The sequence below is a fragment of the Sabethes cyaneus genome, chromosome 3 (assembly GCF_943734655.1).
Source record: "Sabethes cyaneus chromosome 3, idSabCyanKW18_F2, whole genome shotgun sequence".
Classification (NCBI taxonomy): Eukaryota; Metazoa; Arthropoda; class Insecta; order Diptera; family Culicidae; genus Sabethes; species Sabethes cyaneus.
The window spans coordinates 230,327,434-230,471,612 of record NC_071355.1 but is presented as its reverse complement, the minus strand read 5'-3'; the positions used below and the strand labels follow the sequence as shown (position 1 = coordinate 230,471,612).

Sequence of the window (144,179 nt, the reverse complement as noted above, 5' to 3'; positions counted from 1 at the left end):
ATTCAATAGTGATCTATCCGGCTATATTACCTGCCAAACGAAACTAATAGCGTGTAAATCGGTTTGGCCATCTCTGAGAAACAGGCGTTCATTTGTACCGAGTCAAAACAAGTTTTTCAAGGCTAACTTTTAAATTGCTTGTCCGTTTTCAATAAAACTTAGCAAAATGTTTAGTAATAGTAAGAGCTTTCGTTTGGTACTAATATCGTTAAAAATGGTTGCGTGGTTCCGGAGAAAACCGTGTCACGTAGTTTTCACATTTTTGCCTCTAACTTTCAAACGAAAAGTCAGACTACGAAACCATTTAATAGTGATATACTAGGCAATAATACCTTTCAAACAAAAGTAATAGCGGTCGAATCGGTTCAGCCATCGCCGAGTAACAGGCAATAGAAAATTCGGAGCGAACACACATACACACATACACACATACATACACACACACACACACACACAGACATTGCTCAGTTCGTCGAACCCTATCGATTGGTACATGTGACTCGGCCCTCCGGGCCTTGGATCAATTTCGAGTTTTTCGACCAATTTCTAAACCTTTGTTATATAGTATAACAAAGGTAAAAAGGGAGATAGTCGGCGAGAGAGATAGAGGATGAAGGAAGGTCGAAGGTGGAAAGGCCTAAAAGGAGAAGGCAGTCGAAGTCGAACTATACGGGGAACCACATCTAAAGTCTGAAGCTGAAGAACTGAAGAGAAGCGCTGTCGCGCTGTAAGCGGAAAGATAAATCCCTGAGTGTTTGGACACCGGTCCGGTGGTAATTCCGGCCTTGGAAAAAATACGCCCTACCAAAAGTGCTACGTATCCTGTAGTTAAAGTACCCGTATCTTCCGTAGAAGCTCGACGACGATTGTAACGCACAGGAAGCCGAATTTAGTGCGATAAACAGTGCATCGAAGTACCAGCGAGACCACGTGATGCATTCTAAGGCAGCGCTGCACGTTCTTGACTCTGTTCTTGGAAATCCTAAAACTGGACGTCATCTCGATAGAGCGGCAAAGGCTTAAGCCCGCATTTGGTGGATTCGTTTGGATATGTCATCGTGCTGAAATCCTCGCTATTCGACCGTGAAGCGGTCGTGGTATGTACATCCTCTCTCCCGTTTTCCTGCATGTCATCGATGGGCCCCAACGCGTCGTGTTCGTGATCGGTACCGCAACGTGATTAGTGAACTTTAAACCCGGATGAATAAATAGTTAAAATGTAATAATAGTTTTAAGTTCAAAGAGCCGATCCCTTTTCCTCCTGAACTTTCTTTCGTTGTTCCGCTTTGCTTGAGTGTGACGGTAAGTAGTCGAATGTGCTGAGTCCCCCGAACACGCTACGACCCTGAGTAGAAAGAGCGAGCCCGCAGGGCAGTGTGAGCTTTCTCATACTTACAAATCATAATCCTAAATGAAGTCCAAATTTGATTCCAAATAAGAATCCAAATCCAAATCAATGTCCAAGTCTAAGTACGAATCCGAATCCAAAGCTGTGAGAAATCGGAATCCATGTCTGAATCAAAATCTGATCCAAATTGTGAGTACGAAAATGAGTCCAAACCCGCCCTAGTATGACTCCAAATCTGAGTCCAAATATAAGCCAAAATCTGAGGTCAATTCTGAGTGCAACTCTGAATCCTAACTTGTGTACAAAATTATATCAAAATCTAAGTCCGAAGCTCACATTTGAGTCCCAATTTAAATCCAAATCGAAAGCCCAGTCTGTGTCCAAAACTAAGGCCAAATCTAACTCCCTATCATCGAATTCAAGTCAAATCTAAGACCAAATCTATATCCAAACCGGAGCCAAATTGTGAGTCCAAATCAGATTCCAAATCGGAACCAGATTGTGAGTCCAAGTCTGAGTTTAAATCTAACTAATGCCTAATACCAAATCTGAGTGCTAATCCAAGTGCAAATCTAAGTACAATCTGACGTCCAAGTCCAAATCTGAGTCCAATTTGAATTCCAATTCCAAACGGCTAAATGCTAATTCGAGTCAAAGTCCAAAGCCAAGGCCAGAATCTAAATTTGAGACCGAATTTGTGTAAATTTCAGTCCACATCGAAATACAAATCGGAATCTACATCAAAGCCTAAACTCTGAATTCCAAATCGAAGTCCAAATCGGAACCAAATTATGAGTCCAAATCAGATTTCTAATCGAAGTCCGAATAAAAATTCAAATCAGAACCAAATTATTATTCCAAATCTGAATACAAATCTAAGTCCAAGTCTGAATGCAAATCTGAGTTTAAATCTCCAAGAAATCGGAATGCATATATGAATCCAAATCTGATCCAAATTGTGAGTAGATAACTGAATCCAAACCTGTCCTAGTTTGACTCCAAATTTAAGTCCAACTGTGAAGGCAATTCTGCGTGCACATCTGAGACCAAAATCATGGTTCAAATCTGAGTCCAAATTTGGGTGTGAACCTTAAAATTCAACTCTAATTTCAGGTCAAAGAATCAGTCCAAGTCAGCTTTGAATCCGACAGGGTTGATCGCGAATTTTTATTTCCCACATTGTTAGGGTCAATAACGTGACTTTGAAAAAAAATTCGTAGAGATATGTTACATATTTAGGCAAACTTACTTTCCACGAGAGGTTTTTCTTGAGCGCTAATTAAAGTACTGCATGATGCTAGTTTACCATTAACTTGCGTAGAAATTGAAAAGTTTGCGCACATGTATCATACAGGTATGTATTTCCAATTCCCGATTTCAGCACCAGCAAAACCAAACCGAACGTAGGTAATTGTCGGCCGTTCGAATCGGTGGCAAGCTCCACATCCGGTCATTACCAAAACAGTCATATTTGTTCGGCCGATCTGGATGCCCCCGGGGGCTACGGGCTACGACGACGACGGTACGAATGGTCGTGTAAACATTTTACGTTCAAATGCCGGAGAGAAAAAGCAATAATTAAAATAACCCTCCCGAGATCCCATTACGTGCGGTACGACATACGGGCCGAGCTGGCGTGCGTTTCTCATGCGAGAAGATGAGACACCGGAAAACGAATCAACCGAAGGACACCTCGGGGAGACGTGTAGGTACCTATGCGCGTATGATAAGCACGGTCGCCCCGGACGGCGCGGCGATCGGATCCCGCCGCGTATCTCGACGATGCGATGTGCAGGAGATGCGTATATTTAATTATTCCATTGACCATTTCAGCAGCGCCTGCCCTCCGGCAATATTTATTTCATTTCTATCCATAACAGTTTACTCAATCGTGTGTCTATTCGTTATAGGAATTTCTGGTCACAGTGTACTCCGAACTTACTCCGCCTGAGCTACCAAATACTCTTTCAGAAAATATCCGCCTTAACCGGGTTTATCTTCAGGTTTTGCACATTTTCCGAGCTGCCGATCGATCGATCGTCTGCGCTGTATGCGTGAGCGCCATTGCGTTGTACTGAACTACATATATTAAATGTATGACACTTTGAATGACAAATTAAAGCCAGCCTGCGCGAAGCGGTAAACCGATACAGTGCTTTTGCTGAGTTCAGTTGCGACAACTTTAAGCAGCGTTCGAGGATCACGCATGTTTTGGCCGGCCACTACTGTTGTATGCAGCAACAGCAGCAGCAGCACTAGTCGTTACACGCCGATGATGGTAGAAAATATTACACGCACGATAAAATCTGTTTGATTTTATGACTCCCGATATTTTATCTTGATACCGCTATCGCACGGCACTGTGCCGGCGGGCAAAGTGCTGTAGAGAGAGGGAGGAAAACCGGCAGCTGGAGGCAATTATTTTATGTTATGAAAAGCGACTATTTTTTACCGATACGGTTAATTATGAATTCGATATGTTCGTGACGCGATTTGTGACGGGTGCTTTTTCCGACGCTTAGGAACCTTTCAAACACCATTATTTTCCGTGTTCATAAATGTGATATTTTATTTTAAATTGAAAATACATCACTGAGGTCATTATTTATAAAGTTCCGATCATGATCGCATATTTCTATAATTGTTCGAGTTTCCGTAAGAACACGTACGGCTTCGTATAAAACTAAACTGCTGTTGAACGCGAAAAGTTTTGTGTTTTGAATTTACCCAAGAAAGGTTGGAGGAGCGGCAGAGAATACGCAAAGTGTCCAAAAACATGAATGAATTACCATGTTGAGAACATTGCTTAACACCGCTACTCGCCCACTCAGTGGGAGCTCAGCGCAGTTCAGGCCTCTCGGTCAGTTCTTGGATTTCATTGCGAGGATCGGATGAACGAACGGCCGGGTCGGGTGCGCGGTTGTTCCGCAGACACAAGGAACAGTGTGATAGGACAGCGTGATAACAATGAAAAAATGTGCTCGAATCACGCACCGAATGTAATTTCAGATAAAAACCGGAGGACAACTACTGCGCGCGCGTCTCTTTCAGTGTCCGCGCACCGACACGATTCGGTATCAGCGGGAAAATCGATAGGCGCTTAATTGTGGATGGCTTTGTTGGGCTTTGCTTTCTGGGAGGAAACTTCAAACCTTCTCGCAACGCAACGGTGGCAGCACAGGAGGTTGCTGGGTGAACCCACCGACTCTGATGGCGATCGATACCGGTTAGTCTGCTTATCGATCGAGCATACTGCTGATTAAATCCAGTTTGCCCGTTAATTATAGGGAGCTGTTTTCGGATTTCATACGATTTATTGCGTGCCGAGTTGGTGGTTGAATTCGGGTTTTGACTGTACGGAATAAAGCAAAGTCACCGTCCATTTTTAACCACAAAGTAACTGTTTTGTCACGTAATCTGGTACTGGGATCTGATCTGTTTTCTTGCTGTTTTTTGCGAGAATAATTTGTTTATTTGGAGTAAATTGAAGGTGCTTGGCGAATTGTCTGTTTAGCAGAAAGGACAACTAGGCACTAGAAATGGGCTTGAAATGGACTTGGAATAAATTTTAAATGAACTTAACGTGGACTTGAAATGTTACTCGAAAAGGGCTTGAAATGGACTAGAAGTGGACTTGAGGTGGTTTTGAAATGGGCTTAAAGTGGACTAAAAATGGACATGAAACACCCTTTAATGGACATAAGATGAACTTGAAATCCTTGCTGGCCTTGCTCTGCCTTACTTCACAAGAGGGATAAAGTTTGTTTTATTCAATAAAGATTGTCATTCGTTAGTCAAGCACCAAGCAAGATAGACCTGTTTTAGTTACTCGAACTACCAGTCCTCCAGTCCACCGGTTACGGCTACAACAATTAACGACGAAGATCGGATTTGGAAGCATGTCGACGTTCTTCAAGAATTTTGGAATTTCTAAGCCTGAAGAAACGCGATTCTGTAACTCACCGATGTCGTCACGAAGCAGCATAGGTCCAGCGAGGTCAATATGAACACATTACCACGGACGGACTGGAATGGACCACAATTCCTGAGTTACTTTACCTGCGCCTTCTGCTGCGTTTTCATCGGCTTCCCGCTTCGAAATCCGAATCAAAGAACTGTGGACTGCAATTGCCACGGGATGCGGATCCGAGCCAGATTGATTTCAAAGCGGCAACCCGATGAAAGCACAGCAGAATACGCAGGCAAAGTAACTGTGGAATTGTGGCCCATTCCAGTAATGCCGTGGCAATGTGTTCATATTGACTTTGCTGGCCCTATTAATGGATGTTACTATTTCGTCATCGTGGACACCTTTTCCAAGTGGCCCGAATTGTTTCGCACTAGATCCAGCAACACCACTGCTACCATGGACATGCTTCGTGAGACGTTTCCCCAGAATTATCGGTTTCGGACAACGGAACGCAATTCGCGGTTCTAGCAATTTTCTCGTGCAAATGGTATCACCCATGTCCGTACTGCTCCATACCACACCCAGATCAACGGCCAAGCCGAACGGCTCGTTAATTCCCTCAACCGTGACCTGTAGAAGCTGAGCTATGAAGATTCACCTATCACTGGAACATCGCACGCATTCCTTTAGGTGTGCCGCTCTACTCCTAACCCAGATACCCCGGAGTTGGCCTCTCCAGCTGAAGCGTTCCTTGAAAGACCAATGCGCAACACGTTAGACCTGCTGAGGAAACCTGATCCTGTAACACGCTGAAAGGAACCGCAAATAAGATGAGCAGGTCAATTGTCGACATGAGGCTATCAAACGCAACTTCGAAGAAGTCACCTTGGTCTACGTTGAGCAGCATCGCAGAAATGCCAAGCCATGGCTTCCTGGCCGAGTCGTCGAAGGGAAGGGTTCCGTCAGCTACATTGTTGCGTTGGACACGGCAGGACAATCGAAGCTAGTGAGCTCGCATATCAACCAAATACTTTATACGTCCGCAATACTATGGTGACACTTCTGAGGGAGAGACACCATGGGAAACCCTACTCGATGAGGTTCATTATATCTGCAATAGCAGCTGCAAGAGTAGATCGAGCAATACACTCTACCTCCGTTAACCCAACACCAACTACATCCAATGAGCCTGTTTCTATCAATCCGATGCAACGGGTCCTGGACTCAGCAGAAGGTACGTCTGGCTCGAATTCTATTCCGATTATTGAAGAATCAGAAAATTAAGCTTCATCCACACCAACGCCGAAGCCTTCCGAGCAACATGAAGTTATCTTGCGACGTTTTACCCGTGAATCAAAACTTCCAAAACGGCTAACCAACTTTTAAGGGGGGAAGATGTAGCAAGCCTTGCTCTTATGATGATGATGATGATGATGATGATGATGATGACGATGATGATGATGATGATGATGATGATGATGATGATGATGATGATGATGATGATGATGATGATGATGATGATGATGATGATGATGATGATGATGATGATGATGATGATGATGATGATGATGATGATGATGATGATGATGATGATGATGATGATGATGATGATTATGATGATGATGATGATGATGATGATGATGATGATGATGATGATGATGATGATGATGATGATGATGATGATGATGATGATAATGATGATGATGATGATGATGATGATGATGATGATGATGATGATGATGATGATGATGATGATGATGATGATGATGATGATGATGATGATGATGATGATGATGATGATGATGATGATGATGATGATGATGATGATGATGATGATGATGATGATGATGATGATGATGATGATGATGATCATTACTTTCACTGTTCGTCAATAGTGAATAATACAACTGCAATCAAAAATATCTCTAACACTTTTACAAAAATTAATAATAAAAATCCACTGACATGTCTTGCAATATAGGTAGGTAATTGATTAGGAAATCAAAAAAAAACAGTTCGACTAGCCGATCATAGCAAACCACTCAAACAAGTGATCAACATCTGTCATGTTAATACGTACGACTGACGAAAAAAATGTTGGATGAAGTTGAACAAACATTTCTTTCTAGCGCGGTGGAAAATGCTCTAATTAAGCTAAGAATTCTCAGCTTAAATTCGAAGTTCAGTGACATTTGGGATCCAACCAACTCGTACAGTGTTGCAGACGTTATTAGCCAGAAAGTGCAACTGTTAGAAAGACTTCGCCAGCCCAATGTTGAACTCGGTGCTTGCCGCCCCCTTGAATTTACCAAGCTTCTTCGCGTTTCCTTTGATGAAGAATTACAACCGAAGCTTCTCAACGAGATCAATGAATTGGAGGATCAATCAATTGCTTTGGACCGAACCTTACGAGATCTTCAAGAAGAGTTCTTTGTATATAATCAATATATAATCAATATTAAATCAATTCATTCAACAACGGATGTTTCTTCAGCAACAAACCCAACTGAAAATCGCCGAAAATCGGTTCGTCGACAAATGGGAATCGGCTCGTCGAGAACAGTTATTGCAATCGCTGGATCTGCGGACAGCGGAGTTTCAGAAACAGCTCAATCAACAGCAGTGGAATGTTGATTGTGCTTTGGATGCGGCCCGAAAAATAGATCAGTATTATACCGAACAGTTGGCCAAAGTCGAGACGGACGTCAACGAATGGATGGAACGGTTTGATCGGGAGAAGGATCAGATCGATTCACGTTCGCAAAAAGCTCGTGCCAAACAGCGACACTGGGATATGAAACTGATGGTAGAACAACGAAAAGAGGAGATTAGACAGTTAGAAGAAGTCGAAAGCAGGTATCTGCGAGATGCCGAACATAAAAGGATGTGCCAGAAATATGCAGTTAAACTACAGGTTTAAAAATAATTCAGAACAATATTGTTTTAAATTGATAATACAGAAATATTTTCAGGCCTGGTGGCGTGGCGTGATGGTTCGCAGACAATTGGGCCGGTTCAAGAAAGTGAAAAAAGGAAAAGGAAAAAAGAATAAAAAAGCGAAGGCCAAGTCCCAAAAGTTGCGCAAATAAGCTAGAAGTAATTTTCAGTTAGAAGTAGCAATCCTAAATCTCAGTTTGAAATGTATTGAACATTAATTTTAGAACTATAAATGCATTGCTTTATTACATCTAACTGTTTTCTGTATCCGTTTCCGTAATAACAAACGATCAGCGATAAGTGTACAGCGCTAATAAAAGTACGACATTCCGATAAATTGTTTATCGCACCTTGGCAAAGCTAAAAGAGTGGCGTTCCGACAAAAAAAAGATATAGCCTTCATCTCAACGTGCCCACAGGCGCGTTATAAGCCAACTGTCAGAACTGGCGAAAAATGCGCAGCGCCCTATCCTGGTGCCGAACGGATAAATTGACCAATAAATAAAATAAATGAAAATAAATAAACATTCCCACGCCACTGTCTACCGTGCCGATCGTCCGGTGCTTTGCCGACAGAACTAGCAGCAGCAACCAGCCAGCCAGCAGCCAGCGTGGTCTTCACTTCACTTCCCCCGGTTCGGTCCACGGTCCCCGGATGCTTGTCAGTTACTACGCGAACACTCGGCGTTGGACGGCTTCCAGAGGCCACTACTGCTCCAATGTTTTACAAACTTACCTTCTAAGGCCACTTCCCGCGCGTTCAGTCAGCGGTGTCTATCTACGATAATCATAAGCCCATTTGCCAGGAACAAGACGCTCTTGGGGGCACGTATGCCAGTCTGTTCGGTATAATATCTGCTCTACTACTAGATTCTCTCGTGCATATCGCGCTTTATTCTGTGTGCTAGGGTGGCTTAGCATTTTAATTATGCCGAAATTAGATTTGAAACATATCACTGTTCTTGATAATAAGAAACATTTGTTTTTCTAAACTCAAGTTTAGCAATCAAAAAAATTACGATTAGGTAAATTAGGTTTATCAATTTAGTAACCTTGATTAATATGGATATTCACCAAATTAACCCATAATTTCTAGAGAACATTATGAGAAAATCAGCGTGTCAATAACGAAAACAGTCATTATACTTCAACTTACATGTGTCCTTATGATCACCCTATTGAACACCGTGAGTAAGCATTCTGTCAATACCGATGTCATAAGCTACGAACGCATGAAACACTTTGCATGCGTGCTTTTGGGATTTGCCGCCATTAATCGCGTTAGTGGTGCTGTGGAAATAAGCGAAAATACAGAGACTATCGTCTACCATGCATGTCGTAAATTTACTGAAGAGTTCAAGCTAATTAATTATAGGTTTGAATAATAAGCACTTCTACTTTAGGAGGTGTCTGAAATGCAACTTTGTGCAAGCTAGAATTATATTGTGAACTTGCTGAACCAGAAAACTTCGTACTTACAGCCACATATTGAACTGTGGAACATAAATCTCAGATAAACTTCATTGCGTATGCACTTTTTTGAGAAGTTTAACCTTTGGTGCAGTCGATTGATTATTAGATTTTTACAAATCGTTGTTGAAAATTATCTAACCCGTTACTAATAAATAAATGGCACTCTGGCAAAATTCTAAAATTAGCTACTAAATATGCATTGAAAACATGTCGGTGGAAATATTGATTTTCCTTAAAAGAAAAAGAAGATAAAAATTTAGATTTTCAACCACCATTTTATCTGCTTTTCTGGGGCTATGTGTCTTTTATAAGATCTTGGACTTGGACTTGGACTTGGACTTGGACTTGGACTTGGACTTGGACTTGGACTTGGACTTGGACTTGGACTTGGACTTGGACTTGGACTTGGACACCGATTTCGACCCCTAATTTGACCCCGATTTTGACTCCGATTTTGACCCGAACTTGACCCAGATTTTAACCTCGAATTTAACCCAGATTTTGACTCCGATTTTGACGCCGATTTCGACCCTGAATTTGACCCAGATTTTGACTCCGATGTTGACCCGGATTTTGACTCCGATTTTGATTCTAATCTCGACTCAGATGATAACTTTAATTTTGACCCAGATTTTGGCTTCGATTTCGTTTCTGATTGTGACTTTGATTTTGACGCCGTTTTCGACCCCGAATTTGACCTCGATTTTAACTCAGATCTCCGATGTCAACTCCGATTTTGACCCCGATTTCGAGGTCGGCTTTGATCCCGATTTTGACTCCGATTTAGACCCGAATTTGGCCTAAATTTCGACCCAGAATCTGATCCCGATTTTCACTTTGATTTTGACCCGAATTTGACCAAGACTTTGACTCTGATTTTGACCCTGATTTTAATTCCAATTTTGACTCCGATTTCAACTCCGATCTTGACTCAGACGTTAACTCCGATTTTAATCCCGATTTTTACCTCAATTTCGACCCCGAGTTTGACCCCAATTTTGATTTCGATTGTAACGCCTTAACACCGATTTCGACCCCTAATTTGACCCCGATTTTGACTCCGATTTTGACCCGAACTTGACCCAGATTTTAACCTCGAATTTAACCCAGATTTTGACTCCGATTTTGATCTCCATTTTGACACCGATTTTGACTCCGAACTCGACTCAGATGTTAACTCTGTTTTTGACCCTGATTTTGACTCCGATTTAGAGCCGAATTTATCCCCGAATTTAACCAAGATTTTGACTCCGATTTTGACTCCGATTTCGACTCCGATTTCGACTCCGATTTCGACTCCGATTTCGACTCCGATTTCGACTCCGATCTCGACTCAGATGTTAACTCCGATTTTGACCCCGACCTCTATTGTAACTCCGATTTAGACTCCAATTTTAACACCGATTTCGACCCGTAATTTGACCCCGATTTTGATTCCGATTTTGACCCGAACTTAACCCAGATTTTGACGTGGATTTCGACCCAGAATTTGACTCCGATTTTCACTTCGATTTTGACCCAAATTTGATCAAGATTTGGACTCCGATTTTGACCCGAATTCGACCCAGTTTTTGACTATGATTTTAATTATGTTATGATTTTCACCAAGATTTCGACCCCGAATTTTACCCCGATTCTGTCTACGATTTTGACCTGACTTTGACTCCGATTTTAATTCCGATTTTGACTTCGATCTCGACTCACAGGTTAACTTCGATTTCGACTTCGATTTTAATTCCAATTATGATTCCCATCTCGACTCAGATGTTAACTCCAATTTTGATCCCGGTTTTGACCTCAATTCGACCCCGATTTTGACCCCAATTATGGTTTTAAACCGGAAGCTAAGGTTTTGACTTTCACTTTCAATTCCGATTTTGATCATATTCAGATTCAGATTTTGAATCAAATTTTGGCTCAGATTTTGGCAGACACTGGAATTCAAACACTTAAAATTTGACCTAAAAACCTAAAAATGGATCAGGAAGTAAACTTGCGAAGTATGCACCGCTCTGCGTGTCGTGCTCAAATGTTCTGGTGCGTTTAGCCGACACTCTGCTGTAACGAATATATAACCATAACTCGGAATCGGAACCAATTTCTTTTGTATGTGCACCGTGCGGCACCGTGTCAAAACACAGCAGCCGAGCAATTTATCCATTTGTATTGATTTCTCAAAGGGATGCACTACGTCGCGCGTGTGTGTGTGTGTGTGTGTGTGTGTGTGTGTGTGTGTGTGTGTGTGTGTGTGTGTGTGTGTGTGTGTGTGTGTGTGTGTGTGTGTGTGTGTGTGTGTGTGTGTGTGTGTGTGTGTAGAGGGGTGGAGTGTGACTGAAATGTCTACGTCTAGATAGTCTAAAATGTCTAGAGTTCAGTTAGTCGACCGTTTCTCAGAGATGTCTGAACCAGTTAATGCACTATTAGACTTGTTCGATAGTTAATAAGCCTCAAACATCTCCATTTGAGCTTTTTTGGTTTGACGTTTTATTTGAAAGTTATGTGCAATCGATGACGACAACGAAAAGCAACAGTTGTCTCACACATTAAAAAAAATATTTTTATTCAAAAATAATTGATCTGGTTTCAATTATTTTAGTATTAAAAATATTATATTCATAAAATTGCATAGTAAACCATGTCAAATTCATAACTCGCGTACAAGCTACTGCAAATATTAATTGCGAACAAAAACCGCGTGAATTCCGACCTTTCCAAACGCAAGAAAACAAGTAATAAACTACATAAAAAGTGATTTTGTTGTACCGTTCTGATTCAAACTTCGAACACTTAAGCTATACAGAAACTTTCTTCACAGAAAAATGTTCGAAAACAGCTTTATTCTACTCCCATAAATGGTTTAATAGCATGACAATTTAATTATTTTCGTGTTAAAATTTTAAAAATGACAATAAAATGTTAATTTACACCGAAAAACACTAAAAATCTGCAGCTCGGTTTTGATTCAAACTTCGAACACTTTCATGGTCGACATTCAAAGCTCGAATATTTCAGTCTCAGACATCGAACACTTGTATTACTTTGAAAAGTATTAATGTTTTTAGTGTCATTTAACTTCAATAAGTGAAATTTCATCCTTTTTCTAAACACTGTCTTTTTAAATCCACCTAACAGCATTATTTAAATTTTTCACACAATAATTAGTTTCAATCCGTACTTCTGTAGTCAATTGCTAATATTTTCAAACTCTATGTACCACATCTGAAGTAAGTTAACTTTGTATAGCTTTACAATGCAGATAATTCATTTTCCCGAAGTAAAAACCGGAAAAACCGGATATTATTCGTGGGTGTTCGAAGTTTGAATCACACCTCAAAACGTGATTCAAACTTCGAACACTTTTTATTTATCTAATATCTTTGAAATAATGCATGAAATATTGTATTTTAACTATGCTTTAGTACGTATATATCTTGCACTTACCTAATAATTGCGAAGTGGGAAGGTAAATGTTCTAAAATTAGTAAAATAATGCAAACGAAAAAACAGCTACTTTTGCACAAAACGCTAAGAGTATGCGATCGAAGTTAAAATGTGAGTTCTCACTTTTTCCAGCGCCTGCTGATTTCTTACAAGGAGTCCTACAGTTCAATGTCATACCTCACCGGATAGAGGACATTCTAACGAATACGGTGGTGTACAATAAGCATAATATTTTATCATATTAGCGATACTACGAGCATTTTATTCTGAAGTGTTCGAAGTTTGAGACTGTTCTAAGTTTGAATCAGAACGGTATTCCAAATTCAATTCAACTTCAATTCGAGTCGATTTTTTAATTTAATTGAAAATAATGCCAAATAAGGTATACTGATTTCAATTTAAGTCCAATTTTATATTCAATTGCATGTAAATTTTAGGTCAAATTTCAAATAAAATTGCAAGTACAATTTAAGGTCCAATTTTAAGTCTATTTTTTGTCCAAGTTAGTCACCCTCCAATTTTAGGTCAAATTTTATTACAATTTCGTCTCTAATTTAACGTAGGGGAACTGTGGGTAAAATGAACAGGGGGGGTAAAATGAACAGGTAGCCAAATTGCCAGTAAACCGATTAAAATCTGTACCAGATCAATAGGTATCTTCTCCTAGAAGTATTTCAAGCTGTTTGAGACAATATGTGGTGATCACAAGCTTTCTAATGTGAAAAAAATTGAAAAAGTAAAAAATATTTGTTGAAATCTGACGCTGATGGTAATTTCCACTAATAGTATATAAGCTTTTTTGGCGAAACAAATTAAATTTCGACTATTGGTAACATTTAGTGTTGTTTGCTTATCACTGTCCAGCGGATCTGTCGAAAATTCTAAATATTTTTATCAACTGTTTGTTTATAATAAACACTAGAAAACAATTGTTGTTTTGGGGGTAAAATGAACACTTCACTATGGGGGCAAAATGAACAATGTGTATAATGATGTTTTATTTTCCATATATCAGCAGCCAGGCCTAATTACAATTCAATCAATAAAAATGATCGAGTCTCTCGAAAAATAACGGAAAATGACCGAGTTGAAAGTCAAGCATTATATGACCGTGGCGAAGATACATTATGTTAACTTTGTGGAGTCCTATTTTAATTTTAGCAGCCTTGTTGAATATCTACAGCTTATGTAGAACAATGATAAGGTAAAATAATGTTTAATTTATCCAAACTGCATGTTAACTTTAGTTTTCTATGACATGTTCATTTTGCCCTCACTGTATGTTCATTTTACCCACACGAAAAAAAATCAGGCTCGAATGTGACACTTTCGAAAATAAGGAATTTTTCATGACAAATCGTCCTTTTTCAAACATCTTTATATTTTGCTACGTGGAATATGAATCCAGCTTTCAATTCATGTAGTGCGTTTAGCATTTGGTTGGTTCCTGGGTAAGCAAATGGCCACATTGCTAAGGGTGTTCATTTTCCCCCAGTTCCCCTACCATTTTCCAATCCAATTCCAATTTTTATCTCATATAATTTCAATTTTACCTCCGATCTTTGGTTCAGTTTTAAGTGCAATTTGAAGTCAAATTAAGGTCCGATTTCAAATCCAATGTAATGACCCATTTAAGTTAGAATTCGAATTGAATTTAATTCCAGTTTCATCTCCAATTTCAAATCCAATTTTAAGGCCAATTTCCAACCCAATTTCAAATCCAATTTCACATCTAATTTATTGTCCCATTTTAAGGCCAATTTCAAATATTATGTCATTCCAATTTCATCTCCGATCTCAAGTCCAATTTCATGTCTAACTCTAAGCAATAATTCAAAAATCGGTGCCCCACCGTCTGTTTATATCTGGGCACGTTTGTGATCCGATGCCAATCGCTCCTTGGACCTTTTCAACACTCTCGACATGGTTGAATTACAAATTCTTTTCAGTTTTTTTCCAAAGGACGATGGGGTAGCTCCGCATACTCCAAAAGCTTCCACGTAATATATATTTAGTTTTGTTTAAATTTAAACCTATTCCAAATTTATTTTAATTTAAATATTTAATTAAATTTAATTACTATTACTATTGGGTTAGCTTCTCATTTGATAAATCAAGAGCTACCAGGTCAATACAACATAAACAATATGAAAAAAAAACAAAAAATTAGAAGAAGAAAAAATTTAATTTGATCACACTTTCGAATACACAACCATTTGTGTTGATAATCCAATAATAACGATTTACCCGTTTGCTTTTGTTTGTATAATGCTCCAGATTAGATGCATTTTCATTAGATTAGATACGGGCGGCAATTTCCTTCGGCAGTAAACACATGGAAATCGGTTCGGTTTTTAATGTGCGAAAAAAAAACAAGCGCTTCCAAGCACACGCCTCACTTTGGCTAATGACTGCACGATAAGCATCTAATAGGCAATTTCCACTAATAAGGTAATGCACAGTAGCGAGCGGGTAGTGCTTGTTGATTAGTATCGATTCCAGAGAATAGTAAACGATAGTCCCTTAATAGATATTTGGTTTCGTGACTGGATTCCCATTCTAATTGATTTTCCATAAAAGTCAAAGCACTTTAAGCTCATTATAAGCCAAGCTGAATATTATTTTTTATGGTTATTGATGATACAACCATTGGATAATTGTAGCTGAAACAAATTTAATTAGCATTGTAAATAATCACGACGAAATTGTTTTTTTTTTCTAGTTGTTCCATAATAATCAAGCACAATAAGCAAACCATTCGAGAGCAATTCACACTCGGACGAGTTGATTGTGTAATATTTAGCGCATTTACGGCATCACCGATTACTGGCAGATGGAGCAACATGGCGTGTTTTTCGCTTCATGTTCAACCTTGGCTGACCGTGGGATGACGGCATACCCTCACGCAAACGCATATTTGCGCTGTCATCAGAGCGCAGATCGCCGCGTTCGATCGATATCCCGCCATGTTGATGAGCTGAAACAATACCATACTCGCCTGGTTTCAAGTCTCCAGCTTTCCACGCAGGACTAATTGCCCCCTATACAGTATCGGTACGTTTCCAAGTATCTTGTCTTCTCTTCCACCAGCAGGGCTGAGGCGTTTCAATCAACGAGGAATGGGAAGATGAGTGCCAATTAATTGCGTATAGAAAAGCGTTACATTCTAGAGAGCATTTTGCGTGATCGGATGTCCACATTACGTTTATTCTTTTCGAGCAAATCAACGAAATTTTACGTAGCCAACATCTATAGTTAGATAAAATCTAATCAGCTGCGGAACAGGGCACAGTCGGTACCCTGTAATTCAATTGTTTCATTTTCCCCGCAGGAATTATGCGGAATAGGAAAATCGATCAAATGAAAATCGTTCGCCGAAGCGAATCAAATCGAATCGGTCGTTGTCGATCAAAAGACTACTCTTTGGTGGTAATATGTAGTTATTGGACAGGGTTGTAGCTAACCGAAGTTGGTTGACCAGAGATCAGACTAGAAATGTACTACTAAACTGATTGCCGATACCGGCACTCTTCGAACGCATGCAATTGCAAAGTGCAGGTTGTCTGGGCTTGTTCCCTGTTAGGGACTCGAACCCAGTTCCGGCTATCAACTGGCGGCACAAATGCATGCAAAAGAATGTTGCAAATACGTGTTAAAAGCGGTGTAAATTGTCGCACTTTATTCTTTGAATCATTTATGGCTATCGTACGAGCTATTCCGCGTGCCACCGAGTGGGCCACGTTTCGTTACGGTCCAGCGGTCGGCGGTGCGGCCAGCCAGCGTGCTGAAATCTGTCCGAACGTGGGCATATAAGGCACCTCACTGATCTATAAACGCCTGCAGAGGAGTCCGGGACGACGACGGCGCGTAAAGCTGATTGCTTATGCGAATTTCTGTTCTGTGTAAACCAAAGCTGCACCAAAGCGAGACTGGTAGGGCCGTAAAAAGTGCGGCATTCGCTACTCCAGGGGTTGTTTGAATGTTGTACGAAATTACACTTGTAAACGATTTTTTTTTGTTGGTTGGTTAGTATAGGAATATTGATTTGCTTTCCAATTTAGCCTATCGCAAATCGTGAGAATGGCTGTTGTGCAGCAGTAATTGATTTTAATAGGCGGTGGAATGTTTATTTTACCATTAAAAACTATTAATTGATCACATAATGTTTTTTTCCTCTCCTAAGTGTTTATGGTCATACGGAAGCTGTAGCTTTTTGCTCTCCACTGACTTTACATCGCGATGTACATAAATCGTGTGTTCGGATTTCTACTGGTTTCTTACATTTGCTCGACATGGTTGTTGTCGGTGATCTAATTATGGACCTTAAAAATATGAAAAACCAAACTGAACAGAAAAGTCCCTCAACCGCCGTATTAATTACCTTCACGTCAAATCTGTGTGATTTTTAAATTGTTCTGCTTAGCCAGCTCTGTTTCGGCTTCAAAAATATCTCGCCGGAAATGAAATTATCGTAATTACGGATGATTCACTTAGGTACAACCTGGCAGACGGAACCCGAATTCTTCTGACACACGCATGTGACGGCGTTTATTTCAAGACCAGCCAACGTAGAGCAAAGCGAGGATGATTTGAGTTTGACAGATTAAACTGAACACGCACAGCAGATAACGAAACGAGTTGGAACTGTGGAAGTCTTCGGTATTACCGTGCACAATTTTCCGCCCACTTGTCCTATCTGTCGAAGCACCTAACTGGAATCTAACATTTCCTGCTGGCATTTACGGGGGCAGGTTAGATGATCTTCTTTAGCTAATGATAAATGCCATACCCAACGAAAGAAACTCTTTTTTATGACGACAATTTTACACTCAGTTCGCATCTTTTCTAGAAAGAAGCATCCGGCGTCGTAAATAGGGTTCATTTAATCGTTTCGCTTGAATTCGCAGATCGAACATCGCTTCCGCCGCCCGAGCTGTCAGTGACGGACTTTCGGGTTACATACTTTGCTGTATTGTCCTTATCAGATTGCCTTCGTGGTGCCGATTGGTGCCGTTGCAGGAAATTCTACAATTTAATCTTAACAAATTCGGAATATTTTGTAAACCGTTGCAAAATGACGTGAAGAACTATCGTGGAATAACTAACCTCTCAGACGCTTTGAAGTTGTTCGAAATCATCGTCAGCAAGCGCATTCTGCAAGCCATGAAGACTTATATTTCATCTGACCAGCATGGTTTCATTGCCGGTAGATCTGTAACAACGAATTTGTTAGAATTCACTACCACCTGTTTGACAGTTACTGAGGACAGACCGCAAGTAGATGTTATCTATACGGATTTGAAAGCGGCCTTCGACATAATTGATCGTAAAATATTACTCCAGCAAACTGCTTCGAATGGGAGCCTCGAGCAGATCGTACCTAAATACGAGAGCACTGCAAGTCAGGCACGGTTCATGCGTTTCTTCGCCACTTACTAATACCTCCGGCGTTCCGCAAGGAAGCAATTTAGGACCACTTTTGTTCATCATCTTCTTGAAGATCTACGTAATGGTATGCTGTATCAAGGACTGTCTCCACTTGCAAATGTGGCTGAATGTGTTCGTTAATTGGTGTCGTTATCACTAGCGCAAAATGTAACGTGATGATTTTTCATCATTCCATAGAACTGATTATCTTAGATTATTATATCGGCAGAGTAGACCATGTAACGGATCTTGATATTCTATTGGAACCAAAGTTTACCTTCCATGTACATTACATGTAGAATATCTAATCTAAGCCAAACCGACAACTTGGCTTTACCTCCAAAATTACCAAGGACTTTACGGATCCGCACTGCTTGAAGGCGTTGTACTGCTCGCTCGTCAGAGCGATCCTTGAGAACGCTTCAGTAATATGGGACCGAACGATTCAACATGAAACTTAAGGATTGAGCGTGTCCAAAAATATGTTCATACGGCTTGCTATCAGGACCCTGCCAAAGTGTGATTTATCGAATCTTCCGGCTTATCCAGATCGATGCTAATTTCTTAGTCTCGACACGCTTGCTCAAAGACGAAAGCTACAGCAAGCTACTTTCGTTGTTAAACTGCTAGCCGGCGACATCGATTGTCCACGGCTTTTACCCCTGCTTGATTTCCGTGTATCAGGAAGAACATTACGACAACGATCTATAATGCATTTAATTCGTTTTAATTTATAGATACATTATTCATTAAGAAAATTTTCAGATGATTTACTGGGAAATAATCGTAAATATTCGTACCTGATAAAAGAAATTTCATACCATTTAAAAATTCGTAGGCTTATTTTCAACCGTTAATGATATTATTACAAATGGTTCGTGTTCGGTACGAGAACATTTTCGTTGCACATTTTGCACTAGAACGCATTTGTTGCACAATTGTTGTCTGGCATCTTTATCAACGAGATCGTGCTACGAAGATTGTACGTAAGAGAAAACATACTTGTGCAATATGATCAGCTTAATATGCAATCGTCGTGATCCTGTGGTTTGTGGCATCGTCGGATGCTCTTACGTTAATATGACAAACGAGCTCTAGTTCGGTTTCCGATTATGTCAATTTTTTTCGGAGAAAAATTTCGCTATTTTCCGGCAGGTGACAGCAGGGTTGGCACGCGCAGTTCAAATCAATTGTGCTCTTTTGACTGTGCCGTCTCAGTCAAGCCAAATTTCCATATGTTGCTGTGTATGAGGTAATCGACCTACAACGGACCAAATCTTCACCCTGTAGCAGATCTCCCGGTTCATTCTTTACGAAAACGGTTTCCGGATAAGCTTAAGGTTACGGACCTCTTCGTCATACGTAAGCACGATCCATATTTTATTGCGAGTTTTTATAAAAAATGCCGCCCAGTTAGCTTCGAGGTACGACGCTGGTCTAACAAGCCAGTCGTCTTATGTTCGAATCTCGGCTAGGCGGTGCTTGCTAGTTAGAGTCAGTAGGATTGTTGCACTGGCCCCGTAATTTTCCTGTACTCTAACAGCCGGCTGCGAAGTCTGTCGATAAAGAAGGGTAATGTCTAAAGACGGTATAAACCCATGGCTTTTTTTTTTTATAAGAAATAATCCGCAAGTACTCAAGTTTTTTACACCAGATAAATCTGACACTTCTTGCCTGTACATGTATACTCCTTTAGCCCGAAAAAATATTTCTGAACTTACATTTCTCAGTGGAACACTTTGTCATGCTCCAGCGGGAGTTCGTCATATGAAAATTTTGTTCGTCATAAGCAAGATTTCTTTCGTTTATCCTGGACATGCAGCAATTATTTATAAAAATCTATGCACGTATTCTTTGAGCCGTGTGCAAAAGCTCCCCAACTACTATAAAAAAGTGGAAATAGTTTGAATCACAGCTCAAAACTACAAGTAGTTACTCTTCGTCATACTCAAAACTGGTAGAAAAATCAAAAGGAACAAATAGTGAAAAATAGTAATTTTCTAACATAATCTTTTCCTCGCTAGCGAAGAGACAATCCATAAATATCAATACCAGGTTAGTTTGACTGTAATTGGCATCAAAATTGGTTATAATGCAGAAACCAGCATTATACCACCAGCAAGGTCCATATGTCTGGAAAGTAGACGAAGATCCGCCGTAGACGAACCCATCCAGCACCCTACTAGATTTATCATGGCTACGATGGATGGTATCTAGTACTGTGTGAAAATTTCGGGAGGACTATCGTACCCATTCGAATCTTGCAGGGGACTTCGACAAGGAGATCATGTCTGTTATTCAACATTGCGCTTGAAAGCACTGTAAGATGAGTGGTGATCGAAATGCAGGGCTCGATTTTTAACAAATCCAGTCAGTTTATCTGCTTACGACAACGTGGATGCTGTCGATAGAACATATGAGGCGGTGGAAGATCAATACACCAGCCTAAAACGCGACATAGAGAAGATTGGGTTGAAGATAAATGCGTCTAAAATGAAGTATATGCTAGCGAGCGGAACCGAGTGCGACAGGGCCCGCTTGGGCCCTGGTTTAAGGTGTTCGACGAGTTCGTATACCTTAGTTCACTGGCAACAGTGGACAACAATACCAGCCGTGAGATTAAAAAGTGTATAATCAGCGGTAGCCGTGACTAGTATGGACTACACAAACACTTGGGGTTGATCAACCTAAGCCTCCATACAAAGTGCACATTGTACAAAACGCTCATTGGATCGGTTGTCCTCTGCGGTCATGAAAATAACTAGGCGAGCACTCGGAGTTTTCGAACATTGGGTGCTAAGAATCATTTTTGGCGATGTGTAAGAGAACGGTGTATTGAGACGAAGAATGAACCACGAACTCATGCGTCTGTCCAGCGAACCCAGTATTCAGAAAGTGGCTGATGCTGAACGAATGCGCTGGGCAGGACATGTTTTTATAATACCAAACAACTAACCTGCAAAAAATGGTTTTTGTCCCGAATCCGGAATGATCTACACGAAGAGCGGCACAGTGAGCGAGATGGATCGTGATCTGGCGAGCACTGGGTGCCCACGGAACTCGAGACCAGCTGCCAAAAATAGTCCGCCACAGCTTTCTTTTAAACGGCAAGTATGGCTTCCGTAAACAAAATTACAATCTCAAGTCCGTATAGGACTATCAGTCGAATTAACGTTTTGTACATATCGTCAGCTTTGTACGGTGGCGTACTCTCGCTGATCGAAGCAGCTTGCAGAGAGAAAAATAAGCCCAACCTCAAGCTTGCATGTGTCGCTTGACAGCTGTTAATAAGAAAAACTGTCGCGTTTGGAATGCGGTTAAAACGCAACATTACCGACTTCTTTATACCACGATTGAGTACCCTACTGTGGTTTCAACAAGACGGCACAAAATACCACAAAGCGTGTGCTACAAATGAAAAGAAATGTTTAACAAATGAAAAATTTCGCGTAATAGACCGGTAATTTGACTTCCAAGATCTAGAGGTTTAACGCCTTCACATTATTTTTTCTGGGGCCATGTGAAGTCTCTGATTTACACCGGTAAGCCACATACGATTGGTACCTTAGTAGATTGGTGCTCGAAAGTTGGGTTTCCTCCGAGTCAACCGAAGTAGCCCTATACATTGTCTTAGAGAATTCTTTGACTTCTGAGAACCCAACTTATATTGAAATATTATAGCTGAGTACCCGATCTTGTTAGAGAACACTCTCTTTTTGTTTTGTTTAGTACACCTGCTTGCGTTCCGTAAATTTCCACAATGAAAAAAACTATGTCCATTTTCCTAATTTGAATATATCTCCACACACCCTTCTATATGTTCCACCAAATTCGTTGATCAATCGTCCAGGCGTTCCGGAGTTGTGGCGGTATATACAGATACACAAACATACATTGGCTATAACATATAAGGTGGGTAACTAAGCTCACGCTGATTATCCATAGATGGGAGTCAACAGTAGAGATGGTCGGGTAGTGGAAAATTTACCCGAAACCCGCACCCGTTCCCGTACCGCCGGGTTCGAGTCGGGTTCGGGTCGGGTACGGGTTCTTAATTTTTGTTTTTGACACCGGGTACGGGTAGGGTCGGGTATCTCTACTTACTTAGGTGGCTTGCCGTTCTAAGACAAAGCCTGTTGAACAAAGTTCTCCATGTAACTCGGTTGAGGGCTACCGCTCTCCAATTCCTCGGACACCGAGTACTCTCCGCCAGATCTCGCTCCACCTGGTCTAACCATCTTGCTCGCTGCGCTCCTGGTCGTCTTGTTCCTACCGGATTTGAGGCGAACACCATCTTTGCAGGGTAGTTGTCCGGCATTCTTGCAACATACCCTGCCCATCGCATCCGTCCAGCTTTAGCCACCTTCTGGATACTGGGTTCGCCATAGAGCTGTGCGAGTTCATGGTTCATCCTCCGCCTCCATACTCCGTTCTCCTGTACGCCGCCGAAGATCGTTCTTAGCACTCGTCGTTCGAAAACTCCGAGCACTCGCAGGTCCTCCTCGAGCATTGTCCATGTTTCATGCCCGTAGAGAACAACCGGTCTAATAAGCGTCTTGTACAGGGTGCACTTTGTACGGGGACTTAGTCTGCTCGACCGCAATTGCTTGTGGAGCCCATAGTAAGCACGACTTCCGCTGATAATACGCCTCCGAATCTCACGGCTGGTATCATTGTCCGCCGTTACCAGTGAGCCAAGGTAGACAAATTCATCGACTACCTCAAACTCATCGCCGTCGATCAATATACTACTGCCCAAGCGGTGTCGTTCGGCCTCGGTTCCGCTGGCCAGCATGTACTTTGTTTTAGACGTATTTACCTTTAACCCAATCTTTTCTGCTTCGCGCTTTAGTCTGGTGTACTGTTCAGCCACCGCCACAGATGTTCTGCCGATAATATCCATGTCATCGGCAAAGCAGACGAATTGACTAGATTTGTTGAATATCGTGCCCCGCGTGTTGATATCCGCTCGGTTCATAACACCTTGTAGCGCTATGTTGAACAGCAGGCATGAAAGACCATCACCTTGACGAAGCCCTCTGTGTGATTCGAATGAACTTGACAATCCACCCGAAATCCGAACACAGCACTGTGTACCATCCATCGTAGATTTAATCAGTTTGATGAGCTTCCTGGGGAAGCTGTTCTCGTCCATGATTTTCCATAGCTCTTTCCGGTCGATGGTATCATATGCGGCTTTAAAGTCAACGAATAAATGATGCGTGGGAACTCTATATTCACGGCCCTTTTGGAGGATTTGCCGCAGTGTAAATATTTGATCCGTTGTAGACCGACCTTCGACGAAGCCGGCTTGATAAGTTCCCACAAATCTATTCGCAATTGGTGATAGACGGCGGAAAATGATTTGGGACAGCACTTTATAAGCGGCATTGAGAACGGTGATCGCTCGATAGTTCTCACAGTCCAACTTGTCGCCCTTTTTGTAGATCGGGCAGATGACCCCATCTTTCCACTCCTCCGGTAGCTGTTCCGTATCCCAAATTCTAATAATTAGTCGGTGTAGACAAACGGCCAGCGTTTCTGGTCCCATTTTAATAAGCTCCGCTCCGATGCCATCTTTTCCAGCTGACTTGTTGTTCTTTAGCTGCAAAATGGCTTCCTTAACTTCGCCTATCGTTGGGGCTGGCACGTCTTCCCCGTTTGCTGCACCGTCGAAATCGCTTTCCCCGCCGCCATGGTTTTCCGCCTGGGCGCCATTCAGGTGTTCGTCGAAGTGCTGCTTCCACCTATCCGTCACCTCACGATCGTCCGTCAGAATACTGCCAGTCTTATCCCGACACATTTCGGCTCGCGGCACAAAGCCTTTGCGGGATCCGTTCAGTTTCTGGTAGAACTTCCGCGTTTCCTGAGAACGATGCAGCCGCTCCAACTTCGGGTATCTCTATTGACCTCATTTAACACTAAAGATTGTCGGGTACCCGGGCCCGTACCCGTGCCCGACGGGTTCCGGCCGGGTTTGGGTATCAAAAAAAAATAAACTTGCGGGTTCGGGTCGGATACGGGTTTTTAATTTTTTTTCTTAATCGGGTACAGGTCAGGTTCGGGTATTCAATTTTTCATACCCGACCATCTCCAGTCAACAGTAAATACTGGTCGATTTTGACTTATCCGAAATATCATAAACCAACCTTTGACATATGATAAACACACCGCTTTGAAACAGAAGTGGTTTCAGAGACATGAAAAATGATTCTACAGCATGACACTGCTCGACATCACGTTGCCAGACTTGTTAAAACCCAGTTGAAGACACTCAAATGCTCCGTTATTACTTGCTATGTTTAGTAAGCAAATGGTTTGAAAATCTGCTGCTCAGGTTCGCTTATATGAAAACATCAAAAGGTGGTTTGATTCGAAGATAACCTGAAAATAGGAAGACTTTTACCGTAACAGTGTTTGAACTCTACCAAAAACATGGGAAAAGTTGCAACTAGCAATGAGCACTAATTTTAATGTTTGTAAATGCGTTTTTACAACATTTCCGTAAAATAAAACAACGAGAACTTGGTTGCGTACCATACAGATAAATATTACCAGCCGAGAGCTATTCATAGTGCTAGGGTAAATTAATAACACATACGAAAACTACGTTTAGTAATATACTAACCTCGTATTTTGTTTTTTTTTAATGAGCTAAAACACATAATTATTTTTAATAACGGTAGTTTTTTACAATCGACGGAGCGGACGGTAGAATAAAGTAATAAAACCAAGGTATTGATAGTGTTCAAACAGAATGGGACAAGGCGTGAAGTTGAAAGAGCGGAAAATTACTTAATGGAGGCTGACCTCAGAACGAGCCTTTTGATTGATGGTATACACTATTCAAATTTCACAAATTTTGCGGTGCTTCCGGAGAACAAACATCGACTCTTGCAGTCTTGCACAATCTATCGGGTCACATTTAAACCATGGGCATTCTAATATTCCTTACCTACACAAAAGCCGTCGAATAAAACGTAACAATTACAGCTTCATTGCCCTTCTTATTAACCTTCCCGTTAACTTCAAGGCACAATGCTAATCTAACAAGCTAGTCGTCGTACATGCGAATCTCGGTTGGGCGGTGCTTCTGGACTCAGTAGGATCATTGCACTAGCCCCGTAATTGTCATGTACTCTATAACCGGATGCAACATCTGTCGATAAAGAAGGGTCAAAGTCTTCTCATTTTTACATGCGAAATTCTCTCCCGCATTCTGTTTAACAGACTGAGACCGTTGCATAAAACCAACGAACCAAATGCCCACCTTGCGACCGATCATCAATTAATTCCAAAAATTTAATTTGCAAGTTCAGCAACATTTCAAGGCAGCGTACGATTCAGTTCAGCAACATCGAGTGAAAATTCATACTTCTATGCAAGCCTAACAAAGAACCCTCATTCGGTTTTTTACATTTACGACTTAAGTTTTTTTCAATTGGTGGTCTTGACATCGCATCGCAAGTCCTAGTTTTGAGACAGATAAATAATAGACAAACTTGAATAGAAGTAGTCCACTCATGTTGGTTCGATAATAATTATTCCACATGTTCCAGAAAAATAGAACACTTTTTGCTCTCAAGAAGATGCCAATCTAAGCAGAAGCCAACTATTGTTCAATGCGAATAAAAATTACTGATTTGCTATATCGTATGTATTCAGAAAACACTCGATGTTCCCGATCCCGAACAGCTTTATTGGTTCGCTTTTATCAATTTAATAGTTTGTCCCAGCCCATGTTGATTGAAACAAATGCGATTTATATCAAAACCCGACTAAGCAACTAAAATATATGACGGATATTTTTTTCTATTTACCTACAGATGGTTCCACTAACGTGGGTGCCGTAACATTTCAATGACATCTGTGTCGTTTTGAAGTACCATTTATTAGCTATCAAACCCACCAAACATTTACAGCGAACATTGTTGGTGTACTGTATTGGTGGTGAAAGTTAATGGTGATTGGCGCTCCAACTAGGACACAGTGTTTTGACAAATGTAATTGATGAATATTAGAAATTGCAGATAATTGCTGGGGCAATAAAAAACAATCTCACAACAAATAAAGTTTTTTTTCATACGACGATAGTCTCACTGTTTTAAATTCTTTTATTATAACTAGACACTCTCCGGACGACCGTTTTACTATCCACTCGTATAATTTACAATTCAATTAAACAATGCTAGACGTAGGTACATGTTGTCAAGCGTGACGAATATGCTTATATATGTTAGAAGCTCCAGTAATAAAGTCGCATAATAATACCCATAATAAAGGTTGCCTAAAGCGATAATTATAATGTTTAATGAAAACCGACCATATAGTTGGTACAGACCTCATTTTGTCGCTTTCGTCATATTCTTCGTTATATTATTCCATAAATTACAACTATTATAGCTTTCATTTTTACTTATTTATTTGTACTTATTCCTACTGAACGTTTGTCGACTTATTTTGTGTGAAATTCATATAAAACTAAGATTTGATGCGATGTTTTGCTGTCGCATATAGCTAGAGGATGGTTTTAAGTAGGACAATTGTAAAGATTTTTGTCACATAGTTGATGATTCTATACCTCCTATGCGTACTTAGAAACGATTACTATCTCATCTTTTATTTTTAAATCAATATTTTTATTTTATAACGCCAGACAAATAGGTCTACATTCGAGGACAAAAACGTCAGTTGAATGTTCGACTGCGATGCTTTCACACAAAATAAAATTTCATTCAACATGACAACTTTTGTTTTATGTTACATCCCTGTTATTATACTCCATTAAATTAAACTACTGCCGTATCATAAACTCATCAACTTCCCGTCTTGATTGTATTAAATTAAATTTATTGCCTCACTCAATTACTTGTGTATATTCAACCACAGTAACGTAAAGCATCGCAGTTTTTTTTTCGAACTGGTTACCAGCTTAGATAATTGTTAGCATTTATCTAATTGTCCACATAATAGATTGTCGCTATTATTATATTACTGAGGTATTTAATAATTCCATTAAGCTACAGCCTCATTAAACTGTGTTTAATAGGAAGAAAAACTACCCTCATAGGCGTCTAGCGTTGATTTTGAAGTCACCAGTAGTTAACAATGTTTGACAGCTATGAGCCAAATTTTCCATTCTTCCTATCCAGAAAGGCTCATCTGATCTACTTAGGCTACGGAAAACCGATACCGGTTTGAGATCCAACTTACCCCATCAGCCGTCGGACACCGTTTCTGTTGGTCATTTGAAGCACACAAAAAAAAACAACCAAATCTCAGGCATCCTACCGCAGTAAGTATGGGCCCATCCCCATGAGCAGCCAATCACAGCCTCGCTAACGAAGACTTCGGAGCGATCTTTACGGGCGATCCTCAAATCGGTGCCGCACGATAGGATCGAACCTTCCACGCGACATCGGAAACAACTCGACGTACGGAAAGGAAAAGAGCAAAACCAACTATAGTGAGCGAGCTTTCAAACGACTCTCTACGTTCTCCGAACGTTCAACCGGAGGCATTAACGAACGTCCGTTAATCGAATCGACGAAGAGAGCTCGCTCTGAAAAGCTTGTTCGCTTCTCTACCAAGGCGGAGCGCCAGGAGTTGTCAGAGGTGATCGCTCCAGCGGAGCCAAAACATATTCTCGCGCCAAGTCAAACCGACAACGGCTATGGGATCCATTGCTAAAAAGACACACAGGAGCTGCCGTCGTCCGTTTTGCGTCTTCACCTTCGTCCTTCCCGAGCTAATGCAACGGACGAATCCATAGGTTGGCAGTTATTTTCGAAACCGTATGGAGCCTGGGATTCACGTTGGTTGGAAGAGATCAAGATTTTGTTGTTCGATTAACAGTTCGAATCCTGCGAGCTAACTCGACTACTACCGTCGGAAGTTTAACCGTTGTCGGCCACGTGCTTTGTCATCGTTTTTGTTTTCGTTGTTTTTGTCTTCGCTGCACGCTGGCGCTGTCTGTCATTAATCCTGTCGCTGTTGAGTCGCTCGTCACCTCTTGTTGGATCCAATAAGAGCAGCTAACTTAGCACAGTTAAGACGAGACTGCTTGTTGTTCATCGGCAAGTTTTCTTGAAGGTTGTCATGTTGTGCAATACCAGCGTCAGTTGGCAATTTTTATGCTTCATTGCAGCATTCGCAAGTAATTTTCTTGGGGCAATTCAACCATGCGTGCAAATGAGAGTTTTTACTGCACCTGCTTCGAGTTTATCGTTTTTGCGTTTTATCTGCCTGATTATGCTTTGACTATACCCGCTCCGTATGGTTTTCGATAAAAACAACAGTAAATGGGCAACATTATTCACAATAAAACGGTGACCGTCTGGTATTTATGTTCGGAGGAGATTAAACTGCTGCTTACCTTCACCTTCAATTTATAAATGCCTATTTTTTGTTTTTGATACCGCAAAAGTAAATTAAAATAGTTGGCACTGTGCTTGATCATCAACATTAATCACCGGTTGTTATTATTCTATCTTTTAACATGGCGAATTGGATGCTTTTACGTTGTGTTTAGTTCTTATAACATTCCGTTATAATTCACTCCTTTGCACCCGTACAGAAATACGCGCACACACACCTGAAACATGAATCCGACCAGCCAGCCAGCCAGCGAATTCAGTTTTCGATACACTTGTTGAGCAGCGTGAGAGTCCGTCCGCGCCGGTCCGAAAAGGGGCTTCTTTTCTTGGCTTTTCTTGTAAGGAAAGTCACCCAGGTGTGAAAGAAATAGACGCGCACCCTCCCATGACCGTGGGAAGCTTCTTTCCCCCTGTGTGTATGATGGCCAATTCTTAAGAAGTTGTTCTTTGTTTTTCGATCTATGGGTGCGATGTCCAAAGTTTTGAACTACAAAAAAAACGAATATATGAATTAAACATGTTAATTGTCGGTGGCCCTGGCTTACATATACGGGAGAACATGATCGAGGGAGCAGCACATCAGCAGTACCTGCCCGATGAGTTCACGGACACCATTTTCCCGGATCGTTCACGGAGAATAAGCCACACCGAGCAGTGATGATGCCGCACGCTGGGTTCATAAATATGCACACCCTCGAAACGGAAGGGGGCTAACGAAGCCCGCATTTGCTGGTGCTGCTGATGGTAAGGCACGTCTGGTGCACATTTCCACTTGTTGGTTTTCCCACGGTTTAATGAAATATGATGGTTATCAACCGCAATGTTTCGTGAAGGAAGATACAACCGGAATGAAGCTCCTTAACTGTTTTAATAACGTGGAAATGATTTAAAACTTTTGCGGAAAAAGAAGATAACAGGTGGACAGGTAGCTCGAGGAATGACTAATTCGTGTGACAATTTGCAACAGAAAACCACTCTTCCTTAAAAAACTCTAAATTTGATTTCTATAAAAAAAACTATTTGAGTTAACGTTTCAATTCAACAACATAATTCCGGCAATGATCAGCAAATATACCTACACTTTTGAGAAGTAACCATTATCTCACAAACCGTTTTTTTTTTGTCGGTAAAACCTTTATACTATCGTGATTTCCTCAATTTCATGCGCGATACATTTTATCTTTTTCTCGATAAATAATAGTAGCAGTCAGCAGAGGTCGAACAAAATAGACAAAGAAATGACAACCTAAGTTAAAATACAATAATTGGAAGAGAGCAACTGCATTAACTGGCTTTTTTAGTAGCTGAAATAAGAACTATTGAAATAACAGTCCCTCCTAGTCAATCGATACTCTTTTACGATTGTGAGTTTAAAAATTGCCTACAGTTTAAAAACTTTTTATTCACTATTTCTTTAAAGCTTAAACTTTGAATATACTATTAGATACTGATTGGAACATAAGGAAAATTTCTTTTTTTTTCTATGACTTGAGACTTTAACTTCTATAGATAAGCCAAAGCTAATCTGATTTTTCTTATTGTAAATTAACAGTAAATGTACAAAAGTTCCTTCGTTAAACGTCTTAGCAGAGTTTGAATATAAAACAATATTAAACTTTTCCGTTTATTAATTTTACTAAATATGTATTCAGTAAATACCGTTATGAAGATAGGAAGGTGAATTAACTAAATAACTGTTAGGATTTAGTGCTAATTCCCATCACAGTGAGCAAAACCACTTAAATTTTCGAATAACGAATAATGCAAAAGTTCTTGCACATACTGATTTGATATCTTCAGACCACACTTCTTTTCCAAAGCGGGCATTTTAGTTTCACTTAAAAGCGATATTATAGGCATTTTTTTGAAGTTACGCAACTGACATTATTTCCACAATTCATCGTACTATTCTTAAATCCGTCCATCAACATTTTTCTTCGTCAGAACCAAAAATTACAACAATGCATGTACCAAAGGGTTTCCATTAAGGCATACAAGTTAATTTGCAGTAATCTCAAGAGCATGATTATTGAAAATTACTGGTAATCAGATGTAATTGGTAATCAAAGGTAGCTTTTCTTAAAAGTTCGTTGCAATCACAGCTGTTACAAACTCCTTGACTTGTAGCACATACAAAAAGTGATGCCTAATTGATAATTTAGCAGTTAACTATTTTTCTTCTATTTTTATGAATAAACATACGCTAGTGATAAAATCAACTAATTACAGCAAAATAATTCTGTTTTAGACTTTCAAATCGCCTATAACTCTGTAAATAAAGTGAAAGATTTATTTCTCATCATTTGCTGATAACTAAACTATAGCAACAAGTGTGGCAGATTGTTTTGATCGAAGAAACGAAGGAAAAGAGGATGATTTTAATACGATTAAAAAAGTTATTTTCATTGGAATGGTTCGAATGTCCCAAAAAACTGAATGAGGTCTTGCATTGAAGCTGGATTGAAGCTGGATTAGTAGCGTAAACTTTATGTTTAACTTTCAGTATCTGACTGCATTATCTTGGTGGTCAATTGAAAGGTATATTTGGAGAAATTATCCATTCACAGAACTTACCATGCAATTTCATTGAACTTTTTAAAAAGATAAGCTTGGTTATCGAGATAGGTAGAAGTAAATCGGGCCCTTGAGGAAAGGGCCGAACGAGATCTGTAGAAAAGCAGTCGGCCGAAATCCACAAGGACAACGAAGTAGAAGCAGACTCAGAGGTTTATGGCGAGCCACCTTTAGCGACGCAGTAAAGCCAACGACATCCGAGTTGTTGACGAGAACTTGTCCTGGTGATATGTAAAAACCATGGCGGGTATCCGCCGGAAATGGAGATCTCCGATTTCATTCCCTCGTTCTGCCGGACCGGCGGACATGGCACAATAAGTAAATGAGATGAGTTTGTGTATTTGGGATCGTTGGTGGCCGCGGAGAACAACGCAAGCAAGAGGGTCCAGATGGCATTACCCTTCGCAAAACGCTACGACCAAGAAGCATACCCCGCCGTACGAAACTGACAATGTATAAACCCGTTATCAGAGCAGTACATGTCAGCAGCAGTTCTGTGTGGGCTTGAAGCTGTGACGCTGCTCACGGAGTACATACGCGCCCGTTGCCGTGTTGGAGCGGAAGGTGTTGTTGACGATATTTAGCGGAGTACAAACTGAAAGCGGAGAGAGGTGAAGGCGTATGAATCACGAGCTACAGGCACTGCTTGGAGAGATTCCCATCGTAAATCTGGCGAAAGTCGGTAGGCTATGATGGGCCGGACACGCCGTAAGGATGCCGGACGACAGTGTGATGATAACAGTTTTTTTCCACAATCTAAATGGCACCAGGAACAGGGAGCTCAACGTGCAACGTAACTCGACCAGTAAGTGATTTGCGACTTCTGAGACGACTGGGAAATTGGTGACGAGTGGTCCAGGATCGAGTTGAATGGAGACGATTGCTTGAATTGGATTGGATTACTTGGGATGGATCGATCACTTTGACTCAATTTTGATTCATTTAAAGTTAAATTGTAAAGTTGTAGATCGTAAAGTTATAGATCGTCAGCATAAATTAAATATCGGTCTGATGGTATACCATACGTCGTTGAAAAATAATAATAATAAAAAAGAAATGGTCCCAGGTGGCACGCCCGACAAATTCGTAAAGCATTGTGATTCATGACCACCCATTTGGACGGATAAAGTGCGGTATAGGTATGATTTTCTATTCAATTATGATAGAAGAGGCAGCAAGGTGCTCGATTTTCGCCAATAGAATGAAGTGGTCTACGCGATCAAATGCTGCTTTTATGTCTGCATACACGGCATCCACTTGAGCTCCGTTTTCCTTAACTCTAATGCAGTGCAAAGTAAATTGTGCTAAATTTGTCGTAGTTGATCTGCCTGGAAAAAATCCATGTTGATCTGTTGAGATGTACATTTCGCCTCTCGGAATAGAACTCCACCAATTAAAATTCAAACAGCTTAGAGGCGACATAAAGAGACGTGATTCCTCGATAATTTGATATATTTTGCTAATCGCCTTTTTTTAAAATTGGAAGCATTTGTTTTCCAACGTTTTGGGACTATCGCCTGCACCAGTGACTGATTAAATAATATTTTCAGCGGAGCATATAGGGCGTTCGCACATTTCATTAGCATTAGCAGGCCCTGCTGATGTTGAAGACTTCAATTTCCTCAGTGCGGCCAAAATATCATCGTCCGCGAAACGAATGTTTCTACCCAGCTAGCATTTTTATATGCATACTAACTGACCCGACAAACTTCGTATTGCCACAAATTAACCTGTGTTGTACATAAATCATGAATCTCGGATGATCTTTGTCACAATCTCGAGTTTTGCAAATTTCTGAGGAGTTCAACCTTAGATGATTCATTTCGGCAGTCACTTAATTATGAAAGCATCCCAGGTAACCAATAAGCATCACCAATGCTATTCAAATGTAGGCCAATAAGCATTTAAGTCGCCTTAAATGCTACTTAAATGCTATTTTGGCAAAATATACAGCTACTTTACTGATAACCTTCTTATAGTGCTGACAATGCTAATTTACAGCTAATTACCGACACGAAGAATTTGAATACAATTTTGGATGCCAATTTACAACACCTATGCAGTCAAAAAGCTAACATACAACAACGTGCAGTATAAAATGCCAGATACGCTGATTTGCTGCTTATGTTAACGCTTATTAGTTACCAGGAATGGGTAGTTTAATATACAAATTTGCAATTTTTCCTCACAGTAAAGTAGAAAACAACTCCCCTGTCCTCTTATTGCATAGCCAGAAAGCGGATAGTAATATTCGCCATGATTGTACAACATTTCGCCGAATATCATTTTGCGAAAAACCTTAAGCGGAATGTACCATTTCACGGAAAACTTTTTTGTGGAAAGTACCATTTCGCGATCCTCTCCTTACTCGCTGTCGCTCGTTCCAGGAAACCCAGGTAGACCTAGGAAAACAAATAAACCTAGACATTGGTGATTTCTGCGGGGAGTTGCCTCCCCTCAGTGGGCGGCGCTTTCGACGGTGGGTCGCTGGCAACACTCGCGACCGTCTCGTTTTGAATGATCTAGAGTTACTATAGATAGTTTTTGTGGTCTTGTCATTGACTAATGTTTTATGGAAGAGTCTCGAATTTCTCGAGTTCGATCAGTTTTTGAGTTTCGCAAAAATTTCTGTTTTATTTGTATTAGAGTCCATATCCCCCTACCACAGGGGTGAGAGGTCTCTAACTATCATAAAATAAATTCAAGACTCCAAAATCTCCCACATGCCAAAATTGGTTCCATTTGCTTGATTAGTTCTCAAATTGTAAGGACATTTGAATTACATTTGTATGGGAGCCCCCCCCCCCCTCCTAAACAGGGGAGGGGTCTTAATTCATCATAGAGAAAATTTCTGCCCCCTAAAAGCCCCACATGCCAAATTTGGTTCCATTTACTTGATTAGTACTCAAGTTATAAGGAAATTTGTATTTCATTTGTATGGGAGCCTCCCCTCTTAAAAGGGGAAGGGGTCAAAATTCACCGTGGAAAATATTCTTGCCTACAAAAACACCCACATGCTAAATTTGGTTCCATTTGCTTGATTAGTTCTAGAGTTATAAGGAAATTTGTATTTCGTTTGTATGGGAGCCCCCCCCCCTCCTAAAAAGGTAAGGGGTCCTAATTCATCACAAAAAATTGGTTGCCTCCAAAAACACCCACATGCCAAATATGGTTCTATTTGCTTGATTAGTTCTCAAATTATGAGGAAATTTGTATTTCATTTGTGTAGAAGCCCCCCTCTTAAAGTGGGGAGGGGTCCTAATTCACCATAGAAAATAATCTTGCCCTCGAAAACCTTCACATGCCAAATTTGGTTCCATTTGCTTGATTAGTTCTCGAGTTATGAGCAAATTTGAATTTCATTTGTATGGGAGCCCCCCCTCTTAGTGGGGGGAGGGGTCTCTAACCATCACTAAAACCTTTCCTGGCCCCAAAAACCTCTACATGCAAATTTTCACGCCGATTGGTTCAGTAGTTTTTGATTCTATAAGGAACATCCCGACAGACAGAAATCCATTTTTATATATAAGATAAAAGTTGAAAATCAGCTTTTCGTACAGATATACATGCTAATAAATCGTATTTGATGCGCAAAATTGGCTTATACCAACTATTTTGAAGGCGATATACGTGATTAGGAATAATTAGACGTATTTTATCTATTTACGTAATATACGATTATATCCGATTAAGCGCGACTCCATACTGCTATAGAATGTGCTGAAAATCGTATGCGTGTCGGTTATTATCTTCATATACGATTGAAAATCAACTGAGGCACACTTTATTAAGCAGTAGTTACAATTCCGAATTCATTAAGAGATATTTACGATAATTCTCGTACATTGATGTACGACTTGATACTAGCTGGGTAAGGCTTAACACATTGTTCGGTATATCACGGATGGCATTTTCAATCTGTATCGGATTAGCTAAAGTACTTGCAAATACACTCGAAATGTCTTTAGCAAAGATTGCAAGTATCACTCAGTTTGCTGGAAGTTTCGTCTGCTAGAAACATGCTGCAAGGAAGCCCGTTCTATTTACGCTTCGCGTTTACAATAGACCAGACCGGTTTGGGCTTCGTTTCAAATCTGATTGAGTAATATACATTTCGTATATTCAAAGTTAAAACATTTTACCTTAGTTTTGTAAAATCTGTTTAATCTGTCTCTGTTTTAATTTAATGTTCTGTTAATGTGACATCCTCAATACGTAAATCTAATTATACCAAGACTAATCGTAAACGATCGACATTTTTTAATACCGCCAAAATGCATTATATGTGCGCCGAATCACTATTCGACAAAACATACCCGCTCGACTACAAAAATTTTCCCAAGTGTGAATCCACCGCATGATTACTCTTAAAAGCCGACCTAAAAAAAATGTAAAGAAATGTGCCGCTATCCATGTTGCAAGCCAAGACATGACGCTGCCGTCAAAACATAAACGCAAATAACATAATACGCCCAGGTTCAACGTCCGCCAGTCTCCCACCGACATTGATTAAATCATTTTGCATAACTTGATAATATGGGAAATTTATGCATTACATTATCCAGCTGAGAAAACTGCACCCTTTCCATTTCTACTACTACTACCGACATCGGTTTGGCGCGGTCGTTGTCATCTCGCATAACTCCATCCTTCATATATCTCGATTGGGCCAGGCAAGATAGGCGGGTATGAATTGCCGTACGGCCGAGCAGCGAGAGGGAAAAAACAACAACACGTGCTCTTGGCGCTTGAACTTGCCCTGGAGGGCACCTCCACCGCCGGGGGTAGCCCCGCTCCCTCAGAGCCGGTTCAATTTCTTACCTAATTGAAACTGCGGCAGTCATTTCCATTTAGAGAGAATGGCTGTCGGAATTTTCTCTATTATTCAATTGGCATCATAATTTCTTTCCTTGCCCGCCCCGTTTGCTGAACGTTGCCGTGGTGGCAGCGAGAAAAATGGAACATGTGGCAGTCTCGCAGCCACTCATTTATACTGCTTTTTTCCCAAACTGGGAAAAATGTTTCAACGACTTGTGGGCTCTTCTCATGCGGTATCGTTTTGCCACAATTTGTGCTTTTGATTTAATTGATGCAAACCGAAGAAGGGCAAACGATGCGCACCCCCGGGTTGATGGGAACGTTCATTGCTGGCAATGTGAAACAAACCCTGGGTGCCGGTTACGCGCGTCTATTGTGCTAACACTGAAACTGAGAGTTGCAATAGCGTCACGTTTTGCAGATTACATTCAGCATGGCTTTGGTTGCGTAAATGGCCGGATAAAAGCCATATGTGAACGAATTAAATACAGTAGAGTTCAATGAATTCAATATTGAAAAAAAATCAATACCAAACAATGTTATCAAACGCGTAATATCACGATCATTATTACAGTTAGTCAATAAAGTACTGCCATAATTGAATGTACGTATCCGTCTTTCCGGTCAAATTAGCATACTACCTCGCTCGATCGCAGCCAAATGTCACTAATCATAACACCAGACGCGGAGAGCAAAAACACTTTCATCTAATAAATGCATAATTCATGCAGTACCGAGTTACTTCGTGAAGTGCTACCCTTCCGATGAAAACAGCAAGAAAAGTCAAACAAGAGTAAAAAAAGCACATAATTAGCTACAATTACATCAGCAGCAATGCTGTAACGCGCAGTTCGCAGGGTGTCTAGGCGCGAGAAACTTGTGCGCTTTGGAGCGACGAACCTCCGAAGCAGACAGGCCATTGAACGCGCCCCACAACAACAGCTTTGCCGAACGGCGAGGGGTAACAAGAACTTGAACTTGACATCGATGATGACGGCCGGATCATAGAAGGAAGAAAAAAAAAGCAAAAGTCATCCCTGCAGGCAAACAGACAAAGCAGAGCTGATCGTTACCGGATTCTAGGGCTGTAAAAAACCATAAAAATTAGGTTGCTTGCGAACTGGCGCCGACAATGAGGCGTAGAGAATCGATTCGAATAGGGCCGCTTGGATTCGGAAAGGACACACTGGAAAAAAGGAAGATCATCATTTAGGTCATTTTCAGGAACGATGCAGGTGTGTCTCGATTTACGGCAGGAAAAGGGATTCCATATAAACCATTAAAGTGATCAACCTTTGATTTAGAGAGTGGATTTGACCTAACTTATAAGCGTTCAACGTAAAAAAATTTGGTGCAATAGTTGGACTTATCTATTGTCTTTTCTGTGTGAAACTCGGCGAAACGCCGAAGATGGTCAATGATTTACGACATCGCCCTTAGGAAATGAATCGTAAAACCGCTTGACGATAATGGTCAAGTTTAAAGGCGTGTGAAATTTTCGGGTCAGGGCCAGGGTCGGTGAGTATTGAGTGATCTTTGGACAATACAAGCTGAACGCTACTGTATTACGAGTATCAACAAATCTTAGCCCTGCAGGTTATTTTTATCCGAAGAGACACGACGGCTTTTATCCAAACGGTGCTTCTTAGCTTGCCATTCGCCAATCGTTCCAATCAACCGTTTTTATTTCACCCAACTGACAGTTACGATAATGCGTTACTGGGCAAGCTTCTCCAAATCACCTGATCATATCATTTAAGAGGAACATTGTACTTCGATCGTACACCGCTCCCTCGGTCGAGAACTTTATGATAATTGGTTTCGCGTAAAGTTGGCTGTTTAACGGTCTGGCTGCTGTTTCTGCATCAATACCGAACTGTCTGAAGTCGCAATTGCCCATGCACGATATGCAAATCAACCGAAAAGGAGGCGAAGGAGCATTTACAGTAAATCAAGGTTCGGCGAACCGGGCCGCGAAGGTCTCGTGACCTGACCAAAATAGAGTTGTTAAGCGGATCGTTGCTTTTAATTAAATGGCAATAAGCGAGAAAGTTCAGCCTCCACTGTGGGTGTGGGGGAATGAAAGCCAAATCGTGGCCCTGAATTCCGATAAATATCGGTTTAATTAATTTTCTCCGTTTGCAAACGAAAACCGCAAACCAATCCACTAAATCGACTTCTAAAAGGCTGTACTGGAGCGCAGCACAGCATCGTTCTCCTGTTGGTTCAATATTATAATTAAACAATTACTTAATTATGCATAATGAAGAAGCTGAGAATCGCAGAATCAGCGCGAAAGAAGGCAAAAGCGAAAGCACCAAAGCTCACGGAAAGCGCAATCGAAAGCAAAGACCGAGAAACAATCAGAGGAAATGAGTCGATCGGCGACGTATAATGAAGCTCGAGCGAGGAAGAAACTTTGATTCAACTCGACTGGAGGAGTGAACTTCCTCCTGATGTCTCCCACAGGTTTTGTTGCCCCTGAAACGGAACGAAACGTTGTCGTCTCGTACCTAACTGTATCTTCTTCAATGCCAACCTAGACGCCCATTGAACAACTCAATCGCTAATAAAGACATCAACAGGCAATCGAACATGAAGCTCCTGGATTTTACCTCACGTCACACCGTTCATCACCCCGCCACCGCACCACACCGCACCCGGACGGAAGAGAACATCAGCCTTACAACGTTTTAATTGAGCTGCACGGCAAACAATTCCTGATACGGCCTTACTAGGCATGTTAGAGAAATTCCCGACCGACACTGGCAGCGCGCGTTAAAACGGTGGCAGTTGTTTTCGTTGAGCCCAAAGCAACCATTAAGATCCGAATTCAGTTGTATATCCCGTCCGAGATTTAGATAAGCAGCAAGCTCCACTAATTTGCATAAACCGAGTCCAGTTTTAGGCTCGCGATCACGACCTTTGCTTCGGTTCGGTCCGGTCGCCGCCGCCGGTCGCTTGCTCCGCTACCGCTGCGCGCCGCCACCGTTATCCGATGACTATTGAGCACTTTGTCTTCGGGTGACTTTACTCTAGGAGGTAAGAAAGATTTACCAACGGAGATGGAAAACACCTGCAGTAGCTCTAGTTCCTTTCTGATAGTACTGAAACACATAGATGAATTCATTTAACATTTAACATAATTTTTTAAATTATGTGTAACGAGAAATATAAGAAATTTGGGATTATCAGTTGAGAAGAAAGAATTTATCATACTATACTATACTAAAATTCTATACTGTATAGCAAAATTTTCTATACTACAATTTTCGAACTAGATATTAAACAAACAATTAAGTTTTAAGGTTGAGTTTAACATTTTACGCTTGATTGTTAGTTTTTCACATCTAAATTTTATTTTATAATTTGGGTTTTAAATTTTGGATTTTCGATTTTGGATAGAAAACTAAGGGCGTTCATGATAAAAATACAACATACAAAATTAATTCGTAAAATTCGAGTTTTTATCCGATTGCCATCAAATATTTAGGGTATTAAATGAAACAATTGAACTAAGTTTTATCATCTTTATTTTATTTTATTTCGCCTCCGTATCCGAATGCCTGTATTTGGACCTTAACCCCACTCATGACACGGAAACGGCATGTTTTAGAATATTTTTCCATGCTTTCATCATTATGTTTTAGCTTAGGACCTATCAAAAAATTCTGCTAGCCCAGTATTTCTCGGTGTATTTGGAGGGGGGGTTAAGATCTTCCGGCACGATTGCCTTATATATTTCCAGGACGTCCTTTGCGTAATGGCATGAAGCCAAATGCGGCCAGAAGATCGTAAGACAGTTGCGAGATTTCAGAAGAGAAGTCACTTTTAGAGACACTCTTTCAAATGTACCTGTCCATTCAGGATATCTGTGGTCACGAATGGCGTACTCCGCTTTCCGCATGAACAAGTTGCTTGCCAAATCAAGAAATATTGGCAAACTTCGACATCTTCTATTTCCAAAGGTTCCCCGGAACATTAAACTGATCCTTGGCAGTGAAATACTGGTTCCACGGAATCTGGTTGAAGCCCGCTTTCACATAGGTCTGGTCGTCCATATCGCAGCAGTGTGGTTTCGTCAGCTTTTGAACATATAACTTCCGGGTACGACTTGTTGCAACCATATTCTATTTTTCGTCATGGTTTCGGACTTCCTGAACCTTGAACGTACCTACATAATCCAGCTCGAATTTTGGTCTTCTACACGAAACTTTTGCTCAGATTCAGTTTTTTGCCACATCTCGAACGGAGGAGTTTGGTTTCCGGTCGAAGGTTCCAAGCCCCCAACTATGTGCTTGAAATCCGCGGACGACTTTTTTCTCCGTATCTTGCCTTACGATCGATAGTGAGAGGTTCTTCGAACCATTTTATAACGCAAGAAACCGTAGAATTCGGGGCTTCCAACTTTCTGTCGATGGCACGATGTGATAGATTCTTATTTTCGATGTATGTAAACAATGCACGTTGAACTTTTTCCACTCAAAATTTCAATTAATTTTACTAAACGGTTCAAAAGTTAGAGAAATTTTGGCGTGTTACAATTTTATCGTGGACACCATTTAGAGTTTAGATGTTGAATTTTGGCTTTTGGATTATGGATTTTGGATTTTGGATTTTGAATTTTGGATTTTGGATTTTGGATTTTGGATTTTGGATTTTAGATTTTGGATTTCGGATTTCGGATTTTAGATTTTAGATTTTAGATTTTAGATTTTAGATTTTAGATTTTAGATTTTAGATTTTAGATTTTAGATTTTAGATTTTAGATTTTAGATTTTAGATTTTAGATTTTAGATTTTAGATTTTAGATTTTAGATTTTAGATTTTAGATTTTAGATTTTAGATTTTAGATTTTAGATTTTAGATTTTAGATTTTAGATTTTAGATTTTAGATTTTAGATTTTAGATTTTAGATTTTAGATTTTAGATTTTAGATTTTAGATTTTAGATTTTAGATTTTAGATTTTAGATTTTAGATTTTAGATTTTAGATTTTAGATTTTAGATTTTAGATTTTAGATTTTAGATTTTAGATTTTAGATTTTAGATTTTAGATTTTAGATTTTAGATTTTAGATTTTAGATTTTAGATTTTAGATTTTAGATTTTAGATTTTAGATTTTAGATTTTAGATTTTAGATTTTAGATTTTAGATTTTAGATTTTAGATTTTAGATTTTAGATTTTAGATTTTGGATTTTAGATTTTAGATTTTAGATTTTAGATTTTAGATTTTAGATTTTAGATTTTAGATTTTAGATTTTAGATTTTAGATTTTAGATTTTAGATTTTAGATTTTAGATTTTAGATTTTAGATTTTAGATTTTAGATTTTAGATTTTAGATTTTAGATTTTAGATTTTAGATTTTAGATTTTAGATTTTAGATTTTAGATTTTAGATTTTAGATTTTAGATTTTAGATTTTAGATTTTAGATTTTAGATTTTAGATTTTAGATTTTAGATTTTGGATTTTGGATTTTGGATTTTGGATTTTGGATTCTGGATTTTGATTTTGGTTTGGATTTTGGATTTTGGATTTTGGATTTTGGATTTTGGATTTTGGATTTTGGATTTTGGATTTTGGATTTTGGATTTTGGATTTTGGATTTTGGATTTTGGATTTTGGATTTTGGATTTTGGATTTTGGATTTTGGATTTTGGATTTTGGATTTTGGATTTTGGATTTTGGATTTTGGATTTTGGATTTTGAATTTTGGATTTTATATTTTGGATTTTGGATTTTAGATTTTGGATTTTGTATTTTGGATTTTGGATTTTGGATTTTGGATTTTGAATTTTGGATTTTAGATTTTAGATTTTAGATTTTAGATTTTAGATTTTAGATTTTAGATTTTAGATTTTAGATTTTAGATTTTAGATTTTAGATTTTAGATTTTAGATTTTAGATTTTAGATTTTAGATTTTAGATTTTAGATTTTAGATTTTAGATTTTAGATTTTAGATTTTAGATTTTAGATTTTAGATTTTAGATTTTAGATTTTAGATTTTAGATTTTAGATTTTGGATTTAGGATTTAGGATGTAGGATTTTGGATTTTTGATTTTTGATTTTTGATTTTTGATTTTGGATTTTCGTTTGGATTTTGAATTTTGGATTTTGGATTTTGGATTTTAGATTTTGTATTTTGGATTTTGGATTTTGGATTTTGGATTTTGGATTTTGGATTTTGGCTTTTGGATTTTGGATTTTGGATTTTGGATTTTGGATTTTGGATTTTGGATTTTGGATTTTGGATTTTGGATTTTGGATTTTGGATTTTGGATTTTGGATTTTGGATTTTGGATTTTGGATTTTGGATTTTGGATTTAGATTTCAGCTTTTCGAATTTGTACTATTGAACTATTCGATTTTACGACTTTTCGATTTTCAACTTTTCGACTATTCGATTTTTCGATTTATCGACTTCTCGATTTTCCGCCTTCCAACTTTTTGATATTTCGACTCTTTTCAACTTTTCCACTTTTAGAGTTTCAAAATTTTCGACTATTCAATAGTGTCCACGATAAAATTCAAAAACTCCAAAATCCCAAAAATCAAAAATTCCAAAAGTCCAACAGTCTGAAAGCCTCAATCAAAGTCGAAAAGTCAAAAAGTATAAAAGACTTACTTACTTACTTTAGCAGCCGAGAGCCGGGGTGGCTCTTGCCGTATCAAGAATTCCTCTCCATTGTACTCGGTCCTGGGCTACTTGTCGCCAATTTGTTGCGCCTCTCGACACAGCCAAATCGGCTTTAACCTGGTCGAGCCATCTAGCACGTTGGGTCCCTCTATTCCTGATGCCGGTGGGGTTCTTGGAAAGAACGAATTTCACTGCACAGTCGTTCGGCATCCATGCGACGTGGCCGGCCCACCGTAGTCTCCCAACTTTCGTCAGGTTTACGATGGGAATCTCTCCAAGCAGTGCCTGTAGCTCTTGATTCATACGCCTCCGCCACTCTCCGCTTTCCATTTGTACTCCGCCAAAAACAGTCCGCAACACCTTTCGTTCAAATACGGCTAGTGCACGTATGTCTTCCGTAAGCAAAGTTCGTAGTCCGTAGAGGACTACCGGTCTGATTAGCGTTTTGTGCATCGTCAGCTTTGTGCGGTGGCACATGCTCCCAGATCGAAGCATCAGAGTAAAGATTTTGGATTTGGATTTCGGATTTTGGATTTTGGATTTTGGATTCTGTATCTTTGAAGTGAGATTACGATTTTAGCTTTTCGATTTTTCGACTTTTCAATTTCACAACTTTTCCACTTTTCTTCTTTTCGACTTTTAGACTTTTCAACTTTGTGATTGTTCGATTTTAGCTTTTAGCTTTTGAAATTTTGGACTTTTGCAACATTCGATATTTCAACATCTTTAAATTTTTGGCTTTTCAACTTTCCGATTTTACCATTTTTCGCCTTTTCGGGTTTTAGACTTTTAAACTTTCAGGCTTTTGAGTTTTAAAGCTTTCAGACTTCTTGACTTTTCGAATTTTCGACTTTGAGATTTTTAGACTTTCAGGCTTGTAGGCTTTCATATTTTTCTACTCTTAAACTTTTCTACTCTCTTATCTTTCGACTTTTAAACTTCCAGACAGTGAACTTTTTCTTTTTGATTTTTCGAATTTTCGACTTTTTGACTTTTACACTTTTCGATTTTTCGTATTTTCAACTTTTCGACATTCAAAATTTTAGATTTTTCGACTTTTGGACTTTTAGCCTTTTGAACTTTTCGCATTTTTGACTTTTCGATGTCGACTTTTCGATTTTTCGACTTCTAGACATTTTACCTTTTTGACTTTTCGTCTTTCCAAGTTTTAGGCTTTTCGATTTATAGACTCTTAGACCGGTAGACTTTCGAATTTTTCTGCTTTCAAGTTTTCTAACTTTTCCGCTCTCCGACCTTTCGACTTTTTCCGTCAATCCAACTTTAAGGTTTTTTGCTTTTGAGACTTTGAGATTTGTAGACTTTCAGAATTTTCTACTTTTTGCCTTTTCAACTTTTAGTCGTTTCGAATTTTTGACATTCTGACTTTCCAACTTTTGGACTTTTCAATTTGACTTTTCGATTCCCGGACTTAAATTTTTTAGATTTCTGATCTTTCAACTTTTAGACTTCAAAACTAGTCTTTCAAACTGTTAGATTCGTCGACATTTAAACATTTCGGCTCTTAGACTTTTTAATTTTCCGGCTATTCGATTTTTCATCTTTTCGATTTTTTGGCTTTTAGACTGTTTTACTCTCCGACTTTCCAACTTTGCTACTTTTTGATTTTCCGTCTTTCCAACTTTTAGACTTTCCGAATTTTAAACTTTAAGATTTTTTTGTTTTTCTGCTCTTAGACTTTTCGACTTTTCTACTATCCAACCTTTCGACTTTTCGAATTTTCGACTTTACTCCTTTTCTAATTATCAACTTTAAGGTTTTTAGGCTTATGTCTTTTCGACTTTATGACTTTCCAGTTTTCCAACTTTTGGACTTTTCGACGTTTAGACTTGAATTTTTTTCGACTTTCTGGCCTTTCGAGTTTTAGACTTCACGAACTTTCAAAGATTTTGGACTTTCAAATTTTTTTGACTTTTAGACTTTTTGACCTTTTTGAATTTTTAAATTGTCGACTTTTCTACTTTGTGACTTTTGAACGTTTCGACATTTCGATTTCTTGATTTTCGACATTCAAATTTTTAAACTTTTCAAATTATAGTTTTACCAAGTTTTCCCCTTTTTGAATTTTCGAAATTTAGACCATTAGACTTACATTTTTTGAGAGTTTTGCACTTAGGACTTTTAGAATTGTGGATTTCAAGACCATAAGACTTTCAGACTTTTCTACTTGTAGACTTTTTGAATTCGACTTTTTGACTTTCCAACTTTTGGACTTTTCGAGTTTTGTACTTTTAGATCTTTAAACTTTAAATTTTTTTAAACTTTAAGATATTTCGACTTTTAGACATTTCGATTTTTCGAATTTTCGACATTTTTTTTTCAGCTTTTTGTCTTTTTGGCTTTTTGACTTACCAACTTTAGAACTTTTCGAATTTTTGATTTAATATTTTAAAGTGTTGATCTAAAACTTTTAGACTTTAATGCTTTTAGACTTTTCGTCTTTTAGAACTTAAGACTTTTAGATTTTTCGACTTTCCTATTTTTAAACTGTTCGTCTTTTCGATTTTTCACTTTTAGACTTTTCAGATTTTTAGTTTTTTTTACTTTAAAACTTTTGGACTCTCGAATTTTTAGGCTTTACGACCTTTTAAGTTCTTAAACTTTTGAATTTTTCAATTTTTTACTTCATGACTATTACTTTTTGCGTGACATTTTTGTATTTTGTGTTCTCTTTTATTTTTTACATCCTTGCTCTTACTATTTTTTTTCTTCTCTTCGAAATAAGCGCTTTTCGATTTTTTGTCTGTTTTCATTTCAACTTTTAAATTTTTTGCTCGTTTTGTCAATTCGGCGGTTTTTTTTTGTCGTTTTTTGCCTATAACCAAATAGTTTTTAATTTCTGATTTTTTGACTAGTAAATTTAAACTCATATTTCTTGATCGGTGAATTCTGATTTTTAACTCTTGATTTTTGAGTTCATGAATTTGTTTTTGTATTCACACTTCAGACCGATTTTAATTTTCAATTTTCAATCTTCAATTTCTCAATTTTTCATTTTTCTGTTTCTGTGTTCTGTTTTCTGTTTTCTGTTCTCTGTTTTCTGTTTTCTGTTTTCTGTTTTCTGTTTTCTGTTTTCTGTTTTCTGTTTTCTGTTTTCTGTTTTCTGTTTTCTGTTTTCTGTTTTCTGTTTTCTGTTTTCTGTTTTCTGTTTTCTGTTTTCTGTTTTCTGTTTTCTGTTTTCTGTTTTCTGTTTTCTGTTTTCTGTTTTCTGTTTTCTGTTTTCTGTTTTCTGTTTTCTGTTTTCTGTTTTCTGTTTTCTGTTTTCTGTTTTCTGTTTTCTGTTTTCTGTTTTCTGTTTTCTGCTTTCTGTTTTCTGCTTTCTGTTTTCTGTTTTCTGTTTTCTGTTTTCTGTTTTTTGTTTTCTGTTTTCTGTTTTCTGTTTTCTGTTTTCTGTTTTCTGTTTTCTGTTTTCTGTTTTCTGTTTTCTGTTTTCTGTTTTCTGTTTTCTGTTTTCTGTTTTCTGTTTTCTGTTTTCTGTTTTCTGTTTTCTGTTTTCTGTTTTCTGTTTTCTGTTTTCTGTTTTCTGTTTTCTGTTTTCTGTTTTCTGTTTTCTGTTTTCTGTTTTCTGTTTTCTGTTTTCTGGTTTCTGTTTTCTGTTTTCCGTTTTCTATTGTTTGCTGTCTGTTTTTGTTCTGAATACTGGTTTTTAAGTTTTAGGCATCAAGTTTTGAGGTTGGTGTTTTGAATTTTAAATTTAAAGTTTTGATTTTGAAATCACGTTGGAGTAAACTTGTTGTGGGGTGGCTGGCAAGTTTTATTCTACCCGACATATTCACCAGACTTGATGCCGTTCGACTTCCATAATTCATCACCCTAACCGTTGGCAATTTGGATTTTTCAAATACTTCATAATATTCGATCTCCAATAATTTGGTTCTTCTACTCAAGAAATGCCTTCGATTTCAACAGAGCACATTACCTTTCCCAAAACAAGAGCAAACGAAACGAACCATGCTTGCGCCTAAAGGATTAGAAGAAGTCGTTTTCAAATTAATTAAAATCAAATCTATTTCCAATGATCACCCCGTAAACCCGGTCACCACCGGCAGCAGCAGTCAGTCACTCTCTAGAGTGAGTGGCTGAACCATCTAAAAAGAAAGTGTCTCTCCTTTCGAAGGCATATGCACAAGCCGAACAGCACCGTCGTCATCGTCGTCGTCGTCCAACGCGGCACCTTATTAGACTTTCAAATCGAGAACATGCGCTACCGGTTTGGATGGGTGTATGGCGTCGTCGGGGTTGTTGTGGGACGGTGACCATGTAGCAGCGATATACGGATCCTAAGAACCCTTCTGGCCCCTAGCGAAAACATCGGGCAGTGCCAAGATTGGAAGATAAAAGCGAGATGAACATTAATTTTAGCCTCATTTGTCTGGAACTGGGAGTGAGTGAGTGTATGTGTGTGTGTGGATATGTGAAAATTGGTTCGCGCTGGGGCCAACCCGGGTTGATACGAGACTAATAAATTATCAATTCAGCTGATAAATTAATCACGAGACTCACGGCTTTTTCGGTATCATGCATGAGGTAATCCAATGACGTATATGTTGGAAGAATTTCGATTGCCGAAAGCATTGAAAAACTCATTACCGAATGTTTGCAACAACGCAACGGTTTCGAAAGTGTATTTTCTTTGCAAAACACAGGTGGGATTGGCTTCAATCGGGGAGCAATTAAAATCCAATCGACCGAGCGGGTGAAATTCTCCACGCTTCGGCCTAACAAGCTGCACTACTTATGCATGCTAATAAAAAGTGCTACCGAATGCAAACCAGCCCGAATTGAGCCCATCAGCAGGGGGCCTATCATGTCGAAATGTCAGCTCGCTCGACGTGACGATCGCTGGCTCGTTGCTGCCGGTGTGTGTATCGTTGACGCTCAATAAAAATCGTCGCGGGTGATCGGATCAGGGGCCACCTCTATTTTTTTTTTGTATACTTGTCCGTTTGTTTCCAATACCCATAACAATTTAGCAGATTGAAGGCTACACCTGTGCCATGTGTGTGGCATGGCAGTGGCATAGGTTACGTATTGTTGATGAAGTGTCCCCTCCTGGGGATCAAAGAGTTGATTTGCTACTGGCGTTGATCTGCACCCCCTCTTCGAAAACGGTAAGTCTTGTTCCCGTACAGCCGGCGGATAGTGGCGAGTGTGACATTGTACGGAATGTTGATTAACCTTCTTGTTATACTAGATCGACTCTCGACTTGTATGCTCACGTATGCACGCACCGGGCAGAAAACCGCCCCAGGGGCGACTGCCGTTGGTCCGCGTGCTGCTGCTGCTGCTGTTCGGTCCGGTTGGGTGTGCGATTGGATTGAAATTTATTATCAGGTTTGGTTTTTTGTTGTTGTCCCGATTCAGTTGACCGGCAAGTAATCTATACGTCAATTGGAATAGCACCACTTCACACGGTTGTCCAGACGGTGAGTTATTTTCCATGCATACCGCCGTGTCTAATGGATTCGAAGTAGAATGTCGTTTGTTGAGTTGTAGCTAATAGAATTACAGTAACAAGTTTTAAGAGACGCAACTGAAAATTAGCTGGAGTGTACACATCAATCTGAGTACCCTTTACGCTGTTGTTCAGGAATTCAGCTGCAGTAACAAACAGTTTTTTTATGTTCCAACATAAATCAATTCAGTGCTTATATATAGATAATACGATTGTAATCTCAAATAACCTGATTGTAGAGCAACAACCAGTTGTTATTCATTCGTTGGATGTTGCTTTCCAAGAAACATCAACACCGGTAGTTTACGCTTTAGAAGATTACCCATCGATTACGAGCTCGAAGGAATCGTTTGTTTCACGCCGATTTTCCCATTAAAGTGTAACGCACGTGCTACCTGCAGGTTGGCTGAGTGCACCACAGCACAGTTGCAACAAATTTGCAATTTACCACCGCATCAAAGCGAATTACCGCCGGTTAGTGCAATACCAATACCCGCGATAACATACGCGCTCCGGGACTGCTCAACCAGAAAGGAAATTTGAAAATCGTGATCTTGCCAGCCATTGTTTACGGCCATTCTGCTGCTGCTATTCTACACCAGCGTTGCATGTTCCAGCTTCTGGAGTTGATCTGAATCATGAAATTGGTTCAAAGCAAATGCACAAGCACAAGACACGCGTTGATCACACCAGACACCAGAACTTTACTCCGGCAACCGGTAACCTGACAGGTCGAATGGGTTGCTGAAAGTACATTCTGCTGTCGGTTGCTGGTGTGCTACATCGGCGTGTACCCCCGCAAGGTCTTCGAGGTTGTCGAGCGACCTGACTCCGGTGATCACCCATTGAAAAAGACAGAACAAACTTTTCTCAAGAGACCCCGAAGTTAGAATTAACTCTAACGGTCCTCCATGCATAGTTGTTTAGGGAAAAACTACACAAAATGTTACTAAAACTACACGAACCGGTAGCAAAACTTTGACAAACAGTCACTGCGACGCACTTTATCACAAATCATCACCAATCATCGCAGCTTCACGCAAAGTAGAGCACTCTACTAGCATCAGGTTATAATCTCGTTTTCTCTTAAAAGTTCATAAAAGCACTTTTTTGTTCCTGCCCTTTTTATATCCAGCAATCATTCTAGAATTAAACACAGCTAACATTAACTAGCGGCCTACATCACCCACTTTCCAATCATTATCCCGAGGCGCATCAAATGTTATGTTGTCACAAGTCATTAAATGTGGGAGATAGTAAACCCTAAATGCCAATCGATACATTGTCCAAACCTCCCCATTACGCGTTTTATTGCCATCCTTTACTATCAAGAAATCGATTGGACTTACAATCGAAGAAATTAAACGCTGACTGATCCATTAGGACAGCAGAGCTTTGTCATTTTTTCTTCCTTGTTATTGAAACAAAAGATATCACCGTAGCCTGTCGCTTGTTTGTTTTCATATTTGTAGCGTCAAATTATCATTGACGTACCAAGAGCAAAAATATAAAATTGAAAAACTGTTGAGTATTTAACAAATTAAGTTATGAAGCAGCCTCCAAAATCTAGCACAGGGTGTAAACGTCGTAACCAATACGGTATATTGAAAACAAATGAGCTTTACAAACAATCTAATAAAAATTGTTTCTCAATGAAAACTTTCTTTCTCATTGTTTCTCTTTATTGCTCACTATTATTTTATTTATCTATAAAAAAGTATATTACGATTTAGTTTTAACCAGATCAGTTATTTCCTCAAACGTGCTAAGTTCAATTATGACTTAAACTTTTTTTTAAAATCACGTAACAAACTGAAACACTTCCCAAACAGCACGGTGGGTAGGTTTAATAGAGTTCAAGTAGTTCAGTTGTACCAGCAACAGGAGGCAACTTCGAATTTCTTGCGTTGCTTACTGTGAGACCAACCGTCCCACGTCCAATTGCTAAACCTAATAAACCTGCTAAACTTACAAAGCTAATTGAAGCAGTGCGCAAATTAAGAAGCATTTAAAGCACCCGACTTTTCAGAAGAATGTCAAATCTATTATTACTTTTCACAAAAATACCAGCCGATTAGGTTGAAATCTACGGACTTCCGATGGCAATTGGATTTAAAATCAAAGCTGAAATTGAACTATAAATTAGACTTGGAATTGGACTAGAAATTAGAATTGAGATTGGACTTGACATTGGACATTTAATTAAACTTGAATTTCAACGAATTTAGGCTTGAAGCTTTACATCAAATTGAACTGGAGGGGTCAATCCGGGTGTAGTGGTTAGCATTCACGCCTCTCACGCCTAGGACCCGGGTTCAAATCTCAACCCCGCAGAAAGTCACGCAGGTGTTAAAGTAACTAAGTAACTAAATAAGTAATCAAACAAACAAAAAATGAACTGAAAGTTAGTCTTGTAATTGAAATTAAAATTAGACTTAAATTTAAAGTAGTTTAGACTGGAATTACTTTGAATGGAATGGACTTGGAATTTAAACTGGGTTTACTTGGAATTGGACATGACATTATACTTAAAACAGAATTTCCAGGTTTATTTGAAACTGGACTTGAAATGGGAATTGAATCGTTGAAATCAAAAATGAAATTTAACAAGAAATTAAGGTCGAAATAGAACTCTTAAATTCGAACTGAAATTGGACTTGAAATTAGACATAAATTGGATTAAAATTGAACTTGAGATTACACTTGGAATAACAATTAAAATTACACTTAAAATTAGAATTCAATTTGCACTTGAAATCGCAGTTTAAATTTGACTAAAAATTGAACTTAGAATTGGAGTTCAATAAGACTAGAAATTAGGCTTGAAATCGGACAAGCAATTGGACTTGAAATCGAACTTGATATTGGACATTGTATTAGACTTGAATTTGGACTAATTTAAACTTGAAGTTTTGCTTCAAACCGGGCATGAACACGAAGTTAGACAGGGAAGTTTTACTTGAATTTAGGATTGACTTTTTAGTCTCATTCTCTCGCGCGTTTGATTTCTTTTCTGTTCCGTTTTTCTCTTTTTCTGCAGCTCTTTTTAGTTTTCGCTCTCACTTTTCTTTTTTCAACCCATTTTTTACCTTTTTATTACCGTTTTTCTCTTTTTTGTTTTTCGCGTTTCCTGTTTCACAGTCCCGGTTTTCTTCGTTTCCTGTCCAAATTTTCACTTATTTTCACAGTTTTTCTAGTACGTTTTCCTCTTATTTTGCACTCGTTTCTTGATATTCTTTTTTCTGTTCGTCGTCTCTGCTCTTCCCTTTCTGCTTTTTCCGTTTCCAGTTTTAATCTTTTTGAACTCTTTTTATCTCGTTTTCTTTTTGTGTTTCGTCTTTTTCTATCTTGTTTTACCTTTTTATTTGGTCCTGTTTTTATTTTCTACTTTTTTGTCCCATTTTCCCGTTTCGAGTACCATCTTTCTCCTTTACATCTCGTTTAACCTCTTTTTCCCGTTTTCTTCATCGATCGATTTTTTTACTTCCTCCGTATTCTTCTTTTTCGTTTTGGTTTCTCTTGTTATCTGTTCCGTCTTCCGTTTCTTGTCTTGTTTTCCCTCTTTTCTCTACCGTTTTCCACCTTTTCTGTCACGTTTTCTCATTTTCTCTCCCGTCTTACCTCTATTTGTCTCGTTTTCGCTAGTTTTCAGTCTTGTTTTTTTTTCCTTTCCCTTTTTTCTCGATTTTTCTTCCTCTGTTTCGGAAATTCGGCATTGCACCCTTCTCAGTCTTTACTTTCCTCTTGTTTTCTGCTCCACTTTATGTTTGTTTCAGTTTTTTCTCATTTTTAGACCCATATTTCATCTTTTCCTGTTTCGTTTTATATCATGTCCCATGAAATTTATTTTGTATAACTGAAACGAAATATGTTTACTTACCACAAAATTAAATTAAAAACTGCGGACTTCTGAGTTTCAGAAATTATTTTGTTTTACATTAAATTTTGTAACGAAGGTGGGGTACGTGCCTCAATGTGCCTCAGCCTAGGCACGCCAGTGTTTGGAAGCAAAACTGGAAACATCTTCTCTCAGATCTGCCACGTTCAGGATGATAGTCGGCTTTTTTCGAATGTCGCAGACACCCCCCGCATCGCTCGGGGATAACGCCGACTCGGGCGACTATCTCGTAGCAAACAAAAACCGCACCCAGTTGTATTCCAAATCCAACGTAACTCGAAAGTTTTGGAGAAGATACGACTGAACATTCGGCCGTTATCAGAGTACTCTCGGAATAGCGGATCGGTGAATGAAGAGTTGAGGTGGAATCTGAACGAGCAACAGCAAAAGCACATTTATGATGCAATCAGTACTACAGCGCAAGAAGTATTAGAAACTATTTCTGCAACCGTGAATGGTTTAATGCAGAGTGCCAGCGAGTGACTGAGAAGAAGAATCGAGCCAGAGTTCACATGTTAGTTGCAATTGCGACACGCAGAGAGTGGTACAGTCAGTGTTCGAGCAAATTATCACCCCTGCATGAATGCGAATACAAAACGCATTTAGCGCATATAGTTTTACCCCTGGTAGTATTCTTTTATCTGTCAGCCCATGAACATTATTACTGAAATGCTGACAGTGTTTATATTTCTCAATTTTCTACCCTGCAAAATAATTCATTCATGAATTACAGTGCTGAATGATTGCTCGACTAAACTATTAGTCCATTTTTTGCTCTTGACTGATATTTTAGATCTCAAAGTTTAGTTTTTTAAATTGCCTGCTTTTGAAAATCAACTTACACCAAACTGAAGGAAATTTATTAAAACTTCGGAGCAATGTTTAAGTTTATTGTAATTTTGCTTGCCGTTGGCGGCAGTTCACAATGAATAAATGGTTCACATGTGATATCATCCCCTATTGTCGAGAATGAATGAATGTAGAGAACAACACGAACATGAACGCAAGTGATTCGCTCGAATCGTTGGTTTCACGTTGGCAATGCTGGGTTCATTTTATCTGTACTAGAAGCAGCAAAGAATGAACAGTGTTTTGCATCAATAGCAGACGTATTGCATACATTGCGTATGAGATTCCTAAGCACTGGTTACCGGTATATAAAAGCTACCGAAAAGAGGCTTCATTTGGATCGCATTCTTGCGGAGGCAGAGAATTGCTTCGAGAGGCACGATATGAGAAACTTCTTCAGAGCAATTTACAAAATCAGGAACAGAAATCAGGAAGGTCGAAGGTGGTCAGCCATTGGAAATAACATTTTGCTCAGTTGTTGAACGGTAAACAAGTTGGAGCAACTAGAGAGCTGAAAAATAGCAAAGCAGTTGAACAGGACGGCAGCATCGATAAAGTGTTAGAAGTCGAGAGCGAACGGCTGTACTGTGTGTTCCATCAGATTATACTATAAGTATAGACTGAGGAGGAACAACCTACAAACTGGTAAGAAGGTCTCATGTACGACCCTATTTATAAAGAAGTCCCATCTACTCGAATGCAGCAATTTACTGGGCATTACCTTTCTCAACTCTGCATATAAATTTCTTTCCCGTATCCTGTTTCATAGACTAAGGCCGTTGCAGAAAACCTTTATTGGCAAACACCAATGCGATTTCCGAAAGGTACGCTCCACGATGGACCAATTGTTCACCTTGCGATAGATCCTGGATAAATTTCAAGAATTCAACTTGCAGGCTCACCATTTCTTTATAAACTGCAAGGCGGCGTACGATTCAGTTAAACAAAGTAGTTAAACTGTAGTGCTCTATGCTTGAACATGATTCTCCAACAAAACTGATGAGACCGATACTTGCTACTCTTAATGGTTCTAAATCAAGCGTCAGAATACCTGGTTCGTTTGTGTTGTTAGATGGTTTGAAGCCAGGCGAAGGGCTATCAAATTTGCTGTTTATTGAACAGTATTATTCGGAATGCAGGGGGTGTAGAGTAGTGCAATCTAGAGATGGTCGGGTTTCATATTCTCCAAGCCCGAACCCGACCCGGGCCCGAAAATTTTTTTGCTCTGTCAAACCCGTACCCGACCCGAACCCGAATTTTTGATTTCTGTTAAACCCGAGCCCGACCCGAACCCGAAATTTTATTTTCAGTCGAACCCGAACCCGACCCGAACCCGGATTTATTTTTTTCGCTAAGCCCGAACCCGACCCGAACCCGAATTTTTTTTTCGGCCAGGAAATCACAGCAACTGAAATAATTGATGGGTCTCAAATTTATGCATGCACAAATATGTGTATTTGTGGCAGCTCTGCTTCACGGTATGTTTAGTGTTAAAGACAGCTAAACTTACAACTATTCCGAGGCACGAAACTTTAATTTATGATAGCAGACAATTCTAGTATTCTGTCAGTCCACCTAATCACTAGTTTGGGAGCAGTTATGACATGATCCAACTAACGAATTCTGGAATATATAACTTTTGGTCTAAACTCATTCTAAATCTGAAAACACTAAACCGTCTAAAATACAACCAGTCCAGTTTAGTTGATATCTGAGTAATACTAAATATCATTAAAGTACTGCATATTTTATTATGTTAAAATAATACTTTTACAAAAACTCAATGTGGAGATGGTTCGGTTTCTCATTACCCAAACCCGAAACCCGGATTTATTTTTTTCGCTAAGCTCGAACCCGACCAGAACCCGAACATTTTTTTTCGGCCAAACCCGAACCCGACCCGAACCCGACATCTGGTAAAAGTGTCAAGCCCGAACCCGACCCGAACCCGACGGGTTTTGGTCTTAAATGCCATCATAAGAGTATAATAAAACCCAAATTGTTACTTGAGATGTGAACCGAGAAGTAAAAAGATGCATTGCAGCTGCCAATAGCGTCTTCTACGGAATTCGGTGCCAGCTGACGGCCCTTTACATACGAAACTATCCCAAGCAGCAATGTGAGTTTTATTGTACTCTTATGGCGGTTTTCGAGGCCAATTTTGGTTTTAAATGCCATCATAAGAGTGTAATAAAACCCAAATTGTTACTTGGGTATGCTCTACAAGATTCTCATTCTCGCGGTTGTTCACTACGGCCATTCAGTGTGGACGTTGAAGAAGAGCGATCGACAAGCTCCAGGTGTGTTTGGTCGTAGGATCCACATACACAGATTATTCTGTGTTTAACAGATATTTGAACGAAATCGCCTGTACAGAATCTGTATGCATAGAATACAGATTTTCGCTAAATTACACAGATTAAAAAGATTTTTGAGTTTTTACATGAGAGTGAAAGAGACGGAAATAGTCAGCAAAATGACTATCTATCTCTTTCACTCTCATTGTTTTGCATTGAACAGATTTTTGCACAGATATTTTTCCTCGCCGTACAGAACGTCAGATTTTTCCAACAAAAAACACAGAATTATATGTGGCATCCCTGCTTGGGTATGCTCTACAAGATTCTCATTCTCGCGGTTGTTCACTACGGCCATTAAGTGTGGACGTTGAAGAAGAGCGATCGGCAAGCTTCAGGTATGTTTGATCGTAGGATCCAGCGATCAACTCTTGGCGGCAAAATTAGAAGAAGGAGTGTAGCGCCAAATGCGAAATGTACAAGGATGAGGATATCGTGATACTGTGACTAAAACACGGCAGGTTATACTGGGCTAGTCTCATAGTAAGGATGCCACATTAGAGTCCAGCAAAAGCAATATTTAGCAGAGAACCCGATATAGGCTGACTACTTCGAGGCGAACTTGGTACCCTTTGGATGTGCGCTGTTGATGAACATGTTATAGAACAGCAGGGGCTATAGGAAAATGGCAGCTCAAGACCGACAAATATGTACAAGTATCCTAAATTAAGCACTGATAATCGGATTGTTGCTGAAAAAGTAACATGTTGGTTTCTCTGGAGCACAGCACCGCCAAAACTCGCACGCACACCTCTCGCTGCAAAGCAGCTTTAATCAACCGCGGCAGTTTACCTGGGAAACCGTTTTCGTGCATTATCGCTCGCGCTCAACTGTATCGTATGCTGCCCTGAAATCCTTGCAAATAACTTGCGCGGGCATGTTGTACTCTCAGCGTGATGCCACGATAATTACCATGAGCTTTTTTAAAGATGGGACCTTCGGCTCCTCTGATGGTTTCTTCTGCTGTAGAGTATTGCCTGGAGGCGGTCGTCTCCATCGGCTCTGTTAGACTTCAGTTGTCCGATTTTTCACCAGATCTCTTGGAGAGCTGGAGTTAAGATGAATTTATAGTTTGTGGGCATTCCCAGGTAAACTTCCGTTCCTTCTGTTACGACGCCATAGAGATATTGATCGAAGAACTGCATTCACCAGTTGACCACCTCGCGCTCGTTTTTGATCAGGTTTTACTCCTCGTCCGTACCTATATAGTAACCATAGTAAGTTGACTGAACTGTTGAATTATCCCAAATCCATTGTTCACTGTCACTGCTATTCAAATTCGACTAAACTGTGGTACAACTACAATGGCGCCACTGTGATTCCCAAGCAGCTAAGCCAAGTGTAGCAAGAATTGAAGAAAAATGATAAAACTGCGAACAACGAGAAAGGGTTCAAGCGAATGGCCAATTTGGTTGCAAAACATTACATTCGTGTTCAACCTTAAGTTTTAACATTTCTCGAAATTTGACTTATGATGTTCAAATGCCAATTGCCGATGCCAAGCACCTAATCAGCCACCAAAAGGTTACCTACAACTTTAGTTATAAATTTTTACCCGGATGACTGTTATTTTTGCAACTTTTGTTTTGCTTTTTCAATCTTTTATGGAAATTAGATCCAATATTACTATTCTCTCCAATGGTTCGAGTGTCGAAACGGGTCTAATTAACCATTAAAAATACCTCAAATGTGTAAGCATTTGGTATCAGTATTCTAGTCAGGGTGGCAAGTTTTTCACGTTAATTGAAAGGTGTGAGTTTGGATAAGCTTCAAGCAATGATGAAATACGAGTTAAAACTCACTTCACACCTTGAGACGGGTTGCGACACATACTTAGCGGATTAGAATGCCAACTCTACTGAAAGCACCCATAACTTTACGAAATTTGCTACATATTTATTGAAGTCCAATGCGCGATACGGCCGCCACAATATGGCACGACTCGAGTCGGTAAGATCCGGCGTAACCACTTTAGAGCATTCGAGTTGATCCTATAATTACCAGCTGAAACATCACCAGAAACGCGCAAAGATAGAAAAAGAAAGAGAGCTTGTGTGTGACAACCAAACTGACACAAGAACCACACACGTTTTGAACTTTAGCGATAACATTTGGTGCGGCACGCTGCGGCTCGGCGTGGCCATGCCATGTGATGACGATGCTGAACCTGTTTGCCGTTTGCCTTTCACAAGTGCCAAGTCCGGTGCAATCGCAGCCAGACCAAATGTTGCGTTGATCTTGAATTATGCGCTCTTTCCGACATACACATGACATACACGAAGGGAGCAAGCGGGAAGCGAGCTCGTTGGAGGACCGTACATATTTCGATATCGGTTTTCAAGAGCGAAACGAGTTGAATTTAATTGAACATGTGGGACAGAAATGTTTTGGCCAATCTCCATAAACCGCTCGAACCAGCGCAGCACCGGACAGCAAAATGGCTCAATTTCAGTGATGAATTGGCATTCATATTTCTTTATTTTGAAAAGTTGTACCGCAAGCAACCCTCTCGTTCCTCAGATGTCGGCAATCGTGTGTCGGAATCGGCTACTGGATGTTATTGTTATTCCGTAGTCCCCAAACCGACAGTCCTGATGACTAATGTTTATCGTCGCGTAAGTTTAGTTTCTGTTCACTCGCCGGCCAATTAATCGAGACGCCCATCAGTCAACGAAATCTACGTCTCGTCATATAAAATTATTGAATATCAATAAAACTGACTGATTTGAAAACTATGTTCGACGTCCGAATTCGACTATGAACCATATCAACATTAGCTGCCGAGTTTTAACGGCCCCAAACGACCGTATAATCAATCCGCCTATCAACGATCAGTTTCTCTCATCTAAAAAGGTGACAGCTAACCGACGCTCGAATGGGATGGTCGGAACGGGTCAAGCTTCCTAGATTGAGCGACAACAAGAAGCACGAACGAAGCGTTACACCCTGCAACTGACCGACGCGACGCGACGGTGATCTTTATGGCATTTCCTGCTAATCGAAGACACAAATCGCACAGAACAGTTAAAAACCGTTTCGGCTAACGCATGTTTACGGTCGGTGAGTGTCGCACCAAGTAATTAATGTCCACTTTTGACACAGGGTTCGTCGCTTATCGGCAGCTTGGAATCCGCACGATAAATCATCCGGCAGACACAAATTTCCTCACGGGTATGTTGATAAACATTTATCTCCAAGCAATGATTTTATTTACTAATGCAGGAAACTTTGACCGTCACAAAGCAGTCCGCAGCTACAGACAGGACAAGACGGACGATCTTGGTAGGTACTATAAATCGGAATACGACATTTGGCATATTGAATTTCCTAACTCCGGTTTCATGTTTTGATACACGAAAATCTCAACTCTGTCCTCTGTGATGGGCATAATAAACCAAATATCTGTGTTGTTCGACGTACATTGTAACGAATGTTTACATAGGGCTTATTTCTGTTAAAAGTTCATCAGATACATATCTAAGTAGCATGTAGACTGCAATCATGAATGATTTCATTCTTGCCGCCTGTATCATCGTGTTCGTTGTCCGTCGATACCGCTGTGTAGCGCGGAAAACCCGACCAGCAGCAGCCCCAGCACGCCACGATGTAGATCAAAATTACAAATATCCCTTCCCTGTCGCCGACGGTTGCCTGTAAATCCCCGGAAGCGTTCCGATCCTTATGAATATATATGAGAACCTGAAATAAATTTCCGTTGCAGGCAGCGTCCAAACAAACAAAAAATATAGTTAAATGCACTGACGACAATAACCGCCCGAACCGATCACACTGATGATCGTAATTTGCAATTTTGTTTCATATTGTGCTTTGTGTTGTTCCCTTCGAAGCGGTCTCGCGTTTTTCGCTCCCTCGTCCAAACTACTGTTTCCGTTGTCTCACTTTTTAACGAATGACCTCCTCGAAATTACACGCGCAAGTCGCATCGCACACGAAAGCGAAAGACATTACCGTTTCCTTCGTGTCCGCGCCGTTTTTCGTCATCCTCTACCGGGGGAAAAATAAAGCGAAACTTCAAAATTGGACAGCGAAAAAAAAGTATGGAAAATATTTCACTCTTCAAACCTTTCAAGAATTGATGCGGGATAAATTGATCCCAAGGATCATGCTCCCATTCTTCGTCATCACCCGCTCGGGCAGCACCGCAGCACCATTGCGTCGATGAAGCCACTCGCAGTCGGACAGACTACCGGACTTGAATGATCATCTCCGGCCCGGGACAGCGATCCCACATTATTTCACATCCGCCCCTGTGTGCTACCATATGTGGCACATTCACAACCCGCCAATGATGCAATCAATTCTTTTGTACTACGTGTAGAGACCACTCATCGCTAAACCGAGCTGCCTGTCATTATCCTTGAGATTCCGCAAGTGGGGGGACACAGTTGGCTCAGTTTGGCCACGAACGCAGGCTTTGATTGTGAAAATGAAATTTTTCACACGAATCGAAAATTCATTTTTTATTATGATAACAAAAAACAAACAAATTTTAAACCATTTCTAGAGAAGCTTTTACCCACCTTTCCGCGTCCGCTGTTCATACCCACCCACCTGATGCTAACCGCCTTGTTCCGACCCGACCCGAGGAAGAGGCACGGTTTTTGGGCAGAAAATCGCACCATGCATTCACGATCGATATATGGAATTTGAACAATCATCGGGCGGCACTTTTTCGCCCGATCACCAGTTTCCCCCAGGCCGATTCGTTCCGTTGCGGATTGATCACACTCTCTTTCGCCGATCCTTGAAATTTTTCGGGATCCAAAAGCATTCGCTGCTTTGATCCCAACCGCCCCAGCAACCGAAAGCCGCATTCGTCCGCGCATATGGAATATGTGTCCATGCGGGTAAAATGTGGTGTATTGTTTCGAATTTTGACTTTTTTTGGCAGCCGTACGAGTTTACGGAATAATTTTGTTAGCTACTGTTGTTGGGTCACAGGAATTTACCTTGAGCCGGGATAACGGTATAGCTTTTGGATTGTTCTCCTAAATTAGAGGATTGAAGGAAACACCAAAGAATTGGATTACTAAACGAGCAAAACCATATCGGGGTCGGTCTTCAGAATTTTAACTAGAATGAAGATCTCATTTCAGTAAATCATTACGATTTTATTTTTATGTCATAGGACTAGTTTTGAAGAATTTCTCATCTCATCGGATGTGAAGCTGCATCGGCTGAATCAATTGCTCAGACTGACTTTACATCGATTAAAAAACATCATCCATTCACCTTCTCACCAGTCGACTGAATCTGAATTGTGCAAATTCCGTATACGCTGCTAACACAACAGACCAAAGTCAAAGCAACGTGATTTACACACCTCCAACGCTTCGAACCGATCTTCTGCGATATGAAAAAAAAACTTGCCAAGCTGTCTTCCACCGGCTAATAGACACTTAGTCAGGTAAGTCGTCTAGACAAAGCCTAGGGGGGAAATCGACCGGTGACGATCGGCTGGGCGATTTGTTTGACAATTTATGCACAATTATTGTTTGTAATTTATTATCGTCGCGAGGTGCTACAAATATTCCCGGTACCTTCCGCCTGAACAAAGGTTGAACTATCCAGAGCAGCACAGCCTCACCTTCACCGTTGAATCGAGCACCCTTTCTCTGTAGGTACCACCGGCAATTCGATCATCTCACGGCTAGGTGTTAGACACGGTATTCATTTCAAGCCAAGCAGAATTGCACTTAGAAGCAGGCGAATCAAGGAAAGGTACATACCGGTCTCGAACACTGACCACTAGTCACAGTCAGACGGCAATAATGTAAAAGAAAGTGTGAAACGAGGGAACACGAGTAAATTATTAGGTGGAAAATATGATTTCCATATTTGTCGAGCATGTTATTGATGACAGTGGCTTTGTTTACGAGCATGTGCTACAGGGAGAAATGAGTGTAATGGAAGCTGGTTTATGGCCAGCTCACAAGCCGCTCCTGCGAGAGTGGGTACGTGCAGGTACCTATCGCAACGCGGAAGTTGAAGATAATATCAAAGAACAAATGCTTTCCAAATCGTCAGAAGTGTTTGGACACAATACAAATTTATTGTTCACACCGTTTATTACGGACTAGACACTTGAGCAAAACACCATAGAAGTTTAAGGAAGGTGATTTCGGTTAATGAGTTTCACCTAAAGCCAATTTTAAGAATGTTCAAGAATGCAAAGGATGGAAGTAAGAATGGATGGAATGAAAGAATGAAATAATGAAAGAATGAAGAATAGAAAAATGGAAGAATAAAAGAATGGAGGGATGAAAAAATGAATAAAAATGATAGAATGAAAGAATGAATGATTTTTTTTTCAGTTAGATTATGATCACTTTAACAGCTTCGGTCATTCGTGACTTGTGCAGTATTGGGATTTCAACCTGAGTCTTGAGTGGGCGTGAGAGACGTGATTACTAACCACTGCACCGGGATTAAACCCTAATGCAAGAATGAAAAAATGGAAGAATGAATGCATGAAATAAAGGAATGGAAGAATAAAATAGCGAAAGAAAAAAATGAAACGATCGAAGGGTTTAAATGCACTTTTCCGGCATTTTTTCACACATCGCCGCCTCCAAATCATTTTTCTCATGCCGATGGCAACCTGCCCCAACGGAAAACACGAAATTGGCAGCGTATACTTGTTTTGTGAATTGGATTCGATTTGGAATCAATTTTACTGCATACTAACTGTACCCTCCCGTTCGTCATTACGCGTCCAAAAACAGCTATCACAGATTTCCTATCCTGCTTCTTAGTTTGTTTTTATAAGTCGTGCTGACATTATCAGACTTATTTTTACTAGTCTTAATCATAAAGACACAGGGAATTTGTTTACAACAAACAGCGTCAAACAGCGTGTTTACAGCGACCAAGAACTTTTGTTTTCTATTCAACTGAGCAAATCTTTTCTTCACTCACTGAATACTAGAGACTATTTGCATCATATAACAAAGAAAATATCAGACAAGCAATTATACGGACTGAAAAGATTTGTTCTGTGACTTTGAGAACATGGATTTTGTGGATGGATGGATGGATGGATGGATGGATGGATGGATGGATGGATGGATGGATGGATGGATGGATGGATGGATGGATGGATGGATGGATGGATGGATGGATGGATGGATGGATGGATGGATGGATGGATGGATGGATGGATGGATGGATGGATGGATGGATGGATGGATGGATGGATGGATGGATGGATGGATGGATGGATGGATGGATGGATGGATGGATGGATGGATGGATGGATGGATGGATGGATGGATGGATGGATAACAAATTGAAACTTACAAATTGAAAATTGAAAAAAGTGTGACGAAAAGAGCAAAGCGAAGCCTTGGCTATAAACGTTTTTTAGGACTTGACCCTCCTATATCGATTAACTTCGTAGCAGGTTATTAGAGTACAAGACAATTACGGGACTAGTGCAACGATCCGATTGACTCTAGCAGCACCACCCAGCCGAGATTCGAACATACGACAGCTGACTTTTTAGACCAGTATCGTACCTCGAAAAATGGGAAAACCATGGAATGATTCGTACACAAAATCGCGTGGAACCATTATCCGTAAATGAAACCATGACACAATGGCGGCTTTGTTTCCGTTCCAGTGTAATCCATCAATTAGTATTTGTAGTTAACCAAACTGTATTTAGAATGAAATTATTTCACGTTCAAGGATTAAATGTTTTAAACAGAAGAAAGGCACACCCATGGGGTATCCCCTTTCACATTTACTTTGTAAACGCTTAAGCAGCAAACAAAGAAAATAAATTGAATGAACGAGATTTCCTATCAAACCGTTGGCGGCGTTTTGGGGACGATATTTTTGTATTTCTATTGAAAAAGAACTTGAGCAATGCTTAGATATTAACATTCACATTATCTAGAGCTACATTTGAAGTAGAACAGACCGGAAGACTCCCTGTAGTCTGTAGTCATGTAGTTCATTATGAAACGCTCTTTCATACATTAAGACTTTTAAATAAATATGTTTTACCTATAAGAGTTTGCATTTAAATGGATATACTGAAGTCTTTTTTACAAGGGGGGTTTCGTGAATTCGTGACGTAGAGAAAGCCGTGTATAAAACTGCGGGAATTAAAAAAAATGTTGTAAAAAACCGCGTTAATTGTCATCGTAAAAATAAACCTTATAAAAGATGACATGTGAGTATTAAGAATTCCAGATAGAATGTCCAACAAAAATTAAAAAAATGTAACAGCACTAAACATACTAGAAAGAAAGTTGTTGGGTGGAGACCGGCTTAAAAAGAACACCGAGAAACCAAGAAGAAATAAGTGTTATCTGCGAAGACATTCGTCTCTGAGCCAACAAGTGGAAAAAAGTAAAAACCATATAACTGAAAAAAGACATAAAAGATTGGTGTAAAAAACTGTTTACGCGGTGTTTAATATACCTTGCAACTTAGAAGTAGACACAATGATATAAATAGCTTTCTCTCAATATTTGCATTTTACGATCGTTATGCGAAGTAGACGTAATAAAAAAGAGTTAAAAAAACATGCAAAAATGTTGCCCAAAATAGGAAGAACCCGTCGCATAATTTTAATGTATTTAAAATAACAAAGTTAAAAATAACAAATCGTGAGTATCGATTGACTATGTAGTTTTAACAAAACTGTGTGCCAGTGTCTACGCTAAGTCTAAAACAAGCCGGTTTTTATGAGGATGTCTTTTGAAACACCTCTAAATAAAAAAAAGTTCGCAGATATATCCCTATAAAGTAGCAGAGGTCCCTTAGTAGCAGCCTATCGAACTAGATCGCCAATACGCCGCATCTAGATCGCGCACCGTATAGGGTAAGCATAAATATGTGGCATTGAAAACATTACCGCTTCTCGGCGGAACAATTACAGTCTTTCGGAGAGCAGTGAAATAAAAAAAAAGAATACACACGAACCCTGATCTGCCGTAAGCCGATACAATTAACCGCAGTAGGCCAAGACCGTATCTTTGCCGTATCTTGCTTGCCGCCCGATTCGCCGTGACATCGGCCCAGGGAACCACGAACCGGTAAAACTCGCTGGCCCAGCACCCGTCGTCAGGGAAGCCCGGCCATCTGAGATAGTATTCATTTTCCCGCATTTGCCACCGCGCGTTCCGCCACGGCAGCAGCAGCAGCAGCCGCCGCGGTAGTCACAGCCAGGTTGGCTAAATTTCGTAATAAATTAAAGAGTGATTTTATCAATAATAGCCATAGAGAGCAGTATCGCGTAAAAAGGAAGGATTTTTTTTCCTCCTGATGGTAAGTAAGTATTCCAAAACCATCTGCGGCCACATCGAAGCAGAGGGGAAAGAAAAAATTAATACACACAAATGAGTTTTGTGTTTCTTAACAAGAAAATAATTGAAATAATTCGGTAGATTCGACTTCAAGATAACGCCAAGCGCGGCCAGTTGGTGAGGAGAGAAGTTGCGATTCAAGCCTTTTTTATAAGACGCGCGCGCCTCGATGGCGGTAACCCGGGGAATGGGAAATATGCGTTGCTGGTGGTTTGATCTTTCCTGGGTTGCCAGGCGGTTTAAAAGAAGATCTGTGTTAGATAGACTCCGCACTGAATTGTTTGTAGTAAATAAGTTTCATGTGAAAATTTAAGAATATTTTGCTTACCGTTTTTTATTGATTTTTCCACAAACCTACAACAGGTTGAAATTTCATAAACTAATTTAGTCCGAAGTAATACCAGCCGCTGGCATCTTTCTTTCACCAGTCCGACAAGCGCACCAGCTTCACAATGAATGTTGCAAACATTCTTTCAATCTTCCCATCAGAATGCATTCGCCAGAGCACCGCCGACCAGTGGTAGAGTGTTAATTCAAAATCATTAATAACCGACATTCCCATCGTATAGCTTGATCTCACTTTCGAGAGGAACGCGCAGAAAAATAATTAAACCGAACTCATTTCCATATTACGCGAGCCACAGACAGACTCAGAAGCGACCGCGCCATTAATTTCCAGTAAGGGAATCGATTTTTCAGCACGGCCTGTCCTACGTTGGCGTGAATCTTCGTACTTGCTGCTCTTCCACTTGGCTGCAATCGGATTCAAAGAGCTGTCGTTGTAACAAATGAGTCCAGAGCAGTTCTACTGTGTCTCCTGTGGCTACGCGCCAGTAGAAATCTGCGATTCCTGATTATCCCGGCTCGATCCGAGGGTGTGAAATGAAACTTTACCGGTTACTGGACGACGCCGGAGCCAGGTTACGTAGGAAAGTTGCAGACCGATATATCTCTTCCCCGTACGTCCGGTATTAATGAGTTCCGATTTGCACACCAAACTTCGTTTCGTGCGAACGGAATAGCGATAGCAAACACGAACAAAATACGTCGTAAATTAATTAAATAGATTAGTTCAAATGAGATGTAATTAATATGTGAATCGGGCTCTGGTTGGTTTCCCGAGTGTGACAGTTTTGGGTCGATATTCCGCGGTACACAATTTTCTTATTTCTGCGAATAAAAAATCGCTGCGTGCCCATTGAACTTCGCTGTAGTCATTTGTTTGATCCGAAGACTTTGTGATAGCGAATCATACTAGAGATATTGGTTGATAGATAAGCTTACCCGGTCCTAACTAGGGGTTTCGCCGGTACACCGGTGAACACAGGTGCACAAAAACCGTTAAGCTTATTTTACTTTAGGTACTTTATGTATGAAGCAATTTGTCACCATGGCATGCGCAACGTTCAGAACTGATTCAGTATCTGTATTATGGAAATCGTGAGAACAGTCGGTTTCCTCACATTCAGTGTCCAATGGGTAAACGCACTCCCTTTCTTAGCACCAGCGACTTGCTCAACAACTCCCGGAGAAGCGAATGTGCAATAAAAACACTTATTTCTCGTTATCTGTTTCAATTTCAAACGTGCGACTCACGAAGAGGTAATTTGAAAATTTTACGACATGCGGCGTCAAAAAGAATTTTTCTGCTCCAGAATATAACAGCAGCAGCGCCATCGCAGCGACGGATTCCGAACATCGCTCGTTTTATGATTATGACGATCTGAGACCTTAATTACCATGCTCCGAAACCTCTGCACTCGGCTCGTTCTACACCCGATGGCCGGACTGCAGCATGAGGCGGCACATCAGTAAGGTTCTTGAATTCGTTTTGTCTCATCAAGAGGTGAAATTCAATTTCTTAATTTTACTCCGCCGCAAATAAAAAGCGATTAAATCGCGCATCGTTCGCCGCGTCACCGACCGCCGTGCCGCAACGTAACCAATGCAAAAGGAGCACTTTCATTTCTGCGGATTCGAATAAGTCCCTGTAAGAAGGAATTCAGCATGGAACTAATTGGACTGTTGCATACCACTACTTTTCGATTCTCGAGCAGATATGAAGATGAATGAAGAACCTCAAGAAGGGTTCGTTGTTTCAATCGAATCGAAATCGTTCCGACCATTCGTAACCAAAACCGCTCGATTCACCTGAATGGTTATGAAACTGCCTATATTGATACTTTTTCTACTATACTTGAGGTCATCATTCTTCCTCTTCGACCCGGCGTCCAATCTTGAATACCATCAATCAAAGTCACCTTTAATATTGTCACTGTCAGCAGATACGGAATCCGACTCCCGCCCGGTCCGACAGACGGCAGCGAGAAGATCAGCTAGCAATAAGTGGTGAGTAAATTGAGCTGTACCATACCATCCAATCGTCCGACCCGTGGCAGTTGATCGTTCATGGCTGATATGATGGGGCTCTGATGGGGCACACTTCTTTACATCTCTGTTCGACGGGCTAACTGACTGACTGACTGGCTAACTGGCTGGCTGGCTGGTCTCGGCTGGTTAACCACAACGGTGTCAGTATAGTGCGGGCGCAGCGCCAAGCACAAAATCTGGCTAAATAAGATAGATTAAACAAACAAGTCACTTGATCTTGAGTGTCCACAAGCGAGAAAGCTTGGTCATAACAAGTGGATCTGTATCGGTTTGTAGGAGATCAGGAAATTCCTTCAATTCGGAAATAGTTCTAAAAATTATTTGAATTTAAGAATACTGATCGAAGGAGTAAGCTAAATACTAGTTTTCAACAACATGTTGACTCAGAGGTCAAAATAAAACTTTTGGAAAAATGAATAATAAAAATTGTATTTTTAATTGAAATCGCAATCAATTTGAATATCAATTTTCAATTTTCAGTTTCTCTTTCTTCCATTCTTTCATTCTTTCATTCTTTCATTCTTTCATTCTTTCTTTCTTTCATTCTTTCATTCTTTCATTCTTTCATTCTTTCATTCTTTCATTCTTTCATTCTTTCATTCTTTCATTCTTTCATTCTTTCATTCTTTCATTCTTTCATTCTTTCATTCTTTCATTCTTTCATTCTTTCATTATTTCATTCTTTCATTCTTTCATTCTTTCATTCTTTCATTCTTTCATTCTTTCATTCTTTCATTCTTTCATTCTTTCATTCTTTCATTCTTTCATTCTTTCATTCTTTCATTCTTTCATTCTTTCATTCTTTCATTCTTTCATTCTTTCATTCTTTCATTCTTTCATTCTTTCATTCTTTCATTCTTTCATTCTTTCATTCTTTCATTCTTTCATTCTTTCATTCTTTCATTCTTTCATTCTTTCATTCTTTCATTCTTTCATTCTTTCATTCTTTCATTCTTTCATTCTTTCATTCTTTCATTCTTTCATTCTTTCATTCTTTCATTCTTTCATTCTTTCATTCTTTCATTCTTTCATTCCTTCATTCTTTCATTCTTTCATTCTTTCATTCTTTCATTCTTTCATTCTTTCATTCTTTCATTCTTTCATTCTTTCATTCTTTCATTCTTTCATTCTTTCATTCTTTCATTCTTTCATTCTTTCATTCTTTCATTCTTTCATTCTTTCATTCTTTCATTCTTTCATTCTTTCATTCTTTCATTCTTTCATTCTTTCATTCTTTCATTCTTTCATTCTTTCATTCTTTCATTCTTTCATTCTTTCATTCTTTCATTCCTTCATTCTTTCATTCTTTCATTCTTTCATTCTTTCATTCTTTCATTCTCTCATTCCTTCATTCTTTCATTCCTTCATTCCTTCATTCCTTCATTCCTTCATTCCTTCATTCCTTCATTCCTTCATTCCTTCATTCCTTCATTCCTTCATTCCTTCATTCCTTCATTCCTTCATTCCTTCATTCCTTCATTCCTTCATTCCTTCATTCCTTCATTCCTTCATTCCTTCATTCCTTCATTCCTTCATTCCTTCATTCCTTCATTCCTTCATTCCTTCATTCCTTCATTCCTTCATTCCTTCATTCCTTCATTCCTTCATTCCTTCATTCCTTCATTCCTTCATTCCTTTATTCCTTCATTCCTTCATTCCTTCATTCCTTCATTCCATAATTCCTTCATTCCTTCATTCCTTCATTCCTTCATTCCTTCATTCCTTCATTCCTTCATTCCTTCATTCCTTCATTCCTTCATTCCATCATTCCTTCATTTCTTCATTCCTTCATTCCTTCATTCCTTCATTCCTTCATTCCTTCATTCCTTCATTCCTTCATTCCTTCATTCCTTCATTCCTTCATTCCTTCATTCCTTCATTCCTTCATTCCTTCATTCCTTCATTCCTTCATTCCTTCATTCCTTCATTCCTTCATTCCTTCATTCCTTCATTCCTTCATTCCTTCATTCCTTCATTCCTTCATTCCTTCATTCCTTCATTCCTTCATTCCTTCATTCCTTCATTCCTTCATTCCTTCATTCCTTCATTCCTTCATTCCTTCATTCCTTCATTCCTTCATTCCTTCATTCCTTCATTCCTTCATTCCTTCATTCCTTCATTCCTTCATTCCTTCATTCCTTCATTCCTTCATTCCTTCATTCCTTCATTCCTTCATTCCTTCATTCCTTCATTCCTTCATTCCTTCATTCCTTCATTCCTTCATTCCTTCATTCCTTCATTCCTTCATTCCTTCATTCCTTCATTCCTTCATTCCTTCATTCCTTCATTCCTTCATTCCTTCATTCCTTCATTCCTTCATTCCTTCATTCCTTCATTCCTTCATTCCTTCATTCCTTCATTCCTTCATTCCTTCATTCCTTCATTCCTTCATTCCTTCATTCCTTCATTCCTTCATTCCTTCATTCCTTCATTCCTTCATTCCTTCATTCCTTCATTCCTTCATTCCTTCATTCCTTCATTCCTTCATTCCTTCATTCCTTCATTCCTTCATTCCTTCATTCCTTCATTCCTTCATTCCTTCATTCCTTCATTCCTTCATTCCTTCATTCCTTCATTCCTTCATTCCTTCATTCCTTCATTCCTTCATTCCTTCATTCCTTCATTCCTTCATTCCTTCATTCCTTCATTTCTTCATTTCTTCATTCCTTCATTCCTTCATTCCTTCATTCCTTCATTCCTTCATTCCTTCATTCCTTCATTCTTTCATTCTTTCATTCTTTCATTCTTTCATTCTTTCATTCTTTCATTCTTTCATTCTTTCATTCTTTCATTCTTTCATTATTTCTTTCTTTACGCTATTGGTAGCAGAAATTTAGGCTCAAAAACTCCAAGCACTCGTCGATCAGCTTGCTGTAGCGTCCATGATTCATGTCCGTAAAGGGCCATCGGATTAGTGTTTTGTAGAGCGTCAGTTTTGTGCAAGCTTGCAAACTACCGAGCTTCAGCTGGATAAGTTCGATTCGCCGCTGCAATCACGAAAGCGTCTCAGATCTTACCTGCTATTCTGACGCATGATTTTGATCCACCCAGGATCGCACGAATCAGCGTAACTAGTTTTGTTGGAAAACCAGGTTCTAGTACTATCTGTCACAGCTAATTTCATTTGACTGAATCGTACACCGCGTTAAAGTCTACAAACATATGATGAGTCTGCAAGTTGTACTCCCGGAACTTGTCTAGTACCTGACGCAGGGTAAACATCTGGTTCGTCGTGGAGCGACCCTCACAAAAACCAGCTTGGTACTCGCAGACGAAGGACTCCATCACACAAGCCATCACAATGGCACGTAACAGTTCTGGAACCAGGTCTAGAAGCTGGGTCCAAAATCTGATAAAATATGGTCTAAAACATCTCAACAAACATTTTTGTTTAAAAGAAGCTTATTCAACAATTGTATAGCTAACACCTTTGGACCAAGCGCTTGATAAGCCACTATACAATAAAAATATTTCTTGGGATGGTCCACAATCTAGCCCAAAATTTGATAAAATATAGTCCAGATCCAAAATATGATCTAAGTCCAGAATCTGATTCAAAGTCTGTTTGCAAGTTTAAAATTTGATCAAAAATGTTATCCAAAATCGGACTTGTAATCTGGCCCAGTTTGAGAATCTGGTTCAAAGCTTGATCCAAAATCTGGTCAGAAATATGATCAAAACGTGACCCAGAATTTGGTCCAGGCCCAAAATCCGATCTTGGTTAAGGTGGTTCAAAATCCGGTCCTGCATCCGATCCAAAATCTGGCAAAAAATAATAAAAAAAATAATATCCAAAACCTGGTCCAAATTTGATAAAAATGTGGTCCAAAATCTGAAATCTGGTGAAGGTCAAACATCTAGTTCAAGTCCCGTATTTGGTCCATAACTTGGCCAACATCTAATCGAAAAGTTAGTTCAAAATCCGATCCAGAATTCAATTCAAATCTGTTCCAAAATTTGATAATAAAAATGTGGTTCGCAATCTAGACCAGGTCCAGACTCTGGTTTAGACCCTGACCCAAAATCTGGTGTGTGGTTCAAAAATGTGGCCCAAAATCTGGTTTATATTCTGGTTCAGCTCCAGAATCTGGACCCAAATTTTATTGAAAATCTGATCAAAGATCTGAAAAAAAATGTGGTCCAGATTCGGGGAAAGGGCCACAACCTGGTTCAGGTCCAAAAACTTATTCAAAATTTGATCAAAAATGTTGTCCAAAATATTATCCAAAATCTGTTTTAAATTTGATAAAAATGTACTTCAAAATTTGAGCTTGAATCTGAAGGAGCTCCAAGATCTGGTTCAGGTCCAGAATGTGATCCAGAACCTGATCCAAAATCTGTTCATAAATGAGGTTAAAAATGTGATCAAAATGTGGTCCAAAATCTGTTCCAGAATCTGATACAGATTCAGAATCTGGTTTCAAAATCTAACCCAAAATCAAACCAATCAAATCAGATCAAACCAAATCATCAAAAATCTGATCAAAAATGTGGTTCAAAATTTGGTCAAGAATCTAGTTCAAATTTGTTAAAAAATCTGAAACAAAAGTTGATGAAAAATTTGGTCTACGGTGTAGTACAGGCCCGGAATCTGGTTCTAAACCTGATCCAAAATCTGGTTGGGGGTTTAACAAATAATCAAAAAACTGTAGTCCCAAATCTGCTCTAGGTTTAAAATCTGGCCCAAAAAATCTGATCAAAAATGTGGTACAAAATCTGGTTTATAATCTGGTCCAAAATCTGAGTTCCAGAATCTGGTCCGCAATCTGATAAAAAATATGGACCAAAATGTGCTCCAAGTCCGAAATTTGATTTTGGTTCAGAATGTAGTGCAATATCTGGTCCTAAATCTGATCAGAAATGTGATCCAAAATCTAGTCTAGAAGCTAGTCCAAATCTGTTTCAAAATTTGTAATAAAATTTGAAACAAACTCTAATAAGAAATGTAATCCAGAATCCAGGGGGGCTCCGTAGCCGTAAGGTTACCGAGTCTGCTTTGACAAGCGAGTGGTCGTGGGTTCGAATCTTAGTAGGAACAGGCCAGTCGATGTCAAGTGGCTTTGGCATGGGTTTATTCTCAGGTCCCTCATTACCCTTCCTTCATGCTGAATTCTATATGACCACCATAAAAGCACTCTTGACAGTGCAAAAAGTCACTCTTATAGTTAAATGTACTGGTCATCCTCGCCAGGGATGGCTGTAATTGGAGACAGTACTGGCATTGAGGAGCAAGGTAGATAAAGTAGATCTAGCATTGAAGGATCGGTAAACCCCACTACACGCAAGCACGCATATAAATTTAATAAGCATATCGCTCATTCAATAGCGATTATAGCAAAAAATGCAGTGCATGTTGTTCAGCAAACACCCGGGCGATATCACAATAGATCAACGATACTGGTCGCAGTGATGAGTCCATACAGGAAAAAAAATCCAGAATTTAGTGCAGGTTCAGAAACTGGTTGGTGGTTTAAAATCTTATCAAAAATAATAAACTTGGACCACTGATTTAAAAGACGCTGAAGAGAGTGCTGAATCGGGTCTTCGCCAAGAGCGCCACTATGTCACGCTACGGCTTTGCTGGGGTACAATCCTTCCTAGCAGTCTTGCCGTTTTTCAACTCAAAGATTGTCTTCCTGACCTCCTTCTGTGTTGTTGATTGCACAGCCTACAGACCATCGCCTACAATTCTTATCTTATTCCTGTTGATCTCCGTGTTTACTTTTCAATTCAACAGCGTCTAGGAGTGCTCCTTCCACCTGGCTGCTACCGCCGAGATATATTTGATGCTCCTTTCAGGTAACTCTTAGGTTCAGTAACTCTTAAAAAAGGTTCAATGTGTTAAGATGTGGTGTTAAAATCAATACTAAATACTGTTTTAAATGTTATAAAGAACCATTTGCTTCCCATCGTCTAAAATACTACAAGAATGCGCAGTATGATCGAACAAGATTCTGCACCGTCTCATCAGGCCAAAGCTACACAGACTTGGTGTAAGGACAATTTTCCGCATTTTATTTCTTCTAAAGAGTGGTCGTTTTTACATAATTGAGCTTCATCCAAAAAAAAAGCTCGGAGGAAATTCAAATTTCGTAAATAAAATTTAAGTGACAACAGTAAAAACCGTCGTTTGATTATGCTTTACGCAAATTTAGTGAACCCCGCACTAAGCGTACATTTGTCTGCACTGGCAATGATAAAAAAACAAGCTCTTTATTTTGATACAGTCTAATCTGATTCTGTCCTGTTTATCCGCACTGCAAGCTAACCATATTGTTATTTCGATGTTGTCCAATTCTGTTGTATCGTATGCTGTCCCATTCGGTCCCTTATTTCTAAGCTGCAACCGGCATAAACCGCGTCCAAACAAGAATGCCGTGTAACATTCGACCCCCTAATACATCGCCATTTTTCTGTGACTGAAACTGAAAACTAAATTGTCAAAAGCATTGGAAGGAAATACATTTCGTAGAACTTCTATAGAAAGACTATTGTTGTTTGGGGTTCAGCATCGAGGGGTTCTTGTTAATGGGGATGTACCTATTGTCAAACCCTACTACAGAGGAAGATAAAGATGTCGTGGAGGTGATTATTTTTGTTTGCTCTATAACGTGTTACTAACACAGCATGCATTACATCCTTTTGTATCACCTTTAGGAGGTTAGTTTAGGTTAGCTCTGATACAGTTTTTTATCTTCCCGCCTATTTTTCTATCTTTTCGGAAAACGTCAAAGCAAAGACCACAACTTACAGGTTTATCTCATTTTCCAGCAATAACTACGATGCACTCGTAGAGACCGATTGGCGATTTATTATGGGAGCTACAAACATTCACGTAAAAATGAATCGGTCTACCTATTGTTGTCTCAACCTAAAGAATAACGATCGGCGATCGCCTTCAGTTATGTGTCCGTAATTTATCAGAAGAATGCGAGAAACGCTCCGGGCAGCTACCGAACTTTATCAGTTGCATCCTTTCCCGCAGAGTAGCGTATGGTGCTGAGATGCTGTTTCGAAACATCTTTCTTGCACTCAATCGTTCAGGCTACCGTTCGTTCTTTGTTCCCGCAGTTTTCCCGGGAGCAAACCCAGAAGAGAGCTAAAATTAATTTCCTCCTCTTCTCTCCTCCAATCCCCTATGGTTTGGAGTTGGAGCATATTCTTAACTCATCAAACATCCATTATTTCTGGACATCCCCCCTTCTTTTGGGCACTCGAATGAAGCACAGCACATCTTGCGGGCAGGTACAATACTCTATTTTATTTCGCATTTATTAAAAGCAACCTCTCTCGTTTCGCGATCCCTACCTCTGTTATCTCTGCCGCGAGAACGCAAGTGGTTAAGGCACAGACAGGCACAGGACATGAACATTTTCCATCATCTTCTCTGCACATATAATAGCGTCTGTGGTGATTTTCGAAACTTGGGATTAGAGGTGGCAGAATAGTAGCATCATTCTCCCTCGTCATGATGCGGACAGGGCAACGTTGGTAAACGGGAACAATAAAAACCACGAGAGGACCCGGGAATTTTGACGGCTGCCGAAGCAGTCAAATGAATCACGCCTGGCGAGAATCTACCACGCTATCTTGCAATTATTTCACTATCTTTCTTAAGTTTTACTAACGTTATTCCATGTTATCTTTATTCTGTCGAAACTTTAATTTGATGACAATGTCGTCAGCGAATTTGCTCGGAAATAACTACAACGTAGAAGAGTAGTATTGTCACGAGCAATCGCGCAACTTAAACTTTGATCCTCAATTATATAGCTTTATTGGAGTCTACCTCTAAAAAAAAACAACTCATTGATTGCACCTGTTCAACCACCTGAAAAGCTCGAAAGCCGTAAGACAAAGCCACTGCTTGAAGTATACCTGCATTTTCCTTGCTAACCTTCAATATCCTTCGTTACAGTCAAACGGAGATAGAACTGGGTAAGATTATTCGAAAGGATTTTAGAGCAACAATAAAACGTGCTAAGGTCCGATAAAAGTATGCTGGAACTTCCGGTGGCATTTATTAATGCCCTCATCCCTTTCTTCGTATCGCAGACTAGAAATCTTTCCCGTAAAAATGCGCTTCCGTCGTCGCTGATAAATTCACCGTAGGACGCTATTTTCAATCACAAAGCAATATGGCTGAGTGATGGTCCCTCACAGCCCGAAAGAGAACCGATCGTTATAATTTGAATTTTCGCGCCTTTTAAGCGTCTTGACCCCTTTTTCATTAGGACTAACGATTCATTTGACTTGAACGTGGCCTGGGTAGCAATCTCCCTTCGGGAGAAAGCCTCTTCACCTGTTCGTTACCGGTGCGGTGTCGAAAGAATGAAAAAAAAGAATGAAACATAAGAAAAAACCGATCCTTTCAATTAGGGAAGGGTGTTTTTTTAAGTTAGCCGTAAGGACATGCACATGTTGCTTCTTCCTGCCCAACCAACAACGAGAAGAAGTCAAAATGTATTGCGTGTTGAGAAACATTTGGCCCTCGCAGCATGGCATCCAACGACCACAGAGGGGTTACTGAATGAAAATACAAAACCAATAAACCGATTTATGTATCAGTTATTGAGGGTGAACATAAAAGGCATATGCAACCTGTCTAGATGTTATTCGATTTTTTTTACCTCACCACGCGGCTTGTAAGTGCACCGTGATGTCCTATCAGGAGTCTCGGATCGCTAATCCAAAAGATATACTTTTACTTCAGTTGAGCCGTAGCAGAAAGAAGAGCAATCATAAACGAAGATCGAACATATTTTTCTCTGCCAAATGTTTCATCGATTGAGTGGACCATTAAAAGATAAAAGCGGAAGTTAAAATTAGGCTGCAAATGTGAAACTTTCTTCACCGGATTTGAGAACCGCCGCCTGAAATGATTCGACATATTTTGTTCTCGGCGGATGACTCAATTAGAGCTGGTTCTTCACTCAATGGTAACAGATGCATGCTATTTTGAAAGGCTGTTTATTGCTTGAACTTTTTATGCATAATGGCATCATTAGATGCCTGATCAAGTTATAAAAATGACATATTTTGTTGATATGAATGCAACTTGCAACAAAATTAAGCCACTGTTTGCTACAGCCTAAATAATCGAACAACATTTTTTATGGTTCCTCGCTCAACATTTTTGTTGCTCGACACATGCAGCCCCACCGAGGAAGCACACTTCATCAGACCTCCGACTGCCAAGTGTGCGCGTGTATGGATAATACGCGTAATAACGAACCTCCTTTCATCTTCATAGCTCTCGCAAATATCGCGCACGCAATGCGTTTCACGCACCATTCCAAAATCCAGCTTAGTTTTCTGAACTGAACGCGGTTGATGCTCGATACGTACGATTCGAATTCAAGCCAGCACGAGCCTCTCTAGCTCGTGTCCAAACAGAAGTAGCATGAAACCCTGCAGGCAGGCAGGGTTTGTTCCGAAAAAGCCCATTACACGCCCCAAATTCGTCTCTATAGAAGCGCTACTAATTGGTTTTCCGAAACAATTTGTTAGGGTTATTTTCCTCCGGAATCTGATTTAATCGACCGAATTTCGTGCATCATTCGACTTAGCTAAGAAGCCAAACTAATTCGATATCATTCGATTTTGATCGCTTGGCTCACATTCGTGCGGTGGAATTTGTTCATACCTAGCCAAACACATTGCTATTTGTAACAATCTAGAAACTTTTCTATCTAATCTATTCAAATGAAAATCCGCCCTCTGACACAAATGTAAACAGGGACCAGCAGTAACTGACGACGATTCGTGTGAAAATTATTTATAGCTGCTTGTTTTGCAAATAGAACCAATCTACTTAATTCTAACCATCACTAATTAGCATTAATCAACAGATTCCGATTTGAGGACCTCATAGGTAGAACAACAAATTAGTCACTATCAGGCCGGGCCGATCTTGTCGGCTCAACCAGCCCGGCAAATACAGTCTGATGGTAAAGACTCGCTTGCGTAATGCATAAAATAAGATCGCGATCTAATTAGTAAGTCGAACTTATTGACAATCACCCACGAGAAATCGAAGTTGGCCAGAACAAAAGAGTTGCCGTCAAAGTGGCAAATTTGAGCAGCGTTCGTGTCGCTAGTTTGAACTGCAAACTGGTGCAAAATAAAACGCAATTCCTGCATGAGCCTGGTGAGTTTTTTTGTTGAAGAAGACAGAAAAGGTAATTATATGGCCCGTGAGGTTGACCAGCAGAGTGTACAACAGATGATAGTTTGACTTGCTAAGAAGCTTTTATCGAAAGCCCGTCGGAATATTTGTCTAACATTTATTATGAAAATGCAAAGAATTATTTTCGTATCATATTTTGAGTACTTAAGGGGACATAAACGACTAAAAATTTTGAAAAATTTATTATTATTTTTAATTCAAATTTTGAATCTGCAGTCTTTTCTGCTTATTTTGATACTGATTTTGTAATGATCCGACCACGGGAAGTGGCCAAAAAACGATCATACACATAAGCCTTCCAGTGCGGCGTGGAACAACCTATTACTTGGTTTGACGAGGAGCAAAATGTGGCAGCATACCTGACTCTTCCGGGAGAAGATGCGCAACCAAAACAAGAAGAAGAACAAGGAACTCGAGACACACACAGTTTCTTGACCAAACTCGTGTTTTAGTCTTTTGACCTTGAAATGCGGTCAGGCATATATTAACATTTTTTGAAACGATGGTTCTGCAATTGATGAAGGTACGTTAAGGGAAAGTAATGAAGAAGGGTTTTTTGGGAATGGAGGGGAAAGAGTGGAAAGGAAGGGGGGGGGGGTAATAGGTAGCTACGCTTAACAAGTTATCTTTGTGACTCCTGCCTTTTGTCCAATGCTGGAAGGTGCATGGGTCGAACCAAGCTATAATCTGAGATTATAAACGGATTTGAACCCACAACACCCGCCAGGGCATGTGGCTCGTTGGTACCCGTGTACCTATGAACCACAGAGGCGCTGGAGTCCATTGGATTTCATACTCTTGATGGCTGTTACAATTTCATCCAGCGATGGCACCTCCGAGTTGACGCGATTAATTCGACGAACTGTAGGCGTCATACGCTGCTGGTTTTGTTGGTCTCTGATATTTGAAACTCAGAAGAGTTGTTCAAAATGTTCAGTCCATTGCTTAAGCTGTTCTGTACGGTCAGTCAGTAGCTGAGCAGCTCTGTCCTTTAGCGGCATCTTTGTATTCATCCTGGCACCACTAAGGCGGCGAGAAATATCGTACAACAAACGGATATCACCATTGGCGGCGGTTTCTCCTTGTTTGGCTAGGGAGTTAGTCCAGGCTCTCTTGTCCCGCCTACAAGCACGTTTAACAGTCCTCTCCAATTCGGCGTATCGTTGACGGGCAGCTGGTCCGCGCTCGCTCAATGCCGGCTTTCGCTTCTCTCCGCACGTCGATCTTCCTGCAAGTTTCATCCGAGATCCACTCCCTCCGCCCGCTGAGCGCTTTGCCGAGGGTTTCATCACTGGTCGTGATGAAGGCGTTCTTGATGCCGGTTCATTGCTCTTCGACGGTTCCACCAGGTGGCAGCTCCGAGGCTCGAGATTCAAATTGTTCGACAAAGGCCCTTTTCACCTCAGGATTCTCCAATCGGCGGACGTCGTAGCGGCACCCAACTTTCTCCTCCCGTCGTTGGACACGTGCGACGCGCAGATGTATCTCAGCGATAACAAGATGATGTTCGGATGCAATTTCAGCGCTCCTTCGCCATTTCCGGTTGATGCAGATGTGGTCGATTTGGTTTTCTGTTCGGCCGTCGCGGGAAACCCACATGACTTTATGTACTGGTCTATGGGGGAAGAGCGATCCATGTTGTTATTATCACAGAATTCTGTAAACAGCTCTCCGTTTTCGCTCATCTCTCCTAGGCCAAGGCGTCCCATGACGCGTTCAAGGTCCGCGTTGTTTGAGTCAATCTTCGCGTTGAAGTCGCCCCTGTGGATTTGGATGTCCCCCTTCGGGATTTTCTCAACCACGCTGTTCAGCTGGCTGTAAAAACTCTCTTTGTCCTGGAGGTCGGCAGCATTTGTTGGCGCATAGCACTGGATTGCTGCGAGGTTCCTAACCCGTGTTCTGAATCTGGCAACGATTATTCGCATGTCTCCTGGGCTCAGTAGGAATCCAACTCCTCTTTCTCAAGTAGCATTTTCATCTCGTATGCCAGAGTAGAGCAAGACTTGCCCGGATGATGTCCTGTGTTCGCCAGTACCCGGCCACCGGACCTCGCTCAGTCCCAGGATTTCAAGCTTCAGGCGGCTAGCTTCCCTTGCAAGTTGAGCCAGCTTGCCCTGCTGGGCAAGGGTCAGTATATTGATATTCCATGTTCCGATTCGTGTCCGAGTTTTCATGCTAAAGGTCGTTGCCAATAACCCAGAGAGATTTCTTCTTTCATTTTCGGTAACTTTTTTGTGTTCCGGTACAGGAGGGTGTTAACCTAAGGTTCTTATCCCGCTGATGGGGCTGCCATTTTAATGTGGGCGGGAGCCACTGTGCCCGCTTTCCTGTTAGCATACGACAACCGAAGTTGCGTACTCCTGCCGGCACCTCGTGGAGGTAGGAATAGGAGTTAATGAACAGAGGTTATGGAATGCACATGTTCACCCTTTGCCAACAAACAAACCCTCGCTGCTTAATCTACACAGGGCTTCGTGCGTTGTAACGCCTGCTCTACCGTTGGTTCACGAAATCCTTGCAGCTGAAGGCAAGAGAAAGTGAATGAAGTCCTTCTGCGCCCATAACTTTGGCTGGTCTTCCACTACCTTGCTTGTGAATAATTGTTGAGGATCTTGGGATATGGTAAATAGACGAGCCGCATCATATTCGCTTCTAAAATGTTGTACTGTATACTTTTTGCCGAGATCTACGTGCAATTCGTAGAAGCAAGCATACAACACGCTCCCGAAATGTTTCTTATTTTCACACCATTTTGAGCAAAACTTGGCAAGCATAAACGAAACAAAAAGTACTGGTAGAAAGAGGAGAGAGAGAGAGCTAATACATACACACTCTCATTTCTCTTTAGGCTCGTTTATTTTTGTGCATAGGGGCTGGAAAAAATTCCAAAATTTTAGTTGCTACCCGTTACCTAAACCTAGGATTACAAGTGACTTCCAAAAAACCTTGCAACTTCTTATTCTCGCGATCACAACCAGATTTAAATAACGGTTTTTTGCAGTGGACTTTCAATTTTTAAGATCTTTTATTCTTATTCATATCCTTCTTATACCGTTTTTGTTTTTTAACCTTAATTAGTTCCAATCCGACCACTGAATAAACAAACGTTTTCGCGTTTTCAGTTTATTACTTATAGCGGGGTTGAAACTGTAGAAAGACCCAGCGCAACCCGACCCGATGTCCAACCTGAGTGAAAAAAACAAACGTTTTGACAGCTGTTCGAATGGAACTAGGGCGAACCTAGATTGAACTTGAGCAAAAATAAAAACGCTATTAGATTTTACAATTTTGTAGAATTCTTCGCGGTTGAATTTGAGGTTCAAATTTCACTCTTGCCTCGCGTTTATTATTGCATGAAATCGATATAAACCTCTGAACCTTGCACTGAACTATGTTTTTTAGAATACAAAAAGTTTCAGCTTTCGAACTCTGCTGGAAAAAACGTGGAGCTTAATGGGTTAATGAGCTTCCAGCAACAATGATTTCTAAATACAGTAAAATAAAAATACGTCTGATTACTTTGATAAATAATAGTTATAATTCCTCTTGTTACTAAAGATTACTAATGAATCATTAGTAATGATAATTGCATTGAATTGAATTGGTGTAATCTCAGATTACTGCGCACTACGGAAACCAATGCAAGATGGCTCGACCAGGACTTCTAGGACGACTGGGAAATTGGCGACGAGTGGCCCAAGATCAAGTTGAATGCAGACGACTCACAGTGCGTTGAACGTATGGGACTGCGGGACAAAAATCAAAACTGCTAGTTTTAGTCATTTTATCAAGCTAGTGTAATGAAAAAAGTAGTTTGTGATAATAGAAGCTAGTATTTGCTTAAATGTCTCAAAATTTTTACATAATGGCAAAAATGTCCTAAATGCCAAATTTGTATGCAAGCATTGCAAAAGTTTTTTATCATTATATGGGTTGCCGTTGGCTATATAACTACCAAAGTTGTTTGTGAAAGCGACATTTATACTAGAAATACTTTGGTAAATTCAGCAATGCCATCTAGTGTTAGATTAAGCAGCACTCGAAGATCAACCTTGGCTGCAATTTCGGTAACTGAAAAGTTTTTCTTCAGTGCATGAAAGCTTGGAAAGCTATGTTTATGGAAGACGTTTGCATTTCTAAGCAAAATATAATTTCGCACTAACATATCTATATCTGTGAACAGAGCTAGTGTTTAAGTAATACTTAAGCCTTTTTACCATTCTCAGCCGTAACGGAAAAGTAAATAATAATTTTCCGTGGCATAATTTGAGACAAAGTCTGCAGCTCGACGTTCTGTTTTTGTTGGGAAATTTTTGAAAACCTTTTAATTAGATCCACGAAACGAATTTCCAGCAGGAAAACCGTTATCATTGATTATTCGTCATTATTATCAATCCGAAAAACGGGAAAAAATGTCAATACTTAATACCGATTAAGTTTATTAATTTTTTTTAAAGAAATATTTACTTTTTTTTCCATGTGTGGACTCATTACTGCGACCAGTATAGTTGATCTATTGTAATATCGCCCGGGTGTTTGCTGTATGACCTGCACTGCATTTCTTTTTGCTATAATCGCTATTGAGTGAGCGATATGCTTATTAAATTTTATGCGTGCTTGCGTGTATTGGGGTTTACCCTTCCTTCAAAGCTTAATCTACTTTACCCACTTATTCCTCGCTGCCAGCACTATCCCATATTATAGCTGTCCCTGGCGAGGACTCATTCGTACCTCTGACCAGTACACTTAACTATAGGAGGGACATTTGCACTGTTAAGAGGCTTCAGAGGGTAAATATAGAATTCAGCACGAAGGAAGGGTAAAAGGAGGGGCCTGAGAATAAACCCATGCTAAAGTCACTTGACATCGAGAATGGCTTGATTCTACTAAGATTCGAACCCACGACCACTCGCTTGTCAAAGCAGACTCGGTAACCTTGCGGCTACGGAGCCCCCCAAATATTTACTTGCTATATGAGATAAAATCGCTTTGAGTTTAATTTTGTATAGTAATAGCACAAAGCATCATAACCAGTGGTTTCTTCTAACAGAAATAACATAATATAGTAGAATCAACGGAAATCTGACGGTTTATCAGTGCTTGACGTTGATTTACAAATATTGAAATATCTTGCAGAGTTGCAGGTAGTTGCAGCTAAAACCTGTTCGATCTTGTAGAGGACACTTTGAACAATTATTCTGTGTATATTTTAGCTTGGAAGTCGGTGGAACATTTTTTAAATCAGTAATCAAAGTTGGAGTTCTGTTTTTTTTGAAGGATAATATCTATGTCGTTTCTATGGGGCGATTTCTTAAGAGTGAGGTCAAAATGAATTCCTTCTATATCCAAAATTTATTCTACTAACCTTGATTGTTATTCTCCATTTTAAAGATTTTGATTACACAAGCTATGAGACTTTTACGAGCGTGAAGAATAACCTTCAAAAATGAAAGCAAAATTTGTAAGTAAAATCCACTCTGCAACTTGACAGTTTGAACGCTTGTAATAGTAGTTGTGACGCTTTCCCAAGCAAACTAATACTTGTTTATATAGCAGAAGGCATCTATAAACAATTTTAAATACTTGGTATACCCGATTTAAAAAAAGTGAAAAATGATTTTTGTCTATGGCTCAACGCACTGTGCGACTGCTTGAAACAGCGCGAAGCACCCAGGCTCTATGCTGATGACGACGACACGACGTTACGGAAACCAATTATAGCGCCATTTGATAAATTAATTCGTTATGTAGAATCGCCCCAGTATGGCAGCACAAGCGCCAAAATGTATGCAATCTATAAACCGTAATCGCATACAAGTTACTCTGCTTGCATACTACCATGCTGCACTGATTACACAATGCACTGGATGGCATGGTAAGGAATTATGTTAGTCAAGTCAGATAACATTTGTTCAGATTTCTACATGATTTAAAATCTTCTTAATATCGCAGCACTAGCTCCACAATTTTCCAAATTCCGTCAGAATTTTGTGCCCACCCGTTTCTTTTTCATGAATTAAAACTATTTTTATGGAACGAAGTTTTTCCGAAACTTTATTTCAAACATCTCAATTCTTCATTTCCAAGAACCAATTATTTTGAATTTTTGTTCAATAACTAGTGTAAGGGAAGGTGTTTTCGGCCTGTTTCTATATTGAGCCCATTTTCCCTTTCTTTCGCTATTATTCATACTTTGCTGATATACAACTGCAACATGTTATAACTACTTTCTCAAAAATGTTAGTAATCTACTGTTTTTCATTAAAAGAACATCAAAATCATCTGTTCTTCCGCTAGAACTAGGCCTAGGCCGGTAAAATACATTCAATCGCTTATTGGGCTGAAAATACCCTCCCGTTCCCTAGGTACTTCGCATAATTCGTCTCGAGAAACATCCCCTTTAGCAAGTGCATTTTGATTTCTTTTTTTCTGAGGACTGCAAAAAACAGTTTTTAGATGCTTGAAATAATTCAGCTGAATTCCATGTTTTTCAAGGTACTGAACCCAAAACTGATTTTCATATGTTACAATGTTATAAATCAACATTTTTATAACTCACTAACTATATAAGGTATTTTATTACAGCTGCTTCTCCTTCACACGATGTCCAAAATTTTTAAATGCAATAGTCCCAATCTTGAGCACCGAAATAATAATTAAAACGAGCACCGCTATAATATCCCAACTATAATAGATGGGAAGCGAAAGCTCACTTCCATAGGATTTCTCTAGTTTACGATGACCATTTATGAGTACATTTTCAATAGACCAAACGGCTAACTCAACTGGTGTTTGCGGTCGGTGACGGTAAGCACGTGAAACATCAATCGCTGCCTGACGTATCCTGAAATGTGGATATATTGAATACTGTAATTACTTAAATCATGTACCTATATGAACTGTTACTTACTCGGGTTGTAAGCCATGCTGTATGCACTGGAATACATACTCCGTATCAATCAAGTGATAATCCATCGTTACACCCATCTTGCGATTTACCAATGCGGCCGCATTGAGGAACTGGTCGCCATAAATTGGTGTCGTTACAATAGGCACTTGGCAGTGCACCGCTTCAGACACTCCCAAAAGTCCCCCATGGGATAAAAACAGTCGAACGTTTGGATGACCTATAAAAGCAAAGATTTTTAGAGCTTAACATTAGAGAACTCAGTAACACAATCCTTACAAAGCACATCCCTCTGTGGAAGCCACTTTCGTATGATCACATTTTTCGGCAGATCGCCTATATTATCGTCTTCCCATTTCCATAAAACCGTTAAAGACAAACGTCGCAAAGCATTCACGATCGCTTCTCGTTTCGCGCTTGGCAATGTGGAAGCTCTTAATATGGAACCCCACGAAATTACTATCACCCCCTCAGGATGGCTGTCCAAAATAGTCTGAATATCCTCGGGTAACGGCTTCTTTGGTCTAATGTGAACACCACCAACTTCCACAACAGCCGGTACTAGCGGTCTTGCTCCGCTCAGTGTGTAATGTTGATTCACCAAAAGCAGACTGGTGTTCTTGGCTATTTGTCGAACACTTGGAAGTCCCTCTCCAAATCGCGCAGCAAGTAAACGATTATCGTTCCACTGAACAATGTGATAGAAGATGTTCACGGTACGAGTAACAATCCAATTTTCAAATCGTTCCCAGAAAGTCATACGTTCTGAAAATGTACTGAATTCCGATGGGATGTAGGCTGGACTATCCGGCAAACCAACTCGTTCGTAGTGCCACGGCATTAGAGCACAGCTACTGAGGCCCACAATTGGAACTCCCCCACCCGTAGGTCGCAGCACGTGACTAAGCCCAAGCATGCAGTCCGTGGAAAAGTACTCCGTCACAATCAAATCGAACGGTTCGCGGCGGTGACGCTCCAATATTGCATCGAGTGCGGCCGACTGTAGAGCAGCACTGCACGACTGATGTCCCCATTCGGCCAACTCGTAAAACTCCACAAAGTTGTCCCAGAAGCTTCGTTGAGAAAATTGCTTTGAAAAGAAAAATGTTATTACATAAACAAGGGATATAATAAACAACTTACCTCTAAGCTAAACGAATTTGTTAAAATCTTTTGTCCTTCAAAAGTGTAATCCGTGTAGTTAGGATGCGGATCATCTAAATTAGGAAAATAGCTGGCAACTGACACCTGGTGACCAGCTTGGGCCAGTTCTCTCATAATTGGTTGGAACACCTTGAAGTGGCTAAGACCTGGGTGCGGAAACAGTCCCAGAATGCGATAAGTCGATCGCTGCTGCCCGCCGGCCGTCGTCCATAGTCCAACCAAGAAAGCGACCAACGTTGCATACTGCATTTTCCTGTCACACGCCGGACCTAACGAATCAGACTGACATTACTAAGCAGCTGCTACTCGCGCGATCCAATTGAAAACAATGAGACTGATAAGCTAAACTGATAAGTGAGCGAAATTTGTCTAACCAATGTTATTGGGGAGCGTAAGTGTTTACAAGCTGCGTGTAGCTATAGGTGAGCTTAGCTTAGAAGTGTGTTAATTTAATCGATATTCTCGCCTAACAGACCTCTTACGGCCTCGACCAACTACTAATCTTAGTTGAAATCATTTCGCCATCTAGCAAGTGAGAGCTAGTCGACCGACACCGCTAATTAGAGAAGCTCGGGGACCACTACCGGTTTCGCCCTACCAGAGATACCCTTTAGAGTGGTACTGTCTTGTAACAACGAACTCTCCTAAAAATTTGTACTCAGATATAAATGAGTAAGACATGCATTTTTCACCATATATTGAATAAGTATTGTAATGCAAACATTATGCTAATTCGACAACTTTTAAATGTTCTTCGCGGTAGTTCTAATTTTATTGATTGAAATAGACCAGCATCCAAATATTAATAAGCTTCAGCTTTTACTATGCAAGCATTGTTAGTTTAGAGTAGATATTTACACTGCAGTTCCATTCCAGTTTAGGTAATCAGTAGTTTTTAAGTTTGTTTTATTATAGTCAACTATCTAAAACAGTACATCAGAATAACAACAGTAGAAAATCATAAACACAGGACAGCTTGCGTCCTAGAATGTAAATGATATATCAAAAAATATATCGCGAATTTCGAATGCGAAAGTTATAACTGCAAAAACAAACAATAGAATGAAAAATAACAGACTGCAGCCACTTGAGCCTTGATTAGTTTGTCTGCTACTTAGTCTAGTTTGGGACGCAATCCAAATTTAATTTTTAAATTATCATCCGCCAGGAAACCGCCCTTGCCATTAAATAAGGCAAAATGTGAGATAACGTTTCTCCACGTGAAACTAGTTCCTTTCGTGAAATCGAACACGCGATCCTCGCGAACGCAGTCTTTTTCATATTCATTAATTATTTCTATAAAAACTTCACAGCTGTGGAGTAAATAACAAATAATTAAAATTCTAGACAATGTTTGATTAATTTTTCTTACTTCTTTTTTGGTCCTTTAGCCCAGCAGACATTGGCATTGACTGTCGATGCATTATCGCTAAAAAAGTTTGGTTGTATAACAACGTAAATTGTAATACCATTATATGTGGTCAAATGGGGAGAATAAAATTTGGTTTCTTTGCTGAAACGATATATTTCGAAACTTCCGATAGCATACGGATTCCTGTGGAAAAATTAGAAGCATATATGATAAGGTAATATGGTAATACATTAAAACCTTACATCGATTTCATAGAGCATTTCATTGCATCTAATTTGACTTGCAAGCGCTTCATATCCGAGATCAATTTCTGCTTATCTTCATAAGTAGGTGAACTTCCCTGGCTATTCGGTGTAGCCGAACGTTCCACAGACGCTTCTTTTAATTCCTTGTTCTCCTTACTCAAACTGGTCATTATTTTTTCGTAAGATGCTATTGATTGACAAGCGGAAAATCTAACATGTGCAATCTCTTGCTGAAGTATTAAGTTTTGTTCTTTCAAAGTAGCTTGTTCTATTTTTAAATGTGAGTTTGCGTTTTGTTCCTCCAGCAATAATGCCTTAAGCAATTTATTCTCGCCGACAATGTTCTCCAATCGAATGCCAATTCGTAGTTTCAAAATTCCTTCGTCCGACAATAAACCTGTACATTGTAAATGTTTTATGGAAATCAATTGGCTACGTTCCATTCGACCACCAAAAATAAAACTAGCTCCAGATACTTTCAATCGAGTGGTATGAGAAATTTCTACCATAGCTCTAAACTGAAACCCATCCAGCACTTTTTGTGTGGGAAATATCTCCGATGAAATTGTTAGTGATTCTACATAAAACAATACGGTCCATTGAATACCACAATCATCAATAAGATGAACGGAAATCTGTTGTCCTTCCAAAGTGCTATCAGGACGCAGATTTAGGAAAATGGTTTGCATCTTGCAAACTGGAATAAGATCACTGGAAAAGGGTCATCAAATGATCAATCACATAAGTGAATGTTATATTAATTTTACTTACCATTGTATATCGTCCCAAAGAACCGGTTGAACATGTAATTGTTCTATATCTCGTAATATTTGTCCACAACGTACGTTCAATGATTCCTGCGAACGCAGGAAATCGGACGAATTCAATTCATCAATTTCCTTCATCGTTTCCAATTGCTGCATCTTAGCGCGATTAATTACATCCTTCGTTCGATTGAGGATTTCTTTTTTCTCCGCAGTTAGGCGTACCAAACTAGCAGTACGTTCCTGTACAAGCTGACATACCTCCGTCAAAATCTGCTTTTCTACTTCTTCGACTATTTTCAGGTTTTCATTCACCTGCCAGACAGCGCTCAGATCAATCTGCTTTAATCGTCTAGAAATCTCACAAAACTTTTCTACTGTTTCCAGTAGCTTCTGTCGATAGATGGTTTCTACACTATCGATTGTATGGCGCTTATGTTCGGCAACCATAATAAAGCAATCAGCGCAGATTTGCATATTGCAAGTCAAACAGTACAAATCCAGAATACGGCCAGGATGCAGTTCACAGTGTCCTAGGGTTGCGGTATCTGCACTTGAATCAAGACAGTTTTGACACAAAACAGACGGTGCATTAAACATCGAAATCTGATCCGCTGGCTCTCGGGAGCAGATGGTGCAACATAACTGGCGACAAGCGGAACATGTCCGCGATATTCCGTTCGTAGCGGCGCAGCTAGCGCAACTCAGCTGGGCAGCATATGAAGTCATACTCAATGGTGAGCAGAACCGGAAATCTAATTTTAACAACTTCACAGTGAAACAGTTTATACGTTTTCTAGTTTTGTTGAAATATAACCGTAACTTTGTAGAAAGAATTATGAAATCAACAACGTTGTTGAATATGGAATCGGTTGAACGTTGAATGCTAATCAGTGCTGCCGATATATTTTAAATAATCTGTACCATGCACTCCGTGCACTCTTAAATAGGTTTATTATACTGATTGAATTTATCCATCATAAAAGCTAATTGAAACCTTGGCATACATCTGACACATTATCTGTCAGATTGTATGGGAGGTCCTATAGGGGAGAACAAATTACTATCAAATTGCCGCAACCGTAGCTGTAGCTGTATAGCTTTGCAATCTTTGGAATCAAGTCCATAACTGTATGGTATAAGGAGTAGACGTTTATTAAACCCTGGTTTGAGCTCAAATTTCTCAAATCCAATATTACAGTTTACAACTAGTTGATCAAACAATGTCCTAGTTTGATAACAATACCTGGTTGACTCCAAACTGGATTACCAAACTAACTCGAATATGATATTTAATATGAGCAAACCCGTCATTTCGAAAACTCTGACGCAATTCTAACGTTTCAGTGCAACCCTGATACTAGGTAAAACTGTACTACAAATTACAATCAACACTGCCAAAAGCGTAGCACAGTTTGCAGTTTGATTACTGCTGTTCGATCGTAAATACTTTCACCCGCTGGGCACTGGCTCGGTCGCCATTACGATTTTCTATCGAGTCGCGAATCGTTCGGGTGCACACACCATAATAAATCAGTGCCAGCAGAGTTGGTGCAAAAAGTCTAGAATGCGTCAGAAGAAAAAGCAGTGATCCGCAAATTGCAGTGAAACAGTGAATAATTGTGTGGAGGAAAATGTGGCCCTAGAATCCGTTCCGACTAGCAATGAAACCAGTGGCGAAGTGCGCTACAATGAAGCCCGGCCCCGATGGTGGCCAAATAGTGTCGAACAGTGCGCTCCAAGTGGCGAAAAACGAGTGTAGTAAATATTGTACGCAGCAGCAAGAGGAAAAGTTCAGTGGCAGTAGTAAAAATAGTGCCCGTGTTGAGATCTCGAAAACAGAACCAAAAACGACGGCAGAACCAATTCCGGAAGGTGGCCATCGGAAAAGTTCATCCAACTTTCCACCGTCAACCTCCTTGGTGGCGGCTGGTCCGATTTCAGCTGTAGCAGGAGCGAAGATAACGATGACAATGGCAGCGACGTCGGTGGCGGAGCAGGGTGCGAAGGCGTCGAAAAATCACGTAGACACATACAGCAGCAACAGCAGCCCCGCGAAAACGTCGTCGTCGTCGTCGTCAACGTCTCTCGCTAAAAATAATGATAAATGCGAAACACCGGCGAAGGATATCAACGGGCCCCGCGCTGATAATGGTAACGTTTTGATTATTGTTATTGTGTTTACCTATGGCCAAAATTTTGGAATTGCATTCGTCCAAGCTTTTTTACAGTTTTTATCTCTATCGCAATCTTGGGGTTTTGTTTTTGCAAAAGATGACTCACGGAACTAAACTAATGCGGATGTCACTAATTTACCAGAACCTAAATATTCGTATTACGAATGTTACTGGGAAAAATATTTTTAAAACCTTTTAATATAAAATTGCGAACAATTTTTACACTCACAGACCAGTTAGGTTAGAATGATTTTGATTTACGTAATTGCGCATTTATCTAATTGCAATTGTTACTTTTCATTTTCGACAATACAAACGCTAATACATTTCTAGAAAACTTTCAAGCGATCAAAATGTTTTGATTTAAATTTGAATCAATTATACCCGTTATTTCGGTAATCGAATGGGGAGAAAAATAGGAACTGCTTAGTTCCAGAAGAATTGTCATTTTATGAGAATAATAAAATTTAATTAAATATCAGAAATAACTGAAACGCAGTGAGTCATATAGATTGGAGTTCATATTCTCAAGGATTTTTTTATTTTCAAGGTACTTCGTACTTGCATCAAAAACAATTTTAGTGCGCCACTAACAACTCTTCATCGAGTTATTAGCTATTTACCTATTTACCTAGAAAAAATTAAAAACACATTTCTATCCAAAATGGGCTTTCAACTACTTTGTTTAAAAGAACTAGAACGATCTCTTGTATAAGGCTACTGTCTATGGCTATGGAAGCACTGAATTTTTTTGTCCCAGATCTGACATCATCTAGTTAGAATTGGAAGCATTTATTCAATCCCGATAATAATCAAAATACTTTAAAAACAAAACTACACAACAAAACAAATCAATATTTAATGAAAACATCTGTGATTCGAGCAGAATCGTCATAAGAACTTGACCGGACATCTACAACAGTAGTTTTACTGCTTTAGAAATAATCATAATAGACAAAATAGTAATACACATCTTGTGACGGTGGTGTCAACCAGTTGTACTGCTTCTCGATCCTGCCTCCAAAACAAACGTCGACTAGTTTTTAACGATGCGGCTGGGGTGGTGTTGCTATAAAGTCCGTAGGTTCGTTGCACTAGTCCCGTAATTGTCCTGTACTCTGATAAGCGGCTTCAGTCATTTTTGATAACTGTCAACAGGCTGTCTCCTCCCGATATTGCTGCTGCTTACACAGCTTTGCTTAATTATACTTACTTACTTAGGTGGCTTGCCGTCCTAAGACAAAACCTGTTGAACAAAGTTTCTCCATGTATCTCGGTTGAAGGTTACCGCTCTCCAATTCCTCGACACCGAGTACTCTCCAATTATAAACTGTTTAATATCGGTAGATCCTGCTCCTTTACTGTACTCCCATAGACCAAAAAAAACTTATTGTATCGCAAGGCAGCAATCTAAGACCGCTGTTGTCTTCGCAGTAAATCAACAAATTATTGATTGTTGTACTCTCTGTCTAGTGTACTTTATATTCGATTAATCTTTACGGTACTCGTCATTTGGGAATATTAAACTCCAATTTCTAATTAAGATGTTGTTTCCTCTCTTAGATGCGGGGTTTGACGATTTTGCAAGTGCTATCAAGGATGTCGCAATATAGAGTTTATCAATCTATCAAATACGGCATCCAGATGTTATTTTCAAAATATGTACCTCTAATGTCCAACGGAATGAATTTGGAATTAGATGTTGTCGCTAGTAAGCAAAGCTTAAATTAAACTTGTAACTAGAGATATCAGAATGGTCAAAAATCTGTACCAGCTGAACGGCATCTGGAATACTTAGTTCTTTTAGTTGAAAGTGGTGGGCGATAATTGCTTTGAATTCGAAATTAATTAACAGGATTCTAGATATATTCTAGTCTGTTGAATAATTCAGAAGATCAAATTGCGCAACCGGAATATAGCACCTAGGGCTCGCATTGTTATTGTCCTTACTAGGAAATTAACCAGAGAAAATCTTTAGTTGATAAGTACGCAAAGCAAAGCACAACCTGAGTGCTAATTCCGTTATCGAAATTTGACGTTCTGTTTTTATACAACAGACTTCGCAACCAGCTTTTAGAATACAGGACAGTGCGGGGTCAGTGCTACGATCCTACTGACTCTAACAGCCTCTCCCAGCCGAGATTCGAACATACGACGACTGTCTTATTAGACCAGCGTCTTACCTCGAGGCCAACTGGGAGCCGCATAAGCGTTATATTGCTATTAGCAAGGGCAAGGGCACAATCAACTATGGCCAACGGAATCATCTACAGATCTTCAAAGGCTAGTGCCATATAGTTGATAAGTACATATCAGTGCCTCTCTTTGCAGATGAAAATGTATTGTCAAAAAAATTTCAATTAAATTTTACTAAGTTTTGACGTAGGACTACGTCTCTCACGAAGGTAGCTGATACAAATACCGTGACCGCTCCTAATTCTGCGCATTTTTCTTTATATAAGTATTTTTTAACATTGTGCATAACTATGATCATTGCGTTATTTTTTTATAAATGTCTGTTGAATATTACGCCATTATTCACAAACGGGCCATAATATTTGAGAGCGAAACAATTTAACGTGAAACTGAAGTTATTTTTGATGACAGAAAGCATCGTCGTTAGCACCAACGCTAAGATTGTCCTTCTAGAAAATTAACAAATTTATGATCTAAATTCGTTGCATTGATCAAATTAGCCAGCACAATTAGAAAGAATAATTAGTTTTAGTCATGTTTTAGACAAAAAGAGTGATTGCATGCATTGCTTTCCTTAGAAAAATACGATGCAATAATGCGCAGATTTAGGCACAGATTTTTAATGCATGTTCCAAATTCTGCGCAGTAATGTATCCTACGAAGAAATCGCGAAAGAATACGCAACCTCACCCAAATGGCTGAGATATAGAGGCATGAAAATTCAAGTAGAATCTTTAACTTGCATTGATTGGCATCCTGTGCTGTGTCTCGGAGTCCGAACCTACGAGCGCCAATTCATGAAACCATGTCTTCTATTTTTTTTAATGTCCAACCTCATGGGGCTGTCAGAGAGTGGGGAAGTGGTGATGAAAACATGAAACATGAAAACACAATTTTTAGTATTAGTTTACAGTGTAATGTTCAGTATGCAGAAAGCCCGAATCAATTCGTCCTTCACGTTATTGAGAATAAAATATTTACAATGAGGCAATCAAAATGATAACAATATGCCTTTGCCACACGGACAGCACAAGAAGGCCGGGTCATGGATTTAATTATAGTAATGGCTAATGCCGGATTTTTTGGTGTGCTTTCAGCGTATATAGGCATAAACAGCATGGCAGGAGTATTTATTTTCACTTTTTGGGTGCGCAGAATTAGGAGCAAACATGCGCAGAATTAGGAACATGGGCAAGAAAGTGCGCAGAATTAGGCACCGTGGATAAGTTTACAAAACGAAAAATATACTCAATTGTTGGTCGACTTATAATTCCTATATTTTTTATAAGATGTTATAGACCGTAGCACTACACGTTGAGGCTATCCACGTTGTTAATTTAAATCTAGAATACTTAGAATAGCGGAAAAAGACATAAAAATGTCTTAACTGCGCAGAATATGGTACGTTCACGGTAGTAATTCTAACAAATCAAAAAATGTGAACGTCACAAAAAAATTAAAGATTTTGAACGCTAATAGCTCTGCCAATTATGAATGGATTTTGATGGTTTGAATACCAACCGATTCATAATAAATGTAGCAATTCTGTGATTTTCATAACAAGATTTATTTTTAACCACTAAATTTCCACAATTCCACATACATTTTCTTTATGATTTCCTTGCATCGCAGCCAGGGACGACAGTTCAACACTTCATCTGTTTAGTGTGATTTCCTCGTATAAAAAAAGTAGCAAAACCCTCCCGTCCCAACAGGTCGAAGACGATTTTTGAACCTATACCAATTTATTACCTGTGCTTGGGAAGTACGCCAGAGTGCAACACCACCCCTTTCTTTCAACCAACTTCATCATTTTAACATAAAACCTAGTCCAATTGGATGTCGTAAAAGTAAACAATTTTGTTAAAGTGAGAAAAAACCCCTTTTCTTCAACCGGTTTTATGTTTAAACATTAAATCTAGTTCAAATTGATGTCCTGAATGTGAAACGTCACCGAAAAGTGAGCGGTCATGCTTTCCTTTTGCCAGATTGCAAGTATGTACTGCAAGAATTTGTTCGGAACTGTTGTCTTGCACGGAAACAGGGCTGAAGAAAATTTGTGCATGTGACGCAGCAATTCTCAGCAAAGCAGCGACTATCTTACCCGAGAATAGTTTTTGAATGTTTCATTCGCTGCTTTGCGTCAGTTAGTCGCTTGCAATTCTTTACATAGTTTCAATTGTATTTCTGTCAAGTATGCAAACAGCTGTAAAGAAGAGTGTCAAGAGGAACTAGTAAGATGCAGCGGACGTTAGCTTACTGATATTTCGACTGGTTGTCCATATGTTAGTTGTAAGACAACTATACTTGAAATCAATCTATCACAATGAATGGTGCTATCAACAATTTCATGGAAATTGACGGATGCGAATCAGTGTTGTAAGGGACGATTCAAATATGACGTCCACCAACTTTCTGCTTTTTTAGACACCCCCCCCCCTCTCTCTCTCTCTGTCCGATTGTGTCACAAAACTCAATTTCCCCCCCCCCCCCCCTTGGACGTCACACAAACTCAAAATAAAAATAAAAAGCGTTTTGAAAGTAAAAAGTGGTTTATAAAAATAGCTTAACCTTTTAAGAGTAACTAACTTAAGAAGTAACTAAGGTCGGGTAATTAAAAAGTTATAAATAAGTGATCTTAGGAAGCCGTAAGGTGATCCTCCGAAAAATCAGAATATGTCGTGAATATTTTGAGTGTAATTTGACTATAGTCTAGTCTACTAGAAGTATATTTCGACTAATTGTGACTCAATTTGGCCATTGGATGGTTCACCGGGAGAAAATTCAAAGGTTACCTGAAATTGGTCATTAGAAATGCAAATGTTTTTAATTTGTAACAGTTCAAAATGAAATGGAATATCAGCAATCCTCAACTGTAAATAGACCGCTCACGACTCGACATGGCCGCCAAAACGTTCACTGGAAAATTAGGATTTGCCGTCAAAGTGTACAATAAGTGAAAATTCATGTTGAAGTTCGCGCTACAATTTGAAAAAGCTTTGAAATAAAATATTTCGGATTCAGAAACAGAAATGATGCAAATACTGCAAATGTTCGCTGACAAATAAACGAGGTTATTTCGCAAGTTTGTTGAAATTACCAATTTCACTAGTGTAATTTGATAGATGTGGTATAGTAAACTGAACTACCGGTAACATTTACTATACTTACAAATCTAATAGCAAATATATCAACTTTTGTATAAGCTCTTCACCAGGTATTGTGCTCTCTTGGGAAAATTTTAACAGAGATCTAACCATCGCAGTTAGGCTACGAACAGGCTACGAAAACTTTGTTGCTTTCATCAACGCGATATACAGTTCGATGCCCTTGATCATTAATTTTAATCACTTAATGTCGAATCTTTCGATGCATTTCATAGTGGCCCGGTTGAGTCACAAACCGTTGAATTTATATTCCTATTTCATATTGTTCGATTCGAGGTTGAATTAACATAATTCCGAACTCAAAGAACAATTTTCGCTCGTTGACCACCTTTACGGATGTTCCGGATTTGGTCCGGATCCGGATGGCTTTTCAATAGCACGGATTGTTTACTTTACTTATATTACGCCAAAGAATAAGCCATAGGGACTTTAAAAAGAATTTTGAAGCTATGAGAAGACTTCACAGATATGAAAATTTAACGGATGTTCCGGAAGCTCTGGAAGACCAGGAGGGGATTTTTTCTGTCTCACCAATCACCTGTAAGATGGAAAAATATATACTTGACATCTTTCCCAAAGGAATCATGGTCGTGTTGATTCAAAAGTTCGTAAAATTCGAGTATAGCCCCAATTAACTCCATTTCCATATGCTACGTGCACTTGTATAACGCGCTTCATATAACGCGGTCCCAATTACCCGCGTTATACAAATATCAACTGTAGTTAACATTGACAAATTGTGCCTGACTTTCAAGCGCCGTCAGCTGAGACAATAAGTTCGAAGATCGAAATAAATCGACGAGTAATGAATGACTGAGAAACTTTTTGCTGCCTTTTGATGAAAAAGCAATTTTTTTCGACGGATGTCACATTTGCCTAGACCCCCTCCCCCCCCCTTGTCACAACTTGTCACAAAATTGACACCCCCCTCTCCCCCCATAAGCAATGGACGTCATTATTGAATGATCCCTAAGTGATTTGGCTTTTTCGGTTTAACCTTAGTTGTAAGCAAGCTCTTTTAGTAAACTAATTTCGTCAACTACATACCAGTTTTAAACCAGTTACTTAAACTTGACTAGTGCAGACATTTAGGATATTTAAACTTAACTTCATTTAATAAATGTGTATCTGTTTTAGGGCATTTATTTACTGTATGTATTGCAATAATATTATAATTATAAATTTGCATAACAAACTGCTGAACATTTTGAAATTGTCGAATTGTGCCCGCATTCGTAGTCCTACGTGAACCCGTCGTTCGTTCCCCTAGGCACAGACCTCCATATTTTTTATTATTAGCATTAGCATTAGCATATGAGGTTGCACACATCGTAGATGGCTATATAATCGCATTATATACCTGGCTACGGCCGAACAACCGCAGGGGAAGCGGATAGGAATGTTAGTGATAGCATCTACTTTTGAAAATGCAGGGAACCCATCTTTCATAGATGTTACAGGAAAACAAAGGATATCGTGTTAGCAGGGCAAGATAAACAATAAGGATCATGAGGATTCAATAATAAAGTATGTATACCTCTATACTTTTTATTGTACGCATTGTATCTACGATTTGCAGAGGCTTTATAAGTAAGGTACACCGGGGCAAGTGGGACCTAAAAATGCATAGTTTGGGTTTATTCCATTGTGTTTTCTATACGTATGATTATTTCAAAATTCTTTCAGCACAGAAACTCTTCAGTGGTATCACTTCGAAGGATTAATTATGAAAAAGGCCTATCAATTTACATGAAATGAATCTGGAGGAAAATTTTCAAAATTATGGCGATAGGTCCTACTTGCCCCTTTTACCGGGGCAAGTGGAACCTATATTCAAATTTGATTGAAAAGCTTAAAATAAAAGTGAATTGTGTAAGTTAATATACAGCAATGTTAAAGCATTGCAAGAAGCAATCAAAAACAATATTTGTACGAAGGGTTCATTCAAAAATAGCGTAACAAAATCAGATCTCAACGGGCGACTTTATAATTTATATAAAACAGATCGTGAGCAATTATGCTGTAAAGTATTATTGTAACGAAATGTAGTTGAATACGTCGTTGTCTCCAATTCTTGAGAGACGTAATTTAGGATTAACCATTTTTTACCCGAGCAAGGATTGACAACAAAAGTATATCAAAATTATTACATATTCTGCTGTTGATATCAAATAGAAACATGTTTCGTTACCAACTCAAAATGGCATTTATGATGTATCAGACTGCTATCATTTTGCTTTTTTTTTATTGAAAGAAAATGTGTTGGTAGATTCTATATATGATGTAAATAAACCTTAAATATTTAAATCAATCTATTCTCACTTAAATTTTTTTCTAGTAAAATGGTAGGTTCAAATTATATGATGATAGCAAAATGATGATGTTATGATAGTAAAATGAGAACTAATTCTGTTTTCCTATTAATATTGTGTAACAGCAAGATTAGTATTCCGTTTGATATTTTTTATAGCAAAAGTAGTATTCAATTTAATTTCACGGCGTGGAATTTTTGCAATCAATTTTGATATTTTAACCGCTAAGTCGACCAAAATGAAATCACACCGAGTATTCAAAATCCGTTACATCAAGGATCAAATTTTGTTTTCAATTTGCTCTAAAACCCTGCTCGGGTAATAGTTCGTAAATACGATTATGATCTGTTTGTTCTACCATGCCCAATTCGGTAGAGCTACTCATAAGAGATAGTTACGTTATAATAACCACAACACTTTGTTGTTTCAATTCCAGTTGCAGATTTGCTTAATTATATCAAATTTGACTTTCCAAATTCAAACAACATCGTTTAGGTGTAACCAAAATGTGACCAAACTGTTTGTTCCCTCACAAGCTGTGCATATGGGCTTCTTTATGGGGCCCCTTGGTTTAGTCCTTTTCGGTTTTATTTTAAAGCTTTACTGGTATAAATATTGTGTAATTGAACTGAAAATGCTCGGTAGTACATCTTAAAAATGTATTAAGACAGGAAGTTTTGTGATGAAACACTTTATTTTTAATAGGTCCCACTTGCCCCGGGTGCTTTGAAGTGCCGACCTTATTTCGACCCATTTTTTTCAATGCCGTTTGTCAAATTAAACAACTAGTTTTCGGGTGTAATTTGTTAATATACTCATTATGTTTACCTTCTGTCAGAAAAACATGTACTTTTACGTAAAGCCTGTGGCCAAAATATCATTTATAGAAAGGTGCGTGAAACTTACAACGCAAATTGAAAATAACCCTCAAATTGAAAGTCCAATTTTGATGTTTAGAATGCCTGTTATAAATAATCTATAATTTTAATACATGCGTTTGAGTTGTATCTTTCATTTCTAGAAAGGTTTGGTTGGAGAAAATGAGGTTGAAGAGAGTTATGAGCTCCGTTCCCACTTACCCCGTATTCCCACTTGCCCCGGGGTACCTTATCTATTTCGTACTAATTTAAACCTTAGTGATTACACTGTTATATAACGAATGGGTGATAAATTATGAGTAAAATTGAATCTGTTCTAAGCAATTCATAATTATTGAGGGCACAATATGTTAGCGAGTAGCATTCAAAATGCGGGAAACAAAAATTTTATCAAAAGCATCTTAAATATCGAGAAAATCTCCTAAGCAAGCAACAACCCGCTCAAGTGATTTAAGGTTCAAGCACGAATCATTCATTTATGAGATTTCAAAGGCAGGTTTTATGCTCAAAACAATAGTATTTGCAGCATTTTAAGAGACTCCCAGATGATCAAAATATATAAAACAGCGATTAGTTTGAAACGCACCTTTGTGGCAACTCGTAAATGATCCTGGTAGAGCAGAGTGTTGCTAGTTGTAACCCGCGTGCGTTGCCTCGCGGGTAATTCAGAGCCGCGTCCCAACCTAATTTTCTATAATTTCGGCAAATAAACAGTTTTTTGATGTGCTAATCTAGATTCACTATAACGGAGATAACCGGAATGTACCCTAAATATACCTGGTGCCGGTGGGGTTCTTGAAGAGAATACTTTTCGCTGCATAGTCGTCCGGCACCTTTGCAACGTGGCCGGCCCACAATAGCCTCCAGACTTTTAGCAGCTTTGAGTTATAAACGTCTTGATAGACTTGATACTTCTTTATCGACAGACTTCGCAGCCAGTTGTTAGAGTACAATACACCGCCCAGCCGAGATTCGAACATACGACGACTGGCTTGTTAGAACAGCATTGTACCTCGAAGCTAACTGGGCGATATATGTCGCCCGCTGATACGATCCAGGAATCTCGCCTAGTAGAGTTTGCAACTCATGGTTCAACGCATGCGCAACTCCACCTTCCGTCTGTACTTACTCCGCCAAACATGTCCGCACAATCCGCAACACCTTTCCTTGAGCTACGTCAAGTGCACACGCATATCTTTCGTAAGCAGAGTAACGATCCCAAGTCCGTGAAGAACTGCCGATCTGATTAGCTCCTGGATCGAATCATCTTGTGTGCATCTTGACCTAAAAAGCAAAGCCTGGGTGCTAATTCCGTTATCAAAATTTGACCTTCTGTTTCAATACGACAGATACAACCAGCTGTTAGAATACAGGACAGTGCGGGGTCAGTGCTACAATCCTATTGACTCTAACAGCCTCTCCCAGCCGAGATTCGAACGTACGACGACTGGCTTATTAGATCAGCGTCTTACCTCGAGGCCAGCTGGGAGGCATCTTGACCTAGAGGCTCCTAATTTGTCAACTCTCACGGCAGGATCAGGTTATAAGGTAATGCACTCTCGCTCGATTACTCGATCGTAAAATTGAAGTATATCCAGGTTTGTCCATGTGTTGGTCGCTTTTTCTCAGTTGTTTTCTCCCAATTTCATATTGTACTATCGATGATGTTTGAAACAATTTTATTTCGTTGGCAAACATGTGGAAAGAAATTCTGAAAAAACATAAACAGTAGTGGGCATAGCAGGTTACCTTGAGGGATTTCTAATTATATCGCAATCAGGAGAGAACATGTTGTGTCGTACTAGTACATCTGGTACTATACCATCAGCAGATTCTCATTCTTAATAGTGTCTAATTTGCAGCAAAGTTGATGGTCATCAATTATGAACCATCACTCAGACTTGGGCCCTTTTCAATTGTTGGTCTTTACTTGTTTAAACTACCGTTAAACTACCACGACCTTCTTCAGCGGAACAAAAGGAAAACACTACTTTTCACGTTGCCAATGACGTTGATTTCAAATTTAGTGATAATCAGCTAAAACAACTAACTTTGAGCTAAGCTTATGAGATCGATTAACAATAGTAATGTCAATGACAGCTGAAACATCGATAGGTTTGGATATCTATACTAGAGAGATTAATATTACTGTATTTAGGTATCACAACTGGCTGGTTAAGACATTATTTATTGAAACTATATTCTTTTATTTAAACAAAGCTCGCTTTTTCCTGCCTTCCTATGCTATTCTATTCATTATTACACTAAAAAAGATAAGGAATATAAAAGAATATTACCTTGCTTTAATGAACAAGAAATGTTAAAGTTTCTAAAGCAACGATTTTAAAAAAGAACCGATTGTGGTGCATTAAAAGCATTGTATCATAATTCTTTTTCATTCATCGGACAAAAACTAAATATGCAAATTACGACTAACGTTCAACTAACCATCGTTACTTAATTAAATTCGAAAAAGTAACTCAATGTGCAAACGCTGTTGACCCGTTCCCACTCGTCATATTAACTAGAGTAGTGTTTTTTCTCCTACTTTAATCTGTCCCTTACGTTGAACACAAAAGATCTTTGCTGTGAACGTTAGGGAAAAGTAAGAAAGAAGGCGTGTGAAGTGCGGAAATTTTTTATGACTCAAACGACGCTTACTTTCCACAGCCACTCACTCGGGGCATCCACACCCCCCGGCTCCCGGCACAGCGCCATCGTTGTTCCGTACAGAATAGATATATAGGGCTTTTGCTACACACACATGCAAGACATCTGTTGGGCACACATTGCAACTTTTCCTATTCGATGCAGCAAAAACGTGCTGGATAAAATTATCATTTTTTCTAAAATTATTCATCATTTTAAAGCAACTAATAGTTTAAGTATCCGACAAATGTTCCCTGAAATATATGCTGACTTTTGGTAACTAGGGTTTCGGTGAATTCGCGTTAAATCGGTGTCCCAAATATACTGTTTTTTGCAGCAGTATACCGGCATAGGCGGCATAGGCCAAGTTGAAAGTCACGGAATATAAAATTGGTTTTAGCATAATAAATTGCTCTCTTAGCAGAAAGCAACTGCTGGCTATTGATATTTGTTTAATTTTATCCCGCTAACTTAGGTCATAGTTACATTTTTGATCATTGCTACCGCGTCTTAGCTTATTTGTTGAAAATAATTTTTTTATTTAGTAAACAGATATATTACCTTGCCATATGTATGAAGCAATTTGTAATTTCTGTTTTAAATGAAGAAAATAAATCATTTAAAAAATTTTGCTCTTCCCAGCCCGTGTGTTTTATATGGAGCTGTCACTTTTGCCTGCCCAACAGATCTCCAATACATATGCACTCTGCAAACACCCTATAGACAGGCACTTGTGATGCATGGTGTGTGATACGCTTTTTCAGCTGTAAACTCTCCGCCTTCCTTACCCTCCCGCTCTCTCTCCCTCTCCGGTACCCTGCCCTGCAATCGTTGCAATCCACGACGGCATGAACTGCTGCGCTTCATACCTTCGTTCACCGTGATGCGTATAAGCTTAGCGGCAAGCCAGCAAGCGTCTTGTTTGGGTTGTTTGCCGAGGCAGGAACTTTGCTCTGATTCTGCTGTGACTTTTGGCATTTGTTTTGCACGTTTTTACCATCGCTGGTGTAAAGGTTCTTCGAACCTAAATATTTTTTGAGAGATATTAATTTCTCCTAATATTAGATGAGTATTCATTACACACGAGTCACAAGACAAAAAGTTACATAACAATCTAATTTACATTAGGTCATTGTTATTGCTTCCACCGTGGAATATTGCTACTGGAGTAAATTTCACCTCGTACAGTTGAAATCAATATTGATTGGAGCAGTTGCGTGTTTCTATTTATTGGCGCAAGAGGAAGAAGGATGTCCTTCAAGTAGCCTTCTGTCTTGTCTGTTTCCAATTCTAACAAACCCGCCACGGTTATTCATAGTTTTCATAGTCGTTTGACTTTTTTTTATCTGCATTTTCTTGCTCTATACTACTAATTATAAACCATCGCGTTGACCAAATGTTTAATCGATATAGCTAGATGACTTTCCATCTCGTTGCGCCTGAAGGGTGAGCTTTGTTGGTACAGGAAAAACCTTTTAAAAAGTCGATGGATTTTCATCGAGCGATAAGTAATTAACGTTTTTTAGGGCTATCGAAAAAGGAGATGATTTTCGTAGCATGGAGGCCAACCCGAAATTCAGTTGTATTATTTCGTTAATGCGTAGTAATATTGTAAGGTATATAGAAATGTCCTGCACGTTTTTTCGTGTATTGCAATCAATACGTCAGAGAGCACTAGAGTGCTTCCTTGGGAGTTGAGAGAAGGCTTATTCTACGTTCCGAGTTTCCAATCCATAGTTTGTTTTCATAGCCTTAGTCTATTCCGATTGTTCAGGGCGACGATCGACTGGCTCTTAACATGGAATTTAGACGTCATTTTGAGCCGCTCTTAACGTGGAAAACGGACACTCAGAAGCTCAAATGAGCTCCCTTTCCCTGTTCGCATGCGACTAAGTTCCCAGTGGGCATAATTAAAACAAACGTATCTGAGCCGGCACTACGGGAAAATAGAGGTAGCACTTGTTGGATAAGAGACGAAGAACAACTTTTATACTAAAGTACAAGAACTATGTGTATGTGGTCTATCATAGCGTTAGTGTCAAGGGTTATACACTATAGCCTTTTTACTAAGACATCCTTAAACTTTTGTTGAGCAGATAACACTCTTTTCAATTCCGACCTCTCTCAGGAACAGTTCGCTTCAGAATTGAGAAAGTGATATTTAGTGTACCTGTGCAAAGTCTTCATTAAATGACGCTCTGAAGTTCACGGTTTCGAAAGACCTTGAGTCTCCTCCAGAAAATTTTTCCACAATAATACCTCAGGTGCAGTTGCTAAAGGCAAATGTTATGAGAAATATCTAAAAATCGTGAGAAATCCGGTCGGTATACTTTTCTCGCCTGGGACTCTCCTACAGATATGCGTTTCCAAGTAAGGATGGGAAACGGTCATATCACAGCATCTTCAATTTAGGGCGGTATGGTTTGCTCCTGACAATGAGAAAAGCTCCAAGCTTCCTGCGCTTGATGGGTTAGCCTTAAGGGGGTGAATTTCGGTTGGGAGATGAAGAGACAGATTTTTTACTTTCGTTTTCTGCTCTGGGCAATCTCTTATGCCCAATAAGAGTTTGCCGAACGGACGTAGGCGAAAGGTTCCCTCTTGTTCAATAGATTTTAACGTTTAAAATTGAACCTAGTCCAACTTCATGTCCTGAACGTAAAATGTGTTCAGACGAACCCTCCTCATCTCATGCGGTTTTTTCGATATGCTGGAAGGATGCAATCGAAACTGAAGTCTTGCATTAAAACGTGACGTGACCGAGGACTGAAACGGTTACAATTAATTCTATACATTTCCCAGCATGCAGCTCCGTGTTAGACCCTTAACCAATACCATCGCTCCGTACTATCTCTGTGTCGACAGTGCCTATCTCTTGTAAGCGTCGAAACTAGCCCGAATACGTACATGATAATAAGCCAACGACATCTTATGTACGATGATCAGTCACACAAAATGTCATAGTATAGAAATGACACGCATTCGCCGCTTTTTACTTACAGTTGTAGTTGGAATAGTATGGACAAGCGATAGAGAATTAGTTGTAATTATTTATGCAGTTGAGAAAGCTAATTCCAATCCATCCTTGCATACAAGAATAAAGTATATTTCAAATTTTGAATAGGATTTTAGTTATTGAGGACCTAGGTAGGTACAATAGTTTAGTGCGGGGTCATCCAACCTATTTTCGTTAGAGTAATGCGTAAAGAGAAGCACAGAAGACAATTAGGCACCTTTTATGTATTGTGGAATTTTATCTTTCTGCTTTTGATAGAACAAATTGTAATAGATGAGTCAATTATTTTGTATTGAACAATAAAGCATTATACTTCCAGACTTAGGTTTACAACACGAAAGATGCAAGATATGCAAGAGATGGAAAATGTCGACAACATTTGGATAAATGCATTGAGGGGCCTCAAGACGTAGGTAACATTGTGGGTTAGATACTTAAGGATGCACGAGGCCTCAATACTAGACACGGACAATTGTGCTGATAGCTGACACTTTGAGACTATGACCACGAGCAGAATCTAAGCAGAACTCAGTCCAACTTAGTCTTGGTCTAAAGAGGTAAGTTCGCTTTGCCGATCATTTGACCCACTCGTGAGTCGGGGACGTCTCAATTTGCACCATTCCTATTTTGCGCTGGTGTATTGCAGCCTCCGTCAGCTCGAAACTTTTCCAAACATTTGTTTCTTGTTTCATCAGTGGAAAACATTGTTTTCCTTTGGCCAACATCTGTAGAGCACACAGTTTTCTGCAGATCTTCCATTCCTAGTATCTGTAATATAGTGCCTAAAGTTGTATATAATTAGCTATACATTTTTGCCTCGTCCATAAATCGCACTTTTGCCCCGTCTGTGAATCGCACTTTACCCTGCTAGGCGCTTGACGGGGTTTGATTAAATTATGGAAAAGCGAAATATATTTTGAAATTCTTTTCGTCGTATTTTCAAAACAGATATGTGAGTAATGTAAAACGCTGCTACAAATTTTCAACAAGTAATATCCTCCTGTTGATGTCGTATTTACCGTATAATGAAAAATAACATCAAAACCGCCCTAAAATAACATTTGCAAATAACTCAGCAACTATGCTTCGTAAGCAACCAAAGTTTACGTTAGATTCAAACTGTCAAAGTTGTCACCCATCCATGCCAATGTATAAACAATTTACTCGGAATCTGCACCGATAAATCATTTGATCGCACTTTTACCCGCAACGCACTTTTACCCCTCCTTACTCTATGAAAAATAGTGCTGAAGACTTTTTACAGAATAACATTTTAGAAAGAAAGGATTTGCCCTATACGAAGAATGATTAATTATATGACCTGGAAAATTTCGATATAGACCAAAAGTATATCGCGTTGTACCATGGCAAGTGGGGCTCGCACCCCCACACTCTTTCAGTTGGTACTCGAATGTTTTACTCACTAAACTACCGCCGCCCGTTACATTAGGTAGTCTTATAGCTAATTTTGTTTTATTTTCCAATTGGATCATTCCCCGTATACGCATTAAACATTTCCTATTTGACGATATCATTTTTGCTTAACTGCTCTTTGTTTCTACTGCTGATAGGATAGACTGTGCTATAGAAACAATGCAGTGTGTTGTCAACGATCGCACGGCAAGTCTCGTGATTAAAACTTTCCAAAATAGTTTACGTCATGACCGCGTTACATACGAGTAATAAGAAAGTAAGGATACAATTTACCAAGACAGCATAGGGCAAACAAAGGTACAATAACTTCTCAGAGCAAGCATGGGTTCTATTGGTCGTCTTGGTCGGAGGAACGGCGCTTTAAACGAATCGACCGAAGTGTGTTAGCTCGACCGGCTAATACCTACTCGTACTCGGTTTACTCTCGAGCCGGACCGAAACCCAATTCGTAACGCACTTTAGTCCTCCTTCAACTCGCTAAAAAAAATGAGAAAAACTCCGCTTAGCTCAAGGAGACTTTGGGCCTAATTAACAGAAATGCCGGCGAATATAGTTTGTATTGTAAGTGAACCTTTCAGTCTTGCTCAAAACAGAATCAGCTTGCGCATTCCTTGGGATCCCACGAAAAGTATCGCTCTATGCTCTGTAGCATTGATTGCGGCTCTTTAAAACTATTGGAGGGGCAAAAATCAGGTTAAACTACAGTTTCCGGAAAATTATTGCTAACAACATTGGTAAAAGGATTGCGAATTGAACAAGCTTTTCTTCTACCCTACGATAAAACTGAACCTTGTCGTGGTGTAGGGCTTTGTAACTAATCAGTAAATGAACAGCGGTCACGTTTACTTCTGAATGTGGGTATATATCAAAATACTTTTGTGATTTCAAGTGGGACTCGGGGTAAGAATTTACCAAATGTGATTGTTGCGTTGTCCAGAAAGTGCTTTTATTCCGTTTAAAAATAAGGCCAGTATGGGGATCTCTGACAATAGATGAAGTTTTCTGGGATTCATCCCTATTTATCACAACTGTCACAAATATCTCCGAAAAATGTCGGATTGATTGAGTTGGTCAGGGGCTTAGGGTTAGTAAGGGGATCTAAGCGGGATACCAGATCCGATTGAATGCCGAAGGACCACTCTGTAATGATTTCGGGTAATAGCACTTCTTAGGTAGCAGATGGGAAAATTAGGTCAATTCGTGTCGCGTGTTCGAGTTTCGGCTAGGCGGTGCTGCTAGATAGAGTAGGATTTCTGCACTGGCCCCGTGGCTGTCCTGAGCTCTGATGGCCGCCCGCGGGCTCTGTCGATGGGAAGGGGTCGAGTCTTAAAGAGACGTTTAAGCCCAGAGTTTTACAGCACTTTGGTCTCGGGGGTTGGAAGGCGGGCGAGTCTCTATATTTTGAAGCTTCTGTCGACTACCGCGAACGTCCAGCTTGTGCTGCGCTCAATTTACTTTGTATCGTGGGAATGCACTGTGAATGCTAAGGGGATGAAAGATTAAATTTGCCCTGATAAGTTGATAACCACTAATGCTCCGAAATTTGTCTTACCTATTGGTTCATTTGTGGTTGTTTGTGTTGGAAAATTGAAAGCGGGCGCGCGGTTGAAGACCGGTGTCAGGCGGGGCTGACGATTCCTCCACTTCTTCACTATACCACATATTGCAACTCGAGTGGTACAAAAAGTCCAAAGCACATTTACAAATTCGATCTATTATTTTTCTTCTCATCATCATCATTATCATCATCATCGTCATCATCATTTTATCATCATCATCATTATATTTAAAATATGACATTCCGGCCTTTGGCAGAGAGATCTTAGAGTCAGTTCGTGGAGTCCGCGCAGGGCCGAAACGCCTCCGCCTGCGGGTGTAGGCGTGACGACTATGCTTGGGGCTGTACCTGTGTTTTAGTGGGCGACAGTGCCTGTCTCGTCAGGTAGAACTTGATGTTTGAGGTCTCCCTGACACTTTGTTGACATCACAAAAGGGCCCAGCGCAGAGTTTTATACGCTATTAAGCGACCAGTTGGATAACCCGAAAAAAAGGAAAAAAGGAAAAATGAATTGAACAAGCTTCTCTTCTAGATAGTTGAAAGAAAGGTTGACCATTTCTTAACTTTTTTGCAATTCCTCATAGCGGATAAAACGCTTTGTTAGTGTATCCTCTCAAGTATCCTCTCTGAAATAAATCTTGTAACTTATTTTTGCTTCTATTACAGAACCTTCACGTAGCCACAAGAAAAAGAAAAACAAAGACAAGGACCGCGAGCGTGAGAAGGTAAGACTTGATTCAGCAATTTTTAGCCATATCACTAACCTCGTAATTCCTTCCTTCCAGGAACACAAAAAGTGTCGTCGCTCCGATGATCATACCATTTCCAGCAGTGGTCTTCTATCAACTAACACCAGTAGCCTGAGCTCGAAGGACAAGTCATCCAGCAATTCGTTGATCCAAAACAAGGAAAACCAGCACCACCTGTTGCAAAAGCCGGATGCAGCCCTGGACAAAGCTCCCCCAACCGTTGACTTTCCACCGCAGATGAAACAGGAACTTACAATTGAGACGAATACCATCAGTAGCCAGCAGTCACCGGGTAGGTTGCTTAGCAGCGGGGGTACCAGCACTGTCGCTGCTCCCGTGACGGCAGCAGCGGCGGCGGCAGCAGCAGCAGCTGTAGTTTCCGGCGGCACTCCGATTTCACCTATCAACCTACTGCTGAATTTGGAACGGAGCAACAGTGAAAATAGCAACATTAAAAAGCAAGACATCTTCATCAAAAAGGAGTACAAGCCGTTGAAGCAGGACAAAACGCGCGAAGATGTGACAAGAGCGCTCACGTTTGGTGACACGAATGGTCCTATCAGCAGCACCAACACTACCATTAGCAGCAGCAGCAGCAGCAGCAGCGGCAGCGGCAGCAGTAGTGTCACCGGCAGTACAACTAACTTAACTAGCAATAAGAACTCCAATATTTTGATAAAGATTGAATCGCCCAAGAATGTGGAAGATAAATCGAGCGTGGTGAAAAAGGAAATATCAAACGAGGTTGTAGCGACTCCAGAAAAACTGGCCAATGGAGGTATGAATGGGCCTGCCGCAGCGCTTTCAACTCCTCCCGTACACATCAAGCAGGAAACACCAGCGGAGAAAAGCTCTACACATTCACATGATTCGCACGGTCATCACGGCAGTAAATCATCGTCCCATGTTAGCAGTACTAGTGGCAGCAAGTTATCTAATTCGTCCTCATCTTCATCAGTGCACAGAGGCAGCAGTAGCAGTGGAAGCAGTCGGGAATGTTCCCGGTGCTATAAACGATCGAAAATTAAGCGAGCAAACATTGGAATTCAGTGCAAGCGTGATAAGGTGGAAGTTCCGACCTCATTGGCTGGAGTGGTACCGCTAGAACCTTCCACGAGGATAGCTGCTGTTAACAGGGATATGAACTGCAATCGGAAAGGTCTCGAGCATCTCAAGTATGGCCGGTTCATGCGAATTGAGGTGCACCCGAATGGAGGTGCTTCTGTTGTGCATATGTATCAAGACGAAATTAGCGTTCTTTCGGAAAGCGAAATGGAGGAGCTCGTAAGCGAGTTTTTCTCCGTTTGCTTCAACGAGGATGAAGAAGGCTACGCTGATCATGTGATGGGAATTGTACATAATGCGGCCGCTTATCTGCCGGATTTGCTGGAACATATGGCGGAAAATTATGCCAATCTCACGGTGAAAGCCGGTGTGTTGGGTAGGAATTCTGACATTGAAACTTGCACGATGAGTCAGTACAATGAACAGGTATGTTTGGAGGTGTTTCTCCTGAATGGGAGTAGTTAAAAAAATATTTTCCTGTCATTATAGGTTGTAAAGAACTATTCACACGGAACAGTTCGGTACGGTCCGCTGCATCAGATCAGTCTAGTGGGAAAGGTCCACGAGGAGGTTGGTGGTTACTTTCCTGATCTGCTGAAACGGCTCGAAGATAATCCATTCCTCAATAAGGTAAGTCGATCATACATTTTTTCGGTAAACTTGTATTGGACATTTGTTTTGCTTCTGTTTCTCAGACGATGCCCTGGGGAGAACTATCGATTGTGCAAATGGATCCTCGTTTGTCGAACGACGGTCCCATATTATGGATCAGATCCGGAGAACAGCTAGTTCCAACGGCGGAAATCAACAAAACCCCCATGAAGAGGCAAAGGTATGGCAGTCAAAAAATTTGCAAAAAAAGAGACAAAACGCTTATCGTTGATTTTTAACCCGCAGGACACGGATAAACGAGTTGAGAAATCTGCAATACTTACCACGGCTTACGGAAGCCCGAGAAACAATGATCGAAGACCGCACCAAGGCACACGCAGATCACGTCGGGCACGGTCACGATCGGATGACGACAGCGGCAGTTGGTATGTTACTCTTAATAACAAAAATCTTTATTTATTCCCCCTTTTTTGGATTTTCTGTTACTGAACTTACTTAAAACCGTTCTTCTATGAAGACATGACTGTTAGGTTTCAATATTTATTGAAAAACTGTAACGCCGCATGACATGGTAAATTATCTTATTCTTTTAGTGAAAACAATTTGAATAACTTTCAGTTAGTTAGGTATTGGCAAGTTCTACATATTGTTCCTAAATCAATTGTAATTTCGCCATATTAATGAATTAAATTAATCAACCATCCTCTCCACAGGTGTACTGAAAGCCGTTCGCTGTGGAATCCCCGACGAACTAAATCGCATCACCAAAGACGTGGTCGCATTCGATGCTCACTACTTTCCGCACCTTGTGGAGAAGCTGCAGCTGGATTTGCACGAACCACCGATTTCACAGTGCGTCCAGTGGGTTGAGGATGCCAAGTTGAACCAACTGCGGCGGGAGGGCATCAAATATTCGCGGATATCGTTGTATGATAACGATATATACTTTCTGCCCCGCAACATTATACACCAGTTTCGAACGGTGACTGCCGTCACCAGCATAGCCTGGCATCTGCGGCTCAAGCAGTACTATCCAGATCAAGAAATTGTACAGGAAATTGCTAATGGATACGAAGTAGATCCACCTCACTACAAGGAAAAGCAAACTATTTTACCGCATCCAATATCGGCGGAGGATAAAAAGCATACACCGGTCAAGCGGACGCACGACGGTAAACCAAAGAAGGTTGAAAAGAAAGACTTGAACGCGACTCCAAATGCCAAGGACGATAAACGAACATCCGAGGTAGAAGATACACCAGACAAGCAAACAGCTAAACTGGCCAAAATCGACATGAGAAACTTGGTGACAGATGAAAAACTAATTAAAGTGGAAAAGAAAAGCAGCAGCGGTAGTATTTCATCATCCAGCCACAAGCACCCGTCTTCTTCGTCAACCTCATCGTCTCATAAGTATCACAGTAGCAGTAGTAAGAAGGACAAACACCGCTCGAATGGTGAGCGAGACAAAGATCGAGACAGAGATAAATATCGCGATCGTGATAAGAACAGGGAACGAGATAAGGATCATGACCGTGAGCGAGATCGAGATCGGGATCGTTATCGGCATCACAAATACCATTCCTCTTCAAGTAAGTCGTCGTCGATATCATCATCAAAGCATCGTGATTCAGATGAACGAAATAGAAAGCTGTCGCATTCTTCATCCTCGTCGGAACGACACCCACACAGTGGTAGCAGCAGTCGACGAGAGTCCACTTCTAGTGTCACAAAGGAAAAGGAATGCAACGTTGCAGTTGTACCACCTCCCATCGCAGTCGAAATCGAAATCGAACATATTCCTGAAGTTTCCTCCACTGGTGGCAACGATATCATTCATGAGGACCATGTTATGATAGAAGATGCGCATCCAACAGCAGTACTCACCAGCAGCGAAAGCAATTACGAGCCTGTGATAAACTGTAACGACGAAGCTAAGCTTACTGTTGCAATCGAAACGACAATTTCGGCAGAGGGCGATGAAATCTGCACTGAAACTCTGCTACTAGTGAAACCGGAAGAGGAAGTTATTACTACCACAATTGTGGATGACGATCAGCATCTAAGCGCAATGCCAGCTGAGCATTGCGTGGTGAAAACCGTTGAAAATGTTAAAATCGCACCTACACAGCCGCCTCTACCCACGGAAACACCACCACCATTACCACCTTCTCCACCCGTTATCCCTCCAGCACCGCCGGTAGCACCGCCCGCACCGGGCAGTACACCAACTAAATCGTACAACCACGACACCGTGGAGCGAGTTTCATCAACACCAAAGATGAAAAAGTGCATTCAAGGTGCCGTTATTCACCCCAATAGCAGTAGCAGTAGTGTTCCTCATCAAAAACAAACCAATCATCTGTCGTCAACGCTATTATCATCGTCGTCATCATCTTCATCATCAACATCGAAAGTACCATCCAAGACATCCAGTGATCTGTTAAGTTCAATTATGGCGCGAATGGACAACACACCAAACCGAAATGCCAACAATTTCTAAGATTTCTTTGACTTCCAGATTCCTCCTCCTTAAACTTTCTTGGCACCCGACTTTTGTTCTCTGAAGTTAATTCTTTTTGATCACATTTCTTCGTAAAAGTCGTTAACTATTTTTTCTTTCCTTTCAACTCTCAAAAAGGCAATTTCTTTTGCTGCCTCGCTGTGCGTGTGCTGATGTAGACAATTTCGGCAGAATGATCTAATCGACAATTTCTAATCGGCATATTTTTTCAGTTCAAAAGACTCAAGACTCAAAATTACGAAAACCCCGTTTCGTTGTACATGATATGGTGCATTAGCTCTAGAATTCACAGGCAAGGTACAAAAAATTCGCACTGCCATCTCTCTTAACAAAACCAGAATACTGATAAACAACAGCGTTATCTGTGCTTTCAGTTTCTCAATTCACGATCTCCCCTTGTTTCGAAAGGAAAAAAACGGCATAAACTCAAGAAACAAGCCGCAGTGGTTTGTCAATGTTATTATTCTACGTGTAGAAATATATTGCATATTCATGTTTCCCTCCCGCACACACAAACACAGAAACACACGTGAAATGCTTGTTTGATCACATTGTTCTAGTAAGTTAAAATGAAGGAATATGCAAAGAAACAATTAAAACATATTTTTATCTCTATTTCAAACAAAAAAGGAAGCAAATTTACTACCTTGTAAGAAATAATTACTTATAGTGAATAGTTTTAGACAAAACTTAAAGTAGTTGAAACATTAGATTCAGGAGTAAATAACAGCAAAAGTGAATAGATAAAACACCCAACACACACCCACACAAAACAAACGAGTGCATCGCTGTGAAAAACTGAACATAAGTAAGGGTCGTATGAAGTGAGTGTTAGTTTAACTTGTTAACGATTTGTTGATCAGCTGACAGTGGCTTTAATTTATTACGTGGGCCGTCAAAATAATATGAAGAAAAAGAGCAACACAAACATTCAAAAAATATTTGTGTCGAGCAGATGTTGGCAGCAGAAACGAGATAGGTTCGATACCCGAAAGGGTCAACACTGATGGTTTGCATTGTCCAGAGCAGGTACAGGATTATTAAGATAACTTATTTTTATTATCGATAGGTACTGTCTGAATAGAAACCCTGGAGGCACGTAGCCTACGACGTTCTACTACTGCGTAGGTACTTTTTTTCGTTTAGAGCACACCGCAACCCTCCTTCTGTAGCAATTCTTCGTAGTCCTATTACACTATACCTACTTATCAATGCCTTCACTTCTACTGGCTCGCAAAAGCGATATATTGTATGATGTATTGTTCTTAGTTTTAAACTATTGATTAGTTCTTCCGTTTTATATTATTTTTATAAAATATTATTTATGTAAACACACTACACATACACTACAGACACGTAAAGCTATCGCGTTGTATGTATATTTTATTATATATGAAAATGATTAAAAATTTATCTCTATTCAATCGATTACATCTGTATATTTTAAGAGAGAAAAACAATAAAATACTGTTTACGGTATTAATGGTGTAAATCTGGTCGCCTCACTGGCTGGGTAACAGATAATTTACTGTTATAGAGAAAATCATCTCTCCGTATGACTGTCATCTCTGTGTATGGTAAATGTTCTAACCGTAGTTTCTAATCCAAAACGATTCCCGACTCGACTCGATCAAATCTCCGTACAAAAATGAAGAATTGGGCTAAAAAGCAATGCCTCGAAGCCCGCGACACCACGCGACTTTTCTTGGTGTTGTAGTACAGAGTAAAAGCGACTTCGGCGAAAAAGGACTGCGTATTTAAACGAATGTGAGCGAAGCCGCAGTCGCGTGCACTCTGTAGGCACCCTAAAGCGACTGCGATGCTACGCGACTTCGCTCATATATCGCTAAATGCACAATCCTACTTCAGGCAAAGGGCTACTTCAGGGCTGCGCGTATAATTACAGCAAGAAAAAACGTGTCGCGTCACAGGTCGCTTGCACTCTGGCGGTGCCCTAAGGCCCCGTACAGAGTAAACGACAGCGACGCGACACGACTTCGCTCTCATGTTGCTAAATGCACAGTCCTGCTTCGGGCGAAAAAGGGCTGCGCGTATAACTACAACAAGAAATGTCGCGACGCGCCGCATGTAGCTTGCACTCTGGCGGTACTCTTAGACGCACGTGCACCTAATCAGACGGAAGTTGCATACTCTGTTCTGTTCTCTTCAAGAACATTGAGCCCGGGACATCCTGACGTTGTCACTCATTGCAGCTCGATATAGAGATGCCAGTAGGGTGGTAAAAAATTCACCCAATTTTGGCTATTTGCCACGGATAAGCTAAATCCAACCAATTTACAGGTAAATTCGTTTCTTCTATAGGAGGCCAATAAAGGGCTTCAAGTCCGTTAAATCTGGCTTTAGTTTTCAGAAGGTCGCATAATGCATGCAAAAGGGTTGATTATGCAACCTTCTGAAAACTAAAACCAGATATGTGTGAACACAGCCCTGCTACCGGCGAAAAATAGCTGAACAATTTATTTATTTATTTATTTACTATTTGATGGGGCTTTCAACCGTTGGTTGGTTCGCCCCAATGCTGAACAATTATAAATACTGTAATAAGAAAAGTCGCGTCGAGTTGCAGGGGTTGCAGGTCATTTGAACTCTAGCTTATCATATAAAAACAACAGGACTTGATTACTTGCTCGAAGCAGTTAAGATTACTACGTAGATAAAGTACAGACGCGCAAAGATTTAAAATTGCTCAATTTGGCAACATTTTTTTCTGTTTATTTTATTTAAACAGTTTTGGTAACCAGTCAGAATTGGATCGATCTCCCTATGATCAGCAGTTTAGTTGCGTAAATCGCGTGGTATGTCCCGTGGAACTTCGTGGATTACGACGCATATTTTGCATCACAAATAAGCCAATATTTGAAGTTTTTAAAGTATTATTTGGTATATTGAAGCTAACTGATCCAAGAAACACAACAAGAGATTAAATTATCGGAAAATTAGCAGTCATTAACTTTTCGTTGGTGAGTTAAATTTCGGAAGCAGTTTTTGGGCCCAAAAGCGGGGTTCTGTTTATAGAAATGTATTCACTGCATTTTTCTTGCCAATCTGAACACAGCGAATATATTTATATGAATAAAACTTTTGTTTCAATCAAAAAAACTGCTTTTGAAATTTGCAGGATTGATGACGACTAATATTTCACCTTATTGCGCAAAAGGCGAATACGAAGGTCTTTTTCAACAACAACTGTTATTTTGAACCTCAGTAGCAAGCTCAGCACTGTCGCAACTTGAAACAGCAAACTCACTGGGCTCGCATGTAAACGTATGACGTTTTTCAACCCTGCATGCTTGTGATTGACGCGATTGACGTTTCCATTTGTCAGCGTGGTAGTGGTGGTGTTTATTTCATTAAAGAAAAGACTTTTTCAATGAACGAATACCAGTGTTAATTGCGGTCGAGCTTTTTTTACGCTGCGTTGTTCATAATTTCTACTCATTCCGTGTCTCGATCTCATCAGCTTAGTTGGTCGCTGCGGCACTTCTGCCTGCGTACTTTAATCACGATTAAGAATTACATTTCAAGCAGTGCCCTAGTTTAGCCCCGGTGTCTAGCAAGTGATAAGGAGATAGTTTTTGAACGAATACTTGTACAGGGCAGCTTCAAAATCAAAAGGAAGAATTATGGGAGTGCCTAAAGTTTACGTCGTCGGTGTCGGAATGACTAAAGTAAGTTCAATTTTGGTGTACCACCGATTTCACTGCTTCACTCTTCATGACTTGTAATTTACAATACACACAGGTGTTGTAATAAGTACTTGGGTACGTAGAGATTGATGGGGGTCATATTAGTAGGAAACCTGATTGTATTTCGTAACTAGCAAAACTTTTTTTTATCGTTCAATTGAATATTCCAGTAAAATTTAATGATTTGGATATGTCTTACCTTCTATAAAGATGCAGATTATGATTTCAGCAAAAAAGTGTGTTGAACTTTGAACTCTTCGATCACCTAAGCGAAATTCCCACTGATTTACTAATTCATTAGTGTTATTTTGCAGTCGTAGTTACTTTAGCACAAACAGAACTTTCAACATTTCATAAATCGTACTCTACAGCAATTTAAAGTTATTACGGTACTTATTTGCTAAATCAAATTTTAAAGCAAAATAAGAAAATGAAATAGATGATATCCATGAACTTTACTCATACACGCAATGATCACAATCCACCTTATTCCCACCGCTAGCTTACTAAACTAACTGCAAGGTATGACTCTTCATTCACCTACTTCTTGTTGTTCAGTATTCTACGAAGAAACGACCTTTCATCTTTTCCTCCTCTTCCGTTAAACTCAACACGCGAATGAAGCGACTAAAACGAACGCGGTGAATCGGCTTACGATCAATACAAATATCCACCGGTACAGACCAGACTAACAATACAATAATATAGACAGAGTTACAACCACGATAGAGAAAAGAATCGATTGATTAGATGTATCGGATATGGATGTCTGTCTAATCATCTGTTAGTTCTCTAGTGAGCTTCGCTTGCTGAGCTAGTTAAGCTCTAGAATCCACTCGGCTCTCGGGGTGTCGTCTGCATATGCCCCGATATAACTACCCAAATTTTTCTGTGTTTTCTAACTTCCTTTGCGAATTCTGGTTTTGCCTTGAAAAATAAAAACTTGCAGTTATGAGAGCCAAGACAGTAGATATTTCCTGCAATTCTTGCAAGAATAATTTCATTCATTTTGAACAACACGCAATATTTTTTTTCTGAGCAAACTCATTTTTTACTACCTACATATACACATAAGATCGTTCGAGTCAATAAAAATATTACACATAGATTCGGATATTCAAATACAGATTTTTCAATGGATAACTTAAATAATTAGCGAACATTCATAATGCTACCCCCCGTGGACGTTCTTCACTTTAAGTCTCAAGCAAGATAAAGCATTTGAACTTTCATCCATCCAAACAGCTTTATCTGTAATGATTCTTTATTTTTGTCTTATCGCTTGTTATTGCTGTTGGCTCAGGCAGCAAAAAAGTAAAATAAGTGTGGATGTATTCGCTGTGATGTCGTTCAAGTTAGATTACATAATTCGATATCGTTGTAATCGCAAAATTTAAACCCTTCATTATATTATGCAAAGTTCGAGAAACCCGGTCGCCGGGAGAACTTTGACTATCCGCAGATGGCCAAAGAAGCGGTGACAAAGGCGCTCAACGATGCTCGCATCAAGTATGGAGATGTTCAGCAAGCCACGGTCGGCTACGTGTACGGTGACTCAACCTGCGGTCAGCGAGCCTTGTACGAGATAGGCTTCACCGGTATTCCCGTCTACAATGTGAACAACAACTGCTCGACTGGGTCCACAGCGCTTCTGCTGGCAAAGCAACTGATCGAAACCGGAAACAATGATTGCATTTTGGCTCTAGGCTTCGAAAAAATGGAACGTGGTTCGTTAACTTCCAAATACATGGACCGAACCAATCCGGTTGAGCTGCTGGTTTCCGCTATGGCTGAAAAGTACGACATCACCGGGGCCCCACTTTCAGCGCAGCTGTTCGGTAATGCTGGCCTGGAGCACATGCAAAAATATGGCACTAAGCCGGAACATTTCGCCAAGATTGCCTACAAAAACCATAAACATTCCACAAACAACCCGTAAGTCGTAGTTATACTTATCAAATCTGTGACACTCATGGCCTACATTCGGGCGCATTCTTTTACGCAGCTACTCACAATTCCAAGATGAATACTCTTTAGATCAGATTTCCAAGTCGTCTAACGTGCATGAATTCCTTACGAAGCTACAGTGCTGTCCGACCAGCGATGGTGCTGCGTGTTGCATTATTGCATCGGAAAGCTTTGTGAAACGACACGGACTAGAGGCACAAGCCGTCGAAATTATCGCAATGGAAATGTCTACCGATCTGCCATCGTCGTTTGGTGTGAGTTTCTAAAACATAAATTCTACACTGATATGATGCTAACGGCAGTTATGTTCTTTTTAGGAGGGAAGTGCCATGAAGATTGTGGGCTACGATATGACCCGCAATGCGGCAGAAAAAGTTTTCGCTAAAACCAATTATAAGCCACAGGATGTGGATGTGGTAGAATTGCATGATTGTTTTTCAGCGAACGAACTGATCACGTATGAGGCACTGGGACTTTGCCAGCCTGGTAAAGCAGCAGAATTCATCGATCGTGGCGATAACACGTACGGAGGTCGAGTGGTCGTCAATCCTAGCGGTGGGTTGATCTCTAAGGGACATCCGCTAGGAGCTACTGGGTTAGCTCAGTGTTCGGAATTGTGTTGGCAGCTGCGAGGCGAAGCTGATAAGCGACAAGTTAAAGGAGCTAAGCTTGCCCTACAACACAACATTGGACTGGGTGGTGCTGCTGTTGTGGGACTGTATCGGCTGGGTTTCCCCTATACTAGGAATCCTATCAATCCCAACTTGACTGCCGCCGGAAAGATCAAAGACACACCTGAAGGCTTCCTTGTAGCTCCGTACATGAAACTGCTGGAAGAGGCCATGGGAGATGACAGAGATAATCTGATCGAAAGAGTTCGTGGAATTTACGGTTTCAAGGTTACTAACGGACCTGACGGAGCCGAAGGCTATTGGGTTATCAACGCTAAGGTTGGTAAAGGATCCGTCACTTACAAAGGAACAGGTAAACGAAATACTCAAAAATTCTCTTTCTTGCTTGGTTATTCATATGGTTTTACTTTTTAGATAAACCCGACGTAACTTTCATTATAAATGACATCGATGTTGTGGATTTGATATCCGGTAAACTGAACCCACAGAAAGCCTTTTTCCAGGGTAAGGTTAAGATTCAGGGCAATATGGGACTTGCAATGAAGCTGGTGGATCTGCAAAAGAGCGCAAACTCCGGTATCGAAGAGTTAAGAGCCAAATTGTAAGGTATGTAGGGCGGTATTTACATATTTGTATTATATATATGTTAGCTATTGGCTCCGTCGCGGCATTTTTAAAATGTATCGGTTAAGATCAATTGTGCGAAGCAATTTTTGGATATTTTTTATATAAATATAATAACACAAAGTGGTGATAGCTCCAAAATAACTGTTTCATTTTATTTGATATCTCATAAATATTCAACTTATCACACTATCTCTGAATGTTCGCTTATGAAAATACGGACTGAGCATTGTTTTATAGTCTAACGAAATTTGTGTCTCTAATTAATTTTTACCTTCGAATCCCTCAAGCCGGGCAAAGTTCGACTGCAAAACCGTTTGAGCAATCGATACGTGATCCAAAAATAGACGAACAGGAACGTATAAACTGCGATCTGCACGTCTATCAAGTAATAGGAATACCACGGCAGTTCGATTGCATATGATTTCCCTAACGGAAGTCCACCGGTGGCGACGACATGTTCGCACCACCAAACTGCAGTTTCGACCGCGCTTTGTGGTCGATTTCGATAGGAGAAAGAAACTCGTTTCGCGTTTTCCATCGTTGCGGGATCTAGCGCTTTTCGCAAAGATTCGGACACCGTTTCTTGGGTGAATTTACTGTACGGCATAACAAAAGCCATTCCACGGTGTTCTAATGCAGCTGCGTTATTAAACTGAAATCACAAAAAGGCATTGGAAATAGCAAAGTCTGAGGCGGATGGTACTTACTTGGTCTCCATACATTGGTGTAGCGACAACCGGTACGCCGCAGTATGCCGCTTCAGAGCTTCCCAGAAGCCCGCCGTGGCTCATGAAGACACGTACCTTCGGATGACCTGCAATGGAGTGGACAGAGATTTGTTGGAGTCATAAAATAATCATCCGAATAATCGCATAATAAACGTGTTCGAGCAGGTTTCAACGAACTACAAAACAAAAATCATCGATCAAACACAGAGTCTCAAAGTTGTACGATACGATGCTTGCCATGAAGTCGAAGTACATAATAATAAATAACGAAATATAGGGGAACTGTGGGTAAGACGAACAGGATGGGTAAGACGGAGGTGGTTGATTTTACTAGTTAAACATTAAAATTCGTAAATGTTTTGATGGAGATCTATCCTTCTTGCTATCTCATGATGTCTGAACGTTTCGATGGTTGTACCTCAACCTGTGTGTGTCAACAGTTGTACGTCTAACAAAAATTTAATTTCTAACTTTTTTGGTTAACAATAAGTCACTTTACTTTTTTCTTTCTAACTATTTAATTTCTTCTATTCAATTCAAATATTTTTATTTTATTTTTACTATCTTTAGGCCCTAACTGCAAACAGTAACAAAGCGTATGAGAGTTATCCTCTGTCATATCAGTATAGGAAGTTTATCTTTCACGCGGTTTGTTTTGGTTTGCTAATAGGATGTATTAAAAATTCTGGCCAAAATCGATAAAATGTGGCACGAAACACTTGTAATAAGGACAAATGCAACATAATCTTCCAGTTAAAAGTTCAAATTAGAATGGTGGAAAAGATGAACATTTTAATGTTGATTTCAAGCGAGATTAAGACAAACAAACGAGAACCTTAATATATACCAAAAATACTAAAACACTAGTAGCCGGTCTGACATTAAAAAAATAAATTTAATTTGCAATTTGAACCAGAATCACGCAGTCGGCAAGTGACTGAACTGACGAGTTCAGTCAATCCACTTAGCAAACCGATTTTGCCAGTCATCGCAGATGAGTAACCTTCAATTAGTAATGAAGAAAAAACAAACAAACAAAAGCACGAGACGGGTAGGTAGGTAGTAGGTATTACGCGTAGCATGTCATTATCTAGGAGAAATAAATAAAACAAATATTTACCAACTCACATAATATTTCCCGCTGTGGAAGCCACTTCCTAATATGCACGTTGGATGGTTGATTCGGAAGCGTATCATTTTCCCACTTCCAAACGACCGTCTGCTTGAGTGATCCAAGCGCCGCAAGCAAAGCGTTACGTTTGTCCTCTGGCAAAGTTTCAGCCCTAATCATGGATCCCCAGCTTATGTAGATGACACCGTGTTCGGCTTCGTCCAGCAGTTTCTTCAGCGTAGGATCTAGTTCCTTGAATTCCTGTATGTGTATGCCACCCAGCTCGACCACGGCAGGAGTCAACGGTTTGGGTCCACCAAGCGAGTAATGCTGATTGACAAATAGCATGCTCGTTCGCTTCTGCAAGTCCTTGATATCGGGCATATCCGGACCAAAGCGTTCCCTCAGCATTGTATTGGCTGAATTATCGTTAAACCAACTGTACATCCATTTGAAAGTAGTGACCGTTATGAAGTTAGCCATCCTCTCCCAAAAATCCATCTTTTCAGAATATCCCATGAAAAGGGCCGGAATGTAGGAAGGATTGCTCGGAACTCCAATTCTATCATAATGCCATGGCATTAGCGGACAACTGCTTAGACCAATGTAGGGTGCATTGAGCAAGTGTGCTACTCCTAGCATGCAATCGTTGTTGAACTGTTCCATCAATATTAGGTCGTACTTAATCTTGGACTCCAGTACATGCCGGATAGCGGCAGATTCGAGTGCATTTTTGCACGCTTCATTTCCCCAGTCGTACAGAATAAAAAAGTCCATGAAATGGGAAAAGAACGGACGGTATTCGAAGTGCTGGTAGAAATCAAAAGATTGGTTGTAAGCTTTATACTTAAATTAAGCAAATCGAAACTTTATTTTTGCAATGATACGAATCGTTAAATCAATTTCAATCAATCTCAAGCAATGTTTTTGTTGTTCTAACCCAGTGATAATTTATCGCATAACGTCGGACAGACCCAAGCAAAAGATTACTCGTGTCTGACCGACAATTCTTACCGAGAAATGTAATCATTACTTAACTTACCTCGAAGCTGACCGAGTTGATCAACAATTCCACTCCCTCGAGCTTCAGGTCGGTAAAATTAGACGGTGGGTTCGGACTGGGAAAGTGACTGACAACGGTAACCTCATGACCTGCGGCGGCCAATCCTTTCAGCACCGGGTCAAAGAAATAGTGATGACTAATACCAGGATGTGGGAAAAGTCCAAGAATTTTATAAGATTCAACATTACTAAGGACCAATAGTACGACTGCAAACCAGAAGAGAACCGTTTTCATTGTGACCATCGATTGGTTGTCCGTAAAAAACAGTTTGTTATCTATAATGATACTTTAATCGTAAAGAATTATGAAAATTAAAAAGTTAATGGTAGAAAAAATAAAAAAAAATTCTTTTTTCCTTCAAACTTTCACAAACAAAACAAAAATAAAAATTTGTTCCAATACGTTGACTAGTTTCTGAGAAAAGGGTACATAAAGTTTGAAAATCGCGTTTTTACAGGAGCGGTGTTTTATTACGTCGAGCGCGGAACACTTAAAATTGTTAATTAGTATCAAAATAAGCTGAAAAATCCGTAGAATCGAAATTTAAAATAAAAATAGGGATTTTTACAATGTTTCTAGTCATGCATGTCCTGTTCAGTACTGCTTACTTTTCAGAGCAGTTTACACCGTTACAGTTTTTGCTCTAACTTTTCTATTTTTACGCTGTTTATAATTCAATTGTTTACTTTAAATCACGTTTACCGTAATACCGCATTTGATGTGCGATGCGTCACAAAAATGGTGGCAACGTGATAAAGAAATAGTATGCTTTACTTGGCTTTTGTATGGACCACGGCATTGATCGTAGATAATTTGGCACGATGTCAACGGACGATTTCGGAATATTCAGTTGCGAAGCTCTAAAAATAGTCACTTTTACTCAACTAAATTTACCACAACTCAATCATCATTCATATTTAACTAGTTGAAACTAGTTTTTTTGCAAGTTTTAACGAGGGTACCGGACCCTTTGGTCTACTTCTATTTTGGGCCTACACTCTCTTTTCAATTTTTTGGCAGTCAGTATCACTTTTTCATTCTAATAAATACTACTTTGCTTGCACATCCGTTGCACATTGATTCTACGACATATCGCAGTACTATCTATTTTGCATTTCTGATTAGCTAACGTTTGATTTTGATCTAACCTTTGACCGCCGGAATAGTTAAAAGGGCTACACAATTATACTTTTGGCGCTGCAAATATTGTGCAATAGATTTGGCTACTTAGCCTTACTTTTTCTGTCAGTTCGCCACGACGACTTTGCGGAAACTGACAGGAATTGAGATAGGAACGTTAGTCTTCTCACCTCACAAGAAAAGCTAAGTGCGCATTACACGAGGCGACTATTGGCGGTTTGTTAGTAAGTATAAGTAGCATAGCTACTGGACGTAAGAGTGGCGCGCTTCTTTTATTAGTGATAGCGTAAGCGAGTATTTTTTCAATGAAACAAAGGCAACAATATTATATTTTAAGAAAAAACTGAAACAAACCGTTCACTGTTATTTAAAAAATATAAGTGAGAGTTACCACTGATATCGCTCATCAGCCGGCGCATACCTTTTTCAGCCACGTTTTTAGCCAGCCAGATCCACAAATTTTTCATTTCTCGGGTAATTTTTCAAATAGACCAATGTGACAATAACAGCTGACTAAAGCTAGTCAAAACGTAATTGGACCATCATGGAACCTAATGAAGGATGATAAACTCCGTTTGTTGAGGTCTTCCCGTTTGTATACCTTCGAATTAGAGAACTGAACTGAGAGACTGGCCACACCACTCAACAACCTGCATCATTAAACCAACGACACTCACTGATTACTGAAATGTGTGTCGCTGGTTTAATGATGAAATGTAATCGCCAGCTACTGAGTTGCTTTGGCCAGTTTTTCAATTCAGTTCTCTACTCCGAATTCATGGTCCCATCCGCCTAATGTTGGTTCTAATAGACCCCTTTATCAAATCAACAAGTTTAAGTCTGCTAGGAATCTTGCTACGAGCAGGAACCTTGTAGAATTTGACCCCCGGCATATGGTTGAAATCAATAATAAGAGGATGTGAAGTCTCCTTTTTGTCCAATCCGCTGAGGTTTAAAGGTTCATCAATATGGGAGACCTGGAAGAAATTGAGTTCGAATCCGGCTTTAATTGGCTCCCATTATAGCTTGATTCGATCAGCGGTTCCCCAGCTTGGGTAAAAAGGAACGCTACACATACTTACTAAGCGTTGCTTTAATGATCCTCCCTTACGTAATTTTCCGCTCTTTCGTCTTGCCTTCCCTGAGGTACTATAAAAACCTCTGTTTCATTGCTTTCTTCTACCGTCTCCTCGATCGATAAAAAATAACCGTTATAAAAAATCAATCAATAGGTATTTCTAACATAAAATTAACACAAACGAGTGATAACTTCAAAATAACTGTGTCATTTTATTCGACCTCTCATAAATATTCAATTTATCACATTCTCAGCAGCCTCAGTTTATATAGTCTAACTAGCTTTACGTTTCTAATTAGTTTTCACCTTCGCATCAGCATCACTAAAACCGGACACACCCCGACAGCAAAGCCGCTTGAACAATCGATACTCGATCCAATGATAGACGAACAGGAACGTATAAACCGCGATCTGTACGTCTATCAAGTAGTAGATATACCACGGCAGTTCGGTTGCATGTGATTTCCCTAACGGAAGTCCACCGGTGGCGACGACATGTTCGCACCACCAAACTGCAGTTTCGACGGCACTTTGGGGTCGATTACGGTAGGAGAAGGAAACTCGTTTCGCGTTTTCCATCGTTGCTGGATCCAACGCTTTTCGCAGAGATTCGGACACCGTATCTTGGGTGATTTTTTCGTACGGCAAAACAATACCCATTCCACGGTGTTCCAATGCGGCTGCATTGTTATACTGGAAAGCGAAAAAAAGGCTGACGGAGACGGAAATTGGACAGCTGAAAGTTGATGGCACTTACTTGGTCTCCATACATTGGTGTAGCGACAACCGGTACGCCACAGAAAGCCGCTTCGGAACTTCCCAGCAGCCCACCGTGGCTCATGAAAACGCGTACCTTTGGATGACCTGTAATGGGGGAAATTTGTATGAATCATACCATGTTGTTTCTTTGGTTTACTGAAATAATGTTTTGTAAATAGGTTCCAAAATTGAGTTACTTTCTCCTAACAGTTGAATCTATGGGAACACTGACGTAGGCGTTGACGCAACATTCTGTTCCTTAAGTCCTACCCACATGTATGAAACTGTATTCTTATATTTTTGCTTAGCAAGTATTGGAATTTTGATTTTTAATATCACTCCTATTCCTACCTGTTCATGGCACCAACCGGGATACGAGCAACTTTGATGGAAATCAGGTAACCAATCCCGGTGGAGTTAAGGTCGTGTACTGACAGGGAAGGAGGGTTATTTGAACTTCGTTGATCATCCGGCGAGACAGGGATTGCAAGCCGCCAGCTTGAAAAACTAATAAGCAATGAACGATAAAGAAATGAAGTGAATACGACCGCTGCCCAAAATATGATATCAGGATCATCATCGGGGATTCCTATACTCAGGTCGGTCAGGAGGAGGAATACAAACCGGTGATTGGAGGATTCAGCGTACACCCGCTGACCTGCAAAATGGACCACCTCCAAGAGCATGGCTATACGTACTACGCTTCCAGCTTAGACTCCACAAATACACTTGGAAGTAATCAAATCAAACTAAATCACAGATTGACCACGTTTTGATCCACGTACGTTGACTCAGACCACTACCTAGTGATGGTTAGGATGGGTCCAAAACTCTCCGTTATGAAGAACAACGCCAAAATTGGTTAAATCTCGCACGGCTGAAGCAGCCGGACGTCGCCGTAAACTACGTATATTCCATTGAAGCTACGCTGTTGGAAGAGGACGAGCTGTATGAAACCCCTCTCGAGGACTATTGGAGGATCATCAAAACAGTCATTAGTGTAGGGATCATGGCAAACACTTAAGGAGATCTTATCTGTAAGCGAAATGCAAATAATGATTTTAAGGCTAAAATGCGGCCTTTTGTAATAGGTGATTTTAGCGTGTTGATACAAGTACGCATCGAAAATTATTCGCACAGCTAGCTGGCAAAAGGGCACGCGACAATAGCGCAATGCGTAGGAAGAAACGAGAGAGAAATATACGAGCAAACGAATACCCTCTTTCTCAGGTATTTCTTAATTGAAAAGGCATTCTGTTGGATATACTTGCCGAACAAAGTCGAGTTTTCAACGTGCCGCTGAAATAAAAGGCTAAGGGCACTACAAATAGCATTGTAGCGAAGAGTTCCACCGGACACGTGGCACAGAATCGGCGGAACGACTGGTTTGGCAATGAGTGATAAGGAGAATGATGGATGAGGAGAATGCTGCTCGGGTGGCCAAGGTGCCAAGATTCCATGTTCTGGACGTCTAAAAAAAATACAGACAGAAGAAGATGCAGCGAACCTAAATCTTTCAGAACAAGAAGAACTGCCTGGTAAAGGAAACACAAAAGTTCTACACAAAGGCTTTGTGCAGCGAGCCGAAATGTTTCGGGATAAGAAGGGCTGTATTTTGACAGACGTTCGTGGAAGCAGAACTTCAATGAAAATGTGAATGGCACCCAAACGTAGAACCATGGCAGTTGGCAGCAAGGAAAGCAATTTCGACAATGCGGAGAAGAGTTGCCAACTCCAACGATAGGCGAAGTTAAGGAAACCATCATGTACTCGTAGCTAAAGAACAATAAATCCGTTGGAAAAGATAGAATCGGAGCGGAGTCCATTAAAATGGGACCAGAAAAGCTGGCTACTTGTCTGCACCGGTTAATTGTTAGAATTCGGGATACAGACCAGCTACCGGATGAGTAGAAAGATGGCGTTATTTACCCAATCTACAAGAAGGGCGGCAGGTTGCAGTGTGAGAGTTATCGTGTGTTCACCGTTTTTAATGCCGCCTACAAAGTGCTGTTCCAAATCACTTTCCGCCGACTATCACAAATTGCGAACAGATTTGTGGGAATTTACCAAGCCGGTTTCGTTGAAGGACGGTCAACAACGGATCAAATATTTACACTGCGGCAAAGCAAAGCGCAGGTGCTACATTCTGTTATCGAAACTTCACCTTCTGTTTTTATACGACAGATTTCGCAGCCAGCTGTTACAGTGCAGGACAATTGCAGGGCCAGTTGCTACGATCCTATTGACTCTAACAGCCTCTCCCAATCGAGATTCCAACATACGACGACTGGCTTATTAGGCCAGCGTCATACCTCGAAGCCAACTGGAAGGCGTAACACTGCGGCGGATCCTTCAAAAACCCCGCGAATACAGAATTCTCACGCATCAGTTTTTCGATGACTTCAAAGCTGCATATGATAGCATCGACCTAGAAAGGCTATGGAGAATCATGGACGAGAAGGGCTTCCCCAGAAACCTTATCAAACTGATTCAATGTACGGTGAATCGTACGCAGTGCTGTGCTCGGATTTCGGGTGGATTATCAAGTTTAGTCGAATCAAACTTCTTCGTCATGATGGCGATGGTCTCTCATGTCTGCTGTTCAACATATTTAGGGCTACATGACGTTATGAACCGAGCGGATATCAACACGTGGGGCACGATCTTCTATAAATCTAGTGAGGTCAGTCGATATTCAGTCTTCAATTATAGCATCATTAACGTGCACTGCCCGCACGAAGGTAGACCCGAATATGAGAAAGAAGCGTTCTACGCGAGGCTGGAGGCAACGTACGACAGCTGCTCGTCACGGGACATCAAGATCGTCATCGGAGATATGCACACCGACACAAGCGATAACGGCCAACGATGTATAAACTTCGCAGCTTTCCGAGGCCTGGTGATCCGAAGCACCTTTTTCCCACGCAAGGATATCCACAAAGCCACCTGGAGATCACCTGACCAACGTACAATGAACCAAATTGACCACGTTCTCATAGAGGGCCGGTTTTTCTCTAACATCACGAACGTACGCTCCCGTCGGGGTGCGGATATTGATTCTGACCATTACCTAGTAGCAATACATGTGCGCTCAAAGCTGTCCACCGTATACCGGACACGTCAAAGCCGCCCTCCACGGCTGAACATCAGGCAGCTGGATAACCCGCAAGCTGCCGAGAACTACGCGCGAGTACTGAATGAGGCCCACCTTCTTCCGAGGAGCTACGTGCTTCACACTTAGGGCTGTCTAACCGGTAGTACCGGTAGTACCGAAACCGGTAATACCGGCCAGTTTTTGGATACCGAAATACCGGTTTTGGAAAGGCAAAAAACCGGTATTTCCGGTATTTTCTAATCTGCTTGTTTTTTTCAACTCCTTATTCGAATAAGAACTAAATTTGACTAATCTCAAGTTTTTAGTCTTGACCTTGAAATGCGGTCATACATATATATTAATATTTTTTGAAACGATGGTTCTACAGTTGATGAAGGGACGGTAGGGGAAAGAAATGAAAATTTTTTGGTGAAGGAGGGGAAAAGCGGTAAGGGAGGGGGGGGGTATTGGTAGCTATGCTTGACAAGTAGTCATTTTGACTCCTACCTTTTGTCCAATGCTGGTTCGACTCATGCACCTTCCAGCATTGGACAAAAGGTAGGAGTCAAAATGACGACTTGTCAAGCATAGCTACCAATACCCCCTCTCCCCCTTCCTTTCCGCTTTTCCCCTCCTTCACCAAAAAATTTTCATTTCTTTTCCCTACCGTCCCTTCATCAATTGTAGAACCATCGTTTCAAAAAATATTAACTAAATTTGAGAAAAGATTATAAAACTCTTAGAAAAACAAATTGGTGTTAATGCCGACGAGATTCTTCGACTACTAACAGTGAAGAGAGTGAAATTGTGGGTCAAATAATTATAGCTCTAGAACCCGTTTAAGGCACAGTAGAGTAACTCTGCTGTAAAAATGTTTCATTGTATGAGCCAGACGTCGCGTTTCAATTTATTTTTGAACAACTTGATATTCAAAGGCCACCAAATTATTCGAAGCTCTCAAATAACGAATTTAGGAAACAAGATCAGGGCCCAGAAACGTCACTTACAATAGTAAATTGTTATTCAACAATAAAGTAATGAAGCTTCAGTTTCAACAGAAGCAGTGCCGTTTCGTTTCAAAGCTGGCTTCAATCAGCGTCATTGAAACGATTTTCACTTCATCATGACGACCGGTTTTAAAGTTTCATTTGTATTTCTCTATCAAATATTCAGAAAAAGGTCAGCTTAGACTTTGAATGCAATTGAATTGATTTTGAGTAACATTTCCTACAATTTAACGCATATTATGATTAATCTACTCAACATCTACAAATCGTGCCTGACTGGCAATCGTCGTCATTTGACACAGTCAGTAGCTTCAGATGAAGCTTGCTTGAAATGTTCTGTTCAACAAATGAAACAAGTCGCTTCATGTATGAAGCGAAGGTAAGGGAAAGTTAGCTTCATTTATTTGTTTCGACGATGCCAGGCTCTGATCAGAATACGGGGATCTTTGCGCTTTTTGAGCATTCTTGCCATCAAAGGATCTGTCAGGAAAGAATTTGGAATATTTTTCAAGTCTTTCAAGTGATATATTGATTAAACAAGGAGATGAAATCTGCATCTCACTATCTTTGAATAGTGGGATTGATTTCAGAGAAGAGAAGGTTTTTGTGAACGATGATTGGGGATGGAGAAAAAATTGTTGAGAGGCTGTAGGAGACCGGGGTATTAATTATGGTGGAAGCTACGATACACGATATTTTGTTTCCCAGGCAGATTTCCCTACTATAAATTTGAAGAAATGAAAAGAAAATTCCTGATGTGCTTAGAGCCGTTCGCCAGACATCGATGAAAGCTGTTTCAATTGTTGGAAGTGTTGGCAATAAAATTCGTTCTAGTAAGGGAATTAAATCGCTAAGAGTATTATATCTGCTTAAATTCTACTTTGCTAAGCAAAAATACTGAAGCTAAAGTTTCAAAATAAAAAAATTTACTGAGAAACATCGACATTTCTATTGATTTCGAATAATCTGCCAATACCGGTATTTTACCGGTATTACCGGTATTTTCTACGCCAATACCGAAATACCGGTTTTCACCAAAAGCGCCTAATACCGACAGCCCTAGGCAGAATACGCTTAGCCATCGGAGAGCACTAGGTATTGAGCCTTAGAGTACACAAAATGATTGGTTTGATGGGGAATGCCAACAAGCGGTGGAGGGGGAAAAAGTGCTTGGAAGTATTGCCACGAGAGAGAACCTGGCCAAATCGACGAGCTAGGTACCAGTTAACCACGATCCTGAGGAGGAAAAAGCGCCAAAAGGAGGACAGAGATTGTGAAGAAATAGAGCAACTATTCCGAGCTAATAACACGCGCAAGTTTTATGAGAATACCTTCTCAAACCAAACTCGGAAGGACTACACACCGAAACCTGACATGTGTAGGGACGAGGGAGGGAATCTAATTACAAACGAGCGCGAGGTGGTCAACAGATGGAAGCAGTTCTTCGATGAACACCTCAATGGCGAAGTCGCAGAAGGAGGCGGAACGGAAATTAACCTAGGAGCGCCCATGGAAGATAGTACAGTGGACCCCCGTTCGTTTGAACGATTCCTCATGCAAACTAACGGGGTTAGTTTTTAATTTGAATAACTGGCAACCCTAAATATGCTGGAAATTGTGTGAACTGGTCACCCTACTCTTTGTTATTGTTTTGGTGGTTTGATGCAGTTGGAAGTTGGAAGCAGCGAATATTTCATTCTTCGATCGGATTTCTATCATAATCGTTGGGAAAACGCAATGTGAAACAGATTAAATACGCTAGATCAATACAAACAAATCGCGTTTATGCGCATTGTCTGCATGAGCAAATGATGTTATGTTGAGAATGACATTTGAACCATTTTTAATTTGCACGTCGTGCAAACCAACGGGGTGCAAATTAAAAAGTGTTCAGATTAAAAACGGTCAAACGAACGGGTGTCCACGGTAATGTCCTTGCACCTGATCTCCAAGAAGTCAAACGAGAAATCGGGCTGCTGAAGACCAATAAAGTCGCTGGGAAGGACCGCCTACCGGCAGAGCTTTATAAACATGGCGGAGAAACGCTAGCAAAGAATCTACACTGGGTTATTTCGAGGATTTGAGAGGAGGAAAGGCTACTGGAGGAATAGATGGAAGGAGTAGTTTGTCCCATCTACAAAAAGAGGGTGATCGGCTAGATTGCTGCAACTATCGTGGTATTACGCTGGTAAACGTCGCCTACAAGGTACTCTCCCAGATCCTGTTACGCCGGTTGTCACCGTTAGTACAAGGTTTCCTAGTTTCGTTATCAGGCGGGTTTCATGGGGGCTCAAACAACTACGGACCAAATTTTTACCATTTTTACGATTTTTACCAAGAATAGCATACTTCTAGGCTTTGCAGATGCCTTCGATATCATTGCCAGGAACTTTGCGACGTCGGAGGCAATCTACGCCTGACTGAAAGCGGAGTCTAGGAGAATTAAAAATAAAATAGGGCTAAAAATAAATGCGTCGAAGACCAAATACATGAAAGGAAAAGACTCAAGGAAACAAACGTGTGCCTCCCACGGACGGTAACCGTTGACGCCGACGAACTAGAAGTGATAGAGAAGTTCGTGTATTTGGGATCGCTGGTGACCGCGGGCAACAACACTAGTAAGGAGATCCAGCGGCGCATCCAAGCGCGAAATCGTGCCTACTATGCCCTTCGTAAAACGCTACGATCAGGAAGCATACGCCGCCGCACGAAGCTAACAATGTACAAAACTATTATTAGACCGGTAGTTCTTTATGGACTTGAAGCCGTGACTCTGCTTACGGAGGATATACGCGCCCTTGCCGTGTTTGAGCGGAAAGTGCTGCGGACGATATTTGGCGGAGTACAAACTGGAAGCGGAGAGTGGCGGAGGCGTATGAATCACGAGCTACGGGTACTGCTTGGGGAGACTCCCATCGTACATCTAGCGAAAGTTAGCAGGCTACGGTGGGCCGGACCCGTCGTAAGGATGCCGGGCGACAGTGCCCACCAGGAACAGAGGGGCCAAACGTGCACGATGGCTCGACCAGGTCGAAAGCGATTTACGACTTCTGAGACGACTAGGAAATTGGCGACGAGTGGCCCAAGACCGAGTTGAATGAAGACGAGTGCTTGAAACAGCACGAGCCACCCCGGCTCTATGCTGCTGAAGAAGAAGAAGAAGAGTTCAGTTGAATTTAAATTCAAATTCTCAATTCAAATCAAATATAGTTTCAAATCCAGTTTCAAGTTCACAGATAAGCTCGCCTGCAGCAGCTGTCCTGCCTTCTGTATGAAATTGATAGTAAACATCCTCATAACCTGGAACCTGGAAGTCCGGAGATTTTAACCTAAGTTACCAGTATTTTTGTGACTAGTGAAGTAAATAAATCGCATAAAAAAGGGACCACCGTCAATTCTACTATTACTCGATTTTCCAGACCAAAAAATACTGCCACATCTTTTGTTCGTGTCATGGCAGGTATGTGCTTACTAACATTGATGTCACTAAGATGGTTTATTCAGATGGATGATTAGAAGCGATATGGAACAACACATATGTCACAAAATGCCATGCATCATCGCAGCTGGGATGCCTTCGCCAAATATTTGCGCCTAGCAATCAAAGCCAAAGGTGAAAATTTTGAATTGAACTAATCTGTTGTAAACTTTAATGCCTATATAATGTTGATATGTATCGCTAATTTTCAAGATCGCGTTCCACGACTAGCATACTTCATAATATGTATTAGTTACTGACATTAAATTTGAATCACTATACATATATATACTTTGTCTGTGGAATGTCTAAATGTATTCTGAAAAGTGTGTGCAAGAACGACAGAAAAGAGGAGAAATGATTTCAAATTGCTCCGTTAATTTATGTTAGGTATTTCACAACAATTCGTTTCATGCGAAAAAACAAAATGTCTTCTAGCTCAACGTTGAAGATTCCAAAAATTAAACATTTTAGTTTAATTGTAGTCAAGAGAACCTAAACATCTGACATACTTAAACACTAGTTCAAACCGCTCCGATGTGCGAAAAATTATTTTAAACTAAGCGTGTGTTATCTAATTTCGGACGAGAATCACACAGTCGGTAAGTGATTGAACTGACGTGGACAGTCAGTCAGTCACACGCGCAAACTTTGGCAAACCGAATTTGCTAGTCATCGCAGATGAGTAACCTCCATTTAGTAATGCAGAAGGAAAAAAACAAACAAACAAGTCCACGAGACGATCAGTATCGCGCGACGCGTGTTATTATGCAGGACAAAAAAAAAGAATAAATATTTACCAACTCACATAGTATTTCCCGCTGTGGGAGCCACTTCCTAATATGCACGTTGGATGGTTGATTCGGAAGCGTATCATTTTCCCACTTCCAAATGACCGTCTGCTTGAGTGATCCAAGCGCTGCAAGCAAAGCGTTACGTTTGTCCTCCGGCAAGGTTTCAGCCCTAATCATGGATCCCCAGCTGATGTAGATGACACCGTGATCGGCTTCGTCCAGCAGTTTCTTCAGCGTAGGGTCCAGTTCCTTGAAGTCCTGTATGTGTATGCCACCCAGCTCGACCACGGCCGGAGTCAACGGTTTGGGACCACTAAGCGAGTAATGTTGATTGACAAACAGCATACTAATTCGCTTCTGCAAGTCCTTGATATCGGGTATACCAGCACCGAAGCGTTCCCTCAGCATTTTATTAGCTGAATTGTCATTGAACCAACTGTACATCCATTTGAAAGTAGTGACTGTTATGAAGTTTGCCGTTCTTTGCCAAAAGTCCATTTTTTCGGAATATCCCATGAAAAGGGCCGGTATAAAGGAAGGGTTGCTCGGATTTCCAACCCTATCGTAGTGCCATGGCATGAGTGGAGAGCTGCTCAGGCCAATGTAGGGTGCATTGAGCAAGTGTGCCACTCCTAGCATGCAATCGTTGTTGAACTGTTCCACCAGCACTAGATCGTACTGAACCTTGGATTCCAGCACCTGCTTGATGGCGGGGGAATCGAGCGCATTTTTGCACGCTTGATTTCCCCAGTCGTACAGCATAAAAAACTCCATGAAATGGGAAAAGAACGGTCGGTATTCGAAGAGCTGGGGGGAAACAATGCAAATAGTAGAGTAGTGAGCTTTAAACGTTACGATACGCAAAAACTTGAAGTAATGTTTTACTCTATTTATGTAATGATACAGATTGTGTACTATTTTATGCAATATTAAATTACAGAGAATTTAATCGAATCAAAGTCAAGGAGTTCTCTTGAATGCAATTAGTTATGGCTTCTTTCGTGAATTTGTGTCGAGTCTAGGAGCTCGATTAACGAACCTGCTCATGCCCATCTTTAGTTGCTCAATTTCGTTTGTCATTCAAAATTTTAGTGTCGTGGTATAAAAAGGTTATATCTAAAGGTATAATTAGACATATTTCATAACAGCTACGTGTTGAAAACGGCATGAGCGTGAAAGGGTTAAATGTAATTATTGTTGCACTCACCTCAAAGCTGACCGAGTTGATCAACAATTCCACTCCCTCGAGCTTTAGGTCGGTAAAATTAGACGGCGGGTTCGCACTGGGGAAGTGACTGACAACGGTAACCTCATGACCTGCGGCGGCCAATCCTTTCAGCACCGGATCGAAGAAATAGTGATGACTAATGCCGGGATGTGGGAAAAGTCCAAGAATTTTGTACGATTCAACATTCCCGATGGCAACTAGTACAGCTGCAAACCATAGGAGAACCGTTTTCATTATGACTGCATCAATTGGTTGTCCGTGAAACACAGCTTATCTATAACGATAGGATAATCATTGAGAACCGTTAAGATTAAAATATGTACCTACTCTTGTCGTTTATTTGAATCAAATTCACAGTGATTTTCAATTGCTTGTACGCTTGCGTAAAAGTTCAAATAATAATGTAAACGACGTTGACTGTTGTATGGCAGTCTACAAAAACTTAAAACATAACATACATATAACATGTTTACGTTTTAAGCTACCGAAAGTCTGTACCGGTTTTCATTCAACAAATTAGCTGATTGACGAGTGTCGTAAAGGCTGCTATTGTTCGCTGCCATTCCACATTAAATTCGTTGAGTCCTACTAAATCTACGAGCACATGTGCGGGGATGAGGCAGGTAAAACCGGCGACGATGAGACAGCCTCTCATGCATGGGACGTTGATAATTCAAGACGATTTCAGTAATGAATTGCAGTTTTGCTTTTCGCTTCGAAACGGAAAACTATCATTTCGTAACAAAAAATTAGTATTCGAGTAGTATTGCAATTATCAATCGATTCAGCTTCGCATACTGATGAAATAATTTTATTAGTAAAAATAATAATAAATTTTAATTTTCGTCTAAATTGTGATGTTCCGAATGTAGAGAATCCGAATCAGTTCGACCTTTACGTTGTCGAGAAGAAAGTATTTAAATTACGTTCAAAATATGGTAGCAATATATCAATCCCGCTTTAACAGGAAGACCGGATCATGGATTTAATTATGGTAATAACTAAAGACGGATTTCCGGTGTACTTTCGGCTTTTAAAGGCATATAGACAACATGATACAAGGATTTATTATTACTTTTCTGCGCCCTGCGCATAATTAGGTACATGTGCTAGAAAGTGCGTAAAATAAGGTATTGCTGAGTGCAGAAAAAACTACATTCAAAAGTACGCAATCATTCATACAATAGCTCTTTTTCATTGAATTGGTTCAGTGTCTTCGGCGCATTGCTTGGAATATAACAAAAGAGTGTACCGAAGATACTAGATATGTTATTCAATCACAAATAGCACTTTTATGAACGATTGCGTACTTTTGAATGTAAAGTTTTTCATGCAATAAGCAATACCGTGGATAAATTCACAAAACGAAAAATATACTCAATTGTTGGTTTACTTTTAATACCCATGTTTTTACCAGATACTATAGGCCATAGGTCTACACGCTGTAGCTATCAAGATTGTTAATACAAATCATAAATATTCATAACAGCCCAGAAATCATAAAAGTGCTTTAGCTGCATAGAATATGGTACTTCAAATGACACAGCTATCGTCAAATTAACCACTCTTTCCCTTTAACATCTTGTCCTACCCTTAAAATACTATAGCCATAGTCTTACTATGGCTGTTGGACATCTGTTGAAACCATACTTAATATGCTGTTAAAATTGGAGAATCAACATCCAGAGAATTTATAGACATGCCTGGTATTCCACAAGATAGCCAACTTGATTCACTTATCTTCATCAACGATGCGAATATTTCGCCGCGAGGACCATGACTTTCCTTTCTTGATGATTTCAAGATCTACTTTGAGCTAAAAAAAAAATATGATGCCGAGATCTGGGAAAGGGACACAGTGGCTCCAACCCACTCTAAGATGGCAGCCCCGTCAACGGGATAGGGCCCTTAGACTAACAACCTACTGTAACCGAAAATATTACGTTACAAAAAATGAAAGAAGACATCGATTGTTGGCAACGACCTTTAGCATGAAAACACGGACATGAATCGGAGCATACCCAGCAAACATTTTGGTCTGTATAACTTAATTCTAAATTAGATAAACGTCATCATATAAGGTCTATCAAATCATATATCATGCGCAGAAACGGCATATACATGCCAAAGTGGAGGCGATATACATGATTTAGTTCTTCAGAATAATTTAAATGCCGACAAAACAAAACAGTTTATACGACTGAGCCGATTGACTGGATCAAGGTGAGTTAAAATAGGTGATCTAGTTTTCACAGTTTGTAGAACAGAAGTGCGCGGGACGATTGGTTAGCAACCATCGACGTCGTTTAAACATTCAACAGTTTCCGCTTTGAAAAATCGGTGGTCGTCAAGAGTAACCCAGCGGGGGGGAAAAACAAATTTGAACATCAGAAAACCTTTCTTGACTAACCTTGGACTGGATTGCATTTCGACACAGTTACGATAATATTTCTACTCTACCCTTCGCCTTTCCCCATGTGGTAAATGGCAAGTGTCAAAAATTGCATACGGAGCAGGCTATTTATAGCCAAATATTCGCCCTGAAAGTTAATGAGACAAAAAAGTAAAAGCTTTTTTTCATAAGCTTCCAGGATATTACCGACCTGTCACAATATTTAACTTTTAAATTTAAAAACAAGCTGTACTCACCTGGTTAAGAACCAAGAACCACCCGTACCGCAGTATTTGTTCATTACCTTTAAGCTACTGGTACATAAAGCCGGCATTGAAGCCGGCGTTCGCGACTAGACCGGCTAAGACAGCTGCCCGTCAACGATATGCCGATCTGGAAAGGGCTGCTAAACGAGTTTGTAGGTGGGACAAGATAGTCTGAACTCACTCCCTCCTTAGCCAAACAAGGAGAAACCGCCAACGCCAGTGGTGATATCCGTTTGTTGTACGATATTCCTCGCCGCCCTAATGGTACCAGGATGAATACAAAGATGCCCTTAAGGGCACAACTGGGGTGACATTGCGCATCTCGTTTCGAGTGATTTTCGTTCGAGACGCCCATTTGTTTAACGTGGTCGAAACGAACCAAAATCACTCGAAACGAGATGCGCAATGTCACCCCTGGTCAGCTACTGTATAACCGCACAGAACAGCTTAAGCGATGGATTGAACATTTTGAGCAACTCTTTCGAATAACTGGCGTGATATCACGTTGCTCTGTATTACTCTCAAAGCATTACTCTGCAAGGTAATACTCAACCGGATCCAGGTTAAGATCAACGTTACTCTCCGGTGGCAGCCAGCTGGATTCCGTGCTAGCCGATCATGTGATCGTGTGCTATATCGCAACACTCCGCATTATATTTATTGGAGATCAATCATCAACAGATCAAAGAATTCCTGGACTCTCTTCTGCTGGTATTTATTGACTTCGAAAATGCCTTTGACCGACTCAACCACGAAAACATCCGGGGCGCACTTAGGCGTAGAGAAGTCTAGATAATATCTAGTCCATCTAATCGAGGCTCAGTACAAAGCGTTCTCGTGTAAGGTTTTGCACAATCGCGTCTTGTCCGACCCTATAAGGCTTACTGCTAGTGTGAGACAGGACTGCATTTTTCTTGCTCGCACAACGCCGAAACGATATGCTGGATAACTCCGTGAGCTCCCAGGCTGCAGGTCTCACAGTCAATGTAGCAAAACCAAAGTCTACGGTAGTAAACACTGACATTTCAACTAACTTCACAATAGCAGGACAACAAGTTGAGCAGGTGGACGCTTTTCAATATCTTGGTAGCCAGAGAACGCCCGATGGTAGTACATGCACTGATAACGGGTGGCAACTAAAATTTTGGAATTTTTTCGCGGCCCTTATGCTGAACAACAAACGAGCTCGTAGAGAAATGAGAGTATGTATGTGTTAGCTCTTTCTGGGTGGTGCTATTAGAGTCAGTCTCAGTAGAATCGTTGCACTGTCGATAAAGAAGGGTCTAGTCTTATAGACGTTTATAACCCAAGGCTTCGCTTCTGGGGAGTTACTCCAGGAAACGGGTGCCAAGGGGCGTAAAACGATGAACATTCGGGTGCCAAAGGGCGTAAAACGATGAACATTACGTGAAAAGTACCGCGAGGCTCATTCTTGACCCAACACTTTGGAGCGGGATGTATATACACTTTACAAAGACTTTGAAGTTGCCGAGAGAAAGGATGGAAGTCAGGTTTGGTCGCCATGTATGGATTGGTGAACGTCTCGACAGATGCAAGGAATTGATGCAAAGAGTAGAGAGTGGCACGAAGAAGACCAAAAATACTGTGAGGGTGACTGTGAAGGAATGGATGTTATGACGGATAGAATCTCCGGATCGGTCACTTCTCGGTAAGTGTACGGGATACAGCGAACAGCCTGCCGACGAAGTAATACTTTACGGTAGTCCCGGAGTGATCCTTAGCCAGTACTCCGTGGGGTTTTTAGTGGGTTCGAGTTCCACAGCGAGCCTCGTCCGTGATATACATCATCATTAGTGTGCAAAGGTAAAACGTAGTTCTTCACGTTAAAAATTTTCTCCTTTCAAGAGGTTAGGGATTGCTAGCTTCTATTGAAGATTATTGATATCCTAAAAGTGCAATCTATTGATATTCAAACCGATTTGAAGATGGTCACCAAGGCCAACTTAATCTTAACCCTCTTAATCCATAGATTCAGTTGACGCTGACACTTTATTTAAGTTAAAAAGTGGGATGGCTGTATACTTACATGCGCAAATAGCTCGACCGTAAAAGCGTCTACCCGTAACATTTTGACGCACTTGTACTCTGCACATAACTGCTCAAGTAAGAAATCGTTGTTTATTTTGTCCGAGAACTTTTGCAAATGAGCATGAGAACGCAAAACAAACTCTGCTTTCTGGTCTACAACCTAGTGGCAGAATAATACGGCAGCTGATCACCGTGGTACTTTATGATGTAGGGAAAATCTATTTTTCGTTTCAATTCTCTGAAAAGCAGCGATACAATTACGATTCAATCCGTAAACTTTTCATTTTTGAGGAAGACGTCCATTCACTTCTAGGTAATCCCGAATGGGTTTTAAATTGCTCTCGTGCGGAGTTTTGATTGAGCCGGTGTAAACAGGCAATGCTGTTTTTGTTTACTACTCTATTAGTACGGACGTGCACGGTCACTGCAGCTTTTAATGAGTCTTATTTAAATAGGACGATAATAAAAAAAGCAATTAGATTTGATTTGGGATAACACAGTTCATCCGCAAAAAAAAAGTTTTCCGGTTTGCATCACCAAATGACTCGGATTTTCTACCATGTCTTTACTTTACTATGATGAATTAGACTGAAGTGACTGAAGTTTATCATTTCGAACCCCAATACCTTATCTATCAGTGAATTTAGCTCATGCATCGATATGCTGTACAATTGATGAAAGGTCCACCAACTTTGTGAAATGATTGTTCCCAACACTGAGCTATTCTGAACGGTTTCTATAAAAGATTTGTTTTCGTAAGAAAACCGTTGTACTGAAATGATTTTCAATTTCGAGCAAAAGGTTTGGTGAGCCCTGTGCGATGTCTTGTTAGGGTTAGGTATTGTGATCAAAAATATTGTACTTGAACTGAAATACCACATAGTTTAATTCATGTAATAAGCATAGTTGAAAAAAATTTAGTCAGTTTCACGTTTTGTGACAAATAATAAATGAGTGAATTGATCAAGTGTATGAGTCCATTTCGGTTTCACGGGGGCCATTAGTGGTGTTCCTATATGATGGTTTACGCAGCTTTACACGTATATGATCGCACTGAAATTGAACCGTACCAATCATAATTCATGCGGCAATTTGTATTATGATGTGTATGAATCAAGGTTGTTTATTTCGTGCTGTCTGCCTTTCTCACAAATTCGATGTGGCACTCCAGTCGAGAGTGAGGAGCTAGTGGCCAAGTGTTTTGCTGTATTATGGAAATGTGAATTGGAAATGAAACCTATTCTTGCTTCTGTGTACTTTGTTATACTGTATACCACTTGTTAAGATCAGAAATATGTGCTTGGTTAGCTTAATTGAACTTTAGTTTTGTATTAAAAATTAATAATGACGTTAACAAAAGATGGGAAATCACTTTGAATTTGGCACTACTTCGACAACATGAATCTTTCAAGCTGTTGCCAAAAACGAACGAGTGCTATATAGCTAGAATCAGGAAGGCAGGAACTACAAATCTGAGGTTTAATACAAAACAAGATAAAACCATAAAACAATGTTTATTGGTTTAAGGAATCTAAAGGACCAGGTCAATTGCAGGTGGATAATGCAGTTTCGCGCTACTGCTAAGTAGTCGCATAGGTTCAACGCTCGTCCAAAATGATTACGCTGCTGATAATGAGGGCTGAGAAAGCAGAAAAATGCAATTTGCGCTTTTTCTCTGTCAGCGTATATACCTAAGAGTGTTCTCTTATGCGAATTAAAAAACAAAAATTAATGGAAAAATACAAAACCATTTGTTTATTATATTTACAAAAGTGAAACGTTTTAAAAACCAGCATGCCAAATGCATGCATGAAACTAAAACACATTCTATGCCCATGAGCTGCATCATTATTTCAATTTCTATGAATTTGAAGAGTGTTTTAGAAATGTGACGTACTTCATCAACTGTTTATATTATGTAAATACTTAACCTACAGCAGAACAGTGGGGTTAAAAATCATACATACACAAATATCGATATATCTATCATCTAACATCATTGTTTCGGAGCGCGATCCGCGGCACTTTCAATAAATTAATATTTTGCCATTTAAGATGCAAAAAAACTCTCCTCCACTGCAAGTCGTGTACTGCTGTCAAAACATCACAAGGTGACGTCGGCTTGCCATCACGAAATCTATTAACAATTCACAGAATGACTATGAAGCTATTATGCTTCGTGTAAAATTCAAACTTGTCCTGCACTAAGTTTAGCATGGTGCATCCAGTACAGGGTATATACAGTCTTGTTCGTAGCACTCATTCAGCTTGTGTTATTTTCTGTGGTAGTCCTACTTCTTATTTCATTTGTTGCAGGTTGTTATAGGTAGGTACACCTGAAAGCACCACAATAATTTTTTTTCTTGGGGCACACTGCACATACCAACCTAATTTCATAATCACATGTCGTGAAGTTACTGCTCTACTGTGGTGAGTACAGCCTTCGCTGATCAGTCATGTTGGTTGTTTAATTATAATCACAATGCCTCTGTACTTCCTTGGAATCGAGCAACATGATCGATTCGCGCAGCAAATGCCGCAGGTTACCGAGAAGCCGCGTTTGATTGATCGGTTAAAATAGATCTCTGTCGGTTTAAGCGATGAGAAGTTGACCTACTCAATTCGCTATAGGTATGATATCCTATGTTTTACCGCGGTTCATTTTCTTCGGTTGAAATGTAAATTGCCCAAGAAAATTTAACTTAAAAAATTCTGGAGTTTACTAACTATAAGGAAATCGGTGTAAAACTTAAATGCACTAGATTGGTAGCAAATCTAGAAGAATAAGACAGTAGTTTTACGTTCAAGACAATGCATAGATTATATACTTAGCTTAAGGAAGCTTCAATGATGATGCACCCTATAAGCTCAACAATGCAGAAAAACGTGTGAGTGACCTTTGCTCGTTTATGCTGTTGTCGTTTATAATTTAATCCGCACAATCACCTTTGAGTTATAAGCACCTCGCACGGCCGGGTGATCGAACGCGGTTTGTATTTGCTTTACATAGCACGCGCCAATTGCCGGTATGGCACAGAAAAAAAACACATTGCATGCATACATTTGCGAACGAGGAAAAACAGCTGAGCTAACTGTATCGCCAGGAAAGCGTGTAATTGGAAGCAACGTCGGGTAGCCGCATATGGTCGCATAAGCTAAAAATGGGCCAGCAGAATCTACGGACGGTGTTATCTGTGTGACTTGATGTTAAAAATAGAGGATTTTATTTAAATTATAGCGAGTCGAGCTGTCGCAGCTACTGGAGACACTATGAATTCAACATTAAAACAAAACAGAAATATGCGAAGTATAGATTTGTAAGTGGCGATCTGTGGATCGGCCATCAACCAACTGTTATAAAATGTTCGTATCTCTACCGTTCACGTAGCAATGATACCGTTTAAAGGTTCTATTATCAAGTTCCAAGTTTGATTTTTTCCAGACGCACACATGATTGATCGAAACTATTATGCCTTATCTACATTATCAAACCTGGGGTCTGATAAAAGAGGCACGGCATAATTTCAACACTGGAAAAATACACCAATCAGATGACAGTTCAGCAAACTAATCAGCGAATCAGATATTTAACCTATTTGAATAGTTATTTTTAAATCACGTTTAATATTAAACCGCACTTGGTGTGGGATGGGCTATTAAAATCGTGGCAACGTGACAAAAACTGCATGCTTTGCATGGCCTTTACACGGTTCGCGGCATTGACCGCCGGTAATCTGGCATGAAATTACTATACGACTTCGTATTATTCAATCCTGAAACCCTAGGAATGGTCACTTTCACTCAACTAAGTTTATGGCGCGTCGTTATACCATTCATGTTTTACTGGTCGGCACCACAACAATGATGAATCAGGCAGGAACTTTTTTGTAGCATTTACATAACATGCCTGTTTTCATTCATCTGCAGTCGGCATTGTAACTTTGCTTCAAAATTATTAGCTTGTATCTAAAACCATAAATCTTGCTAGCAATTTCCTCCTTCCACCGGTAGCAATATCAGCTGATTGTCATCCATTTGAATTACAGACACTCGGTTGGTTTTACGACATATCGCAATAATATCGATTTTGCTTTTCTGATTTAGCAAACACCGTCTAACCTTTGATTTCCGGATGAGTAACAAGGTTGCACTAGCAAACTTTTGGCACCGCAAATATTACGCAACTGATTTTTTTTAACTGGCACACCAACTACTTAGCCTTACGTCTTCTGTCCGTTCGCCACGACGCTTATACGGAAACTGACACGGATTGAGATAGGAACGTTAGTTTTCTCACCTTATGCGCTTCGCGAGCATCGCACCACGAGGAAAGTTAAGTGCTGCGCACCGTGCTTGGCGCGTAGCAAGTAGCATACGGGACGAGAGAGTGACGCGCATGTTTTTATTAGCGATATAGAACCGAACCAACCAACAAAGTATCCGATAACACTTGTCAGCAGTACTTAATCCTGAAAATGACTATACAATTTTGGCTGTTTATTTGGTAACTTTTTGCCAAAATCGTGCAACTTGGGAGTCAAATAATATTGTGCTCAGTAGCTGCTCTCAAGACGTCCTTTTTTGCATTGGTATGAACTTTAAGTAGGAATTTCTGTGCAGTGTTTTTTATCAAATTTTTTATCAATTACTTCAATGCAATAAGTATACAAACCTATTCACAAGAATTTAGAATTCTTGGCATGCCGAATACGGGAATGCAGATTGGTCATGGACCAACCATCAAAATGAAGCATGATCAATAACGGCAGACCAGGTCCAATATAGGTCACTTTAAAGAAGGAAATATACTCGAGGAATCTTCTGTATAAGTA

At 40.0% G+C, this 144,179-nt stretch overlaps 6 protein-coding genes across 6 annotated transcripts; 2 read left to right on the top strand and 4 right to left on the bottom strand.

The window, feature by feature from the left end:
• Nucleotides 1-83,536: 83,536 nt before the first annotated feature.
• Nucleotides 83,537-116,420, bottom strand: LOC128744146 (UDP-glycosyltransferase UGT5-like). Its single transcript, XM_053840948.1, has 5 exons — nucleotides 116,133-116,420; nucleotides 85,491-85,780; nucleotides 84,627-85,437; nucleotides 84,351-84,567; nucleotides 83,537-84,284 (listed from the first exon to the last, which is right to left on the bottom strand). The coding sequence occupies exons 2-5, from the start codon at nucleotides 85,758-85,760 to the stop codon at nucleotides 84,020-84,022; spliced, it is 1,563 nt and encodes a 520-aa protein (XP_053696923.1). The 5' UTR covers nucleotides 85,761-85,780; nucleotides 116,133-116,420; the 3' UTR covers nucleotides 83,537-84,019.
• LOC128740860 (uncharacterized) lies at nucleotides 86,626-88,621 on the bottom strand. The gene is made up of 4 exons (XM_053836430.1): nucleotides 87,900-88,621; nucleotides 87,126-87,839; nucleotides 86,884-87,066; nucleotides 86,626-86,824 (listed from the first exon to the last, which is right to left on the bottom strand). The coding sequence occupies exons 1-4, from the start codon at nucleotides 88,619-88,621 to the stop codon at nucleotides 86,626-86,628; spliced, it is 1,818 nt and encodes a 605-aa protein (XP_053692405.1).
• Nucleotides 89,399-113,652, top strand: LOC128744144 (uncharacterized). The gene is made up of 7 exons (XM_053840946.1): nucleotides 89,399-90,046; nucleotides 107,943-108,001; nucleotides 108,062-109,516; nucleotides 109,580-109,720; nucleotides 109,786-109,922; nucleotides 109,988-110,127; nucleotides 110,416-113,652. The coding sequence occupies exons 1-7, from the start codon at nucleotides 89,557-89,559 to the stop codon at nucleotides 112,203-112,205; spliced, it is 4,212 nt and encodes a 1,403-aa protein (XP_053696921.1). The 5' UTR covers nucleotides 89,399-89,556; the 3' UTR covers nucleotides 112,206-113,652.
• Nucleotides 115,674-119,288, top strand: LOC128744145 (sterol carrier protein 2). The gene is made up of 5 exons (XM_053840947.1): nucleotides 115,674-115,915; nucleotides 117,354-117,868; nucleotides 117,939-118,155; nucleotides 118,219-118,885; nucleotides 118,948-119,288. The coding sequence occupies exons 1-5, from the start codon at nucleotides 115,871-115,873 to the stop codon at nucleotides 119,136-119,138; spliced, it is 1,635 nt and encodes a 544-aa protein (XP_053696922.1). The 5' UTR covers nucleotides 115,674-115,870; the 3' UTR covers nucleotides 119,139-119,288.
• A 128-nt stretch (nucleotides 119,289-119,416) lies between these two features.
• LOC128740859 (UDP-glycosyltransferase UGT5-like) lies at nucleotides 119,417-122,296 on the bottom strand. Its single transcript, XM_053836429.1, has 4 exons — nucleotides 122,042-122,296; nucleotides 121,017-121,809; nucleotides 119,868-119,974; nucleotides 119,417-119,812 (listed from the first exon to the last, which is right to left on the bottom strand). Exons 1-4 carry the CDS (start codon nucleotides 122,294-122,296, stop codon nucleotides 119,417-119,419), a joined length of 1,551 nt encoding a protein of 516 aa, XP_053692404.1.
• Nucleotides 122,297-124,477: 2,181 nt separating this feature from the next.
• LOC128741165 (UDP-glycosyltransferase UGT5-like) lies at nucleotides 124,478-143,595 on the bottom strand. Its single transcript, XM_053836779.1, has 5 exons — nucleotides 143,467-143,595; nucleotides 134,620-134,914; nucleotides 133,427-134,219; nucleotides 125,038-125,144; nucleotides 124,478-124,973 (listed from the first exon to the last, which is right to left on the bottom strand). The coding sequence occupies exons 2-5, from the start codon at nucleotides 134,872-134,874 to the stop codon at nucleotides 124,572-124,574; spliced, it is 1,557 nt and encodes a 518-aa protein (XP_053692754.1). The 5' UTR covers nucleotides 134,875-134,914; nucleotides 143,467-143,595; the 3' UTR covers nucleotides 124,478-124,571.
• Between the last annotated feature and the right edge of the window lie 584 nt (nucleotides 143,596-144,179).

Excerpts from the sequence above, each read along its gene's own strand:
- LOC128741165 (XM_053836779.1), bottom strand. The coding sequence starts at position 134,874 with ATGAAAACGGTTCTCCTATGGTTTGCAGCTGTACTAGTTGCCATCGGG. Across the intron at positions 125,145-133,426 it reads CCCACAGCGGGAAATACTAT|GTCATCCAAAGGTACGCGTT; the intron begins GTGAGTTGGTAA and ends CCCCCATTACAG. Across the intron at positions 124,974-125,037 it reads CACCAATGTATGGAGACCAA|TATAACAATGCAGCCGCATT; the intron begins GTAAGTGCCATC and ends TTCGCTTTCCAG.
- LOC128740860 (XM_053836430.1), bottom strand. The coding sequence starts at position 88,621 with ATGACTTCATATGCTGCCCAGCTGAGTTGCGCTAGCTGCGCCGCTACG. Across the intron at positions 87,067-87,125 it reads AAATGCTCTATGAAATCGAT|GAATCCGTATGCTATCGGAA; the intron begins GTAAGGTTTTAA and ends ATTTTTCCACAG. Across the intron at positions 86,825-86,883 it reads GCTAAAGGACCAAAAAAGAA|CTGTGAAGTTTTTATAGAAA; the intron begins GTAAGAAAAATT and ends TTTACTCCACAG.
- LOC128744144 (XM_053840946.1), top strand. The coding sequence starts at position 89,557 with ATGAAACCAGTGGCGAAGTGCGCTACAATGAAGCCCGGCCCCGATGGT. Across the intron at positions 90,047-107,942 it reads CGGGCCCCGCGCTGATAATG|AACCTTCACGTAGCCACAAG; the intron begins GTAACGTTTTGA and ends CTTCTATTACAG. Across the intron at positions 110,128-110,415 it reads GATGACGACAGCGGCAGTTG|GTGTACTGAAAGCCGTTCGC; the intron begins GTATGTTACTCT and ends TCCTCTCCACAG.
- LOC128744146 (XM_053840948.1), bottom strand. The coding sequence starts at position 85,760 with ATGCAGTATGCAACGTTGGTCGCTTTCTTGGTTGGACTATGGACGACG. Across the intron at positions 85,438-85,490 it reads CAAATTCGTTTAGCTTAGAG|CAATTTTCTCAACGAAGCTT; the intron begins GTAAGTTGTTTA and ends TTCTTTTCAAAG. Across the intron at positions 84,568-84,626 it reads TCCACAGAGGGATGTGCTTT|GTCATCCAAACGTTCGACTG; the intron begins GTAAGGATTGTG and ends TTGCTTTTATAG.
- LOC128740859 (XM_053836429.1), bottom strand. The coding sequence starts at position 122,296 with ATGAAAACGGTTCTCTTCTGGTTTGCAGTCGTACTATTGGTCCTTAGT. Across the intron at positions 119,975-121,016 it reads TCCACAGCGGGAAATATTAT|GTCATCCGAAGGTACGTGTC; the intron begins GTGAGTTGGTAA and ends ACTCCATTGCAG. Across the intron at positions 119,813-119,867 it reads CACCAATGTATGGAGACCAA|TTTAATAACGCAGCTGCATT; the intron begins GTAAGTACCATC and ends TTGTGATTTCAG.
- LOC128744145 (XM_053840947.1), top strand. The coding sequence starts at position 115,871 with ATGGGAGTGCCTAAAGTTTACGTCGTCGGTGTCGGAATGACTAAA. Across the intron at positions 115,916-117,353 it reads TCGGTGTCGGAATGACTAAA|TTCGAGAAACCCGGTCGCCG; the intron begins GTAAGTTCAATT and ends TATTATGCAAAG. Across the intron at positions 118,886-118,947 it reads CGTCACTTACAAAGGAACAG|ATAAACCCGACGTAACTTTC; the intron begins GTAAACGAAATA and ends TTTACTTTTTAG.